This window comes from Dermacentor silvarum, chromosome 9 (genome assembly GCF_013339745.2).
Source record: "Dermacentor silvarum isolate Dsil-2018 chromosome 9, BIME_Dsil_1.4, whole genome shotgun sequence".
In the NCBI taxonomy this organism is placed as follows: domain Eukaryota; kingdom Metazoa; phylum Arthropoda; class Arachnida; order Ixodida; family Ixodidae; genus Dermacentor; species Dermacentor silvarum.
This window is the reverse complement of record NC_051162.1, coordinates 121,062,662-121,173,346: the sequence shown is the minus strand read 5'-3', so window position 1 is coordinate 121,173,346 and position 110,685 is coordinate 121,062,662. Positions and strand designations below refer to the sequence as shown.

The window sequence follows — 110,685 nt, the reverse complement described above, 5'->3', positions numbered from 1 at the left end:
CGGTCGGTCGGTAGTCTGGGAATATAAGGAACTGGTGGAGGTTATGCAGCATGAAATAAGGCGGACACGGCAATACAATTGTTGGATTGGAAAGAGGAAACCACGTAAGTGGTGGAACAAGGAAATTAAACAAGCTATAGAAGAGCGTAAAGAGGCATCTAGGGTTCATCGAGAAGCCAAAAAGTTGGGATTACAAGAAGAAGAGGTGCTCCTTAGATGGAATACATACCGAGAAAAGAAAAGGGTTGCGAGTGAGCTCGTGCAAGAGAAAATTAAATGCGCAAGTCAACGTTGGGTGCATAACATTCACAAAAGAGACAAAGGCGCCCCAAAAAGATTCTGGAACCATATAAAAGCACTCGGAGCTCCAACTAGAAACTCGCAAACGGCTATGAGGGATGAAGACGGTAACATCTATGAAGGCGATGATGCGCTGCGGTACATCACAGACGTTATCAGGCATAACTTCGGTACGAGAAAAAGCGTAGTTCAGACAACAGATCCAGCAACAACAGAGAGGCCTGAGAGATCAAAATTCAGCATAGAAAGCTTTTATTGGAAAAAGGCAGCAGAAAATGTCCCTAACAACACGGCAGCAGGACCCGATGAAATCCCAATACAGCTAATCAAAAACCTCGGTCCAAAAAGCAAGGCACTGCTGACTAATGCCATAGAGCAAGTGATTAGAACAAAGAATATTCCCGTTGGATGGCGTGAAAGCAAGATGAATCTTATCTACAAAGGCAAAGGAGATAAGGATAAGACGAGCTCCTACAGGCCAGTTACAGTAACGTCGGTGATATATAGAATGGCAATGCAAGCCATAAAATTAGAACTGTCGAAGTGGGTGGAGGAAAACGGTGTATTGGGGGAACTACAGAATGGGTTCAGGCCAGGCAGACGCTTAGAAGACAATATGTTTGTACTAACTCAGTGCATAGAGATTTCAGTAGCTCAGAAAAGACCTTTATGGATAGCATTTCTAGATATTAAAGGAGCTTATGACAACGTAGACAGGGAATTGTTGTGGGATATTCTTCAATACGAAGGCATAGATGACGATTTCGTGGAGCTGCTGAGGGAGATATATCGAGACAACCAAGTACAAGTGGCATGGGAAGGCCGAAAAGGAAATGAAATGGTGGGAATTCACCAAGGATTGAAGCAAGGATGCCCTCTGTCACCATTGTTGTTCACGCTTTACGTCAAGGGCATAGAAAGACGACTGGAAAACAGCGAATTAGGTTTTGATTTATCCTACATGCGTAATGGACAAATGGTGCAACAGAAGATCCCTGGACTGATGTACGCAGACGACATTGTGCTACTAGCGGACAATAAAAAAGATTTACAGATACTTGCGAATATCTGTGGGAACGCAGCGACAAATCTAGGCCTTAAGTTTAGCACAGAGAAATCAGGGATTATGATCTTTAATGAGCACACGAGTAACTTCGTGGTGTCAATTCAACAGCAAGTAATACCCATAGTGAAGCAATATAAGTACCTCGGCGTACACATAAACGAAGGAAAGAATTACTCAAGCAACCACCAAGATAATCTGAAAATAAAGGGGAAGCGAAATGCAGCATTAATGAAACACAGAGCACTGTGGGGCCACAATAAGTATGAGGTGGTGCGTGGAATCTGGAAAGGAGTAATGGTGCCAGCGCTAACATTCGCAAATGCCATTATATGCTTAAAATCGGATATATTGGCGGGTTTGGAAGTTAACCAAAGATCAGTAGGCCGGTTGGCTTTGGGAGCACACGGTAATACGACAAATGAGGCAGTGCATGGAGACATGGGTTGGGCCTCTTTTGAAGTCAGAGAAGCACAAAGCAAAATTAGTTTTGAAGAAAGGCTCAGGAACATGGATGAAAATAAATGGGCGGCTAAAGTGCACAAGTATCTCTACATGAAAAGCGTGGACACAGAATGGAGGAAGAGGTCAAGGAAGTTGGCAACCAAGTACAGGATAATCGAAACTGTAAATAGACAACCAGGGGTCATCAGAAAGAAAGTGAGAGAAATAGAGACCGTGAATTGGATGCAAAGAATGGAAACGAAAAGGACAATGGAGATTTACAAGAATGAGAAGAAAGAAATTAGAAGGGAAAATCTGTACGATAACACAAAGGGCAGTGCCTTGCTATTTGAGGCTCGAGCCGGTTGCCTAAGGACGAAAACATATCGGAACAAATATTCGGAATTAGATGAGACATGTGTATGCTGCAGTAAAGATCCAGAGACCACTCAGCACATCCTAATGGAATGCGACGGGATCCACCCAGCGAGAACCGTAGGTAACGTGCAACTCCCAGAAGCGCTTGGGTTTAAAGTGGAAGGAAACATAAACAGATCAGCCGTAGAGATCAGCAAGAGACGATTAGAGTACTGGTGGAAAAAAAGTAGGGAAAAGATGGATGCGACCTCATCTCTTAAAATCATAGGCAGCGGTACAAGGTAAATTTTTGAAAAAGAAAAATAATGATAGGTATACAAAAATGCAAGATAAAGAACATGTATAGTATACCTGATTAAATCAAGCAGGCTAGGTGACTATTTGTCGCCGCCCCGTTTCAAAGGGGATGCCAATAAATCATCATCATCATCATCATGTCAAGAAACTGTGTCAAGTTGTGACTCCAGGGGTGAGATGCGCCAGTTGATAAGAAATGAGTCACGCAATTATAGAGGGTCGGAGAGCGCAAAACGCTCTCGGCTGGGTATGCGCTAGGTTGAATGCACCTACTCCAGGTTACACACCATTCCCCCTATTTCGAATCCTTGCCTGCACCTAAACTGGCGCGCGCCCGCGATAAGTAGTCCGCAATGTTTATCATGAAGGGCGGAGTGCGATCGTCGGAAGTACAGCATGAATATTGCCTAAGCTGTCCTACTTCTGTTCAACTTAAGTCGTACAGCGTATATATAGAATGTGGGTGAATAATATAGTATGTGCACTGCATATATCATAAGTGTTTCAACCAGTCGAATACGATTATTTGTCCGAAACTACTCTTGAATTTCGAATGAAATGTCTGATGCTTTTTCTATTTTTGAACAAATGAGAACACAAATCTTGCGTAGAAAAGAGATTCTTTGAAATACACTAATCCAAAGTAGTTCTAATGAGTCCTGCAATCGGTGTTTGTCTTTAAAATAGAAGAGTCGTTATCGCCACTTTCTGGTGACGCCTACTTCTTTTCATACGGTTATCAACTAATATAAAATGGCAATACAAAAATATATAAATTCTCGCCATCAGGTAATACTTTGCATTCGGCGGCAAAACGAAGAAAATGTTGCCGCACCAAGGTGGCAATCTCCCACGAAGACTTTCAGTCGTAACAATGTTCGCGGACGACAGAGGTACGCAAACATACCTTTTTGCCGAAAGTGCACAGAGTACTCCGCTCCATCACCCAGTATGTCGTTCAGCTGTGGGGTGCGGCTTCCGTGGCACTCCCGACGGTACAGACATTAGGGGGTCAAGTACGACAGCTCATTTTATTGCCAATTGCGTTGGAAGTTGTGCTACACCAAAGAAAACCTTTTAAACAGCCTGTTGTGAGCTTGGTGGACGCATCTAACTTTACCCGTGTACTTTTGAGAAAGAACGTACGTTTCACGCAGACGCACGAATGAGGCACTCACGGTTGCACAAGGAGCTGTGCCGTCGACATTAATAAAATATGCTTGTCATTTCATTCTATAAAATGAGTTGCTACAGGAAATGCTCCGCGGCGGTTTGTTGTTCTGTGCGCACTGAAATCGTTGCTATGTCTTGTGTAAAGTCTTTCGCATTGCCATTTACCTTTGTGCTGGCATATTACTGCACAATAGTTTGAGCCCGTTGCTGATCTATTTCGATACTTGTGTATACTTTCAATTTGACTACAAGCTTCGTTTATTAAATAGAGAACGCCTATTCCCGTCACTGCTGTTACATATGTTATCATTTGTTTCATTTCAGCAGTTATCCCAGAGATTTTCTTCGATTCTTATCGTGTACTGTTGCCGACTGCGGCCTTGCACTTTAGAGGTTGACGGGCTTGTGAAGGTGCCCGTGCATCCTTTTTCTTCCTCGGCCATCCCCCATTGAGAGTTGTAAATAAAGCTAACTGTATTTGATATTCGCCAAGATGTGTGATTTACAATAACCAGGACCGTTCAAGGCTGCGGTAATGTAAACGATTCTATTCCAATTCTTTTTTTTTTCTCGCGTTTCGTCAGTGGTCCAACATGCGCTCCGCCAACGCTATAACTACAACCAACTGGCCATGAGCGATGAAATACGAAAGCAATAGAACTGAGCGACAGGAACTGCTACATTACACCAGCCAAGTTCTCTAAAGAACATACTGTCAGCCAGGCAGCTTAGGGGAAACAGCTGACATGCAATCATACCTTGTTCTAAACAAAAATGAAAGCTACGAAAAAAAAAACAATACACAGTATCAGTATATATACAATGACATTCATAGGAGAAAATGGATGTCATTGACGAAAGAAAGCTCAAAACCACTGTAGAAAACTTCACTGTGTGAGGATAAATAGGGTAGGAGATCCAACAATCAAGAAATTGCCATTTTTTGTCGAGAGACTAGCAAATCCATCGGCAGCTTAGAGGCGTGACATCGTGCTGAAATTCAATGCTCCAAGCACTCGCTGACTCAGTTGCTGGTGGATCGGCGCAGCAGCAACCTATCGTTCAGCAATTCGCTATATAGACGAATTGCGGTCACGTAAGAAGCGTCGCTTAACGTTTACTATATCCCATCTGGTTAAGACAGATGTAATGATATATACCGTCACCCCACTGTTAGTACTTTTTCTCTTCTCGGGGAATTTTGTTCTACTAATTACCCTTGTTCGTAATTAATTTATTGTCATATTTAGGTTAATTTAAATCTCTTTCTTGCATTTCTTTAGCTATTTCACATTTGGTCACTCTGTTCCTCTCGATAACTCTCTACAGTCCGTGCAATATCACTGAGTGCTTTAATTTCCCTTCGGCACTCTTCACTGTAGCCCGACAGCACTCGATAAAATTCAGTTTCTTTTTAGTTTTGTATTTTCAACTTTTCTTTCCTCTTTCTTTTTTTATCTCTGGGAAACTTCCGGACAATCCAAAGCCGAAGTCGTCCAACTTCACCTTTTCCGGGAAGACCAAGTCCACCGGGCTAAAAGCGCGTTAACGCACGGGAAGATTGCTTTCAGCTGTCATACCTACTTCTTGGAAGTACTTGAAGCGCACCTTTTCTTCCCACCGCGCTTGCTCGTTTCCGCGTCATCACACCTAAAGGCTCTCGATTCTTGAACATTTCGATTTCTCTCGATCTATCTCATTCACCTGGGAGTGGTGGAGATTGAGCAATGCATACGCTGCCAAGAAAAGCAGGTGCAGCCCTTACAAGGACAAGTTCCACAATCGAAAGACGGCCACTTCTGGTTACTGATTGAAGCTTCCAGTCTTGGGCAACGGTTAATACGTCTCGTTCCCCAGAATCGTTTGAAACGACCGTTATTGCTCAGTTAGTTCCTTTTGCAGGCTTAAATTGGTGAACGTTGTTATGCCGTAAATACAGTTATGAACGACTTTTTCTGCAAACACGGAATGTCAAATCCTTCAAAACCATGCGAATGCGGCTATCCGATTAATAATATTTCAAATTCTGACGAATAATCGGACGTCCTTAGGAAAATGATCGCAACCAGCATGTTACGCTGTATTGTCGTTGTGCCGAGTTACTCCCATATGCTGTGGCAAGCCCGAGCGCTATTCTGCAGTCATAGGATATCTGCGAAACTTTTAGTGAACAATGATGGTGGTAAAAAAAAAAAGGTGTCCCAGATCGGAAATTCCGCTGGAAATAGCTGATGAAAGAGTACGCACGAGAAGGGAGGCGTGACTTTTTCTCCCCATAGACCGTACTAGACGTACACATTAGGAATTGCTCGAGTCTTCTGCACTATTTTACTTCTTATAACTTTGTGCGTTCCCGACAACCCTTTCTAATTCTCCTACGTGCTCCTCCCCCTTTTACATATACAACTTCGATCAAGAGGATCTCGAAAATTTGTTTTTTTCCCTTTTCAGCAAACACGTTTTCATCATCTTCATCTAAACGGACGCTGCACTGAATTAACGCGAGCGGCAGTCGCCTAGCGTTGCCCTTGGACTCTTTGCGTTAGCAGGCAATCCGACGCGGCGCGCTTTCTATCCGCGATAGATGATAAGGGCCCGCCGGTGTACGTTCCGAGACGGCGCGTACTCTGGACGCGGTCGTTTGTGTGCAGAACAGATACGAAGGGCCGCAGCTGGTGTTTTTCGCAGCGGCTCGACTACGTTTTACTCTTTGGAGAGTCTCTCCGTCTGTTGAAGGCGGCCTAGCACGATCGAAGGCACGGCAGCACGGCCACGTGGATACTCGCTCTCAGCGTGAAAACCTATTCGGTAATCCTCTTCGCCTGTAGTCTGCGCAGTCCTTTTGGTTCAACTCAACAAGGGGGGTCCAGGTAAGTGACAAATGCGCGCCCTGTATTAGGAAAATGTCGTTTACCTCGTCTAATCTCCAACGAAGCCGACTGATTGAATCTAGTTATTATTCCATTGTTATTTCAGAAGGTCTGAAAATCAGGGTTGCCTTAGACACCCGCAGCCACGTGTGTGACCTATTAGTTTTTACTTCTGTGCAAAGAGCTTTGCAGAACCTTTAGACCAATTGAGTTGGACAGTGTTTAGAGGGAAAGTTCTCACGTTATGTCATTCTGCGTTGGTATAGTTCTGGGCTGAAAACATGGAAATTCCGTGGTACTTTTACGTTGAAGTCCTGCGAGCCTTGGTAGATGTCATAAACTTCATAAAAAATTGAAGCAGTGATAGCTAGCGCCCAGTTACGTCCAGTGTGAGACGCAGTGTGTCGCAGTGTGTAACTTGCAACGGACTTTTGCAGAGCATTACTGACGCTATGATTGCGAGAGCTGCGCGCTTTCGATTCCTCATTCGTTGTCTTCTGTATTTCATTTCTTGCAGCAGGCTTCGCTTAACCTGCTGCTTTTGGGTGCTGGTTTATTCCTCACTCGTGCTTTCATAGCGCGTCTCATAAGCATTTCCTCGAGTGTTAATCCTGAGTGTTAACGCCCACGCTTTGTTGATGTCCTAGGACCCATAGCGAACATTTTCAATTGCTTGGCCCACTGTATTATTGGGCATATTGCAATTTCGGCATGAACTTGCAGTTACATTGCAATAACACAGAAACTAACACAGGTTTCCGCACTGTTTATGCATTTAAACAAAGCTTCCCTGTATGTAGGTTCCAACAAGGTGCGTTGTATCTGCCGCAATTTTTCCCTTTCCACCGTGCAGGGTAGCAAGCCAGACGTTTGCTGGTTAACCTCCTTGCCTTTCCTTTGTGTCTGTCTCGGTTGTTTTTGCTCTCCGATGTTCAATTTATATCATGGAATAAAGTATTCTTATTTTGTGATGCTGCCGTTAATGTAACCTGTTAGAATGATGTTGTGAACTAGGGAGAGTAACGTTACAGCACAATATATTTTGCGGGTAATACAATGCGGTTTTGTACTGGTGGCAAAGTGCACATGGAAAGTTGTAATGCAAGGAACTCTGCATTGACTAAATGAACGAGTCTTGGAATTTTAAACGTCGCGTGAAGCAACACCAAAAGAATGTTACGATAGGACACAGTCTCTCGAGGGCCATATCCGAGCATTATATACATATATATAAAATGTGATGCATTGCATCAACCGGGGCTCAGCATTAGTAATCGCTGCCGAATAATGCCTATCGAGGCCGTAGAGGCTTGGGCTAGTCGGTACATACTCGAAGAGAAACAGCGCAAAAAAAAAAAAAAAAAAAAAAAAACATGACAAGAAGACAAGAAGGGACAGACACACCAGCGCTGGTGTGTGTCTCCCTTCTTGTCTTCTTGTCGTGTTTTTTTGGGCTGTTTCCCTATCCTATCGAGGCGTTCGAGTTACTTCGCATACAATCCACACCACAGGCGTAAATTGAAGACAACGCATTCTTACTGACATTTACGTATGCTCACTGTGCCGTGCGCTTCGTCGCGAACCGAAATGATCGAATTCGATAATTTACGTGTAGGTTACATGTGACATAGAAGCAAAATTTACCGCATTTTGCATTCGCAGAGGGATGCATTTGTGATATAGAACTGTCACAATAAACACTTTGCTTTCGCTTAGAATGTTTTATGCATCCACATATTCGCCCCTTTCGTATAATATTATATAGATGATCACCGTCGGCGGTTATAGGATTTCAGGCTCCAATTAATGTGGAGCAGGTCGCAGTGCCACAGCCACTATGTGAATAGCCGGAGGCGTATTGCTTCCGACCTCTCCACTTAGCTCCCATGTAACGCTACCTATACCTACTTACACGGGATATGTGTAGGTAGGTGGGCTACACCTTGTTGCACACGCACTTGCAAGATGTGACTTGATTTCTACACTGGGTTATAGTATAGTCAGATTGTTCGCTTATTTGCCTCAATAACGCATCGGCGGAAGGCCAATTTTATGCAAACTTATACCATTTATCTGCAGTTGCCACGGTTTCAAGTTGTAAAGTACCTTTATAACTTGAAGCTGTGAAACCAGCAGACCATTGGTGTGTCTACAGGGAAAGTCGGCTTTCCTTTGAAGCTTTTTTTTCCCCCTCTCAGCAAATAAGCGAGTAACGCGGCTACCACAATGCCGGCGTGAACGGCAGTTTTGCAAGCGAGTCATCGCAACTGGGCCTCACACTTGGCAGGCGTTATGCGTGAGACCGGTGGAGGGTCACTCGCAAACTAAGACTCTAAAAGTTAACTTCAACATGACGCTTTGCAGACGTTACACGCAGCAGAATTCACGCTAAGGAAGTTCACGTTCAATAGGCGTGACAACGCCTCAGGCATACTCATAGCATGCGAAAACACGAGCAAGATTACGCTTACTCAGTACTACAGGTATAAAGGTGTATTTGGCGAGTGCGTATTTTTGTCTTAATGATGCTCGTTCCTCGCCATGTGGGTTCCTGTTTTGCACTGGCGTCCACCATCATTATTCGCAACTATTCTACGAATCATTCTGCATGGAATAGCTAAACCGAATGGTGATTAGTATGCATAACGCAGGGCAACATTGTGAGCGACGACGTAAAAAAAAAAAATCCAGAACAGTTATGACGCGAAGCACGCGCTCTCTGTGGGCTCGATGTGAAGTCGCGGTCCGGCCACTCGATGATTACAAAAGAACTTCCGTGTATTTGCCTTCGCTTCCCCTTCGACGCTGTTGTTGGTTCTGACGGATCCTTCAAAGCACTCTTCGATCGCAATCAACTCGACTGTGGCTGCAAATATAGAAGAAGCAAAAGGCCACAAGTATTTCAGAGAAAGCGGTCATTATCGAAGTCTTATGAAAGACGACGCGGCATTTTCTTCGGGTCAGCATCCACGGACGCATGATGTATACAACTTCAAGGCCTACACCAAGGGCGTGCCTTTCTCTTTGTTCATTCTTTGGTAGAAAAATTCGCGTAACCAATGTAAACATTTCACCCAGCCTGTAAACTAATTAAAAATTGTAACTGTTTTATGTCACATCTCTATTCTCTTTCTATCGCAGTTTGCGCAGTGCATCAAAAACATAGTGGCCCAAGTTCGACACTTTATTGTACGCGGCTTGCATAATGGCGATACTGGTTCTCAGTGCGGAATCACGAAGTCGCAAGAAATCGAGGTTGATGTTTCTTTAGAAGTTAGGAAAAGTTCGGAACATTGGGCAATATATTAAGGCCCTAGAGCAATGTTATATTACCAAGATTCGTCAGAAGTAAAATTTTTTTTACCTCGAATGCAACGCAAAATTATACAGTATTAGGTTATACAGTTGCCCGAGGAACGAATATTTGCGTTTCACAAGCTTTAATACCAAAATGTGAAACGGCGGCTAACTAAAGCATCTGGTTATAGTTGGCTTTTTTCGTTCTCTTTGCTCATTTGTTCAATTATTCCAGTATGGAGTGTCCTTCCTTTCCAAAATCATTTACTCCCTCTCACTCCAACCTTGCAGTGTCCCGATAGGCACGGCACGTTGTCGTCTAATGATAAGAAACAAATATAGAATACCGATCAATCACCGTGAGTCATTCAGCCCCCATTCCAGTCCACTATTTTTCTCGGTCTCTTTTACCATTGCTGACTCAGGGACGTCTGGTAGCGGTATGTGTTAGTTCTTCCTCGTCTGATTCAACGGGAACGAATGAAACTTGCAGGGGTGGCTCATACTGTTGCACTTAGGCTCGAACGCTCTCTCGCATTCTCGTGCCGTCCAATGTAGCATTAAACTTACAAAACACGTTCTTGCTGCGGAACGGAAGTCATCCGCAAAAATCGTGCTGTGTCATTCATCGGAGGTCCTCGTTTTGACGTCTGTAGGACGACTACTCTAAGCTTCGTGGTGAAAGCTATGGCAATACTATTTTCTTACTAGTTAAACTCTTCCTAGTGTTGTTTCGGAATTGGGGTAGGTAGTATCAGACTATTACTTGTAACGCACTTTTGTGTTGCTTCTCTCTTCGGTAATCATTTCGCCGTGCTATTAAACTTTCTTTTGCGGTCGTTAGTGGATTTCAGTCAACGAACGTTTTTTTCCCCTCCTAGTCCTACACGCTAAACACGGTTTGGAGGATGGTCTGAGTAGACAAAGCTGAGATTGGGATGTGTGTTTCTTTGATACCATGGTTGTGCCTTGCTCTGTGCAACAGTTTGTAGATTAGGATTCGTTGGCATTTTACTACTTAAGTTAAAGTATATGTATATGTATATTTTACTACTGAAGTTAAAAACAGAAAGTATATGTGACTTCATAACTTTTGTTTCACTCATGCCGCCTGTATGCGTGTTCTTTTTTTACGCCAGATGATCTCTACAGCCGTGCTAAATGCGTACCGGTGCACATAAGCAAAATGAAGCTAGCAGGCACGCCGGCCAGGGTTGTATTACCTGAAAAAGTTCAACTTATAAGGCTATAAACTGACTATAGTAGGTTACATATATGTAACACTATAGAACAGACATATAAGACTAAAGGCTATATGTTGTCATGGCAGCCACTGGGCAGACAGCAATAACTGAGCAGGCAGGAGAGAAGCTCCGACTGAGAGGAAGGTCTTCTTAGTCTTCGTCTACTCTCTCCGAAACACCTGCGGGGCGCAACGCACAGAAAATGCACTGAATGAACGCGTAAACATAATCATCATCATCAGTCTGTATTTAGGTTCACTGCAGAACGAAGGCCCCTCCTTGCGATCTCCAATTACACCTGTCTTGCGCTAGCCGATTCCAACTTGCGGCTGCAAATTTCCTAACTTCATCACCCCACCTAGTTTTCTGCCGTCCTTGACTGCGCGTAAATATATAAGACAGTGTAGACTTTTCGTAGAGTACATCGCTTTTTCGCGGACTCGTTTCTCTTGGCTATACAATTTCTACACACTGTCTGTAGGCAAGAATAGCTAATCCAGTGTTCACTGCCGAGAGCGTGAAGTCCACGTGAAGTGCTGTCTTTGAACTACCAGTGGGGTATAGACTCTCAAGTAACACGCCGGTGTTGTCTTACGCGGGCCTGCATCGGAGCTTACTGTAAAAAAAAAGTGATAAAAAACAGTCTGTTTTTGAGTTCTGTAGAGCCTGCCGCGTCGCTCCTTCCCTTCGAGCCCAGTGCGCGCTCCGCAGCTACCAATTTCCGGCAGTCGACATTTTATTTCATCGTTATAAACGTTAGAAGCCTTAAGCGCTACTTTCTGTACGTGCATTTGGACCTGCTGGCAGTGAAAGATTTACGGCGCAAATGCTGCATTTAATGTGACTTTCCTTGGACGACAGACAGCTGGGACAAAAAGAAAGCCCACAATACTTCTACGCGAAACACTACGCTCTAGTACCAAGACTGTTGTGGCTTGTCGCTTCATCTACAAGGGATTATTCACTTGGGACTTCAGCATGCGTCAGCAGCAAAAGCAGGGTCATCGCAGCAAAAGCGATGTGCTCACCTTTGCGGTGAGCACATCGTGCTTTTTTTTCAAGAAACACTTCCAATCAGGTAAAGTCAAAATTGATGCTGTAAATATCAAAATTAAATTTTATTGCAATTTGTGGCTTAAACTACGATCAGTGTCCCCGATTAGACACACACTGGACTGGTAAATGATAGCTATGTTTCTTGCATTTCCTGCTGGTCTACATTCGCCAGAATTAAGCAAAAGATATATATATATATATATATATAATATACTGTCGACACTGAATATCATTTTAAATCTGTACTGATCTACTCTGTTGGCTGGTATGACAGGTCTTGGCTAAAAGCGCATATTGCACCCGACTTACCAAAAAAATTTGCTCCTCAAATGGTTCCAGCCTTTAATATACATACTTGTACTCACGTAGCAAAGCCCCTGCTACGCGCTCTCATCCACAACACTCTGCGTTACCATTTGTCCCTGTGTTTCTTGTTTTGTTTTCTGCGTTTGTACGCTCTAATGTACAAAGCTTACGCTGTGATCAGGCATGTATACGGTGCCGCAGCGCAATCTTCAAAACAAGTCAAGGAGAAAGAAAGCAAGACAGAAATAACCCTAAGATGGAGTCATCAGATTTCGCGCCAAAAAAAAAAAAAAAGAACACAGCACCACGTGCTTATCGGCGAGAGAGATTCACAGTAAGCATATAGATATTCTGCTTTGGGGCCGTTGTGCCTGGAAGGTCAAAACGGTGACGACCGGGGCATGGCAGAACTCTCCACATGCGGCCGTTATACTTTCCCACCGATATTTACAACGGAGCAAGCTCGTTCGTCTCCAAACCTGTTCTCAGTCGTGATTCCATCAAGCTTGAGGCTCGTTTAGTGTTTAAATTTTTGTTTTCTGAAGCTTGCTGTACTGTTTCTTTCTCGTTTATTGCTGCTCCAGCATTAGCTATAAGGCACTACTCAGGTGGGAGAGCGTCTTTCACTAATCTCTCATCTCTCACTTCAGCCGACGAAGTCTGCGGGTAGTCAGCGATAATTACCTTGAGAATCACATACCTGAAGCCTAAGAACCCATGAACACGCAAGAATCGCTCACATACACACACTCGTATACACAAAACTTTCCTCTGGGCAGTGTCAAGGAGGTTCGTTTCACACATTATTCTTGTTTTCTTTCCTTGTTACCTTTAAGTTTTGTTTATATATATATATATATATATATATATATATATATATATATATATATATATATTCGTTTTTTTTCATGTCTGCTTGACCGCTTCCCTACGACATAGCACACGCTGAAATCAGCATGAATGATATTTATTTGTCCGTGTGACTCACCCTCGCTTTTTCAGCAATCTATTTATCGGAGGGAAGTTCACAAGTTCATTTGAGATCTGAGCTGCACCGAAGAGAGAGAACGAGAAAGAAGGAACACAAACACACGTACACACACACGGGTGCCATAAAGCTGAGTATTCAGGCTAGAAGGAAGTGGGGTTGGAAGAGGGTACCGGCAAATAACGTAGACCATAATAGGACCGAGAAAGTCGTCTGCTTGTCAAGCTTCGTTTGGTGGAGGGAGAGTTGTCCGTTAGGTCAAGCGCATGCTTCGGCGTCGGCCAAGCAATGTACTTAGGGTGCGCGTATTCGGCTTCTTTATGCTCGAGTGACACGTGACCAATGAGTAACACACGAACGGTAGAGACTCAGCTCGTTCGTGTTAGCAACAACCGGTCGCCAAGAGAGAGAGAGAGAGAGAGAGAGAGAGAGAGAGCAGAAACAAGAATCCGTGCATTAGCAGGCTTCATACAGCCGAGGAGACGGTTACGCAAGGTAGCGATCGCGGAGAAATCACTGCCAATCGCGCGATTGCGTTTCATGCGGCGTTAGTGGGTGTGTGTGTGTGTGTGCGGCGAGTCGTTGGAAGGCGCTGCAACCATTGTCGTCGTCTCTCCGCTCTTGTGCAATTTGAATGCATCGGACCGCCACCGTTTGAGGAAAAGGTTTCGTCAGACGCGTTTAGTTGGTAGCCAGCGTTGAAGCGGACGATATCTGAAAGGTATGCCTCTTGCGCAGATGTACGATGTAGTGCTGTCATTGTGTGTCGATGCTGGCCACCCTGCTTTTTTTGAATGCGCTTGCGAGCGAATGGTGCAGCAGCGTTAGGACACGACTGCTTGATTGTTAAGTATGCAGCTATATTCCTATAACTTGAAAAAAAAAATGTGCTGAAAGGTCTTATGTGCTTGCCGATACTGCCCTTAGCTGCTTCGAGAATGCCATTGCCATCACGGGTAGCACCTTCATATATTTGTTGAGGTCGTTATTGTCATAATTGCTAGGTTTACCTGTTGGCAACATATGGCAGTGTACTATCGACCAAACAAGTTTAGGGACCAAGGGATCTGACAAAAAGCTGAATATCTCCGCATCCTCAAAACGCAGCCTGGTATTCCCATTTCCAGCTTCTACTGGCATATCCGAGCAACGTTGTGATGTACGGTTTTACTGGCTACTTTTAAAGGCTGCTCGGATATTTAGCGTTTTCTGAGATCTCGTGGTCCGTAAACTTTTTGGTCGATAGTACGTGCATGCGCATCTGAACAAAGGTGCGCATGTGCGTAGTAGCAACGTAAAGCCGCTTAGCAATCGCTGATTGTCTTATTTTGCTAAGTTTGGTACTGGCTGCATGCAGTAACTTGTGAGAAAGTCTTGCTTGTTTTTCTGAAGGGTACAAAGCGTCATGTAAGCTGAGCAATGGATGATAGCTTTACTCTGGAACCTCGCCTACAGGATTGCATGTAATATTATTAGATGTAATATTCTCAGAGGCCAGTTGATAACAATCCATATTTTTCTTGAGCCGCACACAGCAGAAAAACAACATCAATTCGTAATCTGTGAGGTGCTACAAAAAAAAAAAACGAAGAAAAAAAAACACTTTCTTGTAAAAAGTATTGTTGATCATGCCGGCGTGATTTCATAGTTTTCGTTTTACGGTGAAGAGTTCGTTTCTGGACGTTTGATACCACTTGTAGGGGTGACATCTTTCTCGAACGATCTTGACAGACGGTATCAAGCTTGTGTAGTCAATAGAAGTAGCAAACTGCTCGACAGGCCACACTGGAATCCTACAGGCAAGCTGCAGTGCATGCCGTGACGAATATGCAATATTGCTGAGAGTAGTTTTCACTTAAGTAGAAGATATTACCGGCGTGAGATTTCCGAGACGATCAATACTGACGGACAAGTTTTCAACAGCGGCTGCATTTGTTGAAACATGAATGCTCATTTTGGCAGTCTACATTTTTTTTGGCACCGTATACAACTTGTTTTGGAAGCAAAGCAGCCCATCGACACAACATCGTGGAACGGGCCAAGTTATGGTCGGCGTGTGCAGGTAAATTGGTAGAATTTTCAAACGCATAGGATGGAACAAGGAACATGAAAGTCCTGCTTCTATTGAGTTTATGGGCAGGATACTGGTGTTCTAATGCCACCTTCTTGTCAATAACTCATTTCAGTTTATATGAACGGCAATTCGGTCAGGAAAATGAATTTTACTCGTGTGCAGCATAACTACCCTATTAACTCAGTGAATTTGGCGTAGTAATGGTTAGCTCATCACCTGTTCGATCTCGGCCGTGGTGGTCGCATTTTGATGGGGGTTAAATGCAAGAACGCCCGAGAGAAAAAAGCAGAGTTAGGTGCACGTTAAACAACTCGAAGTGGTCAAAATTAAACCGGATTCCGTAACTACGTCGTGCCTCATAATAATATCGTCGTCTTGGCGTGTAAACTTTTTTAGCGTAGCGGTACGCTACAAATGCAGCACTACAGCATCTTGCAGCATAATTTTTTGGTGAAGACACTAGCAAAGTGCAAGCAATGGAAGTGTGTAGAAATTGGGAAACATTTAGGGAAATAAGAACGATTACCAGAACGCCACTGGTATAGTATGTCATGTCCGTTCCTGAGAGAATTATTGGGTATGAGTGCGTAAATTTCGTACACTAGCTGCTCCTGAGAAACATAACGCCGGGCGAGCTACAGAGTTGGTAGCGGTACCTTCGAAATGGGAATCCGCCGCGGTAGCTTAGTGGCTATGGAGTTGTGCTGCTAAGCTCACGGTCAGGGGTTTGCTGTGGCTGCCGCAGTTAAATGGGGGCGAAGTGCGAAGTGCTCGAGTACATTGACAGATTACTGTTATAAAAGCTCCAGGATGGTCATGATTAATCTGGATTTCCTCACGACGGCGTGCCTCATATTGAGGTATAGTGCTATGGCGTGTCTTACCCCAATATTAAATTTTTATTTGCAAAGCATGGCACATCCATGAGGTGGCGGCTGCTGACGCGCGCAGGCGACGGTACCGTGACAACCGACAAATTATGCGATTGCAAGGCCGCAATAAAGAAGTTTAAACTGCACAGAGATTGGGAGTGCGACGGAAAAACCGCAGCTCTGGTAGGTCTGGCAGAGCTGGGAGAACCGTTCATGAAAAGATGCTGCCTGTCACAGTAGGAGTCAATTGAAAAAAAAAAATAATGACAGCGGCTTGAGGTACAACTTTGGCTTCTGGTAGGGGACTTGAACTCGGTTGGTATTGAGACTGCGTCAAGCCACGGCACCTTCCTTGACCTCTGCGCTGGAAAACAAGCTAAATTGTGCTATGGCTGTCGCGAAAGGTTTTGAATGTGGCCTTCTAGCTTTTAAACGGCGATATATGTGATGACCAGGTGCACCTGTGCATGCCAATTGTGACCGCGTTTGAAGCCCATCGTGAGAGGCCGAGACACTCATGTACGATGCGCTTCGGTGTGCATGCTTTTTAGTTTGCGGGAAGTTTGTATTACATAATTCCCTCAAGACGTCAACATCGTAGCGTAGACTCTGCACTATTGTGGTTGCAAGAATGCTTCGGTTGCACCATGCGGACTCAGTGGGCTCATTCAGCCCAAATATTCTGCAGACGCTTAGAGGAAGCATCTTACCGTTGAATAAAATTACCAGCTGATGACAAGCTCCGCGGATATCGCTGCAGCAAGTTACCCCACAGTAGGTTGTCCACTCACGACTGTAACAAGTTTCGCGCAAGTATGACTTCATTTTCAAGTTTCGGCAAGTTTCTGTCAGTTTAGCTGTGTTCTAACTGGCAGGTGAATCGCTATGAACTACTTGCTTCAGGCTCTTCGCTATACGTATGCGTAACGTTATCTTGTTTTCAATCGCAGGCTCCTGCCAAACTGGGTGGCGTAGTGCGACTCCTCCTCACAACTAGTAGGGAACGGCCATGAGGGTCTCCTGGGTTTTGTTCATCGCTCTGACTGCTGTGCTATGGTACCTATGGCCACGGCTTCCGCTGCTTCCGGGCATTGCCCACGGTGTCGGTTCCCTGATGCTCATGATGTGTGCGAGTTACTTTCTCGCAAAATTCCTCTGGGGAATCGCTTGCGTCCGCCTGGTGAGCGGATATGGAAAGGCAGTGCTTATCACCGGTGAGTAGCCAATGGCGTTATAAGAGCTAGTTGGTTGGTAGAAGGGCGAAGCACGTTAGCAACGTAATTGGGCCGGCAACAAGGCAACGATATCACGAATGCTGGACTACAGCTGACATTCACATGACACAGGGCTACAGCAGTGGATTATGATGGATTGATGGGGATTATGCCGGACGTAGCCTTGTGTGCGGTAAAGTGTTTTGTAGCAAAGGTTTCTTCCTCTATCTTGAACGCAGTCCGGCCAGAACATCGTTACAGTGTCGCAACATTTCGTGAAATCACCACGTCTGTGAATCGTTTACGACTTAACCCCGAAATTTTGAGCATGTGTGTGTGTGTGTTCATTCTGTTGTATCCTTTTTATCTTTTTGTCTCTTTCTCCCCTTGCCCTATGTAGAGTAGGTAACTGGGCTCAGCCTAATGTACCCTATCTGCTTTTCTCTTATCGCTTCGTTCGGTATCTTTTTGCGCTTACTGGCTTACAACTTATGTGCTCACTCCCATGCTCGCTCCAACTTATGTGCCCGTTTATGACGCCAGAGCTCCGCCATAAACAAAGGAAATCATTCGCGCGGTGTAGTCACAGCGTTGAGAACTAGATAGGCGGGACACAATGTTTTACAGCGAAGCTATTAAGGGCTCACTCTTCTATGGTCGCGTCCGGATATAGAAAAAAAAAAACTCTCATTGGCCGTATGCTGTATCTGCGAGTGAAAGCGCGCGAGGGCGAGGGACGTGCGCTTTCACGGGGGGCGAACGCACGACGGAGAGCAAACGCGACTTCCCAGTGGAAGGGGAGTGGTGGGCGAGGAGGGCATCGAGGCACCCTAGACTGTGCGTGTGCGTGCCCGCTCTCCCACTGCGGCGCATGCGCGCAGCCCTGCCGGCCTCTGCCGCCTGTGCCACCGACTCTCTCTGGGCTTTCGCCCGCCTCTGCCCTAAGTGTCGACAACGGCGTTTAGCCTTTCCGTCTCGTAGACATCGTGCTAGCGCTCTTATCAGTTGCCCTTACGACTCGCCGTGGACCGGCCGCGTGCCGTTCGTTCGGAGGAACAACGCAACCAGCGACGGGGAACTGGCAACTCAAACTTCCACGCGAAAGGAGGACAGCGGGAAGGCAGCGTGGGAGGGAGGGGTTGCGGCTTCTGCTAGGCGAGCAACTTTGCGCGGGCAACAGGCGGTCGCGCGCACCGTATCTTGAAAGCGATCTGCAACCCGGCTCCTATCTTTGTATGCGTTGTGCTTTCGCCACTGAGTTTCCGTTGAAGCGATAGACCGCATGAACCTTCGCCCGCTGCTGCTGGCGCGCTTGCTCACGCCAGCGTTTTGACAGCGGTTGTGTGTGGTCACACAAACAACGCGCAGAACTGTTGTCGACGGCGGCGGCGTTTTGCCTGAGTTCGCACCGAACGCGCGCGGGCTTGGTGACGTGTTTAGGACGAACGTGCCAACCTTGCCGTACACCCTATGGCGGTGTACCGTAGCGACCATAAGGCCATGGTCCCTGTGGTCACTGAATAAATGAAAACCACCTGATCATATATATTTATCATTCTTAATTAGTTCAAATAACCAATTACACTATCGCATCTTAATAGTCATAATTGGAAATACGTAATTCCCACGATAGTACAGCTTCGCTGGTCTTCCATCTCCGCCCCAGTGGAAGGGCTGACAGTTTATCACTCTTGTTTTTCTTGCACTGTGCAGGTTGCGACACGGGTTTCGGACACCTGCTGGCTAAATCCCTGGCCAGGGACGGCTTTCTCGTCTTCGCTGGCTGCCTGGACGCTAACGGCGAAGGCGCGACGTCGCTCAAAAAGCAGGCTAACGTCAGGGTCCTCCAGATGGACGTCACAAAAGATGCGGAAATTGACGGGGCTCACCGCGTGGTGACAGAAGAGCTTGGAACACGCAGTAAGGGAGATATCGGCTTCTTTGATTATTATGAGTCTCTTAGGAAATTACCATTTACGTTGGTGACCAAACGGCCGTATAGCTTTGTAGCTATTGCAAATCGTTATAGCGAAACTTAAGTTGTCTGACTCCTTCCACCAACTGGTTTCTTTCGAGAAGAAATTCTTTATGAAAAGTAATGGACAGAAGAACACGTGCATAGAAGAACACGTGCATATTGTATGCACAGCTCAGTGAAGTCAATGCACTTGGAAACGCAATATTCTTCATGCATCAAGTAAGAAACAGCGCCAGAGTATGCACAGGACCAAACTACGAGTAACAGGACAAACACAGGGCGCTGTTACTCGTCGTTTGGTCCTGTGCATATTCTGGCACTGTTACATACTTGATAATGAAGAACCAACTAGCCCCAAAAATACGTCCTTACCAGTTCTTCATGCAGAGCTAGAGCTTCAAATATATATTTAAAAAACCGGTGAAATTAGGCTTGTTTGTTAATTGATTAGGTTTTCTGGTTTGGCTTGGTTGGTCGGCCACGTCGGTTGCTTGGTTGGCTTTATTGTGATAGCAATTATATGGACACTCTAAGCGGATTTCTGCCGTCGCCGTGAGGTTCCGTATAAAGTCCAAGGCCGACAAAATTGTCGATGCGCGCTCTATGCTGTATGCGCGCGTGAAAGCATGCGAGGGACGCGCGCTTTCACGGGGAGCGAACGCACGGCGGAGAGCAAAAGCCCCTTCCTCCTTTGAGCGAAAGGCCGTGGGGGGATGGAAGGGAGGGAAGGGGGGGGGGCGACATTGTGCTGAGGCGCCAAAGGCTTATCTTGCGACCGGGAGCAAGGGGAACTGGCATCTCGCAGGGGAAAGGAGGAAAGCGGGAAGGCAGCGCGAGAGGGGCTTCTGCTCTGCGAGCAACATGCCTACTTTGAGCGATCGGTGGCCGGTCGTGCGCGCCGTATCTTGAAACGATCTGCAACAAGACCTTTGCAGGCGCTGTGCTTTCGCCGCTCAGTTTCCGTTGAAGTGATAGACCGCACGAACCTTCACTCGCTGGTGGTGGCGCGTTTGTTCACGCCAGCGTTTTGACAGCCGTTGTGTGCGGTCATCGGGTATGATCTATTCATGTTTGAATGTGCGCGCATGTTTGTTAATTCAGTTAGTAAGCGAGTTTATGCAGTCGATAAAACTACTGCCCTTACTCCGTGTAACTCTCTACTAATTTACTATCGCAATTCATGGTTCGCCTGTCGGGCGAAACTGCGAATGCTTTTTTGGTTGGTGGGTTAAATAATAGTTTAGTTGATTAGATAGATCACAAGTTTGTTCCAGATGGCTTAAGCCTTGCGTAATATAGGCGGGAAATGTTTCTTCTCAAGTGTCTTATGCCGTAGCTCCGACGGCGTGCTACCCGTTTACATCGACTGAATATCGCGCATATTTGCTAGCCAGTAAAATGCCACACTATCTTCCGGCCTTCGGCAAACGCTAGGTTGTAGCACACACAGATGCTGAAAACCCCTTCTTCGCATTCTGTAATACAGGCAGGCCACTGCGCTAAAACCGGCGGACGTGCGCCATCTTAGTTCATGTTTATTTTCCGCTCTGCGGCCTATGCTAATAGAATGATCCAACATGCTTAAACCCCCCTTCCCCCCGAAAAAAAAATTACTTGCTCATCTTCGCATTGGACAAACGTGCTATCGCTTGATGCTAAAGCACCGGGAGGACCAGATAAAGTACTCCGCGTCACCCATTTCGATGCACTTTGTGCTCAAATTCGACAGTTTTACAGTCGTAATCAAAACGAAAGCCGTGTTTTGCTGTTGCTGATACGTAATAACAATTATTAATCAGCGCCCTCCCGAAAGGCCAGTTTCTTTTTGTGCGGGCTCCTCGAGTCATATTGTCATATCGAGACATACTTTACCCCGCATCTCCATCAAAAATGTAACAAGTAAAGCGAGAGGTAAAATATTTATTTACAGGAACCTATATATGCACGCGTACAACGGGCAATGTGGCGAAATCCCCACACAGGCCGAGGCGCGCCTTCATTGTCTTCCTTTCGCTGTGTCCTCGCGCGTGCGTTTGGGTAACGGTCCCGTGACAATATTATAAGGGAAACAAATGAATTATTCGTGAGATTTCGTGAGGTGCCAAAAGTTTCAATAAAGAGAAGAATCGACGTCAACGCGATGGCAGCGCCGTAATTTGCCATGCGCAATGTAACCGTCTAATTAGGCCTCGCTGTGTGATATGCTGGCCTTTTGTTCAGCACGGACGGTATACAGAGCGACGGTCCCATTAAAAGCGTCGCCCCCTGTTTCTATCCTGATGGCACCAGGAAGAGTATTTTCATTGGTCTGGGAAGGGCTCTCTTTCTAAGGAACCAGTATAACCTTTTTCTTGTAACTTTATTCGGTAGTCAGTGGATGGTGATTTTTTTTATGCTTTTCAAGAATTCTGGGGATGACGTTTCTTAAGTTCATTGGCTCATGAATTACCACACGTGCCTGCACACAGCAGGACGATCACTATATTCGTCTCGGCGAATATAGTGAACGCATCACCTCGTGCGTATGTAATGCAATGCTGTAAAACTGCAATAATAATAAAAACCTAGCAACTACAAAAATACAGTTTGTAACTGCAGTGATAGTCGCGTTCGCGTTCGTCTACCGCATTCATAAACTGCGTTCACGTCTCCTTTTCCGCACTTGCCGGAGAGCATGGCTCACGCCTAACGGCGCTCGCAAGGATATGAAGGAAGCTCCGCGCTCCACGCTTCGTTGCCGTTCGAGGAGCCATAAGTGGGCGACGACGCGTTCAAGTGGAGCGGCCGACGCTTCCTTGTTGGAGGGGGAGCAGCTGTGTCTTTCGCGGGCGCATTTTGCAGCTCTACCGATGGCGCCCTATAAACGCGAGTGCGTGTCGCTGCTGCAATGGGAGATTTTCAGCGCGACAGCATGGCACTGCAACTACCCGCCGTGGTTGCTCAGTGGTTGTGGTGTTGGGCTGCTGAGCACGAGGTCGCGGGATTGAATCCCGGCCACGGCGGCTGCGTTTCGATGCGGGCGAAATGCAGAAAACACCCGTGTTTAGGTGCACGTTAAAGAACCCCGGGCGGTTCAAATTAATCCGGAGTCCGCGAGCCTTATAATCAGATGGTGGTTTTGGCACGTAAAACCCCATAATCTATTCTTTTAATGGCACTGTAACTATGAAGGAGACACTGAAATAACGCAAGTGCCTGTTGAAGTAGTGTCATAAAACATATCTCCAGTGAAAGACAAACAGAACGAAGGAAGGCAAAGCATATTGAAAAAAAAAGTGATTTTCGAGATAACGATTTCGGGATTGTCGATGGCTGCCCCTTTTCACATACAATGAATGCGCAAGGAAAATATAAGTGAGTACACTTTATAATGTTGTAGAAGGAGGAATAAAGTCAATTGAAGCTATTTAGAGGTTCTTTACAAAATCAGAGATAAGGGCACAGCAGGCAAGTTTCCAGCATCGTCGATGTCAGCAAGCTTGTGCCCTGCTCTCTCGAATGTGCGCAGAGCGTTATATATATATATATATATATATATATATATATATATATATATATATATATATATATATATGGCGTAGCTCCGCTATATAGTTGTTTATGTTCCTGTGATGGATAAATTTAACAGTATACGCGACAACAGTGACATGAACAATTCAAAACCACGAAAAGGATGTGGGTTTCAATATAATCATAATCAGCCCATTTTTATGTCCACCGCAGGACGTAGGCGTCTCCCAGCGATCTCCAATTACCCTTGTCTTGAACTAGCTGATTGCAATTTGCCTCCGGAAATTTCCTAATTTCATCAACCAACCTAACCTGCCTATCCTCGAACGCGCTTCCCTTTCCTTGATGATGATGAGGATGTAATGCGAATTTGCATTAGGAGAACCCTGTATTGTATACTGTGTTTGGGACAGCTTTGAAGTCACTGTGTGCACTAAGTAGACCAGAACGACAAAAAAATCTTCGCGATTCCCGGTCGGACTTTATTAGAGCTTTTGATATCAATACTTAAGCACTTGCATCATACTTAATCGAACTGTCACGTTTCAATTAGAGAAGTCGTGCCTCGATCACAAAAGTTCCTCGAGAAAAGCTGTCACGGCTTTAGCGTCTTTCGGCGGTGCTACAGCTGCCGTAAATCGGGCTGCCACATCCTGAACACTGTCGGATGCGCGTACATGAATCCCTCTTGTTGGCATTTTGAGCCAATCAGGGACGGCGTACTCGCACTGTGAGCCAATCGGGGACGACAAAATGGCGAATGTTGGCAGTGTGGCGAGAGTTGACGGTGTCCGTATAATGGCACCCTTGGCCGACCCAAGGGTGCCATCACTTGCCCCACTTGCCCTCGCGCGCGACCGACGACTCAGTCGCGAGCGCCTGCACGAGACGGCCGCCAATTCGACAAGTTGACGTCACTCAAGCTCCCCGCATGTACTACGCGCCTCGGCAGGTATGAAATGGACGAGTGCCAGGGAGGATGGCTGCGTCAGCATGCTTAAAATCCAGTGTGGCCGAGAGCCGTTTAGGCCCGTGAGTTCTTGCAACAGACCGCGCAGCGGGCAGCTAAACCAGTTGCGGTTTAGTATCAAATGCGCACTTGACGCAGTTTTACATGCCAAGGAAGTCGTCCGAGATTTGTTCAAAGCAAGTTATTAGAAAGGCGACGTGTTGCCTGTGTTCTATAACTGCTATAGGAAGTATGCACTGACGTCATCCAGGTCGCCATATTGTTGCATAGCCAGCACGGTGTAAAGGTGCGCCTTGTCTAGCTCCGGTGATTTCCAGCCAGCACCATAGTGGACGCTGTGAATAGGAATACAAAATGGCGTAAGTGGCGCCAACGTGTCGACTGCTCCGTAGATAACATGAATGTTTCTAGCTCATCAATGTTACTCTCTGGGAAGCGTTGGTACAGTGCCTGTTTAGAGCAAGAAACATGCATGCATGACTACAACTGAATTAAGTACGGAAACATTCATCTTGAAAACCTTTTTTTACCAACGTCGGCGAACGCATTTTGTCACTCGCAGAGCTCTGGGCTGTGGTGTGCAACGCGGCCATAATGAACAGCGGCCTCATCGAATGGTTGACCATGGCTAGCATCACTCGCATCTTTGACGTCAACGTGTTCGGCGTGGTGCGTGTGGTCAAGAAGTTTATGCCGATGCTGAAGGAGAGCCAGGGACGAGTAGTCATCGTCACCAGCAATCTTTGTGAGTGTTGTGGTAATAAGAAAAAGCGACGGTAAATTACTCTCTCTGATCTAACATTATAGAAGGTTACTTCTGAAGTGTAATGAATGAAGTTTACTGCAATTTTAAAAAAAGAAGGAAAAACGGGAGAGACTGTCGAAGACGTAATTTTATTTCGTGCGGTATAATGATTTCAAAATAGTACCTGACGAAAATACAGAAGATTAGAAAAATTAAAGCAAAATGTTAACAACTTTGTAACTGAACACCAAACATATATATTGAATTGTTAACAATGAAAATGAATTTACCGTGAACATATACAGGAAAGCTGAAATATAATTAAATTGTTTACTGGAGTAGTTAAATTTTTATTTACCAAAACGGCATATTTATTTAAAGAACGAGATATGTCTTTTATAATGTTTGACTGATTTAGGCACCCATGTAGATGCTCTTCGCAGTATTGCCTTATCTTCTTTTCTTGAAGAGCTGTATACGGGGCATAGAACAATTCATGTTCCTTTTATAAGTTTTTTTCAGTTTGTGTAATGACATTGAATGCCTCTGTAAAGAGCACGCTACAATGTGATCAGCTGATTTTTAATTATGGTTGTAAAAAGACAACGCTAATTCAATTGTTCTAGCGGTATCTAGAACAATTGTTCTAGATACCGCTAGGATACCCTTCCGGTATCCACCAGCTTACTGTGACTGTGCTGCGTGTGCCGCGCAGGCCTGTGACTTTTTTCTGTAATGTCAACTAGAATATCGGCTATAGCCGTTTGCTCTCTGATCCACACCTCTCTCTTCCTGTCTGCTAACGTTGAGCCCGTTGTCTGAGCCATGTTATTTTTATTTAATTTTTTATACCCACTCTAACTTATGTCTCTTAACGTCAGGCCTAACATTTTTTGTTTCATCGCTCTTTGTACGGTCCTTAACTTGTTCTCGAGCCCCTTTGTGAACTTCCAAGTTTCTGCCCCATATGTTAGCACCGGTAGAATACAATGATTGTACACTTCTTTTCTTTTCAACGACGGTGGCAAGCTCCCAGTCAGGATTTGGTAATTCCTCCCGTATGCACTCCAAGCCAATTTTATTCTTCTGTAATTTGTTTCTCGTGACCAGGGTCCCCTGTGAGTAACTGACCTAGATAAACGTACTCCTTTACAGACTCTACAAGCTGAATGGCAATCCTGAATTCTTGTTCCCTTGCCAGGCTATTGAACATTATCTTTGTCTTCTGCGTATTAATATTCAACCCCACTCTTACACTTTCTCGGTTAAGGTCCTGAATCATTTGTTTAAGTCGTCCACATTGTTGCTGAATAGGACAATGTCATCTGCAACCGAAGGTTGCTGAGATATTCGCCGTTGATCCTCACTCCTAAGCCTTCCTAAGAGAAGGTAAACAATACTTCACTTCATAATATTCTATATTGGCAGTTACCAAAAAAATTGCCTTAATCAGGGACCATCGCATTTCTGGTATGGGGTCAGTTCGAAGAGTGTGAGAAAGAATTTGTCGTCTCCATGCAGACAAGCTGCACGTTCAGCGTGAATGCCTCGTATGCGCAATAGTTCCGCAAAACCGTTCTTTTGGTTTAGGAATAATGATTGTGCCACACAAAGTGGCCAGCTGAAAATATATTCTGGGGATGCCATTCATTGTGTAATCGAAGAATAAATAACTGGTTTGGTATATCAAACGGCATTTTCTTACTTATTGCACACATCGTTTAGTTCGTTTAACTGCTAAACAGTGATATCCATGGTTTTGACATTCGGAACTTCGCGACTCACGCGACCTTGTTACTGCGCACGATCTTGTTACTGTGGTAAAAGTTTTAGTCTTAGGATGTTTCTACGTGAAATTTCTCCGCTTTTCTGCGACGTTGTGGCGGTGGCAGAATCGTGTATGAAGTCACTGCGCATTCTTTCCGCCATGCATCTCCCACTTTTAAGGTGTACACGCGCGTGACCAAAGACAAGCCACAGTCAATTCGACACTTACCTCTGCTAATGTATGCATCATCTCGAATTTGGAAGTTGGTTACAGTAGCTCGCAAAAATAATTAGACAAACAGAGACACAACAACACATAATAAATTATTCATTCCTTTTCCATTCGCAGCTTATTTCACGCTGCCATTCACAACGCCTTACGCCATGACGAAGCACGCGGTGCTGTCTCTGGTCGATGGTTTGAGGAGAGAGTGCCATGGCAAGGGAGTCGACATTGTGGCAGTTGAACCACTGACCTACAGGTAAGCAGTGAGCTCAGTATGATAGTCAAATCTATTCTGGGCATCACCTTCTCGAATAACGGGCCAGCTCAGGTGTACTGAAAGTACTCGAAATACTAAATTTAGCAGTCAATCTGGAGCTGCTTGCGTTAAAGCTGCTACAATAGGTGGTGTCGAAAACCCGGCATCTATGACGTGTTTGTGGTCCCCGCACCCGGTTTCACCACATGCAACAAGCAAAAGCTTGGCCTTCAAGATCTACATCTGTTTATTCAGAGGGCGACACCACTGGGTATTCGATGTGGACACCATCAAGTGATATCGAACTGCAAGTCACAGTCAGTGACTATGACTATATATATTCTAGACAGCTTGTGAGTTATAAGTGTACCTGAGGCGTGCAGAACGCAGGCCAAATACACAAAAGAAAACGTGCTTTCGTTCATAAAAAGTCACATTTTGGAGTTTTATTACGCCCATGCGATCAAAAAAGGAAAAACGAACTGATACGCTGCACCTGGAACTCCATCTGGTTTAAAAGAAAGAAGACACAAATACCTTGAGCTAGAATATCCTGAAAATATTTTCCTCCAGTGACCGAACAGAGTATATTTCCCTTGTCTATCGCAGGTCCAAGGTTACCGACGCCGTAGGCTCCCTCGATGCCGTCGAAAAGGAATTCAAGTGCCAGCCTGCCGAAGTAACGGCTGGCTACAACGCGCAAGAACTACATGACTGGACCCGCTCAATGAAGGCACTCTATGATTGGAGGATGAAGGACAACATCGAAGATCTGGTCGACCAAATGATCCTGGCTGTCAGGGAGAAGCACCCGAAAACGCGATATCGGACGATGGCCTTCTTTGACTACGCTTGGGTTACCTGCCTGAGGATGCTACCGGCCGAGGCGGTGGACTTTATTTTACTCTGGTCGAGAAGGATGGCGTTGTGGAAGAAGTGAGCGTGTAAACATTCGCGGCTGCGTTACCAGATATCAAAGGGTGCTTCTTGGTGGAACTTGTGTCGGCAAGTCCTTCGCTTGTGCAGTCGCAGTGAAATGAGTGAGCAGGTTCGTGCTGACTGACTCGCTACAAGGAAGTGCTGGATGCTCTTTCGCACAAGCGCACAAGCTTCCATTCCGGCTTCATCGTTACAACAGTTCACAACACAACTTCGTTGACATCACGTGCCAATTCGTCGCATATGCGGGTTCGACGAACACATGCGCGAAAACGTATTCCGCACCAACGAACTAAAGGTGTTGCAGTTGAATTTGAAATTTCCCAATGTGTCATGTTTTATCTCCTCTGTTGAAAGGAATTTGAAGTTTCCATGCAGGAGAATGTACAGTGTTCAGCTATTAAATTCGATACTCGGTAGGCGCTGGGGACACCGAGCATTGTGGTGTAGGGTGAAAGCGCTCCCTTTTGTGACGCGCGGTGACGGCATTTGGCCCCTCGAGCGATCGCCCAGGACTCACTGGTGGCGCAAAAAGCGCCGCAGTCATGCGCTTCGAGTATCGCGTTTTATTCGTTGAGCACTCCATGAGAGCCCCTTATGGTATATTTCTGATTGACGCTCGAACGCTGTTGAATTTTGCGCTGAGAGTTAAGCGAAAACTTAGAAACGGGGACGCTGCGTCAATAGAAAATGTCACAGTTTCGCCCTAAGGGCGAAGCAATGAATGCGATAGCAACACAGCAATGTCAGACGAAGTAAGGTGAGCGGCTTTGGTAGCAATATGAATTGTAGTAAACATGAGCTGATTAAGTAAGCAGGTGTGCTGCGGCGTAAGTAGACCGACATGAAGAGAGACTCGATGACCATGAGAAGGCGCGTGTGAAACGGTGGTGTTGATGAGAAGCGCTTCCCGTGGGCAGCACGTGCGAAGGGACACACCTGTAGCGCTGCACTGCCGATCCGGGCAGCATTGCATGTGTAGCGTGCGTTGGAAAATGTGGTCCGACTATTACTAACTGAATGAACAAGCGAGGTGTGAGCGCGCACAAACAAACATGAATAGATCACACTGAATGACTGCAGACAACGACTGTGAAAACGCTGGCAGCGAGCGCATACGCCGCAGTGGGCCAAGGTACGTGCGGTCTATCGCTTCAACGGAAACTGAGCGGCGAATGCACGGCGCATAAAGGTCAGAGCCATGTGGAGATAAGAGACGGTGCGGGCGAGCGAGGAGCGCGGTTGTTGGCAGAGCAAAAGTGCGCCCCCCTCCCCCCTCCCCCGCTCCCTCCGGCGCTGGCTTCCGGCTTCCTTGCTTGCGCGTGGGAGATTGAGTGCGTTCGCTCTCCGTGATAGCGCGCGTCCCCGCACGCTTCCGCTCGGGCATACGGCGCGCGGCGAAGATTTTATCTATCGGGAACCTCACGGAGACGCCGACGGCAGAAATCCGGTTGAAGTGTCCATATAATTGCTATCGCAATAAAAGTAAGCACGGGAGTATGTCTAGAAAACACACAATACGAAGTTTGGTTTCATTGACTGCATCAACTGTTCCAGTGTCTTGTGAATGCAGAAGACACCAGGCGCTTTTTCGTGATTAACACTGGTTAAATATTTTTGGGTGCCTTGACCACCGTAACACTACATTAAATTTATGCTAATAATTTCTTTAAGTGTCACATATGCAACCAATATTGTTCTGTGACAGATGTTGTTCAACGGAATACTATGGTCCCCGTTTCAAACATTTTTCGCATAATTGTTGCAATGGCTTCTCGTGGGATGGTTTGAATTTTATCTCAAACTAGTTTATAAGACTGCACGATTGTGTATTAGCTGTAGGATGTGTCATTGCAGCATTCCAATGCGAAAATCAGTTTATACAGGGAAGGCAGCCTAGACTAACCTTTTACTTATGAAGGAAACCAGATAATTTTTATTTGAAGAATGTAGTAGAGTCAGTAGCAAAAACATAGTTGTGGCAATCAGATGACAATGCAGCGCTGATTTTTGAAGCTGCGTTAAGTGTATCTAGTCCACGCTGCATGCGGCAGCAACAACTCCATCTTTTTACTCCCATGTCCTCCTCCCTCATGGTAGGTTAGCTAACCGGCCTCACTCTCGGTTCGCCTCCATACCTTCCTTTCACCACTATCTCCAATGACATTTCTCACGCCTGGACACTGTCGGGATATGGGGGGATGCCAACGGCCCTCTGCCTCGACACACCGAACCCCGCGGTTGGCGCATGCCTGCGCATCAACCGCGGTCCGGTACAAGCTCGAGGAAACAATAGACGACAACCACGTGTACACTCGGAAAGCATTTATTACGACTGCAACTAGCACTTCGAGCTGGCCAGCTAGCTATAGTTGACATCACTGAGGGTTCCCTCGAAGAGAATAATACACTAGGTAAAGAAGGGCTTCCGACTTACCAACTGGGGAATACGGGGGGGCCGCGGCGTTTGCCGCGGCAAGAACGCGGTTGACTAACCACGTGCGGGAATACGGGAGCGACGGCGGAGACTTCCGCCGTCGCCGCTTGCTGGAGACCAAAGAGACCCGGGCGATATCAGCGGGATCTCACGTGACCCACCCGGTGGCGCTGATAGCGCTTGCGATTCCCGCGCGCCGCCCGCGGAAGGAAAGTTCCCCTCTCCCAACTCTCCCTGGCACGCATGCGCTTGACGCGACGTTCGCTGCCCGTGCGGCGGTTATGGGACACGAGGATTCCCACAACACATATTTCTTGCCTTATTAAGAGCAGGGAGACATATATTTGGTTGCTTAAACAAACGTTCACTGATGCCCTTCAACATGACTGATGCTAGTGGGACTAATTCACTAGCATTCCCTAGCACTAGCCCTCTCACAAGTTGAGACGGGTCTTGGTTAGCTAGCTTACCATAATGTTTTAGTTGGCCTCAGTGCCACTGATTAATAAAGGTGCACTTATGGCTTAGCTATTCTACTCGCACTGTGCGGATAACACTTGGTCGCGTTAACATATAGATGTGGCATGTAGTGCACAATAATAACCATTGGTCACCAATGAAACATGGTGTCACCCGCCACGATGGCTGAGTGGCTGTCGCGTCCTCCTGCTCCATTTCAAGTTGGATTCAGAGACCACCACTGTCACATTCCGACGCAGCGGAAGTATTAAACGCTCATTTATCGTGGTTTTTGGTTGACTTGTCTTGCCCTGAGTAGGGCGCACACTAGCAGTGGTAAACGGAACGGTGACTTGGAAGGACGACACAAGCTGACACGAAGTGCAAACTACCAACTGGTTTGTTGTCCGATCTAATCACATTTCCGTCAGCGTTCCTTTTGCGTCCAGTAGTGGTGGGTGGGTAAACTTTATTGATTCACGAGAGAATCATGTGAGGGAGGGGGAGGGGAGAAAAGGAAGCAGGGCGACGATTGGGCCCTCGGGCCGCTCTAGATGGCCGGGCACATTTGTGCTTCGGTGACCCCTCTGGCCCAGCCCACTGTCCAGTAGTGTTTGCCATAAATATCGTGAGATCAATGAACGCGCACCGACTAGCCCTATTCAACGCTCTGTTAAACGTGCTTTGAGAGAACCTTAAAGAACACCAGGTGGTTCAAATTAACGCGGAGCCCACCACAACTGCGTATCTCATTGCTAGTGCCACCGTGATCTTTTCGGTCCCGGTGTCTCTATATAGATACGCAAATTACCTTTAACAGCGGAGCTGTTTAAGCCGGCTGTATTGTCTGCGCCTGCCACTGCGTTGCCTAGCAACCACCTCGCGGAGCGTTGCGCGCTATGCTCCGGAGAGAGAAAGAGAAAATGAGAGAGTGCGCGCGTCGCGCGCTATGCTCGGGAGAGAGAAAATGAGAGAAACAAGTTGTAAGACGCCATCCGCGCTTCCCAAGGAGGTTGAAAAAACTTTTTTTTTTCAACCTCCTTGGCGCTTCCCCGCATCATCGCCGAACGCTCGCGGTGTCCATGACTGTAGCAGGCGCCTCAGTCGGCGGCTCGGGCCAAGTTCCTACCAGCTGCACGCTACTGCGCATGCGCCGTGACGTCATCCCGGCGTGTCGTCTGCTGCGCGCCACCCGTACACTGTGCATAGCTTTCGCCCCAATTCTCCTACGTGTGCTCGAACGGCAAGTGTTTCGCGAGGCATTCGCCGTTACCACGGACCACGAGTTACACTTCGTATAACTGAGCATCACTAAGCCAGGACCAGCTAGGAATGGATAAGCTCCGCTGTGCCTTTAGCCTTGCGCCAATAGTGCAAGCTACCCCGTTTTTTAAATGTTCCGACTGATGAATTCACAATAAAAATAAAAGATAACCCAGAATGTAAATGGGACCCTTCGGTAACAAAAAAAAAAAGAGAAAAGAAAAACGTGACAAATCATGTCAGTGCGGAGGGTAATGCAAAAGAAGGGCATTTTAAAGTATGCGCTACCAAATTTCGAGAAATGTTAGGCGCGTTTATCGGTTTGACTGCCGTAAATAATGTTCATTATTGCGTCAGGAGGCAACTAATTCAATAATAACCAACGCATATATTTGTAGGAAATATTCGAGATCTTTTCATGATTTAGCACATTACCTATAAGCGCTCATTATTTGTAATTTTTATAAATACAACAAATTACTTTATGTGAGTGAAATGTTTATAGCACAGTTCCAAGTCCTCGCTGTAATGTTTGCGACATTGTTTCAAAATGTATATAATTTAGGCCGCCTGTTTGAAGGGGTAACTTAACATGCTTACCGAACGTTTAGCTTCTCTAGCAGCTGTGAAAAGCAGAGTCACCTCCACATGCGCAGGAATTCTTGACAATGTGTTCAGTTTTGTGGTATAACAAAGAAGCTGCAGACTATTATAGTCTCTTTGCAGTTGATTTGACGAGGCTTGCTTGCGTATGACGTCAACGTTAGCAGCATTGTGACGACGTTCCATGTGGAAAGATTTCTCCAGTTCCTTTCTGACTAGTCCCGTCACTTCATCCTGAGCTGAATCTTCCGTGTAATGGCAGCGATTAGATTGGTTATATCACTGGGTAACGTAGTCTCAAGAAATATGTAGGGTGTGTCTCGTCCACAGGGTGACCGGTAGAGGTCCTTAGGATAAGTTTCCCTGACTGCTTTCTCGATCACATCGACAGCTTCTTCGGGGTCTTCCCTTATGAAAGTGCTGAAGGCATTATTATTAGTCATTAGCCAGTCCTCTATGTCCTGGTGAGTGTAGTCAGCGACGACCTCCGGATCTTGTTGCTTGAACTCTCGCATCACGAAGTCCATTGGATCAGAGCCTGTTTTAAATATGGACGTCCTAGAAATGGGAAAGGCACAATAAAAAATGAATGAACACTTTCTTAAGATGCTGTTTAGGTTCACACAACCAACCGTGCATGGTCATAAACGCTGTGCTATCCCACAGAAAGCTAATGGTTTAAAGGGAAGTGCACGGCTGTTCAGCTAAAAAAAAAAGAAACACATTCAGCAAAACTTTACATAGGCTGGTGGGTATCTTGCCCAACTAGAGAGTGGCTAAGACATTGCTTAAGTTCCTTTGAACCATGTGCCGTCCTAGTAACGTACTTATTTAGCAAGAATGCAGTTATTCCATCAGAAAACCTAGGCATAACAAACGTTGGCACTTATGCCGGCGCGTAATAGAGTTTTGTGAATTGCACATATGAGACACTTATAATGCACAAATGAAGATTTGGGACAGATTTGTGCCTATATCTGATTGTTCAATAAATTTAATTTGTCTTTACTCTTGATCAACCTACCGGTAAGCCGAAGGCTCCACTGTAATGAAGTCAACCCCTTTGCCATGACATTCTCGACGGAAGCCATCCATCATGGATACGACGGCGTGCTTCGACATGCAGTATGGCACGCTCATGGAGATTGTGAAGCGACCTGAAATGGGTCGCGAAAATGACTTCAAGCAAACAAAACCTCAGATTGAGCTTTTGTAGGTCTAGTACAGTGCGGTCACAGGTCATGAAAAAGCAGCACAAGATTTTCGCTTGAAAAATTAGTAGAAATTACTAGATTCTTTAAGCTGGCAAAAGAGGTATCTTAAACGAAGTTTTTCAGCCGGCGCTGATCCATTACTTGTTGTTAGTTCTACAATCGGTGCGTGTTTTGAATAAGCAAACGGCACACAGGCAATCTCGAACACCATAATGATTAAAAAATACACCTTGTTCCAACGTTCAAGCCACTTTTACAAGGGCCACTGATGACCTCTGGTCCCTCATATCTGAAGTGTTCAATCTGTCTTAGACTATGCTTAAGCTCACAAACTAAAAAAAATAATTATGGGGTTTTACGTGCCAAAACCACGATCTGATTATGAGGCACGCCGTAGTGGGGAACTCCGGAAATTTGGACCACCTGGGGTTCTTTAACGTGCACCTAAATCTAAGTACACGGGTGTTTTCGCATTTCGCCCCCATCGAAAAGCTCACAAATTAAAAAGGCACCTATTCTATGTGCGCAAGAAACGTTGATGGCCCATTATACTTATATGTTGAAAATGTAGATTACTTTTGTACAAAGTAGTTGAAAAAATTCGAACATTCTGACGCCAAAAATGAGTAGATTCAAAAGTTTTTTTTCACTGAACCACTAAAAACGTGAAAAAAATTGGAAGGACGCTTAAGCTTCGCCTTTAGGAGTGGAACGCGAAGCATTCAAAGATCCCTGACTGATTCTCACGCTTCCCGGCAGCTGCAGCTTATGTAACCCTAATGTTTACCTGCAAATGCTGGCGGCGAGCACTATGCACAAAGGCGAGCTTTCTGGTTTTTTTTCTCTCTCCCTGAACGCGAGTTCCGACGGTGCTGCGGATGCGCGGAGGCGAGCGCCACCTGGATGGTGTTGCAAGAAACCGAGCGGGGCGCGTCGCTCCCACTAAGATCAACCTCAAACGGCAGCTGGAAAAGTGGTTTGTGTTTGAATTTCCGTGTAGCAGAATTATGTTTTCACGTATATTCAAATTACAATCCTACGCTATAATGTCTGTAGTTCGTGCGTAAGTCGTACTTTACCAATTTTCTGACGCATTTTATTTTGAGAAATTTAATTAGTTCATTAACGCCTAGCGTCGCACGGGGGACCTGCGTGGCTTGAGATGCGTGGTTCAGGGTGATTTTTCGCTAAAGGACAGCGCCGCCGACGCGACGCCGATACCGGATTTTCTGCCACCCGAGGCCCTTAACGCTGTAGTGCTAGAAATTGCTACACCTACTTATAAATCAGTAGCTGTAGCCAACACTGGTGTAGTACTTGATTTCAGTCAGAAATTAATATGAACATCGCACCCTGGTGTCACGTCCGTATCCCCTGTCCGGACCAGACATTTTCCTCCCGCTTTATTCAAGCATATAGATCCACCGCTTGCAGGACAATGTTAATCTACTGTTAGCATAAAGAGGGCATTGGACGCGGAATTCGAACACAAAGACAGTGCACCGTGGGAAAAGATTGAATGTGTTTTCAGAAAATATTTGGTTTCATTAAAACAGCCGCCGTTACTAATGAACCTCTAATTGCGTATAGTTGGTGGCCCTCTAGCATAGATGAGAGTTTGCGATGTATATGTGATTGTTAAAAATACTACTCCTATTGAGTTCAGAGTTCGGATATCAAAAATGAGGTTCGTTTACGAGGGGAGATAGCTTTTGGGTTATATCAGCACAAAGAGGACAAATAATTGATAATGTTGACACAATTTGTAAGCGAGTCGCCCCGAGATACATCTTTAAACGTTTGCTGCACACAATGTAATAAAGACATCACGCTGAAACTTTATACACGGTGAGTTGTATCCTGGAACAGTGCTATAACTGTCATGAGAAGCGCCTCTCTCAACCACACGCCAATACCTTGGAGCAGAAAGCCAAGCAAGGGAGGCGAAGGCGGATTTCGGAGCAGCCGGGTGGCGCATGGCGGTAAACGTGACGTCAGCGGCTTATAGAATAGAACGGCTGACAGGTGCTTAAGCGACAGTGCAGTGATTTGTTGTGGACGTACTATGACGTCTTTGCTGGCTCGTAGCTGTGATGGGCAACAACGAACCGAAAGTCGAGGACGGTGCAAAAGGGAAACTTTTACTCATGCATAATCTTTGCCCATGAGAGGCACAAAACAGGAGTAACATTTGCATCACAAATAGGCAACAATACGTCGGCAGGGGGTATTTGTGAGGGTAGCATCAGCTACTGACGCAGTATTAAAATGAAGCCCCCCCTTCCCCTTCCCCCTCAGTTCAAGAGTTGCGCACGGCTGCAAAGGACCACCGTAGTTTCCCTGTGGCTATGTTATGAGGCTGCTAAGCTCGATGTTGTTGGTTGGACCCCGGCCACGGGGGTTGCATTTTGATGTGAGCGAAATGCAAAATCATTCGTCTACTTTCATTTAGGTGCAGGTTAAAGAACCCCAGCTAAAAAAAAAAAATTGTTCATCGAAAACCTAAGAGTAGTGCTCGCGATTCCTACTTTCAGTTTGAAGTTTATGAGTAAGCGATTCGGTCTTTTGAGAATGCGTGTGTTTACCGTTCTACCTACCTAACGGGCTCGCGATAGCGACAACCCTGCCTTTGCTTTTCTTCAAGAGAGGTAGGAACTTCTTGATGACTCGAAGGACTCCGAAGACGTTGACGTTGAATATATCGATCACCGTGTCCATCGTGAGCCACTCCAAAAGGCCGGCGCTTGCGATTCCGGCGTTCGCAACAACCGCCCAGAGCTCTGTATCGAGAATAATAATAATAAAAAAACCAGAACCCTAATGAAATGAAATCAAGTCATTCATTATCGTTTTCATGTAAACACAAAAAAAAGCATCGCTCTCCACAGCTTCAGATCCTTGTCAGTTTTTATGTGACGATTCCATAGCCAGTTTTGACCGTGCACTTTGATACATGAATTGTATTGTGAATCAGTGTTGGTGAATCAGTGTTGGTGAGACTGATTTCTTTCTTTTCTTTCGCTTTTTTTACAGTGCAGATACCTCGCCGCTTTGTTACTGGAAAGATTGCGCATGAACTTTTCGGGAGCCAGGAAATTGTCACTACCGTGATATATTTCAGACCAGTGTAGACCATAACTTCATTGACTTCGGTACTCTATAGCCTGCGACGCTATTGCGTCACTAAAGAATATTGATCATCGTCGTCATCATCTGTTCACTGAATCATCATCATCATCATCATCATCATCATCGGTTCTCAAAAACAGGTGCGCGGTTCTTCTCACTGTTGGCACGAGTTAAGAGGATTGACGTTAACGAATGTTCTGACGGCGTATTTGCGGTTTAGAACTTCGCTAAGGGTGCACAGTATGGGAAAAGAGGGTTAAAGGCACATGAATTGTGCCTTACGGAAACGCCTCTTTGTGTATGCTACTCAGGAAAGAAAAAAAGACTAGAAAATACAGCTTAATGGTATTTTACCTTCGCAACAAAACCCAAATAAGCAAAGGAATTTGCATAATCTACTTAACATGCAGCGCAATACATTTCGATACAATCCTGTGGTGGATCCGTAAAATGCGCACTACGTATAAAAGTCAAACCGCAAAATATTACTTATGTAGTAATATTGCTCAACCTTGCTCAGCCAAAGACGTTCGCTCCTTCATTGGCTTATGTTCTTACTTTCGTCGCTTTGTCAAAAATTTCGCTGACATCGCCCGGCCGCTCACCGACCTTCTCAAGAAAGATACGCCTTTCGTCTGGGGCCATCTAGAATCTCATGCATTTTCTGCGCCTATCCGCCTTCTGACGACTTCTCCTCTGTTGGCGCACTTCGACCCATCTGCTCCTACGGAAGTTCGGACGGATGCCAGTGGATACGGAATCGGAGCCGTCCTTGCCCAGCGCCAGCATGGTCGTGACTGCGTCATAGCGTACGCCAGCCGCCTGCTCTCTGCCCCAGAACTCAATTACTCAATTACCGAGCGTGAATGCCTTGCCCTTGTTTGGGCAATCTCCAAATTTCGACCATACCTCTTTGGCCGCACATTCACGGTAGTCACTGACCACCATGCGATCTGCTGGCTTTCCTCGCTGAAAGATCCTACAGGCCGTCTCGGATGCTGGGCTTTGCGATTACAAGAGTACTCGTTTTCCGTCATCCACAAGTCTGGCCAATTACATCAGGACGCGGACTGCCTGTCCCGTTATCCCGTGGATCCACCCGACAGCACCAACCCTGACACCGATGCCTGTGTCCTTTCTATATCTCAGTTAATTAATTTCGGCGATTAACAGCGGCGTGATCCGGCGTTACGTTCCATCATCAACCGTCTCAGTTCCGGGCCACCTGACGAGTCACTCCGGATGTTTACCTTATACATAATGGCACTTTATACCGCCACAGTGTATACTCCGGAGGCCCTGAACACTTGCTTGTGGCGCCGCCCCACATGCGTACTACTGTCCTCCAGCAGCTTCACGACGCACTTACAGCAGGTCATCTTGGCGTAACGCGCACTTATGATCGCGTGCGGCGTCGTTTCTTTTGGCCTGGGCTTTATCGCTCCGTACAGAAGTATGTTGGCCGCTGCGAACTTTGCCAGCGACGCAAGAGACCACCGACGCTTCCCACCGGCCTTCTTCAGCCTATAGATGTCCCAGTAGAGCCGTTCTTCCGCGTCGGCCTCGATTTGCTCGGACCTTTCCCTACATTGGCATCAGGGAACAAATGGGTCGTTGTCGCGACAGACTATGCCACGCGTTAGGCTATTACGCGCGCACTTCCAACCAGCTGTGCTACCGATATTGCCCACTTCCTCCTTCACGATGTTATTGTGCATCACGGAGCGCCTCGTCAACTGCTCACCGATCGCGGTACTTACTTCTTGTCCCGTGTCATCGATGAACTTCTACGCTCATATTCCACGAAACATAAAGTCACCACCACCTATCACCCTCAGACAAACGGCCTCACCGAACGTCTTAATCGCACCATAACCGACATGCTGTCCATGTACGTTTCCGCCGACCACCGCGACTGGGATGCTACATTACCCTTTGTCACATTTGCCTATAATTCGTCACGCCACGATACGGCAGGTTGTTCACCGTTTTATCTTCGTTCTGGCCGGGAACCGACACTACCTATGGATACTTTACTACCAGCCGCCCCACGACAACCATCGGAGTACGCACAAGATGCCATCGAAAGGGCGCACGCTGCGCGTCATATCGCGCGCGACCGCCTTCAGATGTCGCAGGTGTCACAGAAGAACCGTTACGATTGCCGTCACAAGGATGTATACTACGCTCCTGGATCTTTAGTGCTCCTCTGGTCGCCAACTCGACACGTTGGTCTCTCCGCGAAGCTTCTACCACGCTACCATGGTCCTTATCGCGTTCTGCGCCAAGTTACCGACGTGACGTATGGGATTGCACAGGCACAGCCAATGTTATCTTCTGCGCCGGTCAAGACTGACGCAGTTCATGTTGCCCGGCTGAAGCCGTATCACCCGTCCGCTGATGCTGCACTCTGACCTGCCCGGATGGTGCGCGTATTTTCGCCCGGGGGGTAATGACGCGAGACAGAAGAAGACCGGCACCGAAGCAGAGGTCAGCATTAGGCCGGCACCGAAGAAGAGGAGGTAGAGCTTGCTCCTCGCCATCTTGGCTGGTTGCTGCTACGCCTGTGCTACTCGCCTATTTTGTAAATATTTGTAAATATACGTTTTTGCGCAACAATATAGATAATACTAGTAAAATGGCCTAATAACTACCATTATTTTCTAGTTGCACAGGCAAGGCGGTAAGTTTTATTACTTCTGTTTTACATGTAGCTGGCGAAAAACGCATCATCCCACATTAGGGCAACTTTAATAATAAATTGGAACATTTCACGGTTTTCGGCCATTTCATTATTTTTTGACTACAACTTTTTTTTACTGCTAGTGGGAGCAATTGCTCATGTCTTACACATTAGTGACATTCAATTCTGCCCACGGCAATGAGATGCTGAAATACAGCTTGTCGAAACTTGGCACCCCGCAAGGAGCTTATCATAAACATGCATGCAATTAAAAGTGTAGTATTCTCATCTTGCACAATATTTACTTGAAAATGTTTTAATTGTTCTCGCTGTTGTTAGCGTTTATACAGGAGAAAAGTGTTTTGCCGGCCATGAGCAAGGTGCAGACTTGACATCCAAGGATTTCACACAGACAGACAAAAAGCGGTACTTCGTTGTTTCAATTTGGTTGCTTACATTGCTTAAACTGTACCATGTCTCATAGTATTCCGCCATTCCATGGAGGTAACATAACTGATATTGAAATGGTAAATGAACTAAAAACAAATAAAGCATGTGCTGTTGTACCAGAAAATAAAAACAAACAAACGGTGCCTTACCCCGTTCACCGAGATGCTCTCTTATCGTGCCCCAAGCTTTGTCTACTTGCTCCTGCTTTGTCACATCCAGTTGCAAAACAGTTAAGTTCGAAAGGCCTTTCAGCTCCTCGGCGCCAGCGCTGTTGAAACTGAGACAACCGGCGAACACCAGGAATCCTTTGCGTGAGAGTCGCTTGGCCAGTCGATAACCAAATCCCGTGTCGCATCCTGAAAGGTGAAGCGTTAAAATGAGCAAGTTCCCATAGCATTTTTTTTACGTTCGAGTGACCTTTTAAGATACTATAATTCTCCGAAATAATCCCAAGCTGCTCAATTGTTTCAGCACGTCTGCTTTCTTTTATCGCTGTTCTTTCACCCTTGCACTTTCTTTACTGTAGGGTAGCAAACAAGAAGCTTGTGTTCCACTTAACATTCTCATTTATCTCATTTTTTATCTGTCCTAAAGTGAAAGTATTCTGCAGTCGAGATGTGCTCTCACATGCGCAAATTGAAATGACATCCTAAATACACAAATGTAAGATGTAACTTCAGCGCAAGGGATGAAGTCAACAGACGACAAACACGGCGTCGTGCTGGCCATCTCGCTTTCTTCACCTTCATCTTTAGCGTTGCTACCAGCCGTGAAAATTAAGCTACTTGTTCAATTCTCTGCTCTTCAATGAAGCCTTCAAAGTGAAAGGCCTAACCAAGTTCCCCAAATCAGAGGTAATGCTTATAGTAACTATCGGTTGCTGGCATGTAAACGAAGGGTGTTAGTTATTCGTTGGAGAGAACCTATGACGCATAATAAATCAAATTCGTCGGTATGGGGTCGGCAAGCACTATGGTTTCAGAAATGTAGTTACATAATTAACGCACTACCGCCCACATACAAAAATTTTTCGAGAAGTTATGAAATACCAGAGCAAAAATAAGCTTGACTGCACAAGAATTCTAACATTACGAGCAACTTGAACTACTTAATTATCACGTATTGCATATCAAACAGTACTCAGATTGTTACGACTTTCCAGCATTGCAACTTTTGTACGTTTTCTTTAGACATCGTACCGTTCTTTCGTTCAGTGGACACATTTGTCCAGTATATACTTCACACTCAAGCGATGAACACTTCATTGCCATGACAAACTTTTAAAGAGTCGTTACACGTGTAACTTGGCACTGGTGTCATGATGCATAGCCATTGAGTAGAGCGGTTAGGCTGATAGTGTCAAAAGGATTTTTGTTAAACGTTTGGAGCATGGTAGTAAAAAACGTGAAAATCTTTGAACTGCGGACCCTCAGAAGACAACCTAGTCTTAGCTTTTGGGATGTGTAAAATCAAGAACTCATTCAGGCGTAGCAGAGTGCTAAAGTAACAGCATAGTACAAAAACTCCCAGGCTCGTATTGTTTGATGCGCCAATACACCACTTAGCAATGTGAACATCACGCTAATATGGTTAGAACATTAATTACTGTTTTGCTAGAAGAACACGTTATTTGGTCTTATACGATTAGTTTGCTGAGTAGCAGAGCTTGCAAATTGGCATTACAGTGTGTACGCATATGTCAAACTTTTGCTGCAGTTTTAACGCCACACAGGCCTATCCTCAAGAATTTAAACGCGCTTTTGTGTTGCCGACGACCATCATCGCAACGAGAATTATCATCATGATCTATTTTCTTCGTATACAGTGCGAAATTGCAGGTTAGAATGCACATGCTCCTGGTCTCTGCCTTTCTGTAAAGTTTACTACTACTACTACTACTACTACTACTACTACTACTACTACTACTACTACTACTACTACTACTACTACTACTACTACTACTCCATTTACTACGCCTCCTCACAATACTACTACTACTACGACTGCTACTACTACTACTACTACTAACTACTATGTTACTTTTTCTGCCTTAGCGATTTCTATACTAACTCGCACTTCTTAATATGTGTACTGTTCGAATTCAGTACTCTTTGCGCACACTTCACAGAATTCGTACACTTACACTGCAAAGTCATCTAGGAGTGACGAGCTCAGTTGAGAGTCAGTTAACACTGCTTTCTTCCTCTCCATGGTATATCGCTTTCAAAAATGAAACTGAGGAAGAAGTCAATGGAAATTCTGTCAAGGCCGTCACCACAAGCATGCACAGTCCCTTGAAGGCCTACTCACCCGTGATGAGCACCGCCCGTCCTTCGCCACCAACGTTGCTCACAAAAACGCGTCTGAAAACCAACCGGGACAGCGCATAGGACAGAGTTAGGACAATCCAGGCCGTGCCGACTGATCCTGCTGACTTTGTGCAGAGAAATCAGGTAGTTCCAGAGGTGCCAGAACACAAACAGGAAGGCGAAGAACAAAACAAACGACGTCCTCATTGCGACTGGTGAAGCTCTGCGCGAGCAGATCTTTGTTGCCGCAGGTGACCGTGAAATCTCTCTTCTACTTTACGTTTGTTAGGACGCAAAGTGTGCTCGAGCATTACGAGGAGGCAGCACACCATTTCAGCAGCAACGCCAAGCTTTCTGAGTAGATTTAAGGGCACATAACGCCACCTGCGCAGGGCCTTATAAACAACTCGTTATACTGACCTACAGGCAGGAGCTGGGCACGAGGCAGGTACAAGTGATATTTTGCGAGGAGGATTAATTCTGGCGACGCGGGACGCGCACGACGAGACACCGTCAATGAGTTTGAGGAGGAGAGGAGGAAACGGGCATACACAGAAGCTCGTGCCATAATAAAGGCGTACGAGAAAGCGGTGAGCGGTGGGGAACGAACCGCTCCGTTGAGGAAGCGGGTTTTCGCGGATGCGCGAGGTCATAGCAGAAGGCCGAAGAAAGCGACGCACAGAAGTAGAACAAATAAAGACTACACGCGCTTCGGCCGTCGTTCATTTGGACACGTTCGCTGGCGTATGTTGGCATGCGTTCATTGACTTTGCTTGATGAAATCACGATCTCGCGGGGAAGAAATCACAGCCATCTATGCAAGCAAGATGGTAAATAACTTCTTATAAGCGCTGACATTTATAGGGTTCGACTAAGAATATCCGGTTCATGAATCTTTGTGTCTCGTAGTGGCTGTAGTTGAGGTAATGTTTTGTGTTCTCGTACGCGAAATAACTTTTTCTCTTTGGCAGTATTGTGCCTTTACAGTTACTGTGTGTGTCGGTACGTATTGTAACGACGTGTTTGCGAAATTGAATATATGGCCACGTTACTAAATTACCGACGCGCCGTTGAAGTCATGTCTACGTGTACATGTAAGCATTGTATACATCTTTTTTTTGTCGTTTGGGTTGCCACGCAGCATAACGTGTTAATGGAGTTAACTGTAAGCATGGAGGCCCATTTCATGAAGATACGGCAACAGGGACTTATAAAATGCGTCGTCCATAATCCATCTTTCACGATCTTCTACTTGATTACGGTTAAATTTCAAACCTTTAAAACACTTTCGTGAATCGTCTTTCTCTCAGGACATGTCCAAAGTGGATGGTGGGCATCCGCTGTAGATGCAGGAGCAGAGCGTTTCGGACAATGGACAATGTCTTCGTATGGTTGACCCCAAGCACAAGTGACGGCTGGTGTAAGGGCCGCCCTGGCCCGAATTCTCCGGAGAGAGACTTTCTCCACCCGAGAAAGATTGGGGGAGATAGGAGCAGACAAACGGGGGCTGAAGGCACGCTTGACAAGCCGGTGGAGGGATCTTCGGGAAAAGAAAAGAGAGCGGGGGTCAGAGGGAAAGGAAAGAGCAAGAGTTAACGGGTGTCGAGAAAGAGTGAGCAATACGATTCACAAGGTCATTGTTGTGGTCATGAGCATGTGCCTGCATCCAGTGGACAGTAATGTTAACACCTGTAGAATTGTTAATTTTGTGTATCTGCTCATAAATACGCAACGTTCTCGTTATTTGATTGAGATGCTTAACTGCACCGAGGCTGTCATTATAGATGTGGGCTTCGTTGAAGTTAGGCAACTTGGCAGCGGTTTCTATGGCATCGTGTATAGAATGCAGCTCAAATAATAACGGGCCTGAAAATTCTTTTGCATAGCTGCGAATGGCTTGGCTTGGATTGTATACACTACAATAGTATGTAATGGTATTCTTGTATTGCTGCACGTCTGTGGGCATGTCTTTGCTGTTGTACAGTACAAAAATTCAGGAAGCTGTAATCTACACGACTTTATTTCCATGCTTAGTCTGCACGTTGTACATGCCAAATTGTTTCTTTTATTTATTGTCATTCGGGTGGAACTGTACTTGTTCGAGGTGCAGTATTTCTATGAGAGTGCCGATGCAGGCTTATTGGTTGTTCATCTTGAAACCAGTGAGATGTAGAGCGGAGAGGGAACAAGGACACAAGAAGGCACAGAGGAATGTGCGCTACGCCTGTCTACTTTTAAGCATGAAATGCTTTTAGCTGCCGTTGTTGGCGACATTCAATTGACTTTGGGCCAAAAGACAAACCGTTATCCGGGCACTCAAATGAGAACATCCGGGTATCGCGGCGAGAATAAAACGAGATCATGCGTGCAACCCGTCAAAAGTTAGGAAAGCGCGGTCTATGGCCCCCAACCCTTTGTACAGAACCGCATTACTTACGCTAGTTACTGCCCAGACAAGTTAGGAAAAATATTGTGTCCGAGTGCTTCCTTATGTTTGTTCATTATATCAGTCAAGCTGTAACTTCTAGTACGCTGAAGCATTATGTTTTTTCCAATAGCGACGTTTAAAAGGCAGATACAAAGTACCATACACTTGATAGTCATATTTTAACGCTGAGACAGGGTTGCCTGTGCTCTTTTGAATGCCAGCTGTCCGTGAGTTCCGCGGCGCGGGTTTTGCGTCGCCTCAAGAGATAGCGCCACGCAGCATGACGCCTCCTTCAGGTGTTTTTTGTCGTCTAGCTGGGCAGTGCGATGTGTCTCCCTGGCGTCTTTCGCTGCCTGTCGTTCCGCCTTTTCTTCTTCTTCTAACTGGGCAGCGTTCACATGGACAAGTGTACAGTATGGAGTGCTGCGGTATGGTGTGTGTGTGTGGGGGGGGGGGGGGGTAGTGCCGTTGCGAACATACACTAAGGTCATTTTAAGCTTGTGGCTAGTATCATCGCCAACCAATCTGCTTTGCCGGTAGCCATTTCATGCTTACAACTACTACCGATTACAGGGGAGCCAGCAATCTTTTTCCTTTGCCTTGATGTGTCCTTGTTCCCAGTCCACGCTGTAACTCACTCGCTAGATTTCTCTTTTGCTTGGAATGATGTTAGATATTTCCAGGTACCGCAAAAAGTCCCGCAGGGGAATGTTTCGCCGCTGTTACCCTGTCATGGTGTGCACAGAATCTTCCTGACACTTCACTTACACGTAAATATCAGACTTAAGGCGTGCATAAATGAGACATGTTGTAGAGTTTGCTATAAATGCCACACCGGCCTTTGGACGAATGGTCAACGTTCTCCGCCGCGATCCTACGCGCGGGGGTTTTTGTTGCCAAATTACGATGCTTAGTTAAATTTTATGGTACCGTTGATGCGCATACACCACCTTCAAATGCTTAAAAATGTTTTTCGAATGATTATGGTATTTTTGGGCACCTGGTGCCGAAATTGCCTTTCTCTTGCGCGGCGTTTTGCTGCAACTGCAGCAGTGTGCTTGTACATCCCGTCCGCCCATGCATTCTGTTAAACTGACGTCGTTTGTTGTCGTCATCGACAACACACAACAACGATTTTTGCCATCGTTAGGCCGTCTCGCATCATCCCCAGCTTCACAACTACGAAGGAAAAGAAAACTTCACCATAACTGGCTCCACCTGGATTTGAGGCCATCGCAATGAAGCGATGAGCATTTGAAAGTCAAGCGCGCTAACCACTGAGCTATCGCGCAACGACGGTGGTATACGCACGTAGTGCATAGCTTTGGCCTCCACACAGGCTCTGAGAGCAGTGGCTTCCGTGCATGTGTTTCGGAAGCCAGAAAGAACAACAGTGTCGGGAACGAGAATCGTTATTGGCAAGAGTGTGCACATGCATGTAAATTATTCGTTGATACGCTGGTGAAAACGTTGGTGGCCCAAACGAGGCGTACATCGCAATCATGAGCATAAGCCTTAGACATGGCACACACAAACAATAGAGGATGAGCCGATAATAAAGTATAGTTGGAAGAAAACAACGTCGGAAGCATCGTCAACGTCCATTCCAACGGCCTCGTCGCAGCGCCAAATGCGAGGTAGTTTACACAATAGCTCACAGCATTCACAGCCGCCAAGTGCCCAATATTTCAGCATTGCGAATCTACAGGAAAAATGATATAGCTGAAATTTGGTAGGTCGCACTGTGCCATTTAGTTAGGGTTCCACCTTCCAGAAGCACTGGGATGTAAAGCGGACGGAAGCATTAACCGGTCAACAGTTGAGATATGCTGGAGACGTTTAGAGGATTGCTGGAAGAAAAGCAGGGAAGAAATGGATAGGCCCGGATCTGCAACAGACATGAATAACTATATAAGGCTTATATAGAGGTCTTAAGGAAGAGATAAACGATTAAGGGCACACAGACAAAATGCTAGACAAATAAATATCTGTTGATAATAATTACCTCATGCAGGCTAGGTGGCTATTTGACGCCATCCCGTTTCGAAGGGGATGCCAAATAATCACCATCGTCATCACCTTCATCATTTGTATTAGAAGTTTTGGCCTCAGAGTCGAATAATCTTCAGACGGCATCTTCAAAACGGCTCATCGAGCGTGAAAAGCAAGAAGCTTTTAACAGAGCGACCGCATCCTCACCTGCCGCCCTAAATATTGATTTACACAAACACCTAATTTAAAAAAAAGAAACGGTGCAAGGAAACTTCAAACTTGAAGGCCACCTCAAATGTACCGCTACAGTCACGTCGGGCTGGCAATTGCTTGTATGTTGTCCAAACAAATCATCGAAGCCAAAAAAAAAGAGACTGTTCTACAAACAGGACCTTATAACGTAAAACAATTCCAATTTGCTTTTATTCCACTCTCCTGATGTGAAATTTGCGTAACCACCAACGCAACCATCAGTCAATGACCCACAGCGTTGCTTGAACAGGTCAATTAAACGCCACCTTCGTTTATAGGAGGTCGCTTTTGTTTGTCTTTAATGCGATTAGCACTGCCTACTTTGACAGGTCTTTCTTATCTTATTGGCTGTCGACAGGCGAAGAGCACGCAGAAGTGGAGTAAGTTTCGGTGGGGCCAAGCTAGTGCAGTGAACGTAGATAACCGAGTGATGAGAGTGGGGCCGGCAGCTCCGATTGAGCCGCTTCCGCTTGTGTAGTTTTCTATAGCTAGTCGAAACACGCGGCTGCGTGCAAAGGGGAGGTTAAAATGCAGCTAAAACGAGTCTCCAGCGAAGAAGGTTTGGCAGAGCGATGGCGTAGACATGCCGACGGGCTCCAAAACGTTATACTGCCATGCAAAAAAAAAAAAAAAAAAAATCACAGCATATCCACGAGGTGAATGATGATGATGGGGCGAAGCTCCGGAGGGATCATCGGTAAACCGTGAATACTCCGAGTAATTCGCCCAGTATATGATCAAGTAAACACGTGAGAAACAGTGTGTGTATATATACAATATGTTTTATTTTCTTAGACGCTTCTTCTTAGATGCTTGGTTTGCGGAGTCCCTTCATTACCACGGCTTTTGGTCCGTGAAATGAAGGGATAACGGTTGGATAACGCCGCTGCTTCGCGTTCGCGAACGCCTGAGTCTTCGCGCCGCCGCCGCGCTGCTTGTCGTCGTGAAGCCGCGGCCTCGCGGGCTCTCACCGCGGGATTCTGCCTGCGAGCGCGCGCCGCCACCGCCTTCCATGCTCTCCGCTCCACAGCCTTGTCTTCCATCCGGCGACTCCGAGCGAAAGAGAAAGCGCGCCAAGAGCGAGCACCTTTTATTATAACACCCTATAGCGGTAACCCGTCGCACTACATTGTAGGTTTTCTCATCAACTATACGAAAAACTAGCGCCATCTAGTGACATTATATACACTTATATATAGAAAGATCGACACTTACGCCATCTAGTGAACACTTCATAAAACTACAGGTGGCTACCACTTACGCCATCTAGTGAACAATTCATAAAACTACAGGTGGCTACATACTACATCGGAGGAAGGACAGACCCACGCCCTAAGGAGCTTCGCCCCTAAAATATATTACAGGCAGAGAAATCCATTCTTGCCTGCATCTCCGAGTAGCCAGTGCTAGAGCAGCGCCTCCTCTGGGCTTCTATTCTAGCGGCATATCTATCTTCTATTCTAGCGGCAAACGGTGCCAGAGAACACTAGGACGAGAATAGGACACGAAAATGGGCACAGCGCTTTATAATCATCCCCGTTTACTTCTCTTGTCCCAGGTATTGTCCGCCCGCCGCCCTTTGTCGCTGTGATGAGCCAGTCAGCCTGACAGTAAGTTTGAACCATCTTTTAGCCATTCCGGAACGGGTCATTCTCCGGCTATTTCTAAAAAACAAAAAAAGTCGCAGTTCCGCCCGAAGGGCGAAGCATTCATTGAGGGCGATAGCAAATTAGTAGTGAACTATCCGAAGCAATAATAGTAGTTTTATCGGCCGTATAAAGTTGCAAACATTCGCTTACTAACTAAACAGACAAGCACGGTGTCACGCGTGCTCAGGTAAACATGAACACATCTCGCTCGATGACCGCGGGAACCAGCTGTGAAAACACCGGACTGAGAAAGCGCGAAGCAGCGGGCAAATTGACCTTCGCGCTGCCTCTCGTCTCACTTCAACGCTAACTAAACGTCGAAAGCATAGCGCATACGAAGCTACCTGCACTCAGTGCATGCACTTTGTCCCCATTGCAGATCGCTTTGAAGAAGAGGCCCGCGCGGGTGCGGTCTTCGCCCACGTCGCAGATCGCTTTCAAGATACGGCGACCGCGCTGTTAGCTGCAGCGGACGGAGCATAACACCCCCCCCCCCCCCTCGCTTTCCCTCTCCATCGCTTTGCTCCGTGCCTCACGCGCGAAAAGCTGCGCGCTTCCGGCCTGCCTTCCTCCCTCGCGTGCGCTACATTAAGCCGCGATTGCCGGCTCACCCTCGGACGCTTTCACTCGCACACACAGCGTATGGCGCGCGGCGATTATTATTGCGATAGCAATTCTATGGACACTTCAACCGGATTTCTGCCGTCGCCGTCGCCGTGAGGTTCCCTATAGATAAAATCTTCGCCGCGCGCCGTATGCCCGAGCGGAAGCGTGCGGGGACGCGCGCTATCACGGAGAGCGAACGCACTCAATCACCCACGCGCAAGCAAGGAAGCGGGAAGCCAGCGCCGGAGGGAGCGCGGGGGGGGGGGGGCTTTTCTACTCTGCCAACAACCGCGCTCGTCGTTCGCTCGCCCGCACAGTCTCTTATCTCCACACGGCTCTGACCTTTATGCGCCGTGCATTCGCCGCTCAGTTTCCGTTGAAGCGATAGACCGCACGTACCTTGGCCCGCAGCGGCGTATGCGCTGGCTGCCAGCGTTTTGACAGTCATTGTCTGCAGTCATTCAGTGTGATCTATTCATGTTTGTTTGTGCGCCCTCACACCACGCTTGTTCATTCAGTTAGTAATAGTGGGGCCACATTTTCCAACGCACGCTACACATGCAATGCTGCCCAGATCGGCAGTGCAGCACTACAGGTGCGTCCCTTCGCACGCGCTGCCCACGGTAAGCGCTTCTCATCAACACCACCGTTTCACACGCGCCTTCTCGTGGTCATCGAGTCTCTCTTCATGTCGGTCTACTTACGCCTCAGCATACCTGCTTACTTAATCAGCTCATGTTTACTACAATTCATATTGCTACCAAAGCCGCTCACCTTACTTCGTATGACATTGCTGTGTTGCTATCACATTCATTGCTTCGCCCTTAGGGCGAAACTGTGACATTTTTTATCGCCGCTGGACTTTATATAGAGCCTCACAGCGACGGCGATGCCGACGGCAGAAATGCGCTTGGAGTGCCTTTATAATTGCTATAGCAATACCATTCACTTTCATTCGGCATAATCTTGTGTCTCAGTGAAAACGCGTCACTTTGACGCGGTGAGCTTCCTCGGTTTTGTGATGTCGCGTGACAGACAGGTGAAGTGGGCTCAGCCAGCAATATTTTGGCCAATACCGGGGAGCTTCTTATTTATTTTCATTTTTTCAAATTTTTCTTATGGTAAAAAAAGAACCCGTAGAATGGAAACCAGTTTCGTTCTTTTGTTGGGCCTAATCGCGCATAATCAGTGTGTACCCGCTATATCACATGGGGAGCATGACAAACAAGCGAAGTGGGCGTGGCCCAAAATTGTTTAGCAATCGTGGAAGGTATGGTTATAAAGGGAAGAGAAACATATTGGAATAGCTTTACGTTATAGCCTTCAAGTTCTTGAAACTTGTTACACTGATAACGCCGCCTCACGGTTATAACACACAAAAGAAACAAAAATAAACATTATGCACCGAGATTACGTGGAACCAATATAAATAGAAAAATGTTGAATCGCAGCAAAGCAAAAATAAGATTAGAATAAGCCTTTCGCCAAACAGCTTCCAATAACAATTGCCTGAAGGCTATACATTGTAATGAAATAAACCAAATATATATGCCAAATAAACCTAGCTTACTCAGACAGGAGGAGCCTCTAGGTTGCTGTAGTCTGTCCGTGTACGTAGTTGGAATTCCACATCTACTATTAAGTCATACAGAATGAAAGTTGCGTACATCACAAAGAAGTAAACGTAAGCACATGTTTGTATAATCCACACTAATCGTTCTTTGCTATCAAACAATCATAATTACCTTTTAAATACCACGCAGGGGCGTCTGCGTAAGCAGGCGCTTGGTGTGTTGCGACACCACGTACCCGAGCACACGAGGCTTGGACCCTCCCGCGTGTAGCCGTGCGCGGCCTAGCCGTGTCTGGGAAAAGGGGTATCCTGGGGGTTGAGCCGATGCCAGGTGTTCGGACCTTTAAGGCCCCTCGTCGGAGGCAGCCACCTCTTCCGCCTCTGCTTCACATAGATGGTGTCTCATGACTGACCCACCTGGAGGAAATCGGCAGTCGCCTTTTCTTGTCCTCCTCTCCAATCTTCGCCTTTGTATCTCACTTTCAATCTCGCCTGTCTTCTATTCACTTCTCACTCTACATTTCCAGGCGGCAAGGGTTAACCTGGTGTAGTTTCCAACCTTGGTTAGCTTATATTAGGTTATAGTAGCTATGTACAGCTGGCTTCTTCGTTGCTTTCGGTATTCGTAGCATGCCCTTGTTGCGCTGGGTGGTGGACGGTGGCATAGCTACTGAAATTCTAGTTACTTTTAGGCCTTTTCGTCGTTCCCCCGACTACGCCATTGCCCTCTTCTAAGAGAGGGTGCACCGAGAACTCCCTGAAACTTTTCGGCCAGACCAAAGAAATATACTCGAAGTACCACGTCCCAACTTGTCAAAACCCTGATAAAATGTCGAGAACACTATCGCCATTGTCCGCAAATGTCTCACTGAGAAACTAGGTCCCAGCTACAGGGTTACGAAAATGGCCAGTGGTGATCTGTTGCTCGAAGTCAGTGAGAAGAATCAGTTCGAGGAACTGTCCGGACTTGTTGAAATGCGCAATACTCCCGTCTCAATGCACCCGCACCGTTATCTGAACAGTACACGCGAAGTCATATCTGAACAAGACCACCTAGCCTTGTGTGAAAACGAGCTCCTTGAGGGCTGGAAGGAACAGCACGCGACAAATGTTCAAAAAATAATGATCAGGCGGGATGACAAACAGATTCCCACTAAACACATAATTTGACGTTCTGCACAAGTAGTTTACCAGAATATATTGAAACAAGCTATCTGAAATTCCAACTTAGACCCTTCATTCCAAACCCGCGCCGCTGCTTTAAGTTCCAGCAATTTGGTCACAGCTTTCAAAGCTGCTGGGGCCATACCACATGTGCAAAGTGCGCGTCGCACGATCATCATGCCGACAATTGTATTGAGACACACCACTGCGCAAACTGCGATGGTGACCAACCACCCTGCATACTATCGGTCCATGAAATAACTAAGTTAAAAGAAATAACTACGTTAAAGGTCAAAGAAAACATTTCCTTTCAGGAAGCGCGAAAGCGTATTTCCTTCCTACATACTCGAGGGTACCCTGGTGCGGCGCGTAGGGGAGCAACGCTGCAGCAGACTCCGGCATCGGTCCGGCCCACAAAGAGTGTGGTCGCGGCAGTTCCACCAGCTCCCAGGGCGACAGCAGCCAACGCTGCGGCGCCGTCTCTGAAGGAGGGCCCATCGACCTCTGGGTTGGTGGCCTTCAAGGCCCTGCTTTTCGAGGCAAGGCCTACCCCGAAAGCACCCCACTCGAGTGAGCGGAAGGGCAGCGGCTCCTAGGAGTCGATAGACACAACTCCAAGCTAGCCGGCGCACCCAGCGCCTCGTGAGCGGCGCGAATCTCGCGACCGCTCCAAGAAAGACAAAGTCCGGATTACGAAGCCTGGAAAGGCTCCGCAAGTCAACTTGACTCCTCTTGACACGGAGCAGAAAAAACACAAACAAAATGGATAGACAAATATTACATTGGAACGTGAGAGGTCTTATCCACAATTTCGATGACATTAAAGAACTATTGCACAAATACAATCCACAGGTGCTGTGCATTCAGGAGACGCATCTCAAATCTACACCAACGAACATTCTCCACCAATACAACGCTGCTGCGTCGTGCGGTGGTGTAGCAGTAGTTGCCGGCAAGTCTGTAGCTTGCCAACATGTGGCCCTTGAGATGCCCCTCGAGGCAATGTGAGTTCGGGCAATTCTTTTTAGTAAATTGGTAACCCTGTGTTTCATTTATATACCCCGATCATCATCTCGAAAAAACGGACTTTTATAACCTCATTGATCAGCTTGCCGAGCCTTATATACTTGTGGGAGATTTTAACGCTCACAACACGATGTGGGGAAACTCACGATGCGACGCGAGGGGTTGATTCTTAGAGAACTTCTTAGTAAATTCGGGTGAATGCCTGTTCAATAAAAACGAAACGACCTATTACAGTATGTTGCACAATTATTATTCTTCTATAGACCTATCGATTGACTCAACAGCTCCTCTTCCTTACTTAGAGTGGAGCGTTATTAAAAATCCTTACGGAAGTGACCACTTCCCTGTAATGTTAAACTTAATTCAACAACATGAATGTCCTCCACGTGCACCTCGGTGGAAACTAGCTTCCGACGACTGGGATCATTTTAAGGAATCAACTTGCTTTATCACGGCATTTTATCACCGATTTTAGCATTGACGACGCAGTAGCATATTTTACCGCTTCTATCATCGTGGCAGCAAAAAAAAAAAAAAAAAAGATTCGGCAATCAAGTGGTAGCGCATCCAAAAGACGAATTCCGTGATAAAGTGAAGAGTGCAAGGCAGCGCAGAAAAAACAAAATGAAGCGTGGGGCGTACATAGCCGATCCCCAACTGCAGAAAATTTGGTAGAATTTAAAGACATCCAATCACAGGGAAGGCGAACACGACGGCCAGCTGGGAGGGCAAGCTGGGAGAGGTTCCTGTCCGCGAATAATTCATACACACGGGAGGCAAAAGTATGAAAGGGGCTAAGGAGGTTTACGGCACAACAACTTCATCCATTGCCCCTGGTGAACAAAGAAGGAAACAAGTTGGAAGACCAGGCCGACGCTCTTGGTGAACACTTCGAGCGCGTGTCTAGCTGCACCCATTATTCGGGGGAACTTCTTGAAATATAAAGCAATAGAAGAATGTAAGCCACTGAACCGGAAATGTAGCCCAAACGATCCTTATAACCGTCCTTTTAGCATTGCCGACCTAAAAGCTTCCTTGTCAGCATGTCAGAACTCCGCACCGGGCTCCGATAGAAGCTTGTACGATATGATTAGGCACCAGCACTGCGACACGCAAATCATACCAGTCACAATTTTCAATACTATCTGGGCTGCTGGGTATCTTCCATCTAAATGGAAAGAAGCTATTGAAATATCCCAGTTTTGAAGCGCGGTAATGATACTTCATTGCTAACCAGCTACCGTTCTATAGCGCTTACGAGCTGCCTTTGTAAGCTTTTTGAGAAAATGATCAATCGCCGTCCTGTATATTTCCTAGAGTCCCGCAAAATGCTTGACCCATTTCAATGTGGCTTTAGAGAAGGCCGATCTGCAGCCGGCCATCTCGTGCGCGTCGAAGCAAACATCCATGATGCATTTGTACACAAGCAGTACGTCTTGTCTATATTTCTCGATATGGCAAAGGCGTACGATACAACATAGTGGTACGGTGTCTGACGAGCTCTGTCGCAAATGCGACACTCGAGGGAATATGCTTAACACTACAGAAAGCTACCGGTCCAACCATACTTTCCGAGTCATTGCCAATGTATTGTCCTGTCCATTTACAAAATAAACTGGTGTACCTCAAGGTAGCGTGCTCAGCTGCACGCTCTTCATTATTAAGATGACCTCACTCCCTGCCTTGCTACCTCCAGCAATTATCTATTCTTTCTATGCAGACGATGCACAATTAGGATTCAAATCTTGTAACCTAGCAGTCTGTGAACGGCACGTACAGCAAGGCCTAAACAAAGTGTCTAAAAATGGGCAGAAGAATACGAATTTAAACTTAACCCCCAGAAAAGTTCCTCTGTTCTTTTCACAAGAAAGCGAAGACTAGTTTCAGACCGCAACATCAAAGAGTCTGGGCAACGAATACCTGTAAATAAGGAGAACAAGTTTTTAGGTATCGTGCTTGACGCCAAATTGACCTTCATTCCACATTTCAAATAAGCGCTAGGTTCTCTAGTTTTCTGCAGTGTTTGAACACAGTTATCGAAGGGGAAGAAAAGGCAAGCGAAACTAACGTAGTGGTATTCACTGTGGCCGAATTCCACTGTCGCAGTAAATGAGTTCAGAGGGAAAGGAATCACTGTAGTTTGCTGTCTTTTCTTCCCCGTTATGTTTAGACACATCAAGAATCTCCCATGGATGTCGTGTGCATTGACGCAGCCAAAGCTAGCCTATGTTGGCTTTTATATTCAGTGCTAGAATGGTGCACGCACGTCTTGACACTATAAAAAAGTCGATAACCAACGGGGGACTGAAAAGCAGAAAACTACGAGCGGGCAGATGCACATCTCGAACGTGCTACCAAGTTCACGTGAAGATATTGCTTGGACTTGATCCTGAACTTAATCGTGTGGTCGAAAATATGGAAGCACGCTTAAGGTTCGCCTTTAAAAGTGGAACGCGATAGCACTCAAAGATCCCTGACTGCTTCTCACGCTTCCGGGCAACTGCAGCTTATGTAACCTTAAGGTTTAACGGGAAACGCTGGCGGCGAGCATTATGCATGAAGACGAGCTTTCTGGTAGGAACGCGGCCTCTTGTGGGCCGCGAAGGTGAACACAGCCACGCCAGAAAGATTACATCATGTTCAGGTTTCTGTTATTGCTTCGCACTTTTAATATTTCAGTCTGAGAACATAATAAAAGACGTGAGCTGTCGGTGCTTTGTTTTATCACCTTTGTTTGTGGGCTGTCATTCTCAAAATTCTGAGGAATAACTTTGTCAGAAAAGTAAGTCAAGGTGGGAGCAACTTTAGTGATAGAATGGTGTGGCTATAAAAAAAAGCATAAAGCGCATGCCATATAGCAAAGCGAGGCGTATAAGTACATACGGAAATTTTCGCTCACGGACACTCCGCCGACGCCGACACCGACACTGAATTTTCTGACGACACGGGACCCTTAACGATGTCGCGTTAAAAGGTTGACAAAGTTCGTGGCATTCCTGCGGAGTAAAGTTTGAACTGTTTACATGGAGTGTCCTGCTTCTGGCTTCGGGGTATTTTTCCGTCAGTGCACTTGATAACGCAGGTACCTTCTTCGGTATCTCTTCGAATGAGGCAATAATGAACTAAAGCTTTCATTTTATTCGGAGCCCCATTGTGTAAAAGAGGGAACGTGGCATAATCTCTGATGTTCCTGGAGCACCTAGATGGTTTACCACTCACCGCGGTGACTCATAAATGGGTTTAAGATATGCGCCTCGGAGAGCTCTCTCGATAAGCAGCGCTTTCTTTGGAATACTTTCTTACCCGCTAATAATGGTCGAAATTATCATTTCATTCTGAGCTGAATCTTGTGCAAGAGTAGAGAGGCAAAATCTGTGATATCCCTGGGAAACAATGTCATGAAGAATACACAGGGCGTGTCCAGTCCCCATGGCGACCTGTAGATGGCTTTGGGGTAGGTTTCTCTCACGGCTCGTTCCATGACACTGACGCCTTCTTCGGGATCTTCTCTCATGATAGCGCTGAAGCTTTTGTCAAGAGCCTTCATCCAATCCTCTACGTCCTGGTGAGTGTAATGAGCGATAGCGTCGGGCTCTTGCTGCCTGAATTCCTGCATCACGAGATCCATCGGAGTGCTGCCCGTCTTGAAAATTGGGGTCCTGCGAGCCAACAAATGAATTACAAAGGAGAAGTTACAGCGGTTTTTTTGAGCACAATATTTTGCCAAGGTCGCATTTAGTTACACTCGGGAAAAAAGCCCCGTTTTTACCCGAAGAACAAGCACTCCGAATGCATGGAAGCTCGTGAAGAATATTATTTGTGGGGCTAGACGCCAAAATAATGTAGGACAAACGATAGGCGCGAGCAAGCATACGTACAGTAAAGGACTGATTAGGTTGGTAGAGGCGTGTGTTTTATCTGCCCTGCTTCTTTTATGAATGCCTGTTCGCACCTATGGTCCATGTAACATAATAATAATCCGCTAAGGATCACTTTTTCGCAATAAAGATATATATATATATATATATATATATATATATATATATCATCAGCCTATATTTATGTCCACTGCAGGACGAAGGCCTCTCCCTGCGATCTCCAATTACCCCTGTCTTGCGCTAGCGTATTCCAACTTGCGCCTGCGAATTTCCTAACCTCATCATATATATATATATATATATATATATATATATATATATATATACATTGTTTCTTTAGGTTGTGCCAGTAAGACCATCATTCTTGCATTTAACCATGAAACTCTGTTAGGATCTTTGTTAATTTCGGCTCTTTTCCAGTGGCGAGAGGGTCACCCCCTCTTTGGATGGCATAGCAGATTCTAATTTCGTTGCACAGCTTCGGTTTCACGAGCTGGATTTAGTTGGTGGTTGCCCACTCTAAACTATTGTGAGGTGTCTCTGCTCCAAGGAAGACTACATCCTAAGGCATGGCTTTATATGGAGGTTTGGTATCATGCCACAGTATCGTTTACATTACAGAATACCGCTAACCCCCGATCAAAGCATTCAAAACATACCAAAGCACTTCATTATGGAACATACTCATTCAAACACTCATTTAAGCATAAATGACTGGAACAACTTATCACAAGATATAGTAGAGTGTCCTGGCAAGCTTTTGAAAAGGCTGCTTCCAAACATTTGTAAACGGTTTTGATTGCGAATAAGGTCGTATGCCTATTTTCGAATAGTTTTTATGGTTGAATGTTCTTCGGTATCAGTTAGGTGCATTACATTGTTTCAAATTGTATAACTCCCTTAAAGTGCGAAAAAGCAATAACGAGGGAACAAGAAGGAAATCCAAACAGGACGAGCGTTACTTCAAACTAATTCGAGTTTGTAAGAATTCATGCTTGACTTAAAGCGCAAAAACAAAACTCAGTCCTTGATGTATGTTAACTTGTGGGATTTGCCTTAGGTTATTATAAGGTTATGCACTTGTTATTTTTAATTAATGTGACTTAATGTTTTTATATATTGACATATTGTGCCTTCCTATCCTGATTGCTATATATATTTTATTTTTAAACATGTGTTAAATTTGTACATGACAGCAATGTAACCGCAACTGCGGTCTTTGCAAACGCCGACAGTATGAATAGATAAAATGAATAAAAAATCTCTTGGGCATAGATCGTGACTAGCCTGCCTCGTCAAAGAAAACGGCGAACAAGGCAGGAATGAAATAGCAGCACTGACTAACGTGGTCGCAAATCGCGCACTTCGGGGTCTACAATCGCCTATTCGAAAAAACCAACAACGATGATTTTGGATGAGTTCTATCACATCTGCCGAGGAAATGTTACCTGCAATTTATAAGTGAGAACGCAGACGACACTCTTTCAGCATTACAAAACTTGTAAGCTTGTAACCTAACGTTTGTAAATGTCATTTCGCTTGCGGCGCTCTCGCGTACTTTGTATGATGAATGATATCAAGATGCGACAGTGTGTTAGACATCATAACTGTTGCCATAACTGAAGCCAACCTGCGGTGATGTCAAAACACACAAGTGCATGCGAAAAAGGTTCATGAACGTGCTATATTATGGCTTGCGCATTTCACTTGACTGCAAGATGAGCGCCGCCTTCGCTGTCTACTTACCGGTAAGCTGAGGGCTCTACAATTACAAAGTCGACACCACTGCCGTGACACTCTCTTCGGAGACCATCCATCATGGAGACCACGGCGTGCTTCGACATGCAATAGGGTACGATCATGGGTTGGGTGAAGTGACCTGCACAAACATGATAAAAAATAAGAATTATCTAACTTATTCCTTCAAAAGTCTTCTTATTCTTTTCATATTCTCAGACGCCTGACAGAACGCCAACTGGAGGAAGTAAGAGCAGAACAATAGACAATATTCGTGGAACTTGAAGGAACAGAAAAAAGAAACTCTGAACCAGTTGACGCCAGTGAGCTCTTTTTTTTTACCATTTCGCAATGCCATCATTTGAGGAAGGGAAGGGACAGCGAGCTTATTACACTTTGCTGCCCAGGAGTATTGTTAAAAAGAATAAATACCCCAGAAGCGTATAGTCAGAAGCGTATAGTGGTATGTCTATCTTGGCCTTTGCGCTGTCCCAGAGCAATCTCGTTTTCTTAACTTCGATTTCAAACAATCATTCTTAATAAAAATGCTCGAGCTCATGATTCTGCTCGCATTTTCACTATTTTTTTTCCACAAGCTGTTGTAGGCACACAATTACAGGCCGCTTACTCACCTGTTTTCCAAGTCAATAGATGCGCCCAACAAATTAGCATTTAACCTCAAGCTTTTCTTGCAAAATATCCTTGACAACCTTGTACTTTAGGTCCTCTTCTGATTCGACTGAGGTCTCAGGCATACCATGAATAATTAAATTTAAGCACCTACTATGGTCTTCGATTACGATTTGAATCTGGCTCGCATTTAATCAGTATTATCATGCTGTGCTGGCCGCTCAGACGCCATATTTTGCATAGTACGCTTGAAGTCGTGAGTCTGTTCTTTTAGTTCAGCAAACTGCGTTTGCATTTGGAGGAGTTCATTACGAATTTCTGCCTGACCTTCAGGTAGTTACTCGTTCAGTTCCTTCAGGGTAGGTCATGAGATTCCCGCGACGTCACCGCAGATTAGTAGTTTGCAGACAACAAAACAGTCATAAGCCATGAAAGAAGGAACCATGAAGAAGCCATTGCAAAACAATGCCTTGGGCACGGCAGAACCACTGTGCCTCTACAATAACTACTAATGATGACGATGATGAGACATTGGACGTTAAAGACGTGTAAGAAATACCAGGGACAATGAAGGATACTGCACAACTGTTCCTTCTCTTCATCGAGTTTGTTTTTCTGCTCATCTTTAACGTGCGCATGTGAACTTACGTAATCGTCCAGCAACGCACTTTACTAAGATGACGCAGGAACCCGCACAATGCCCATTCTACACTTACCTGTGACTCAACCCAATGTATAATCAGACGCACCTGTGCACATCATTGCGTAATACCACCCTCCCATTTAATCACCCACAAAAAGGCAACACAAGCTGTCTGCGCACAGCACCTAGAGAGGGGGTCGGGGTCTGTATCTTTGGTAGGCGCCCATCAAGCGCCCGGTGGTGGGTCGCGCCGAAAAGAAGCTAGTTCTTGTTTGGGATCCCATACCCATGTTTCACTCATACATGGCAGCAGCAAGGCATAACCCCTACACCTTGTCGCTCTCATCTTGCTTACCGAAAGGGCTCGCAATGGCGACGACCCTGCCACTGCTCTTGTGGAGGAGAGGCAGGAACTTCTTGGTGACCCGAAGCACCCCGAAAACGTTGACGTCGAAGATGTTGGTCACGGCTTCCATTGTCATCCACTCTAGGAGGCCGCAGCTTCCGATACCAGCGTTAGCGACCACGGACCAGAGCTCTGCGCATAGAACACATCTATCAGAGAGGTGACCTTGCTTCCATTTGCAGTGGAAATAAAAATTAGGACCACCAGTCTTGAAATTCTAACTATCAAAGCACGAGCTCTAGTTACTTGTCGTCCTGCGATAATGAAAGTTGTTTATTTTACGTGCCGTATTTAATGAGATGCGGATGCCGATAAGTTGCACCGGCTCCTTCGTGACAAGACGACAGTGCTCAATAGGATAAGAATGAGAGAAGCAATGATTAGAAACAATACATTGGTGTCACCTTGTAAAGTTTATGTGCAAAACAAAGATTCCTGGGAGTTCATAAAATACAGATGTTTTTTTGGCTTGATGCAGAGGAGATCCTTCAGGAGTGCTTCACTCCAAACGAAACACTTGGGAGCACAGATGCTAGATCTCCTCTCTCGCACCCGCCCCATAAATAAAGTAAAACAACCACAACAACAAGAGGCTAGAAAATACGGAAGCAAAAATATATGCAATTTATGAAGAACAACAATTAATTAGACAAACACAACGAGATGAAAGGTACCTTTGCCACATCTAGTAGCATTTTGACATTCTTGAGCTCTCCAGAACCTTAACTATTGCGCGTGCCGGACTGTGTTGCAATTTTTGCGATGGCCCAATACCTTTCTTGATGACTGGAAAAAGAAAGAAGCGCAGGACATAACTTCTGAAGGCACAAGTTGAGAACGTTGCAAGCTGCCGTTGAAACAGTTTAGGATAAGACGTGTGCGCCGTCCGATTTCACCTTCGCGATATGACCCCTAGCTATATGCAGCATGATTTATGCAGCAGCTAATTGTGAGCGCCTTGTTAATGAGAAAATTGTCCTTTAAGGCGTGTGTAAACTTCTCTACACGAGCATTTTGATACCTATAGGACTAGTCAGAATTGAAGACGCTGTCTCTGTCTAGAGCGAACTACGGTAAGACGTACATGTAAAGAATAGGCGCCACATTTTTTTAACGATGCATTTAATTTTCCTTTCCGGTTGTCTTAACTCTCGTCGCAATGAGCGGCCGAAGCCATTGATGACGGTGGTAAGATGGCGCCCTGATCAACGAAGATCGAAAAGATTGTAAAGTGAAGCGGATCGCTATAAAATGAAACCCCGAAGGACCTCTCGTGGACCTGCCACGTTAAAAGAAATGTCCTTCTTATGAGACGCCAAGTACCAGACTGAAATTTTCGCTCTTGACATTGGATTGGAGACCATTAAGTTTAAAGAAATGACTGGTAACGTTGAGAAGGAATGGCTATGCGAGAGCATGGTCTAATCGCTCCTAAAAAAAGAAAATTGTCGCGCATGAGTACTCACGCAACCAACCTGGAGGGAGAGGAAGCGTAAGACAATCGCTCGCAGGCTCGGTCGTTCGCTCGGGCTGTTCGCTTAGATTTACAATCGTTGTCCATGATTTGTGCACAATGTTAATTATGTAAGTAATTAAAAGAAATCAGCAAAGGTTGACTTGCCTCTGTTGCCGAGGAGCTTTTTAACCAAGTCAAGGGCCTCATCCACTTGCTTTTGTTTCGTGACGTCAAGCGGCAAGACCTCGATATTGTGGAGGTTCTTAAGTTCTTCAGCGCCGACGCTCTCGCAACTCAAGCAACCGGCAAACACTAAAAAGCCATTGCGTGACAGCCGCTTCGCCAAGCGGTTGCCGAATCCGGTGTCACAGCCTGCGTAGAGAAGCGTTACATGCGTGGTGCGTCCTTTAATGCGCCTTTAAAGGGATGCTAAAGAAGTGACGTAAAGTGAAGTGAAGTTCATTCAATGTGTCATGAAACAGGTAGACTTTAGGAGGAGGACAAAAGTGACGGTGCTTGGGTCAATCCTACCGCAAATAGTCATATGATGTTACAGTGAGCGGCAACACTACTTTCAAACAGAGGGAACATAATATAATTACACATGGAACCCCTTATGAAGACAAAGGCTCAATAATACCGTCTAACATCACTCACACTCAATACATATACTATTTTCCATTCATCGCCAACTATTCCTAACACTAAACAGTTTAGACTTATAGCGTATTCTTTCAAAGCTAGATTTTAGTTAATATTGTGGTAATAAAAGATGAAGTATTTATTCCTTCACTCATGGAATTGTACACAGAAAGAAAATACACAGGACGAGGTACCAAAGCTCTCGGCTGTAGAAGGAATTCCTGCACAAAGTTAAAAAACAAACATAAACCACATTGATCCAAATGCCACAAATAGGGAACATTAAAAAGGCTAATCAGGTTAATACAAGTGCAGCAAAGAGGTAAGGTTGTTACTAGCACGACAAACAAGTACTGACATAACAAAAAACGGAACTGAGACATAACATAACACAACATAATGTGACGTTATACAGAACTAAGGATGAAATATTTATTAAAGCATACTAAGCCTGGTAATGAAATTGCAGTAAAATAATCACAATTAAAAAAGAATAATAAACGAATATTTATTCCTTTTAAAACTGCCTATACTAGGAGACAGTGTCATTTTAGTTCGAACAGCGTTCCAGAAGTACAGCGCCTGAACAAAGAAGTCGATTTTCCATACTTAGTTATAATTTTAGGTAATAAGAAGTTATGAGGTGATGCACATCAAATTGTGTTGTGAATAATAAGTTATTCTGTGTTAAAAATATTGAGAGAATGTTTCAATGAAGGGATCTGCAAACAAGGATTGTCATGTTTAACTTAAAGAGCTTATGAATTGTGAGCAAGGGATGCTCTTGCAAAAGTGCCGATGCGCTACATCGGGGTGATCGGAAATTGATAATGCGGATGACCTGGTTTTGAACGTATTGTAAACGAGCTCGATGTCAGGGACGTGTGCTGCCCCATGACGCAATGCGGTAGCTGAAGTGACTATGAATGAACACATTATATAGAGAAAACATGGTTTTAAGCTGGAGTATAGGCGTGCTTTTAGAATCATGGGGATATCATATGCTGTCTTTTGCGTTAGATGTGAAATATGAGAAATGTGCTTGATCAAGGAGGGGTAATATCGAAAGTTATGTTTGGAATCCCTTAAACCGTATTTTCGGAGGCAGTTAAATAGCATGAATACTGTTTTACTGGTGTTAATTTCCGAAGAGTTACGACGTCGCAAGTGAGTAATTTTTTCACGATCAGTATTCAGCTGGCAAGTTAGGCTATCAATTGAGGTGTCAGCAGTGAGCGTCGCAGTGTTATCCGCGTAGAGATAGGGTTCACAGCGCGAATGATGGAAAGTTAGGTGATTTATATAAATCGTGAAAAGTAAAGTGCCAAGTATTGACCCCTGGTGAACTACTTTATCGATTAATGTGTAGTTAGAAATGTGGCCAGCAATACTAACAGCCTCTTGCCTGTTAGCTAAATAAGTATTAACAAAGGCCAATGATACCAATACTACACCGATATCACTTACTTTGGCAAATAAAATACTAATAAGAATTGCAGCAAAGGCCTTTATGAGGTTGATAAGTTCGGCCCCACAATATTTGCCTGCGCCAATAAAGTGCTTAATCCTATCTGTGAAAGAGAGTAGGACAAGATTAGTAGAGTAGCCTGGCACAAAAGCCGAACTGGTGCGAAAGAAAGATCAAATTTTGTTAAGCAATGAGCTAGGTGGGCTTTTCAAAACATTTCACTGTGATTTCGCTAAACACAGATAATGTTGCGATAGGGTGATAACTAGAGATCAATGCTCTATCGCCTTTTTTTAACTACAGCTTGCGATTATTAAAGGGAAAATAAAGGTCAAAATTCAATTTTTTGAATTTCGCGCCCAAACCACAGCGCCAGTACGAAAATATACGTAGTGTGACGTCACAATGTTGAAAAAGTATTTCTTGTAGTATTTACGCTGCCCTAACTAAATAAATGTTTTATTGCGATAGCAATCATTTGGACACTCCAAGCGCATTTTAGCCGTCGCCGTCGCCGTGAGCTTCCGTATAAACTCCAACGGCGATAAAATCGTCGCCGCGCACCGTACGCTGTGTGTGCGAGTGAAAGTGTACGAAGGTGAGCCGGCAATCGGGGCTCAATGTAGCGCACGCGAAGGAGGAAGACAGGCCGGAAGCGCGCGGTCTTCTTTCCCGCGCAAGGCGCGGGGGCGAGGTGACGGAGAGGGAGGGGGTGCGTTCTGCACCGTCGGCTGCTGCTCACAGCGCGGACGCGCAGCCGCCGTATCTTGAAAGCCATCTGCGATGGGGACAAAGTGCATGCACCGAGTGGCAGTAGCTTCGTATGCGCTGTGCTTTCGACGCTTCGTTAGCGTTGAAGCGAGACGAGAGACAGCGCGAAGGTCAATTTGCCCGCTGCTGCTGGTGCGCTTTCTCACTCCGGCGTTTTCACAGCGAGTTTCCATGGTCATCGAGCGAGATGTGAAAAAAAAGTGTCACAGTTTCGCCCTAAGGGCGAAGCAATGAATGCGATAGCAACACAGCAATGTCATACGAAGTAAGGTGAGCGGCCTTGGTAGCAATATGAATTGTAGTAAACATGAGCTGATTAAGTAAGCAGGTGTGCTGCGGCGTAAGTAGACCGACATGAAGAGAGACTCGATGACTACGAGAAGGCGCGTGTGAAACGGTGGTGTTGATGAGAAGCGCTTACCGTGGGCAGCGCGTGCGAAGGGACACACCTGTAGTGCTGCACTGCCGATCTGGGCAGCATTGCATGTGTAGCGTGCGTTGGAAAATGTGGCCCGACTATTACTAACTGAATGAACAAGCGTGGTGTGAGCGCGCACAAACAAACATGAATAGATCACACTGAATGACTGCAGCCAACGACTGTCAAAACGCTGGCAGCGCAACGTACCTTCGCCTGCGCGGGCGAAGGTACGTGCGCTCTACCAACGGAAACTGAGCGGCATAAAGGTCGGAGCCGTGTGGAGATAAGAGACGGTGCGGTCGAACGAACGACGAGCGCGGTTGTTGGAAGCGTAGAGAGCGCCCCCCCCCCCCCCCCCCCCCCATGCTCCCCCCGGCGCTGGCTTCCCGCTTCCTGGCTTGCGCGTGGGAGAGATAAGAGACTGTGCGGAGCGACGAGCGCGGTTGTTGGCAGAGAAGTGCCCCCCCCCCCCCCCCCCTGCTCCCTCCGGCGCTGGCTTTCCGCTTCCTTGCTTGCGCGTGGGAGATTGAGTGTGTTCACTCTCCGTGATAGCGCGCGTCCCCCCACGCTTCCGCTGGGGCATACGGCGCGCGGCGAAGATTTTATCTATACGGAACGTCACGGCGACGGCGACGACGACGACGACGCCGACGGCAGAAATCCGGTTGAAGTGTCCATATAATTGCTATCGCAATAAAATAATGGGTAGAAGCAGATACCATCAAAATCTGTGACGTCTCGGTGAGCTAGTGCGGGAATTTCAAGGTGGCGTCGCCCCCCAATATTTTGTTTCCGCGTATTTTCTGGCTTACGATAGGCTTCCACCTACGGTGAGAATTGCTTTTTGGGTATTGTAGGAAGTCAATTCACGTATATTTCCGTGGTAATTATTACCTTTATTGTAAAAAAAAACGTTATCTGGGACCGTCCCTGTTCAAACAAACGTGAAAAGCCCCATGTTGCCTCGTTATGCAACCCCGTTCGACCATTTTCAATGTAATTTCTTGTATTTACGATAAAAAGGCCACCATTGTACCAATGTATGTTTGACACTTTTGTTGTAAGCCGCTGTGCAACTAAACTGGCCCCGCTCACGAAAACTGCACCTAGCGCTACGCTCGGCGGAGCAGGACCAGCTCACAGCGGGTGCCCGGTCTTCCTCGTCGTTAGCAATATCACTGACGCGTAAATCGAAATGTACATCTGTTCGGCCTCTGCCGCGGTGCGAACCTGACGCAACAAAAGACAGGTCGCAACAAAAGACGTTTTCCGGCAGCTCAAGGCAGTGTCACCCGGAGGCCTGCATCGATGTCGGCAGAGCCGTACTCTATAGGCAACGTGACAACGCTGCGTGCGCGCAGCACCATATATTACCTTATTTTTGGAAATCTACCGAATGTAATTGCGAGCCTCTACGAGAAATTTATGAATAAAAAATGTCGGGGTGTCCTACGCTTAACCTCCGGCAAGATGTGTGCTTATAATTGCTACGATAGATCAGTACATTTTACGTTGTTTTACTTTTGAACGTGGTCACGAGTTAAATTTCACGGCTGCTGCGAACACATTTCGGTAACGGCTGAATGCGAAAACACTCATGTGCTGGGATTTTCATGCTTGTAAAGAAACTTTGCGCGGCCAACATTAATCCGGAGCCCTTTACTACGCTAGAGGGCTCAATTATTTAGTCTTTGAAACACTATTATTCATTTTGTGCACTAGCTAAGTGGATGTGACCATAGTCGGGATTCAGATCCATCGGAAAATCAATGTATTCGGTACGACTGCTTAGTACAGCTACAAATTTATTTACAAATCCTTGCAATTTAAAAAAAGACAATTTGCAGATAACTTGCCCTGTACGTTTCCCTTCATGCTATTGGTACACTATAAAGAGTCAAAGAAAAATGAGGAAGGACTACTAAAGAAGTAAACAGAAACCCTGCACTGGGCTCCAACGAGGAACATTTCAACACGCCTGGCAATAAATAAAGTAACAGCTCCTGAAAATTGCGTACTTCTTTTGTCTCAAGCAATCTGTTTTCTCCCGGTGATAGCCCGCCCATAGTTGTAAAATGAAGTACTCACCGGTGATCAGCACAGCTTTCCCGTCACCGGCAATCTTGGTGACAAAAAGCCGCGTCCATACAAACCGTGACAGATTGTAAGACAGCGTCAGTGCAATCCACGTTGAAGCGACCATCATGCCCAGTTCGCGCAGCGGTGACAAGTGGTGCCACAGGCGCCAAAACAGAAACAAAAATGCTGCGCACAAGGTAAACGATGTCCTCATGGCTGCGTATGGAGCCTGGTAAAGGAATCTTAAAAACCAAACGATGGCATGCGTGGGGCCTCAAGGTTGTGTTTCGCCAGTGGCAAAATGCGATGACCAGCCGTACAAGAGGCAAACGCGTTCACAAGAAGACGCTATTGGCAGTGTCAGGTGATGATACAGCTGCACTGAATCGTAGCTATACACTAAACACATGACACGAAACACAGTCGAAGAAAGACTTGGCGGCAACAACACGAGCAACAGGAAGGTATTCGCGAGGAGAGTATTTATGGAACGCGCAACCTTCGCCGGCGGACGGCGTGTTGGAAAGACTTGTCGATCGGCTTTCGCGGGGTATAGAGAAGGAAGGACGTGTGTATAGGCAGTCCCCCCCCCCCTTTCTCAACCCCTCACTCCCTTCACGCCAAACTCTTTCCACGCTTACACTTCCTGTGCCGAAAATGGCGGAATGGGGTAAGCCAGTGAACGGTCGAGGCTGATTCGTGCGGAGGGAAACCGAATTGTTCGTTTAGATGCGAAAGGAAGATGAATAAAAAAAAATAAATAAGAAATAAATAAAAAAGAACGACAATTAAGAAAAAGAGAACGTTCATGTAAACACATTGTACAGCGCAGCAATACAGTATGCTTACTTGTACGAGAGCGATATCTGACTGTAATTTACATTTTATTTCAATATTCTATGTTCGTCTGTTTGTCTGAAGCGGTTTAAGTTTGATATGTACCTGAGCGCTAGAAGGATTAGCTGGCATTAAAAATGATGTCAGACTATCCAACACATCCTCAGAATAATAATAATAATAATAATAATAATAATAATAATAATAATAATAATAATAATAATAATAATAATAATAATAATAATAATAATAATATAATAATAACAATAATAATAATAATAATAATAATAATAATTTATTTATCGTGCCCCGGAACAACCTTTTGGTCTAATTGCCGGGCACGCATACATAGAACCACAAGGAAAAAAGTACAGCAGGGTAATATCAGTAAAAAAATGAATAAAGAACAACAATCTTGAAAAGAAAAGTGTACATAAAACAAAGTGCAAAATGCATACGTAAGAAAAAGAGGGAGAAGAGAATTTGAACAATATGTGACACTTAGACACAACGGAAAGCTCAGAACAGAACAATGACAGGGAGTTGTGAGAAATATCAAGGTCATTAAAGTGGGCGGTATAAAGACTGTATTCTGTGGACGTCTGAGTGTTGGTGGTGACAGGCAGCAACATGGAAAGGTCCATGTTCTCTGGTGATCTTGCGCGGAATACGAAACATGATGCAACTGAGGAGTTCGGGGCACATTGAGGATACCGTGAAGGAGTTTGAAAAACAGAGATCAGCGCGATTACGTCGGCAGCGAAGTAAGGGCAATGGCAATAATCCAACAGTGCTCGAGCAGGGCCCAGTGTCCGTGTTAGCAAAGCGGTGATGATATATGCTTAGAAACTTTTTCTGGACCCGATCTATAATGTCACATGTTGCATCTAGAAATGCCGTTCCACACGATCGACGCATAATCGAGTTGAGGAAGACAGACTCTTGTGTACAACTTGCGGAATGGCGTAGGAGAATTGAATTCTTTTGATAGTCGGTACAGAGCGAAGAGTACGCATCTCCCGCATTTCAACGCCTTTAGTGTGAGCTGAAAGGCGTGAGGTTGTATAAAAAAATTCGGAGCCCTTCCGCTACTGTGAAGATGGAAGCCAGCGAAGCTGTGACTTTGGTTGGTCTACTATAATGAATATTGTTGTAGTGAATTCATATATTGACTATATTGAGCGTCCTCGGCATGTTTGTCAAACAGCAAGGACACCGGCGTCTTGTTTTTGGCCTGCGCGATGGCCAAGTAGTGCGTTTGCTGCGCCAGGTCCGCCCCATCGTCATAGACTAGCGTATGAGCCACAGGGTTCATAGACTCGGCACACTGCACGGCATCATCACGATCCTAACGCTAGGATTCTGGAAGATGTGGTTAAACGAGCTTACGTACCATAGCGAGTCCAAAGGGCAACTGCTGATAACAGCAATAGCGCGATATCTACGTCACGAGACAAAGGGGCACAACTATTGGTGGGACGTCCCGCCGCCAAGTGTCGCGAGTATCGCGACACTTGTGAAAGAGGCATCGGCGGTGGCGGGAGGTATAACAATGGACCATCCATCATCCGTTTTCACACCTGTGCTAAGACACGGCTGGCAGATGGACTTAAATGGAGCACATGGAGCCAAACCACCACGCACATGGAGCTAAAGCATTGCTGATGATAGTTGTTTCCTACACGCGGACATGATCCTGGGGAAGCTAGCCCTTAACAGCTTCGGTTTAAAAGTACACCAGGATCATTGATCTCACATACCTTGCACAATGGCACAGAATATACATAATAAGAAAACAAAATGCTTGATGTGTTGCGGCAGAACGTCACGACTTTGGTCTCAGCGTGATAGGAACAGGATTTACGGTGCGCGCGATCTTCATACTTTAGGACAGTTATGAGTTCGGATGAGAACCAGCGGGGATATTTAGAGCATTTAGGACTGTACTCTATTAATAATAATACTACTACTAATAAAGCCAACAGCAGAGCTAAATGAGAGGTTGAAGCAGCGACATTACACTACCCAAGATACACTTTCTTTACACCCTTTTAATAGCTAGCATGATCTTTGGTTCTCTTAATATTACTCTGCAAGAGTGACGATATTTTGTCGTTCAACTGAAGGCCACCATCGGAGGGTTCGTTTGACAAACAGTGTAGAGTGAGAGGTATGTCCCATGAGCAATATAAAAACAAATATCGGCAAGATCCCACGCATATGTAGGCTTCATATGTATATGCACCACCGAAGCTTCCTGAGATCTTTACGGGAAATGTATTCATTTCTTTCCATTTACTTCTATGCAGGTCAACGCTCCTCGCTAATTGAACGTTCTGGTGCCATTTTGTCGACTTCACTCCTTCCGCCACGCTTGGCTGCTTTAGATGTCCGCTTCCTGCCTCTTGCTCGGCTTGTCTATTCCGGCACCTATTCAGTGGCACATTCTCGAGGATTGGTCAAGAATGTTCACATATAAAGTGGCCACATGCCCAGTTGCCTACACCCAGCGGTCCAAGTAGCTGTCTAATCAGCAAGACAGCAGCAGCCCGCACCCTCAAAAGGGGGGGAATAAAGCTAAGAAAGTTCCACTTAAAAAACACTTGACACGGAAGAGCTACACACGACTGCCGAATCGCCACAGATGATGTACCACTGCCACAAAACATTTCACCAAAAGACGGTGCAGTGGTGGAGCAATGCATGTGTTGCTGAGCGCGAGGTCGTGGGCTCCATTCCCGGCTATGGCGGTCGCATTACAGAATTGGGGGAGGAATTCAAAGACAGCCGTGTACCCAGAATGGATGGATGGATGATGTAAAACTTTAATGAACGTCCTGAGGTACGCGACTCAGCGCGCAGCGGGCCGCTCCCACGTTGGGACAGTCAGGCCATGCCCGACCGCCGCATCGTGGGCCCTCTGGACAGCCCATAGTGGCGCGCCGGCACCCAGAATGAAGTTATTATTATTGAAACTAGGTGGTCGAAATTATTCTGGAATCCCCCACTAAGTCGCGCTTCACAATGATATCGTGGTTTTGGCCAGTAAAACCCCATAATTTACCTTAATTTTTCGCAGAAGCGGCATTTAGGTGCTGCAGAGTAACTTGCAGAGCGATGAAGGAATGGCACTTGGGCCAAGCTTTTACTGCAAACAGCAGCTGTGGTCTAGGAAATAAGCCGATAGTGTTTGTTCATTCGTGACGCTTTTACCAATGGACGACGCGACGTTACGCAAACGAAAGATGTCTGACCAAAAATTGCACCAGTGGTAACGTGCATTTACTCCTAATGTTCGAAACACTAAACCGCGACCTCGAGCAGGAAAATAACACTTGCGTTGCGCATGGGAGCAGATGAAGAAAGAGAAGGATCGACTGAAAGTTTTTCACGGCCTCCTTGCAGTATCAGGAAGGCTGAGACGAGACGAGTGCCATTTATGCAGCCGCTCGTGCGGCAACTCGCCACATCCTATACATACAAGGCCAGCGTTCATTCAACCGTGACTTTGCGAAAGCAGGGTCGACAGCTCTTACATTCAAAGGAGGATGCCGGCCGACACTGAACGTCTTTATGGTTTAACACGTTAGGGGTGTGCGAATAGTAGAAGTTTCAAATACGAATGGACCAGTCTTTGCTACTCGATTCGTATTCTATTCAAAAATATATTGTAAGAAATTGTCAAGTATTCGTTCCTTTCAAATATATATTGAAAGAAGCTATAGTGAATATATTGAAAGACTCTAACGCTCATTGGCACCTCGGATGACAGAGAATGATTGCAGTGAGGAGAAGAGTGTTCCAAATGAATTTCCGGCCGGGGAGCTAAGGTATCCGCCCGAGAGGCACAGCCCTTGAGGGAACATATTGTCAATAACTTATACTCAATTATATTCAGTCATTCATTATGGACGACTCAATTTGAGCGATTCTATATGCGAATTCTTTATCTCTCTTCAGGAAAAGCTATTGATTATTTGGCAATTCCCACCGTTTTGATATCTCGTTAAAACGTTGTACGGTGATATGTTGCTCACCTTTTTTCTGGTGGTCGGCTTAAGCTTTGGTGGCTGCTTTGACCCTCATGAGTGTGTTCTAGACAACTGTGTTGACCTCTGTACAAGCCTGGGATGTTTTACTCAACCTATGGCATTTTTTGGTTCAGGTAACCAAAAAAATATCTTGTGCACCTTAACGCCGAAGGCAATATGAGAGAACCGTGACATGGCGCTTTCAATAACATTTCAATGCTGATCAGAGCATGCAAGTGATTTGCATGTTGGGTTCGAAAATGCTGCAGTACTTTCTCCGTTTGAGACCCGCGTAGCTTTATGAAAACAATCGGATGACATGCGGTCAACTGAGGCTGAAGGGAAGGGCGATATTCTGCCTCATCGGCAATTCTATAGCTTTGCTGTAAATGTATGTAGGAGAAGAATCCAATGGGATAGATATCAGATAAGGATAGCCGGCAGCGCCGAAAAAAATCGCTGCAAAGGTTGTGAAAATTGTTGCAAAAAAGCAATATTGGGGTTGCAGTACGAATCGCTTAAAGTGACAAATGAAACGCATATATGAGAGCCGGAAAACTTGCGTTCAGTTGCAGTAAATAATTTCGCGAGCAAGCGGTAAAGTACAGATTTTGTACATTGATCATATTCATCACCATATTGAAAAGCAACAGGAACCTACGTACGTCGATTGCACGACGATGGCCACTCAAAGATCTGTAGTAGCACCTCTCCTACGTCAGACGAACCCATTCCATGCTTCCCAATTTGCTGTTGTAATTATGTTACACACACACACACACACGCATGAACACACACACACACACACACACACACACACGCACACGCACACGCACACACACACACACACACACACACACACACACACACACACACACACACACACACACACACACAATAATTTTTTTCTGTTTCACGCTAATAGGGTGATTATTACGACGACAGATTTAACGTCGATGTTTTATTTCTTAAATTTCTTGTCGATACACCTGCGCTGGTAAGAAAGTGTGACATCGCAGATTTCTGCGTTAATTCTTTTTTGGATTTCGGCCCATGTGTCGCTATATAAAAGTTCTCGAAACTTGCTAGGTTCAGCCGTTGGCTTATTTCGAAAACAATGCAGTAACCCTTTACCTCTAACGATTTAAATAGGGCCGAGCAGAAGTCGGCAAAAATCCTGTGAAGCCAATTCGAGCTCGTGCTGGAACATAAATGTGGCGTGACCACCTCTGTTTTCTAGTTTTCCCGCCTTTTCTGGCTTGTCGAGCCTCTTATCATGCACGAGGGAGGGCTTCATTTTTCGGTATCGTAGAAGGATAGTTTACTAACAGAGCTAAGTTATGTTACTATTTAGTGCGGTCATATTATGGAGGTCCGTTGTTAGCAGCAGTCATGATCCGTCGAGCGTAGAAAGGACGCACCATTCCTCAGTAGCAGACGGCAAAGAGGAAACTGGGCGACCTTAGCGCTCCACTGCACACGTATATACACAGACACGTATCGACGCATCTCTTAATAGACGAGAAGGCAATCATCACGAAAACGATGGCCGCGACACACTTAGACACCGAATATGAAATGGGCCGGTTGCAAATTGCTGCATTAAAGCAGTATGGATGAAAGCAGATACGATGAGCACAGGAAAGGTTCGGCTTTGTTCCACAGATGCTGGACGTCGCACGCGTCACAATTATGATCCCACGTAGTCAGGTGTTTCCTGACATAAAGGGCTAATAGGCAATTTAGTAAGATAAACTGTTTTTTCCCGTCAATCCTGAGAAAGCGTTTACCAAGAGAGACTATTCGTTAGGACAGCCGATAAGTGTAAGTGTGTCGGTATTAACCAAATACTAGGCGTCTTGGAAGGAATAGATTGTTTACTGAAAGGCATAGTCATTTATTACATCGACGTTTTTCTCGGAGCCTGTACTTTTCTGAGAACAGGGCCGGGTGACAGCTTGTAGCGTTCCATTGAGAAGCCGTTTTTGAAGGGGGGGGGATTTACTGTTAGAAACGTGACATATTGCTACGGTGGGGTGCCAATAAAGAGACGCGAACACCACCCTGAATAATAAATATAGAATCTAACTCTCTACTCTGCGAACGTGTGCCCATAACGCAAAGCACCAATTAGGAGGCAATCAATAGCGCTGAGTATGCAGTCGGCGGACGTCAAATATATTAGCACTCGTTAAGTCACTGGTTACATTTACCGGCGTACTGCCACTTCTTGAACAATCGTTGGTGCTCGCGTTGATTCAGGATTGTGTAATCGAATCACACTTGTCCACACTGATTCTTATTATTATTATTATCACCATCATCATCTGCTTTGAAACTGGGTGGTGACAGATAACCACGCAGCCTGCTTGATCCAATCAGAATTTAATACATTTATCACAGTTAAGCGTCCCCGCAGAGGCACCTTAAGTTATCCAGGTGTTGGTGTGTGGCGTCACCACGAACCCTGAGCTCCTCCACTAAAGCCGTAATCGGTACCGTGGCGATAGGTTGAAAGGTTGAGGGACAGAAACCGCAAATGGTGGCGATCGGCTCCTTGGTCTATAGCCTCGGCCGGCAGGTCTTCTGCCTGCCTGCCAGGTAGAGCGCTCCGGGACCTTGCTGAGTGTATGAGGGTGAACCTCAGCCCACTATGTTACGGAACCCTTAAACACGAACATATTGTATGGATCGTTCACTTAAACTAAAAAAAAAAGAACACGATCGACCCCTGAAGAGAGGTCATACCAAACAACTTCACACATAAAAGAACCCAGACTACTTAAGGAAATTTTTCATCATGCACTCAACGAACGATAAAGTGGCCATCACCACGAAATCTGCCTTTGCCATAGCACGACGCACAGTGCTGTCGGCCCTGAGTACAATGCCAGGAAAAGGACATCAGGGGACATGCTTGTCCCCTGATGTCCAAGTGGCAAATGTCACTGGACATTTGCCGCTTGGTATATGTCACTTTTCAATTGCCCTTTTTCACACGAATTTGGATCACTGGGTATGCGACAATGCACATGGGGCACTTCAGCAAACTTCTTTGACGCTAACTTGGTTTACGGGGTATGTTCTACCTTTCATATTGATAAATGTATAAAACGTATAATCAACAGTTGCCCACAAACCATAATATAGATTGCTAATAGCATTAACGTCGTCAATCATATCTTAAAGATGGATGTAATGTCAATTTTATGCATGTTATGGGCATGCTTGCTGAAAAGGAAGGCCTAGTCGACGTTCGATCTTTGTCCTGAGTATACTGTGCTCCGTCCGGCCAGAATTTGGCGCCGGTAATTCTAGCATTACAGTTCTTGCAACCAAACAAGCTAAGCTTTCATTTTTGGTTGCGTACCGCTAAAATATAACCTTTCGGCAGCCGATGAGTGCAGATTCCACATTCAATGGCGGCTAAACACTCTTTTCGGCCGTTTTTATTTAAAGTGTGACCGTGAGGACCTGCGAGTTTTTGTTCCTCGATTTATTGATCAAACTTCGCGTCATTTAGTTACTTATTTACTTTTACCAGCTTTCGTATCCACTAGCCGATTCTAGCCTATACTACTCCCCGATAGCGAGAAAGTTCCACATCGCACAAGACCCACCACAAAAAGAATGGTAATGGCGGCATGGCACTACATACCTCTTCAAAGCAGGCTTCCGTAAGTAGCTTTCATGTTTAGTATAGTGTTCCGTTATTAGCTTATTACAAAGTGTGTACAAAGCCTTCCTTACTGTAATTTGATACATGTATGCCAAATCGCATTTTTCCTAAGTTCATTCTTGCATATTTCCAACACTAGCCACACAGTATCTAAGGATTGAGACATAATTGTTTGTATAATACGTACGCCAGTTGAAAGAAGCAATAAGGATAATTCTGAAAGCCAAAAGGCACGTTGCAAGAAGCCCGCCATGATGGAGTCGGTGATTGTGACATTCTGATGCTAAGCACGTGGCCGTGGCTCGACCACTGGCATTCGCATTGCGATTGTCCGGAACGCAGAAAGGCTCGTGCACCTAGCATTTACTCCACCTCAAACTACGCGAACTGGCCTTTAATAGACTTAATCGCTGTTAATCTATTTCAGAGCCCATCTACTATGGCATCGCCCACAGCTGATGTGAGGGTTTGGGGCGTTATCAAAATCAATTACCGCTTTGGTGAACTGACAAGAGGTAAGTGGGGGCAAGGTTTGTTTCGTTTGTGGTGTTTCTTGTGTGTACCACCCAGTTTGCTTACTACCTGAGCTAACAGTAAGCTTGACTTAACGACCTTTAATAGATTGCCGTTCCTATCAGAAGCCGAGGTGGGTCAACGTAGACGAGTCTAATAATCGCGTAGATGCGGAAATATTTGCGAGGCAGAAAAACGCAGGCTGCGCTCCCTAGGAAAAGCTCTCAAACTTTGGAGAGGTGGCTCCGAGATCGGCAGCGCGTGCCACCCAGTCTCGAAGGCTATGCTTGCAGCTTCCCACCTTACCTGACGGCCGCGGCGTGGCGCTGCAGCAAGATCCATGGTGTTACAAACGTGATTGCCGCGGCACTTCTGAGTGCTGTGTATATAGCCCTGTGTGCATTATATATAGCGTATTACGTAGATCACGGCCGCTGGATCAAAACTCACAAGGTCCGTTTTGATAGAGCGGGCGCGACTTGATATAAATGTATATAGCCCTATGCATAGTTGGGGCGGCATTCCATCATAGGGGAACTAGAGTACGGGGAACCCATCGAATTCAAACTTCTTTTTCGCCTCTGATGTGCAAACAATCTCATTGAATGCATGACGGTTAAAACTGTCAATCGCAGACCGAACACCTCTTTGTATAGTACCTTGCATTATTGACTAGAGTTCCTTCCCAAAGATTTTTTTCCTACTTCGTACTTCGGCACCACCGAAACGGTAAGGTTACTAGCCGTTGACCCACTTGTAGCGTTTGAACCGATGACGTTGTAGTAGTCGTCTAGGAATCGCATGTAACTCGCGGGGAAGGCTGTTACTGGCGTGCTCCTGTTGTCGTTAACTGTATGTCAAACAAATTCGTTCGGGAATAGGCGTGTGTTGTGGCTGGTGTAGGGGGCGAACCCTCCCCCCGATTACATACACCAGACGTCTCATACTGCGGCACAAACACGAAAGCAAGAACAAGTGAATGAAAGGTGTGGCGTACGCGCCAGGATAAGCGTCCGTGTCGGCTTACGTCTCATTCTGAAAAAAAAGCGACGATTGTTTGTGGTTGTTGGAATGAAAGAAGATTAGATTTGAGCTGGCTGCACTGGCGACGCCAGACACCTGAACACTGGCTAGCAAAATGAGTGTAGCAATAAAGAAGCCACACAAACGAGAACGCACAAAGTGGAGTGAAAGAAAAGCAAAGAGGGACTACCTCCAGTAATTACTGTTGCAATAGGACAATTTATTTAGGGAACAGAACACACACAAAAAAACCGGCAGATCCCACGCCCTGTGGGAATCGATGTTATGCGGAGCAGTGTGCGGAGAGCCTACCAATTTAACGAAACGACCATGAGAATACCAAGCTTAGGCGGCTGTTTCATGATCTACATGACAGGCATGTCATGACATTCATGTCATGAGTCCTGAGGAGTCCCTTAAGCTAGGCCTAATAGACCTTAAGACGAAAGCCTTAGGCATGCTCATGACTATGACTTCAACCATAAATCTTTAGCCTTTCCATTCACTTCACATCTGAACTCATTACATTGGTTTTTGAGGGTTAACTTTCTTTCGCTGAATCAGTCATTTTTGATGAGTCATAGTCATGACTATGGCTTCTACGACCACCCTTTAGTGTTTCCCTTACTTAGTACCCACATGCGAACCCATTTCAGTAGTTTTTGTGTTAATCTTTTTTTGCTGAGTCATTGTCAGTTTCGCTGAGTCATGCTCATGACTATGACTTCTACCATCATCATTTAGTGTTTCCTTCCCTTTGTACCCATGTCCGAACCCATTTCAGTGGTTTTTGAGTGTTAATGTTTTTTTCGCTGGGTCTTTGTCATTTTAGGCGGCTGTTTCATGACCTACATGACACGCATGTCATGAAATTCATGTCATGATCTATATATCATTTATGTTCGTCATACACTGTTGTCATACTATGCCAATTTTGGTAGCTACCTAGTTGACGAAATGGCCGTGAGAGCACCTAGACATGGGCAGCTGTTTCATGACCTACATGACACACATGTCTTGATATTCATGTTATAACCTATCATTTATGTTCGTCATACACTCTTGTCATACTATGCTAATTTTGGTAAATACCAAGCTAACGATACGACCATGAAAGCACCAAGACATAGGCGGCTAGATAAAAGATAAATAAGATAGATAGATAGATAGATAGATAGATAGATAGATAGATAGATAGATATTGTCAAAGTGGCAAATGTCCGCCAAGAAATGATTCGCGTTTAAAAACTAGGTGGTCCCTCTCAAGCACGAACACTGATCTCGCGGACAGCGGCAGCCACGAAGCGCTTTTTGTTCGTTTTTCTTCGTCACCACATATTATTTACAATACAAACTATGAACGCTATATATAATCGGACAATTCGGTCCCCTGCCGGATAAGGGCATGAATAGGGCAAGCACACAAGAGTGTTTATGTGAAAAGGGCAAGTTGCTGCGCAGAAAGAGGAACATTGACGAAACTTTGGAGGCCCCGGCCTGGTTGACTTCTGGTTGCGAGGCGTTTTCGAACTCAACACAAAAGTTCCTCCGTGTCGATGTACCAATCCTCTCCACTCCCCCCCTCTAGCTCACTACCTGCGTACAAAGTACAAACCTGCGTGACACTCCCGCGTCTCCTATGGTCACGAGTAGCGTAAGACAGGCACACAGCGGTTATGAGAGAAGAGAGAGCCAGAAATACTTATAATTAACGAGGAAGTAAGAATCTGGCTGAAGCAACCGCGCATTTTTATTTGTTGAAATATTGACGAACTTACCTTTCTCCGGAGAACGACCAGTGCTTGTTGGCCTTGCTAGCTTCCATAAACATGTGCTGCTTGCAAGGATATTTCTCGCGTTGACAGAAAGGCGAAGAAAAACAAATTCGTTCAACTGTTGATACCTACCCTCCCCCCCCCCCCCCCTCTCCAACTCCCCTAAAAGATCAATGTTTGGGGCTGCAAATACTCGGGGCCGGAATATCGTGTACTACATTGTAGCTGGTGGTATTCGAAAACACTTGTGATGAAATGCACAGCGAGATGCCTAGGCTGAGCAGGTCCCCAGACCTCTAAATCCTCTTAATATATATACCAAACTGTCTCATAAATAAAGATCTCTATTAGAAATGGGCTGCAAGCTATTCGTCAAGTACTCACATGCAAATTGAAAAGGGAACGGGATTCGTGGGTGAGCAACGAACTGCAATTTGTAAAGCTGGCCCTCAGCGAAAGGAAGCGTGTTATCATCAAGAACATGTTATCAGCCAGTTTTTACTCATCAAGAAAGAATAACCAAAATTCTACAAATGCCATGCGCAGTTAACAATACTACACATTTAGTTAGATACGCACCCACATGTCTCAGCACACATCACGAAATCTTCAAATTACACATACCTTTACAACCCCTTTCCATTTGAGGAGATTACCCATTTGTGCATTTAACGGAAGTCCCGAACTGTTTAGAGGAAACTGATTTTTTTGAATAACCTTTAGAGAGCGTCCACCTTTCTTTTACCTTCCCGCACACTGCAGACCTGCCTTCATGGTATTCTTCGGGGCTTGTTCTTTCTCCCTTATTTCCCTGCATTCCTCCCATTAAGGCGGCTATCTTTCGTTTGTAACTCAGCCCACATACATAGCAGGAGTTCACGTAATTACAGAAACACTGACCCATATGGAGGCCTCTGCTGCGGGAATGTCTGCGAAATAAATGTCTTCAAGTCGAGGAACTATCAGTGCTGCGTCACAGGTGAACGCGCAGTGGACGCGTGGTTGGCGGAAAGCTCGCGAATGCATGTGTTTTGTTCTGTAAACATCTGAAGAAACATTGCTAGCTCTATCTGATTTAGGATATGGGTTGCTCATGTGCGTGGTAAGTTGCGAGGCTTCAAAGGGCGATTCCCTTTGATTCACCAGCTATCTTCCCTTGGCCTAGTCCGCATGCAGCTGGTCCCATTGTACGGATCCAGTATACAAATGCGTCATGTATCGTGGAATGTCGCCTCTAGCTGTCATAAATTGGTGCGGGTTGTCGAAGGCCCGTTGGAGGCACTTCATTCTGCACAGAAATTATGCATTTGCATAACTGAAGACCAGGACAACAGATAGGCGGAAAAATGCACATGCAAATTTTTTCTGCGGCCTCAGCTTGTTCATGTGAATTTTGACACGTGATAGCACGGTGTTCGGAACAGTGTTCAACTTCTCAGTCTTGTGTCTGTGCATCTCTGGTAGGCAATGACGGGTGCAGTAGTGATTGTCTCGACTTTGACTTCAATCATCTGGGTTTCTATAGCGTGCACCTAAGCAAATTACAGCTACGGAAGCCTACAGTGTCCAGTTAATCCGAATTTTAAAGTAAAGAATTTTTGGTCAGTACATTTGTTAAAAGATCCGTTGTTTCCTTGTTACTTGTTTCAGAAGTGGACTGTCCTGGCACTGGAGCTCACATCAAGTTTACTCATGGTGAAATTTGTACCGCGCACCATAGACAAGAACACAGTGAAGGCGGACACACGAGCGTTTACTCACAACTGTTTATTTTTGGAACGAGACAGAATAAATAAGCACCAGCTATCTGCACTGAGCATGTGCAAAGCGAGTCATCAGTTTTTACGCTAACAGATTACAAAGGTTCAAGCAATATTCAAGAATGCAAATTTTTTGTCTATGATTGCAACCGATGGTTGACTGATGCATTTTCAGCACACCTTTTAAGTGGAACGCTTCTTTTATTTCCCGTGTTACCTTATTTTTATCAGAAAACAAAATATCAGTGTGAAGAAGTACCGGATCACAAAAACACAGCTTGAAGTTTGTTTTCTAAAGTGTAGCATCGCATATCAAAACGGACACTTAATTTGTTGCCACAGAACTAGGCCATACAGTAAAACGTCCAAACGAAAGTCGATCACATTACCTCCGAGTGTCAACTTACCTTGGGACACAAAAAAAACAACAACTACACAGTTGTTTGAGAAACACACAAGCAGCGCAACAAAACATTTGTGTCCTTGTCGAACAATGGCCGAAGCGTTCAATCTGCAGTGATGCTCGGCTGTCTTCTTTTTTACACATTTCTTATGTACCAGCGAGTGTTGTGCCATCGAATAACATGGTTGAATGACATTTAAATTCTCGCCTGCCACGCATGTGAAGCAGCGACACGCAGCTCCCATGTGACCTCGATCGCAAAAAGATGAGGTCCATGTCCATTTGAAACATGTGTGCTCACGCACGTACGCACGCACACGCATCATTGGGTCCGAGCCAGGCATTCAGTCGCAGTTCACTTTGACATCTCGGACGCTAAGAGAACTGACGTTTGATATATGGATGACTGGAAACAGCTTTATCAATATATAGCGTTGTTTCTCTTGACAAAGCGCCTGCTTTAGACGACGGCATAGTCGGTCACGCTGAAACGATCGCTGAATAAGATTGCTCTTGCGCTGAATGCTGCAACACAACAGGATAAACCGCCAGCCAGGTAGTAAGAAGACCACCGTATAGGTAAGACCTCGTTGACTTAGTATACATGTAGCTATAATACACATTACTTCATCGGGCTCAACGTATTGCTAACCACAAAATATTTTTCCTGTTTTCTCTTGGAAACTCAACGCAGAATTGACGAAGAAATGGCCCACTGTGTTAACTATGACGCATATTATATCTATCTATCTATCTATCTATCTATCTATCTATCTATCTATCTATCTATCTATCTATCTATCTATCTATCTATCTATCTATCTATCTATCTATCTATCTATCTATCTATCTATCTATCTATCTATCTATCTATCTATCTATCTATCTTTCTTTCTTTCTAAAGTACTTTTCATTCACTTTCATATCTCTAATGCGGTTATGTTTAAAATAACAACCCAGTGAATTTTGCCTAGGCGTTGCCTGGCTTCTCTGTATGTAAGCGTCACAAAATTTTAACAACAATAAAAAAAATCATTGAGCCCCATGGTTCCTTATATTCCCTTCCCTCATTGTATAGCGAGTGCCTCAAATTTGGCAGCAGTTAGGCCACGAGGTAGTAGACGATGGCTTATTGGCTATAGTTTTGCCTGCTTAGAAGGTGAAACTACGGACGACGGGACGTAGTACATAGTTCACTACATACTACCTACTGAACTACGCGCTAGTTTACGTACTACGCGGCACCTGCTTATGAAAGGGACACGATGACTTATCTAGCTGCGCCATCTATCATTCCAAGAACTTCATGCAGTACACGTACAAAAACACCCAAGAAGCTGTACTGGAGCATGCCGACGCGGCAGCTGAGATGGTAATGGTAAAGCATCGCAGGTGTAATGCGATAGATGTGGGTTTTGTTTAGTTCACCTCCATATTGGTTATGAATTCCACATTGTAATTAAAAATAATTTATATTGCCCGTACGCTTTTCCTGGCTTTATCGTCTGTTGGTTTCATGCGATTGTAACTAGCACAAAATGGAGCACACGCACAAGGTTGCCCTTATCTCTCTCTCCCGGTATATATATATATATATATATATATATATATATATATATATATATATATATATATATATATATATTGGCATGGGCGGGAAGGCCGAGAGGGAACGTGGGCGATTCAGTTATATGAAAACAACGTGGTTGATAGCAGAATGATGGCTCCGGTGTCCAAATAATGAAGTTGTAGACAACCCAGCGATATTCTTCCCGTTAACACACACACACACACACACACGCACAACACACACACAGAGAGAGAGAGAGAGAGAGAGAGAGAGTGACATATATTACCGATGCGATACCTCATAGATTAAAGTGCAGATAGGCTTCAGTAATTTTAAAAGTCGGAAACAAACATGCAAAATATTAATACCGAATATTAAATATGATGCCTTCAGAAGTGTATGAAAGGGCTTTGGTTATATTCTTGGCATCAGCATTCGAGAAAACATACTGCCAATTGATATAGACCATTGTGTCGTCACAAGCAACCATGAATTGTGCTTTGAATACAGTGAAATGACAGCAAAATCCACAATGCACCACAAACATGGCAGCCCAACACACGTTGTTGCATCTTTAAATGTCTCTTTATGCAACCAAAAGCAGTTTTTGTCACACTACACATGGCAAGACGGTCACTTTGTCCACGTACCTAAAGGTCCTGGTTTTCAGGAGAATATACGTATATGCGTATATTTATTGTCCTCTTCAGCAGCAATGGGGACGAAAACAGCAAATGATTGGGGACCTTAACCGAGAAAGGGTAAGAGTGGGGTTGGAGATTAATATGCAGAAAACAAAAATAATGTTCAATAGCCTGGCAAGGAAACAAGAATTCAGGATCGCCAGTCAGCCTCTAGAGTCTGTAAAGGAGTACATTTACCTAGGTCATTTACTCACAGGGGAGCCTGAAGATGCGAACGAAATCTAAAGAAGAATAAAATTGGGTTGGAGTGCATAGGGCAGGCATTACCAAATCCTGACTGGGAGCGTACCACTGTCGTTGAAAAGAAAAGTCTACAATCATTGCATTCTACTGGTGCTAACATATGGGGCAGAAACTTGTAGGTTAACAAAGAGTCTCGAGAACAAGTTAAGGACCGCACAAAGAGCGATGGAATGAAATATGTTAGGCCTAACGTTAAACGACAGGAAGAGAGCGGTGTGGATCAGAGAGCAAGCGGGGATAGCCGATATTATAGTTGACATTAAGAGTGTAGTATGACGATTTATTAGACGACAATGACGTGTCCCACAATCGAGGTAGTCCACGAAAGCTGATCGCGCGCACAGTGACAGACACAAGAGCGCTTCTTCGTCCACTTCTTCACTACAATGGCCTTCGGGAGAGAAGATGAGCCGTCGTGGCGACTTACAGCGCAGGTAGGGTCATGGGGTCATAGTATGGCTTAAGTCGGCTGACATGAACCATGTCATGCCTGCGATGTAAAGGTCCTGTGATGGCGTCACAGGCTCGACAACGTAGTTGATAGCGGAGGTACGGTCGATGACGCGGTAGGGGCCATCACAGCGTGCAAGAAGTTTGGTTGAAAGGCCAGGGCTGTGAGGTAGGATCCACAACGAAAGAAGAGGAATTAGTCGGAAAAAAATGGAGCTGGGCAGGCCATGTAATGCGTAGGATGGATAACCGGTGGACCACTTGAGTTACAGAATGGATATCAAGAGAAGGGAGCGCAGTCGCGGACGGCAGAAAACTAGGTGGGGTGATGAAGTTAGGAAATTTGCAGGCGCAAGTTGGAATCAGCTAGCGCAAGACAGGGGTAATTGGTGATCGCAGGGAGAGGCCTTCGTCCTGTAGTGGATATAAATATAGGCTGATAATGAAGATGATGATATGTATATATAGCAGGAAGAAAGAACTGGCAAACGAAGTAAAAAAGCTTTTTTATTGATATGATATAAGGAGATTTTGACGCACAGATAAGGCGCCGGCTACTTCTTAGCTCTTGAATGTGTCTAACATACAACATACAGGATTCAAGATTACATGTCAAGCAACTTTCTCATACCAACAGCAGAACATAAAAAATACACGTAAAAACCTTCTTTACTAATGATCCGGCCGTGGTACGGCCTTCATCAGATTGAGCCTTCTTGTCTCCCTAAGTCTGTAGCATTTATTTTAAAGCTTGGCTTGAGGGAAAATATGGGCCTAGTCGAGATTCATATACTGCCTACCAGGTGACATAAAACAATCGAAAAAAAAAAAGAATCACGCAGGAACTTCTCTGGGAGTTGTCTATGTATGTGTAAGCATTGTGTCACTTGCCAATCTCCACACAGCCCGGTGTCATTAACAGTGTTACGACACTTGATCCAGTTAGTACAAACCACAGCGCTGCGGCCACACGAACTGGTGCAGCCAACGGCGCAAGGTGCATTGATAACACCAGAAAAGTACTGCAGGTGGCGGCGCCAGGGGCGCTGACGACATTCCGATCATTATAAGCCGTCGCCGCTCTTTAGCGCCTTATCCGTCTGCATCGAACCGTTATGAACCATGACCGAACGCAGTTCCTTGTGCTGTCTAGGTGATGTTGACGTAGCCCGCCGGCGGCTGCATATGCCACGGCCACGCAGACCGTATCTTGAAAGCGATCCGCGATGCCGACAGAGAGTGCGGAATGCTGATAGCATGGCGCACTGTGTCCTAGCCACTTAGCGTTGAAGAGAGACGCGAGGGCTCGTATCTTGAAAGACATCTGCGAAGCGGCCAGATTGCGGCGTGTGCTGAGGCTCCGTCAGCGCTGTGTTCTCGCCGCTTCATTCGCGTTGAAGCGACAGGCAGCACGAAGGTAAAGTCGCTCGCTGCGGTGGGCTCTATCTTGAAAGCGATAGTCTTCTAGGACGAACGGACGGACGGTTTTCTCGTTGGGTAAGCATAGAAATGCCCTTATGCGTTTAAAAAAAGAAAAACAAAATCACCGCCCAAGCACTCCGTACAGATCGTTAACCAGCGAAGCTAATACGTGCGGCCCCGGTGTTTAGCAGTGGGTTAATCCCGACGGTATATTGAAGCGTTTCTTAATTATTAGTTACATGTTTGTGTTTGTAGTGGAACCCAAGCGCCAATGGCGGGTGGATGCTGCTAACCACGACGTCGAGCTAACTCGAGATATCGAACGCATGCGACAACGGCGAGCTGAGGAGGCGGCGTTGCGGGCAGAGCAGCGCCAGCGTGGCAATGGCGGGAACGCGGTCGTGGGGGCAACACCCGCTTTCGGCGGGAGTTTGTCGAGCGGCACTTTGGCTTCGGCTGCGACGAAACGCCCACGTTGAAATCGCGAAGTTGAACGCAAGCGCCAATGGCGGGCGGATGCTGCTAACCACGACGCCGAGCTAACTCGAGATATCGAACGCATGCATGCGACAGCGGCGAGCGAAGAAGGCGGCGTTGCGGGCAGAGCAGTCGCGCGTGCTTGGGTACGACGCAGAGAACGACGTCACTAACAGCGCTGCCAAGGTTGCGTGCGCTTTGGTGCGACGCAGAGAACGACGTAATTGCCGGCGCAGCCAATGGAGACGTTTAGGGAAACATGGGACGAACGGTTTTTCGTTTCGCCTAGCCTTTTTTTTCAGCTTTCGCTGAAAAAAAAGATGTTTCGCTCTAATAATTTAGGAAATGCTCTTATCTCCATCTGCTGGAGCGATGGCTTGTCCACTATTAATTTATTGCCACCCAAAGTGTCCCATAATTTGATAATTCCCAACACTGCATCTCACTTCATTGAATGCTGACTGGCAACCTTAACTGATTTTGACGTCCAGTCTGAATATTTTAAGAAATCCAGGTCCTATGCGGTTTGCAAAGGCATGTGATTGGACTCCAAGTTAAAAGCAAACCAGCCTTTCAGGTGATTCTCCTCTTTCCCTCTGGCCTTCTCGTGATCATTACTTTAACCTTTTCCCCCCCTCTTAAGCCTTTCGCAGGGTAACTGGCTAGAGGAATGCATCTGACCCCAATGCCCTTTCTGCTAAGCAAATTTGTCCTCTCTTAACCATTAAGAAGAGGTGCGTATTTCATTTATTATTTCAGTAGACACCAAGGCCGCGATGGAAAGCAGATCGGAAGATTCAACCCTGAGGGCCCCAGAACAAGGGCGCCACGACCCTGCCCCCGAGAACAACGACACCAGCACTACGGTTTTCTTCACGCCGCGATACTACGCCCACAATAACTGCTTCCAGAGGAAGTTCAGCAACTGGGTTTTGGACTTCTGCCAGGCCCTGTTCCGCCGAGAGCCCGACGAGACTCAACAGTTCCTGGACCTCGGTTGCGGTACGGGAGACTTCACCCGGGAATGCCTCCTTCCTCGATGCCTGCCGTGCCGGAGGATGGTGGCCGTGGACCTGTCCACGGACATGGTCGACTACGCCAAGAGTCACTGGATCCACGATGCGCTGGAGTTCAGAAAGCTGGACATCACTGTCGACGAAGACGTCGCGGATCTCTTAGGTGACTCAACGAAATATTCGGCAGCCTCCTAACTTCCAGACAGGGTTAAAACAGCATTCCACATGAAGAAAAAATGCGAGCCTGTTCTCCTTTACATCCGACCATGCAGCGTGCACTTACTGAATGATTTTCTCGGGCGAGTTAGTTGATAAACTAAGAAGGAAAGGAACAGTAGGGCGGAAAAAATGAAGACAATAGGAGCACAAAGAATAAGCACCAGTTCTGTGCATTCCTCTCGTCCTAGTTTTATCGCCCTACTGTATGCTTCTTCCTAGTTATTGAGAGTGAATTCTCACAGAAAGGAATGGTTGTGTCGTATTGCATCCTGGGGCTGTCTTTGTTCCGCAAGTTTTTTTTTTTTTTGAGTTCTCTCTATTCTCTACCTTATATTACACCCCCGGCCCGCATATTCATTCCACCAGCCATGAACGTCAAGTGTCACGTGAACCTGCACGAAATATTTTATTCTCTTCATCAATTTGTTTCCCTCGCGCAGCATCAGAGTAAAATGCCCTCTCCCACCCAATCACTTGACTCCCTGTCCATCAAGGTTTTTGAAGAATCTAACTGATAATATTTTTTAGCCACTCTTATGACGCGTCAATTTCGTAACTCACCCCTTATGTAAAGCTCCCAAAAGGTGTCTTCGAGGAAATAAATTAATGTGATGTGATATCTCTTTTCCCCCCACATTACTAGGCGAGTATGGTGCTTTCGACAGGGTCTATTCGTTCCACTGTCTGCACTGGACGCTCAATGCGCCGACATCTTTGAAGAACGTGGCTCGGCTCCTGAAGCCTGGAGGGGAGTGTCTACTGGTGTTCCATGCTTCACTCCAAGCCATGGACGTATGCCGTAACGTCGCCAAAATTGAACGGTGGAGCAAGTATGCACCGGTACGCACTGTAGACAATACTTATGATAGCAAACTATGCGGCAGTGTTCGCACCGGTTCTCGTAGCTTCCTGGTTGAAGCCTCTAGTAAGTAATATTCCGAGATTCCAAATCATACTCCGAGATTGTGTTTATGACTAACAAAAAATTTACGCATTGGACTCCCTTATTCATGTCGCTCGGAGATGTATAATCACTAGCGATAGTGGGGTAGGCTCATAGTGTTTGCGATGGGGTCGTAAATCACCTTGTCTGACGCGTGCGTGTTTTATATATCTAATCGACGTGGAAAAAAGGAGAGAAAAAATCACTGCCCATTCCACTCCGTGAAGATGGTCGAACAGCGAAGCGGTGTTAGCCGGCCTGCCGGGTCAGGCCGGCTGGAATGGGAGTGAGCGTTCGAGCCATAGTTGCATTCGCGGCCGTTGTGGTCGTTCTGTTTCTGCGATTGTCCCGTATGTTTCTTTTTTTTTTCGCTGTGGTAGTTTTCGTTTTAGACCGAACCAACGACCACATCTCCGCTGTTTCGACAGATTTCACTTCGTTGAACTGGCTGCACGTTTCCTACGCCGCCATTGGTTGGCGCTGCTCACGCTCTCCACCTGCAACGCGAGTATTGGACGGCGCGACTTACGTCAACCCCCTTCCCCTTTCTCCTTTTCATCTGCACCCTTACACAACATTCTCACAGGGGGGAAGGGGTCACTCCAACCCCTTTCTCCCTGTTGAGCTCTTCTTTTCCTCTCCTCTCCCGCTAGGTCACGTGGTCACTTTTTAGCGAAGTCCGACAACGACGCCACAGGGTCCGCTTAAACAGCTTCGCTGCAAAAAGGAATAGTTGCGAACGTGTGCATCTAAATCTCGGATGCAACCACCATCGTTGACAAAGTACATGCTAGGTGGCGCCTCAATACAACGTCGCAGGAAAATAAGGCTCAACCAAGGCATGGTATCTGCACCTTGCCAGCTTAAGTGTCTCAACTGCGGTCGCGAGGAGACCCCTGAACACGTTTTATGCGACTGTTCTTTGACACGCGCGTACAGAGACGATTTCTCGCAACTGCACTAGCTCGCTTTATTGAAAGATCATTTTCAGGAGAAATCATTTTGGAATTTCTAACTATAAACCATCGCTTCACAGGGCTGTGAAAGCACTGCTACAGCTTTTAAGGATAACAAACGTGCACAAGCGGTTTTAGCCCTGGCTTGTAACTACTCTCCTGCGCTAAGTGTGTGTGCGGCGATCGCGGCCGGATGTGATTTTGCATATGTGCTGTGTCTGTCTATCTCTCAATTTCCTTATCTTTTTACACCTCCGCGATCCTCTGGTGTAAGGTAGTAAACCAGATTTTCGGTTCTGGGTAACCTGTTTTCCTTTCTCCTTTCGTACACCTGAGGCGCCAATTCATTAGGAAGAAATACGCATGTCTGTGGAAACGTGTGCAAGAGAGACCTGACTGAAGCTGCTGTCACTATACGTAAGGTTTTTCGAAGACAAGGTCTTCTTTGGAGACTTCAGGTCGATTTGGGGTTTGTTGGACCGGGGTATCTGGCCATTTTCGTGTCGTCAAATTAGACAACTTCAGGTGCAAATCATGGTTTTTACACGTGAAACCACAGAATAAACATTTTTTTTTCACTTATAATAAAATGGTGCATTAGACTACTTCTCTTTGCAGGTTCATTTAAAGAAATGTGTTTATACTGTTTTATGGCATAGGCGGCTATTGTACGCAGACAAAACAAGAAAAGGTGGCAGGATGTAGCAGTTATGCTGAAAGCACTACTGCTTGTTTTCATTATTCAGTTGCGGGAACGTGTACTATAACCTGCAACTCACTTATTTTGCCACGTAGATGATCGACCGCTTTGTTCCAATAACGCAAGACATGGAGGACTGCGAACGCATCGAGTACATTTCGAAATTGCTCAAAGAAGCTGGACTATCGCCGAGTATGCTGGAGCTACCGCGATGTACACTTTTCGATGGCTGCAGCTTGGAGACACTCATCGGTATGTGCGACGTCTATGAGGTGCTTACAGTTTGCCTGAAATTATACTGAGAAAGAAAATATAGCGGTCTTGGAATGCCGACGCTGCCCAATAGAATCGAAAATGAGTTTCTAGTAACAAGAATGGCCACTAATATCGAATCACATGTGAAATATTTTTCTTTGTGGGGAAACAGGGACGGAAGTGGGACAACCAAAGAAAAATGGGGTCGTGAAACTAGCGTCGTGAATCTGGTTCTCGCGGTACCACCCGAATGAAAAGGCGTAATCCTGGATGCCACCGTTCATTCAAAAAAGTCTTGTGTGTACGCAGGCAGAAGATTAGTCTACTCTACTGAGAACAGTTAGTTTCGTCTGCTCCAACAACAAAATGTTTTGCAGACAGCAGAGTACACTTGCTCCATCAGGGAGTCTAAAACACTCTAGAAATTTTCGAGTATCAGACAAGCAGTCATTCCATATAAGGAGCTGCCAAAGCATCGCCGTTTTCGAAATGCGAAACAACCCGCTAGAACAGAGAGGCAAAACAATATTAGCAAACACAATCAACAAAATGTTGGACAAGAACTCTGTATTTGACATATGTTCGTTAGTAAAGTTGCTATTAAAAGAGCCACATATATATAAGAGAACCAAATATTTAATGGCAGACTGGTACCAAACAACTCAACGGAGAAGCATCCTTTTTACCATCGAGTTTCCTATAAAAATTACTAGTGAGAACTTTGACGCTTTGATTTTTCGAATGCTACGGCAATGATGGTTAGTAAATTGACTTGTCTAACATTTGTACTCGGGGCTCCAAACGTTCTTGTGATGCTGTTTATTACACTTTATCTTTCCAATTTCCAAAAACACTCATAGTTTCTAAACACGCCACGCAGGAAGCAAATAAGTCTGCCGCGTAAGTATTCATTGCGAATTGTTGCATATACGCGGCTAAATTTTGTTGAAAATGACAAATTTGCGAAGTCACAGAGCCGTTTGACGCCAAATGGTAAGACGTTTGGATAAATGTATGCACTATCCGTCATTTCCATGCCGGTTTAACAGCCACACTTGCAGCTCGCGTAGACGCTGGCGTCAAAGTTCCGTCTATAGCAATTTTATAGCGAAACTTCCTTTACGAACCTTCCCGGAGTTTCCTGATCGTGGCTGCTGTTGTCTTGCCGAGTAGCTTACACCTAAATGAAATTGAACCCCTATGGTGGGAACCCCTATGGTGGGAACCCCTATGGTGGGAACCGCTATGGTGGGAACCGCTATGGTGGGCCCTACGGTAGGATTGACCTTCGGTGTCCGAACCTAGCAGCACGATGCTTTTACCATTAGGCCACATTTTTTTATTTATTGTACTTAGGTGCCACAATCGCGCATACATCTGTCGTGTCAAAGGCCAACGAGCTATTTGAGAATAATCGCTGCGTGTGTCACAATGCGCAGCTCGGGTGCGTGCGAGCTTGCATGTGTGGTAGGGGCGCGAGTTTCCGTTACACCAGAGAGGCAGGAATGAAATGTGCATATTTATACCATTTGAATAAAGGCTTTATGAAAGCTTCGCTTCACACAGGTTCCAGGATGTGCGCTGGATCTGGTATAATTTTTTTGTCGCAAACTCGACGCTTTTTACTGGCCACGAGCCTGTGCAAATTCATCCCGGGCACCTCGTTGGCCTGCACGCCTTAAGGTTTACTATTGTAGAAGGAACGTTGACGTTACATGTAATGCATGACATTTTTGTTGACCGCAGGCGTGTACATTCCCTTGAACCCGGTGGCCGACATCCTCCCTGAGGAGGAGAAAATGGCGGCAGTCCTGGACGTTGTAGAGATGATCCGAACCGTGCACACCTCGGACGCCGACAAGTCACGCTATCGCGTGTACGTCATCAAGGCGTCCAAGATACAAGAATAATCTTCTTGCACTCTACAAGTTGCCTTTACCGGTGCTTCTAATGTATTGGGTACGGTACAAAGCCACAATGCAAAGTCACCAAGATCACGCTGCACCTCTCGCTTCAATCAATCCAGTCGGTGATCGCGAACGGGCTGAGGATTTACTGCGGGGCATGCTTCTACCACGTCTTCATTGGCCGCACGGGTGTGCCACCAGGCAGCTTCAACACCCTCATGTTTTTAAAGGAGTACTGAAGCGACGTTTTTGACTTGTCATTTTTATTGCTTGATTTGAACATTGAAGCCCTGTAAACACTGTGCAGAAAACATCTGTCAAGCGTGAGAGCAGGCTAAATGGCTTATTGTCATAGTAGTTTCTATGAACTAGTTTCCGTTTCAGCTTCTAAAAGGTAAAGGCGTCATGGCGTCATTTCCATGGGCTCCATTCGTTCCTGCCATGACTGTTGCTGCCACGCGAGAACGCTGCCACAAGAAACGCTCCCAGCAGTCTTTTTTATTGGTAACGGGTTCAATCGCTGCTGCTGCGGCCCGATTTCGATGAGACCGAAATGTAAAAGTGGTCGTGCACCGTCCATTGCCTACCTGGGAAAGAACCCTAGGCGGTGAAAACTAATGCGGAGTCCTGCACTACGGCGTGCCTCATAATCATATCGAAGCGTTGGCAAGCAAAACTCCAGAATCTAATTGTAAAACCAAAAATCTTGTTTATTTTCGAACGAACAGCATTATTATGAGTATCACCTTATTGCGATACGACGTCCGCAAATTTTTCTCTGTGTCATGACGGCACGATAATGCCCGGCATTTCAAGACCAACATTTGCATGAAAATATAATATATGTGTTTTAGAATCTACATACGTGTGAGGTGTCATCCGGCCACGAGCGAGAAGCACGTTGTAGTCTCTGCATCTTCTGACGTGTGTGTCAGTGCTCCACTAACCCAGCGCCCATGTCATTTCTCGGAATACTGCCCGGAGAGCAATATAATTATGGCATCTTCGACTTTTTGTTGTTTTACGCTAAACGAACGTCCTTCCCTTTAGAACTCTAAAAAGATACTAACAAGGCTCAGAGGGCGCTAAAAATTTACTATAATAATTTTTTACAAGCAAATTTCGGTTTAGTTTCTGAGGAGTGGTGGGTGTTGGGACGACGTCAAGGGGAAGGTGATCACGTGGGGCCAGGACATCACCACATCAGTTCGCTCCGGTTGACTCGGTCATCTGCTGTATTGCCAATCATTGTGTGGCTCTAGGTAGCAGCATAAAGGGACACTGTGGGAACTTGAGCAAGTGCGAAACTGCCACTGATGTTCATCTTCTGCCTCATGACGTTATGAGACATACACTGTCCTGGCAAACGAAACCAAAACGGTTTCGTATAACAATATTTATAGCAAATTATTCAAACATTTTAAGGTTCGTCAGTATCTTTTGTAAGGTATCAAAGTCTACGGCCTTCTTATAACGCAAAAAAAGTCCAAAATGTCATGTCAGTGCTGCTTAAAAAGACGTTGTGACACTCTTGAAACGTCGCGACTAGGAAGGCTCAGCTGGAATTCAGCGCAGATTGCTAATGAGTCTGCGATACATGCCAATTTCTCATCGATGGAGGGTTTTTCGTGATTGGACCTGCACTGGAAATCAAGGTTCTTCTCTAATTAGTTATGCTTGCTCACAAAAAATGCAATGAATAAACGAGGAAAGTGTAAACGTGTGAATAAAACCGGCGCAGAGCCGAGCACAGGCCATCCTAATTTTCTTTATTATGTAATATGTAGCGACGGACCAGTGCTGCTTGCGAAGTACATTTCTCGGAACAGCACACACTCTACTGCAAGCATTTATGTACGATTAACACGACCTTATGATGAAAGAAGAAGTCAAAAGAACACCTCACAAGCTCTGTCTGTGGCAACACAACCAATGGGACAGTCGGAACTTTGGTCATGAGACGCTTCCAAAAGAATTTACGCATTCTCGAGGCAAGGTGCCCGACGTTCTCTATCCCTTCGCCAGTTACATTCCTACCTTCAATGTACTGGCGTTGCTAAATATCGGTGGAAAAACAGGACATGGTCAAGTGGCATGCTCATGCTTTCGTATGTGGTTTCAACAGCCACCACGTACGCGTCGAATACACACCTTAACCCCCCCCCCCCCCCCCCCTATCTACCGCGAATACCCTTTCGTTGACCCGCATATGCCTCATACCTTTTCCTTCTTAGCACTGTAAGAAACTCTTCGATGATACTGCTGACATCCGTGAATTAGCTAGAAGCAAGCTGGATGCGAACCATACTGTACGATTCCCGCACTTCATAATAAAACTCTCCAGAGCCCGCCGCGAACACTGTCTCTTTTTTGTCGGAGTAACTCGACCACGCACACGTCGACCAGGACACTTTTGAGCAGTGCAGCAGCAATCACCTAGCCAGAGTTAACCACAGTGATCGAGGACGAGAAGTCAAATGCGCTATCAGCAAGGAACTCTGTATTCCGTGTTCTCAAACAATCCTCGATTAGAAGCTCCTTCTTCAGTCAATCGAGCTTTGCACGAAGCTGCCTCTCTCGACTGAAGAAGATGCTGCGTTCCACAAGAACTGCGCAAGATTATCAATGAAGCGATGTGACCATTTCTCTCATGCTCTCGCCGATACCGCCGACAGAACCTGCCGATCTCTAGCTATGCGAACGCTGGGGGGTTAATTTGTAAGTGTCCATGTAGTGGAAATGCACATTTCGTCTGCTGCTAAAGTGTTAATGGGCTGGAGTGCCTGTCTCCTTCTGACGCGTACCCCAGCCCAGCCAATCATAACTTCAGCAGCAGACGAAATGGACACGTCCACTAGGGGGACACTTACAGAATGGCCCCCCTATTATACATGTACACGTCCTCCCACACACAAAAACACACACACAGAATGAACGAAGATAACAATGGGATAGGCGTATTATCAGCGGAATACAGCATGACATGACTCTGGACACTTCTGCAGGTCCCCGCACTGAGGTGATATCGCTTTCGCTCAACTTTGCTTTTTCCTTGAGCTCACTTTTGTGCTTTCATCCTTCTTCAGCATGGTGGGACGGTTTGCCTCTCGTAAAAATTCCATTAAGTCGTACATCATTACTGCGTGAAAGTCGAACGGCATCAGCTTGGTACCCTTGGTAGGTATTACCCTTGGTAGGTATTATCCCAATGTCACGCCTGTGCCATGCGTGAGAAAGATAAAGAATCTTTCAATCGACAAGTACATGTACGTACGCCGCTGAGAAAACTCAATCTACAGCGCATGATTGTAGATTGGGGAAGAGGTAAAGAAAGCATTATTTTAAGAATGCGCTGATCAATATTAGCATGCTTTTGCCAATTACTTACCGCCGTTGCAACGATGACGCAGCAATGACACTGTGTAGTGCCTCGTCATTTGTATTGTCCGTCTGAGCAAACTCTGACAGCGTTCAATCTAGCCGCTGTCTGGAAGTCTAACTTCCGTGACTGCCATAAAGGGCATGCCTATGCTAGAAGAGATGAGAGGCACACCCACCTCCTGAACATTCACGATCTAGATACTACATTGTCCTAATTCACTGCTCAAAATCAGCGTCAGCTTGAAATCGCTTTTTTGTCTATAGTTTTCTGCCTCAATTTCTTTTTACCATGCCAGAAATAATGTATACGCTGGCTTCCTGGCCTGTCACATGATGCCTCCACTTCCTGGCCTAACGCACAACAGCTCAAGAGCTCGGAAAAGAAAAGAATGTATTATTTTGTCATTATGCTCATGAAGCAGTGACACAAAGCACAAATGAGAACTCTGAACTTATGATGGCATAAAAACAGTAAATGCGAGAAAAGTAAGCTCAAGACTGGCTCCATTCTGCAGCATCTGCATTATGCTGTCCCCCTTTTGCCTTGCGACGTCTGTGCTTTCGACTAACTGAAGGGAGATTACGTCTTCGAGTACAATTTGTAGTATTTCTTTGGTCTTTATTCATGGAGGGTACTTACATCGGCACTAGCACAACACAGAACGAATTTTGTCCAATCTATGCAAGCACATCGAAGATGTGGATAAGGAATATCAGCAGCAGATAATGAACTGCTCGAGGAGCGCAATGATTTCTAAATGGAGCTTGAGGCAGGTATCGGTCACAGATTGCATTAAGACAGTTATAAACATTAAAAAGGTTCTGTATTTAGCAGGTTCTGTATTAGTCAATAATTGCAGTTATTTATATCTTAAGCACGCCTACTTCAGGGTTCTCATCAGGATACAAACTGGATTTGTCAATTCATGCAAAGACTACGCTCGAGGAGTAATTTTGAATGCTTGAGGCAATTTCATGGAAATCGCCCCCAAGATCCGGTTGCCTTCACCTATTGCTTACTAATTAACTACGAGGCTAGGATTTTGCCGGTGGTGCTCTCACAAGTGTCCACATAAGGCTCTCTCTATTCTCGCTGTTGTTGAGCTGAAGGGGTCGAGGGCACATGACTACCATGAACTATCGACTACAGTCTGCCTCCATTTACAGATTTTCATCTTCTTGCGGTGAACATTGAAAACTGTCTGCACACAAAATACCTAATATTTTAACACGGAAGTGTTTTATGCCGGGGTCCACCAAGACTTCACTGACGTATTTCCGTCACGGAAATACGTCATAGAACATAATACAAGGAAAGAAACCAGAAGAAAAAGTTCCACAAACATGCAAAATTTGGAAATCGAACCCACGACCTCTCGGTCCGCGACGATAGATCGCCGAGTGTTTAACCCATTGCGCCAAAACGCATTTGCAGAGAGCTACACAGACGCGCCTTATATATCTAACACTCCTCCGTGTACCCGCGCTCTTGCTCGGGGCGGTGCCGCCGCCTACGAGCAGAAAAGAGAAGTACTGCATTATGACACTAACGCGCACCGACAGTGAACGCTTCGGTGGTCTCAGCACTACGACGCCTCGATGCCAGCATTCGAAGGGACGCTGGCATCAAGAAGCACTACCAACGCCACCTAGGTGGCGTTCACCGTACTCAGCACAGCGGAGCGTGGCCTCCGCAATTAGCTCTGAAAATGTTTCTGAAGTTGATCGCGGAGGCTGCAATTACGACGCGCTGTACGCGCTGATTTGACTCGGTGACGATTCAGTTACGTGCTTTGTCTTGCGCGTTGTATTAGTGTGTCAGTTACGTGCTTCGTCTTTCGCGTTGTGCTAGCGTGTGCAGCGTAGTGCAGCTTCCATATGCACGACGGTTGCTCATGGTCATCGACGTTGGTAGTCGTGATGGAGGAGACGTGCCACCAGGCGTCAGCGTGGGTGCATCAACGCCTAAGGGCGCTTTAGCCACAAAACACCAATAGACATTATATATCAATGTGCAATAAACATTACACTACTTCTGTGAAGACACGTTTCACTTTCGTGTTCTATACCGATTCCTATATAAGAGGGATCAACCACATGTTTTTTTCAACCTCACGCTTAAGTGTGACGCTACGTTATCCACTGTTTCTTTTTGCATTTTCTTGTATGTCGATTGTTCTTTTCAATTAAATTTAATACACATGATGTCTGAGCCTATCTAAAAGTGCAGAAGCTGCAATGTGTACTTGCTTCTCACGTACGCCACCTTATCTAGCAGCTCAATCTAATCTACACGAGACCGATCAGACCTAAACACGCGAACGAGCTTGGATGAGCTGTGCAATCGACGCTGAAAAACAAAGGTTAACTACCACACATTTTATTCACGAAGCGAATGATACAGCTTTAAGAACAGGTCAGTCAAGCACTCCACTGCAAAGACCGTGACAGCGACAAGCTGAAGCAGCCAGTAGTGCTGCACGAATTCCACCAGCTCAACGCTCTGCTCGTCGGGAACTCCTGTGTCGGGATCGCAGCCAGTGTTCAAACCACGGTTCAGGGATGATTCGCGCACCGCTAAGAGCAGCCTTCTCAGAGCCGGGAGGTAGGGGAACCCGTGCCGAACAGGAATACCTTTCAGCATCATTGCCAAGGGCTCCCGGAATGGCCTGATATCAGGTGCCATCTCCTGAATGGCGCAGCGCGGCTGAACAGGAGAATAGCAGACCCTGTCGTACCGCCCGGCTTGCTGCATGCAATCTTCCAGCGTTGGAACGACTAGCTGTCCACTCGAGTGTCGTTTGTAGACGGCCTTGAGCTTTCCCAGCAGCGAAGAAGAACAAAGCGATTCTCCATCCAGGATGTCGAAAGTCGACGAGCCATCGACCACCACCGGGGCGACATGTCCGGCGTCCACAGCTTCTTCGAGCTCTTCAAGCGTGTCCAGATGATCGGCAGGGTGGGTAGCCATGATTATCGCTGTCATCTGACTGCGAATGTAGACAGAGAGCGACAGTATAACCGCCATCCAGCAAGCGTAAACAGCGCGCCGAGTCCAAGGGCGCCTTTGGTGCCGTGGTTCAGGTGCGGAGGTGGCCAGAAGGGACGCCAAGAGAAAGGTAGCTTCCTGAGTTACGCTTTGTACGAACGCGTTCCCTGTGCGTACATAATTCAGTGATGTCAAAACGAGTGCGGACGTAACAATAGAAAGCACAGTCAAGGCTACGCCCCAGGCGGAGTAAGAGAAGACAGCAAACACCGAGACGCAATGGGTGTCGTTTGCTCGGGCGTAGAAGGTTTCGTGTTCGACATCCACGTCAGCGAAGGAAACCAAGTGCACAACTTGGCCAGCGAGGGTGGTATCGCTCAGAAGAAGGTCAACTTGCCCGCTTATCACGGATCGGATGGCGGCGTAAGCACTGAAGTGGTGTGTATATGTGACAGACAAGTTTTTTTCATCCATCATAAATCGCAAGAGCATGTTGTGCCGCTCACTGCAAATATTCTGTGCTTGAATTACTTTCATGAAATTGAAATTCTTGCGGCTTACGGGGTACACACAAGCGACTGCGAGCTCATCCCCAGAGAAGCGATGCTGTCCTGGTCTCCAGGTTAGGTTTGCGAGTGACCCGAGGTTGGCAAGTCCTCGTGCGGGGTAAAACACGGGCCTGCGGGATCGGTCAGAGAAAATAAATGCACTGCCTATGCCGTGTTTACATCGTCCGAGTACTGATAGCTTAATGGGAGGGAATATTTTTGTGTACAATGCCATCTCGCCGCTGAGCTCTGCATAATCTCGAATGAGGACCCAGTGGACGCTAGCGTGATTAGCAGACTTGCGGACGATTAACCGGTGAAATAGATCCAGCTTTATCTTCAGACTTGGTACGATGGCCAGCGTCTTTCTCCCCTCTCCTGCATTGGTTTTCAGAAAATCTCTGAAATCATCGTTGTAGAAGTGCCACGAGGTTTGTTTGGACGGGAGAAGTCGGGACCACGCCATGTCGTCGTCGTCCCAGCGAGACTGAAACGATACCAGTACGACATTCATTTCTTCCGAAACCAAACGACGCAGCACTTTTTCCGAATCCACATAGGCAACGCACCCTTCTTTCCGACCATTGAGAACTGTGCACTGCAATAGCAAGCCGAGCGCTGCAAACGATGGACGTAGATTTGATATCTTAGGCCGAGTCATGCGTACTGCACTAACGGGTCTTTGCCGATTATTGCCTCCTTCACAAATTTGCTGCGACTAATCCAGATTCCTTCTCTCACCTCGGCTGCCCAAGCACAAATGCGCCTAAGACTTCTGCGCGTCATGTCCGTGAAAAAAAAGGGAGTGGAAAGGAGGAGAAGACAAGCGCCGCACTTCAATACCTTGAGATGACTTACGCAGACATTGCCTGGTGATATTGTGTTCCTCAATTCACGCAATAATACCATTATCGGGACATTGGGGTACGCGGACATCATGGGCGATTTTTGCTCGAAACGGGATAACTTTACATTGCGACGCCTGGCCCATGATTAAAATTGGAGGGGACGGCAAGCGTTGTTTACAAGTCATTCATTTCGTTGGCCCTTATTTCGCTCCCCGGCTGTCCGAATGGTGGCTAATTAAATTTCTCTTTCCGTGACATAATAACGCTGGGCATTTTCTTTCCGCCAGAGGACGTGATATACCGCAGGAAAGTCAAATCTGAGCCCCCCCCCCCCTCGCCTAAGCCTGTAAACAGGCGAGAGGAGAGTGATTGCAATTATCAGCGCAGTAGAGTGCAGTAGTTCTTGCGGGTGCTCGGTGTCCCATTCTTCACAAGCGTAAATGTTCGGGTGTGGTCAGGAAGAGCGGTCGTGAATATCGAGCCGTGCTGCAGCCCTTGGAGCAAGCACCGCAAAGCTCTCAAGATGCCTCGTTTTGTGCCCCTGGAACTGAGTAAAAGCTTAGAGAATTCAGTCCCGAATTGCAACCGACTATTGCTATGGCTTGAATATTCACATAATTTTCTCTGAACAATATGCAACATTATGAAACAATGAAAGCAAAAATAATAATCGCTTACTTGGCATGCGTAGTTGAGCCACTTCTGACCGCCTGTCGCAATTAACTGTGGATGTTATTCTGCCACTACAGAATGTTTGCTCTTTCCCCCAAACATATTTTGACCTCTTCCCGCAATACAGACATTTCATTTGTATTTTTTTGCCATTCCTGCAATAAATCTCACCAGAATTGATAGTATGTCTAAATAAAAATAAAGTAAATATAAATGAATCGCATAAACACATTACCATTTCTGGAATACTGGGCAACCTTAGACGATGATGATTTAATGGCATCCCCTTTAAAACGGGGCGGCTGCAAATAGTCACCGAGCCTGCTGCCACCTCGCAGTTGTCCCGATAAGAACAATGTGAACTGCAACGCCACGCTACCCAGACAAACTGCATATACCTAGCTGCATTGCATTACGCGCGTCACGCAATGCATTCCCGGCCGTCACCATGGGTAGGCCACGGGTGCAGCGCACAGCAGAAGAGGCTGCCGTACGCGAACGTAAGCGCAAGCCCGATCGTGGCCGTAGGGCCCACCCCGTGTATCGGCAACGGCAGAGCCTCTGACCGCCTACCACAGCGATCACAAGACAACACTTCGCAAGTGTAGAGTCGTCCGTGAAAGTGTGAGTGTGTGCGTGTAATCAACGGCCACATGATCTAAAACAAAGGCTATGCAACTTAACGAAATGTGTCTTAATTCAACTTCAACGTTGAAAAAATACAATCCTAAACAATCAATCAAATCACATATGCATCGCATCGGGTCCGCTCAGCATTTTTTGGGCTCGTTGTGTAGTTGTTGGCTTTGGACTTTGACTTTGATCCAGTTTGCATGGCAGAAAGCTTCGCGTTCAACCATCTTTCTTAAGAAAGGGGCTTTGATTTTTAACACGATAGTGCTTTATGTCGGCTTTCACGAATGACTTCCTGCAACAGATGTGACGTGCCGCTATCTGGAAAGGAGTAATGGTGCCAGCGATAACGTTCGAAAATTCCATTCTGGGCTTGAAATCAGATATCTTGTTGTGGTTAAGAGTTAACCAAAGATCGGTATGCCGGTTGGTTTTGGGAGCCCACGGCAAAATCACGAATGAGGCAGTGCCGGGTGACATAGGTTGGACCTCGCCTGAAGTCAGAGAAGCACAGAGCAAAGCTAGTTTCGAAGAAAGACTCAGACACATTGATCAATATAAATGGGCGTCTAAAGTGCGTAAGTATCTGTACCGGAAAAGCGTGGACACAGAAGGAGGAAGAGATCAAGAAAGTTGGCAACCAAGTACAGGGTAAATGAAAGTGTAAATAGACAACCAGCAGTCACCAGAAAAGAAGTGAAAGAAACAGACACATTGAATTAGATGCAAAGAATGCAAACAAAAACGACCGTGGAGATTTACAAAAATGGGAAGAAAGCAATTAGAAGGCAAAATCTGTACAATAACAGAAAGCGCAGTGCCTTGCTATTTCAGGCTCGAGCCGGTTGCCTAAGGGCAAGAACATACCGGAGCAAATATTCGAAACAAGATGAGGCATGTGTAAGCTGCAGCAAAAATCCGGAGCCGCTCAGCACCTCCTAATGGAATGCGTATAGATTAACCCAGTGAGACGTGTAGGTAACGTACACCTTCCAGAAGTGCTTGGATTCAAAACGGCTGGTAGCATCAACCGGTTAGCAGGCGAGATAAGCAAGAGACGCTTAGAGTATTGATGGACGAGATTGATGCGACCGGCTCTGTTACAGGCATAGGTTGGTAGAGAAGTTGTGAGGAAAAAAGGTTTTAAGGAGGTGTACACAAAAATGCTATGTGGCTTTCATAGATTAGGAAAAGGCATTTGATTCAGTAGAGATACCAGTAGTCATAGAGGCATTTCGTAATCAAGAAATACTTGAGGCATGCGTATAAATATCTTGGCAAATATCTGCAAGGATGCCACAGCTACCTTGGTTCTCCACAAGAAAAGTAGAAAGTTACCTATCAGGAAAGGGGTCAGGCAAGGAGACACAATGTCTTCAATGCTATTCACTGCATGTTTAGAAGAAGTATTCAAGCTCTTAGACTGGAAATGCTTAGGAAGGAGGATTAACGGTGAATATCTCATCAACCTTCGGTTAGCAGATGACATTGTCTTATTCAGCAACAATGGGGACGAATTACAACAAATGATTGAGGACCTTAAGCGAGAAAGTGTAAGAGTGGGGTTGAAAACTAATATGCAAAAGACAAAGATAATGTTCAATAGCCTGATAAGGGAACAAGAATTCAGGATAGCCAGTCAGCCTCTAGAGTATGTAAAGGAGTACGGTTATCTAGGTCAGTTACCCACAGGGGATCCTGATCATAAAAAAAAGAAATTTGCAGAAGAAGAAAATTTGGTTGGAGTGCATACGGCAGGCATTGCCAAATCCTGACTGCGAGCTTACCCCTGTCGTTGAAAAGAAAAGTGTACAATCATTGTATTCTACCGGTGCTAACATATGGGGCAGAAACTTGGAGGTTAATAAAGAAGCTCAAGAACAAGTTAAGGACCGCACAAAGAGCGATGGAGCGAAATATGGTAGGCCTAACTTTACGAGAAGGGAAGAGAGCGGTGTGGATAAGAGAAGAAACAGGGATAGCTGATATTCTAATTGACATCAAGATAAACAAATGGAGCCGGGCAGGCCATGCAATGCGTAGGATGGATAACCAGTGGACCATTAGAGTTACAGAATGAATACAAAGAGAAGGGAGGCGCAGTCTAGGACGGCAGAAAACTAGGTGGGGTGATGAAGTTAGGAAATTTGCAGGCACAAGCTGGAATCATCTAGCGCAAGACAGGGGTAATTGGAGATCGCAGGGAGAGGCCTTCATCCTGCAGTGGACAAAAATATAGGCTGATGATGATGATAAAAATGCTAGAATGAAAAAGATATATAGCATACCTGACTAAATCAACCCGGAAATCAAATGGAATGCCAATATATTGTTATCATCATCATCACCGAATCTAGGTCTCGCTTTCCGCGAATTGTTGAAAACTGGATTGCCAGGCGAGGGCGAAATCCGGCCTGCTCCGCAGGTGAAACAGTCACATGGTCACTTGATGCAGGCGCCACTGGCTAAGGCCATATTACTGCGGTGGTTATTGCTAACAAGACAAGAAAATTGAAACTCGCCTTGGTGATCTCAAGTGTGATTTCACAGGCCATGTTGACCGACTTGACGCTGACTAGGCTAGACAGAGGACAGACGACCGCGAAACGGGCAGAGGGAAAACCCGGCTGGCACTTTCAATCGGGCCTGCTAGCGAAGAACGCCGAAGTCGTCGAGCGCCGTGCGTTTTTTAAACGTGCGCGTCACGTGAAGTGCCGTCCGCTGCAAAAACTCCTGCTGCGGCCCGTCCTATGAATCCACTTTAAAATCAGTGTCATTTGTGGTCGCAAGTTTTGGCCAAGCCTCATGCACGGAATAAATCAAATCTGTTGAGACAAGGCCCCGAAACGAAATAACACGAGTGAACCCCAAAATTAGTTGTTTTAGCATCCCGTCAAAATAAGCCCGATGCACAATGTAATGTGACCGCGACCGGTCACATTACCTGACTGGAGTTATTCTGAAAGATGGCCTGTCTTGGTGATGTGATGGGTGTGGCTTGTTTATCGCTAAACATTCACTAATAATTAGGTCCACATTAGGTTGCCAGCCTTTTTTATCGCTTGTGTTACAAAGCCAAGACTTTTTGGGGATTATTTCGGGAAGCCGACGTCATGGGACAATTATGTAAAACCTGGTATAACGGTTTTTCTTTATTGGGATGAAAATAATATATCAGCCTTTGCCGCCGTATATCGTCGACGACCATTAGCCCAGTAGCGACCACTGTACTAGAACTAGAACACTTGGTTTCGTATCCCTACATCTCCAATAGCTGAATATTTTCTTTTGGATATTTAAGTTTCTTGTACCCAGAGGGTGCACACACACCATAACACATTTGGGCACGGCTAAGCACTACCACGTCATCCCCAACATTTTCCGGAATATCTTGATTATTGATCGATTATGGAATAGCTATTGATTGGCTATCGATTGGCTATCGCAAGGTATTGGCCACGCATTTGGGCTAGGCTGAACACTACCAAGTCATCCCCAGCATTTTCCGGAATTTATTCCTTATTGATCGATTATCGATTAGCTATTGATTGGCTAAAGATTGGCTATCGCATAGTATTGGCCACATATTTGGGCTATGCTATGCACTACCAAGTCATCCCCAGCATTTCCGGAATTTATTGATTATTGATCAATTATAGATTAGCCATTCATTGACTATCGATGGGCTATCGCAAGGTGAAGCGAGGCGCAGCTGTGCGCAGTGACGTCATCGCTAGGCGAGTTTTTGCGAACGCTACGCGGGGAAACGAAAGGCTTAAACAGCTGCGCTGTTAAAACGGAATAACTTCTGCACTACTTCAAAAGTTCAATATATCGACACAAGCATAGGTGGCACGCCGGCGCACACATCAGACGCACAGCGCACATGGTGTTGTGCAGTAAATAACGTTCACATGCACGAATGTCCTCAAAGAAGCGTTCAAGTGCACTTACTGCATTGTGATACGATGCTTTCATGGTCACGGACTGAGAAACTCCGTAAGGAAAAAGAAAAGCAGTTGTAGGTCAAGCAAACACACTTCTTGTTCGAGGCGCTGTACATGTGTAATGGGCTTTGGTCAATCAAGGAGGTGGTGGTATACGTCCTCGTCGTTGGGGCCGCAAGATCATGCTGGAGAGGACATACGCTTACTTCGACATAGGTACCGCTTTGCATATGCATTTCTGAGGTGCAGAGGATGCAAGAAGTTAGGATGTTTCGTGGTAGCTGAGGATACATTCGGCATTCAGCATGTGTGTGAATTGCATATATGATTGGTACCGGCGCGCGCTCTCTGGAAACCAGTTTTACAGACGCTGGCCTTCTTTAAAAACTCGTAAGATGCACCGTGCGTGGCACAGGGACCTAGAAATAAGGTGGGAATCCGAACTGACACATGCTGCTTTAGCTAACGCATCCGCCATGTGATTACATTTGATTCCGCAGCTTTTTAACACATACTAGAAAAACACACGTTGTTTCAGCTTTCCATCTTGAGTTAATTTCTTTCTGCCGAGCGTAGGTCGCACGTGCATCTGTGCGTTCCAGAGAGGCATTTTCAATACAAGGCCTGCAAGAAAATATGGGATTACGACCTATTTCAGTGGCGTCTTTGATATTTGGATGAAATCGCTAGCCAGGGAAATGGCTTCAAGTTCTGATGGTGTGGGCGTCGGACAAATGTCTCAGCCGGCATGCATATTCTTGGTACAGCTCTGAGATAACGTATGCGAATGATGAGCTTTCTGTGGGGACAAGTTCCTGAGTGTATACGGGAATAAAGCCTAGGTGTGGTTCAAATAGATGACGTGAGGCCAACTACATCACTACGACCACTGGAATTTCATTTCTACTTGGAACGTTTTGGATTTACACTTCAAAGTTGGTGGGTAGCTCCAGAAGTCAAGGAAGGTAAGTATTTCATACCTGACTGAAGTCGAAATTTGAAGTAGCGGAAAGTACTGTTTGAGCAGACCATATATCTGCACCGGAACGACTCTTAATACACGAAACGAGCGGGTGTGAACTGTGCTGGATGACTAGAACAAAAAGGTGGCGATGCGCTTTCACGTTAGAGATCACGTTAAATTGGCTTCTCGTGCATTTGCCAGCATCAGTGAACGAGACGTTGCTTATACTCTCAGGCACAAGCCCAGTCCTCGTGATTGTAGCAGCTGGAGTCGGTGGAAAGAAAGCTGGGATATCATATGAATAAATCGTGCAGTACAGGCACTTTTCTACAAAATAAGGGCACAGTGAATGTGGACCATAGACGCACTTGTTTTGCTGACTTTCTGCCCGCAATGAAGCGGAGATTGCAAGGGTGGCATTAACTTCACCTTCGAGAGCGGATATGTGTTGGGTCCATCTAAGCGGACAACCTAGGGTTACACCAGTGAAACGATGCTTCCATATGAATTCAAAGCTCTGGCTGACAGTGAAAAGTTTCAAATTTTCCCTTAATTTCTTGTGAATATTGGAACCACTCATTTGACATGCAAAATCTGCATGCCTCGCTAGTTCGGGTAATCACTTACTGTGTGTCGAACCATTGCTGATAATGGTTCCTGTCGACCTGAAGTGACTTATTAGTCTTCAATATTCGAATGTCGCCTGCGTTCTCACAAATTTCCAAGTCACTAGGAAGCACCCCTGGCAACCCTGCAATTGCATAGTCGAAAAGAAGCGCAAATGAATAAGTGAAATGAATAATTTCAGAGCCAGTACTAGAGCTGGTATCACTTAAAAATGCAGTGACGCTCCACGAATTTCATAACTTTAGAGTTCGAGCACGTATGACTGAGAGAGAAAACCATTTTATTACTTATACACCTCAGTGTTGACTTATATGGGTAAGTATGAGCTTGTTTGCTCATGCGATCTTCGCTTTTCAGACACTCAGTTCACGGTAGTATTGAATGCTACTCTTTATCTGAAGTCTCGGGAGACAGAGAGAATAAACTTTATTCAAAAACCCGATGCCAGATAACTTTCATTTAAGCGAGCACCCACGCAAAGCAAGCAAGTTTTTTTAAATTCAGCATAAATGGAATGCTGGTAGCACAAAGCTCTGTTTTTGTGAACTGTATGTACTTCACTTCAGACATCGACTTTGCTCTTATTGTTGACCAAAATTAGCCCACACCTCTTCTTGCAACTACGTAGGTCGCCGGCATGATGGTAGTTTTACGCTGAAGCTATTAGCCTCTAGTTGGTCGGGATTTTTCGTACGCTTAGTCGGGAACTTCCGCTATCGAAAGATAAATGCTTGATTCGCCACGCGAAATGTAACAGGACTCCATTTGACAGGATGACGATGGAAGTCCCAGAGTAGGTTGCAAAAAAGAAGAAGAGTTGGCAGGTCTATACCCCGTGGAAAATCTGTTCTAAGTGCTTGTTTCCCTACTCACGATAAATTCTAAAGGAACATTTATAATCTCAATAGAAACCACTGTTCTGAGACAAAAAAAGAAAATATTTCGGCTCTTCCACTGAGTCTTATTTACTGAAAAATCAGCAGATTCTGACGTTCGACATTTGCTATGTTCTTGGCTTCAACACTAGCAAACGTATTGTCCATTCTCACGAGGAGCGATTGGCTGCTCAACCAAACAAACATAAAAGCATTGTTTTTCCCCCGGCATTGATTTACCGCACAGAAGATTCGCATACATTTACAGAGAAAAACAAAAAGAACAAAAGAGAAGTAGGACAACACTCCGAAACAAAATCAGACAAGAATGTGATTAGATAGTAGAAAACGACGGGCCACGCATATCGGCCTCACCAGCAGCGCTTCCTTTTGAGAGCATGAATAAATTTTTGGATGTGTGACAAAAAGGTACCCGGATGCCACCCCAGTAAAACCCGCGAAATCATAAGAGATTAGAGTTCGAGAGAAGTAGAGCTGGTACTGCATCAAATAAGTCGCAAATATAAATTTGCTTTTTTTGTCAGTATACCGTGCAGGGCGCTTCATTCATACAGTGGTCGTCACGTGTTTGCATTGTTTACCATATTGTTGTCTCCGCCGAGGAACAAGTCCTTCTGACAAACATTTTGTAAACCTAGTTGCCTTGACACAAATCTGAAGAACATTTAGCAGCAGAAAAAAGATCAGTTCTTGTCAAGTGCAACTTTAGGATTCTCACAACGTCGTCCTGGTCTGCTAGAATATTGCCTGCTCTGGCCTTTGAGATGCACAAACGCCCCCCATCTCGGAGTCTGCGTGAAAAAGAAGAAACGCGCTGATTCAATGCTACGTTGAAATCGAAATAACGCGAAGCTTGTTGGAAATTAGCGATATAGCAGCAGTACATGTAGGACGGCATCGCATCCAAGCGAGTCCGGAACCCCTAGCATCCGTCACTGTATGGAGTGACGTTGTTGCAAGAGTGTTGCAAGCGTAATCCCGTGGGAGGGTTGAATAGCTCTGTTGAAATGACTGTGAATTGAGCGGCTTCCGCTTTGAACAATGCCATTCTGCTTTATGCAGCTGTAGGTTTTCATTGACCTCTGCGACTTTTGGCTTGAGTGGAGACATAAATGGGATGTCGTAAGAGCTCGCGGTACGCCTTCAGTATGCACCTGGAGTGACAGCACGCAGTTTTTTAAAAATCAAAGCAATCAGGGTCCGCATTTCTAACGCGGCGCGCCATCAGCTAGCAAAATTGTTGAATAGTGTTTCGAACAAAGAAACAGGAAAAGAAAGGCTTAATGGCAACGCAATCATCTAAGAGAGATAAAAGGCTTGGCTAATGCGGCCCGTCCATCATGCTTTTTTTACTCCTTCTTCGGCGTGTATTTTTTTACCAGAATTCGGGAAGCAAGTACACTGTGGTTGCCTGAACATGATGCAATAAAACCTTCTGAAATTTCATCCGCGAGCCTCATGCGAGATAACCTTCATTTAAGCGAGCGCCCACGCAAATAAAAATGCAGTGCTGGCAGTACAAAGCTCTGTTTTTCTGAACTGTATGTACTTGACTTCAAGCGTTGACTTTACTCTTAATGTTCACCAAAATTAGCTCGCACTTCTTCTTGCCACTACGTAGGTCACCGGCATGATGGTAGTTTTACAGTGAAGCTATTAGCCTCTAGTTAGTTGGTCGGGAATTTTCGTACGCTTGTTCTGTGCTCACCCAAAAACAGTACCACCACCTAGCGGAAGCGGCCACTCAGACATGCATTAAGTGGCAGCGGGAAAAGGGCCTTGTCTTTGAGTTACCGTGTAACGTAATTACGTTTCCTGGCATATTAGAATTACAATGCGAAGCGGTGATGTCGGCAGCGTGTGGGTAAGCCGTACTTTACTGCAAGCTTTCTGGCGTAATTTTAGATTTTCGATTATTTCAATAACCCCACTTGCGCTTGGTGGAGGGCCTAGGAGAATGAGGGTGTATGCTGCACTTACGCACATGTACGTGGGCGCGTGACGTACGTGGGCACATAATGTATGCGTCCTTGTTGCGTGGGCGCTCTAACTGTCCGTTGCATTTGTCGCACAGCGTGTGTTGCAACCGTAATCGACATTAATGGCAAACACTGTCAAAAAATCGTACCCCCCCTTAGAGGCCGTGCCCACTCAGACAGACCTCAAACGTCAGCAGGAAAAGGGCTTTGTCATTGAGTTTCCGCGTAATGGCACGTACACACTAGCGGCAAAACGCACGCGGCGCCGCCGGCGGCAAGACGGGCGCTGCGAAAGCAGCCGCGAAACAGGTTTTTCTTGCCGCGGGAGGGATCGTTCCTGGACCGATTTTTTTTTTTTTTTTTTTTTTTTTTTTGCGGTTTGCCGCGTGCCGCGGATGAAGAGACCAATGAGAGCGGTTCCGCTTCCGTGACGTGCGCACGGGAAACTGGTGTCATGCGGTCGTTTCGTATGTTAGCCGGAAACTCGTTTCGCACTATCGTCTGCACGCGTCAGCTGCCGGACGGAGCTGACGTATAGTTCGAGAAGGGGGGAGGAGTCTATGGTGTCACGTGACTGCCGCAGCGGCGCGCCGCCGGTTGGTGTGGCCGCCCTGCCGCAGTAGCGTTTTGCCGCCGGCGGCGCACCGCGTGCGTTTTGCCGCTAGTGTGTACGTGCCATAACAGAAATATTGACACGTGTACTTGTTGCTTTCTCGGGAGACCGCTTTTCACCGGCTAACAAATCTTAAAGGTCATCGGTGAGCGCAGGACGCTCCTGTATGTATCGGAAGTTTTTCGAATGTTGTCGATGGTTCTATTCACTGTCTGTTGTCACCGAACCTTGCGTAATCTGATTGTATCATACTACAAAACGAGATGTACTGGGTAGCAGTGATTGTAGACTTTCATTTCTCCATTAGGGCGCAACATTCTAGTTAAGCAGATGCAGGGGCGGTAAGGTTGAAAAACAAATGACACTCCTA

At 45.8% G+C, this 110,685-nt stretch overlaps 4 protein-coding genes across 5 annotated transcripts; 2 read left to right on the top strand and 2 right to left on the bottom strand.

Moving 5' to 3' along the window:
- Window positions 1-6,348: 6,348 nt before the first annotated feature.
- On the top strand, window positions 6,349-30,146 carry LOC119464196 (retinol dehydrogenase 7). 2 transcript variants are annotated; one of them, XR_007463679.1, is made up of 7 exons: window positions 6,349-6,529; window positions 17,338-17,576; window positions 19,290-19,496; window positions 24,597-24,779; window positions 26,896-27,028; window positions 27,638-28,659; window positions 29,454-30,146. XR_007463679.1 is itself a non-coding variant. In XM_037725060.2 (6 exons), exons 2-6 carry the CDS (start codon window positions 17,372-17,374, stop codon window positions 27,966-27,968), a joined length of 1,059 nt encoding a protein of 352 aa, XP_037580988.1. In that variant the 5' UTR covers window positions 6,349-6,525; window positions 17,313-17,371; the 3' UTR covers window positions 27,969-28,999. The 2 variants fall into 2 exon arrangements, 1 of the variants encoding a protein (XP_037580988.1); XM_037725060.2 differs by lacking the exon at window positions 29,454-30,146 and having other exon boundaries at window positions 6,349-6,525; window positions 17,313-17,576; window positions 27,638-28,999.
- Window positions 30,147-31,742: 1,596 nt separating this feature from the next.
- On the bottom strand, window positions 31,743-43,167 carry LOC119463866 (D-beta-hydroxybutyrate dehydrogenase, mitochondrial). Its single transcript, XM_037724687.2, has 6 exons — window positions 43,096-43,167; window positions 42,516-42,639; window positions 40,355-40,561; window positions 36,541-36,723; window positions 33,754-33,886; window positions 31,743-33,287 (listed from the first exon to the last, which is right to left on the bottom strand). Exons 1-6 carry the CDS (start codon window positions 43,165-43,167, stop codon window positions 32,954-32,956), a joined length of 1,053 nt encoding a protein of 350 aa, XP_037580615.2. The 3' UTR covers window positions 31,743-32,953.
- A 9,312-nt stretch (window positions 43,168-52,479) lies between these two features.
- LOC119464195 (retinol dehydrogenase 7) lies at window positions 52,480-67,752 on the bottom strand. The gene is made up of 5 exons (XM_049655420.1): window positions 67,345-67,752; window positions 62,106-62,326; window positions 60,448-60,715; window positions 58,829-58,961; window positions 52,480-56,863 (listed from the first exon to the last, which is right to left on the bottom strand). The coding sequence occupies exons 1-5, from the start codon at window positions 67,547-67,549 to the stop codon at window positions 56,530-56,532; spliced, it is 1,161 nt and encodes a 386-aa protein (XP_049511377.1). The 5' UTR covers window positions 67,550-67,752; the 3' UTR covers window positions 52,480-56,529.
- A 19,234-nt stretch (window positions 67,753-86,986) lies between these two features.
- LOC119464964 (juvenile hormone acid O-methyltransferase) lies at window positions 86,987-92,416 on the top strand. Its single transcript, XM_037725822.2, has 4 exons — window positions 86,987-87,401; window positions 88,101-88,297; window positions 90,152-90,308; window positions 92,058-92,416. Exons 1-4 carry the CDS (start codon window positions 86,999-87,001, stop codon window positions 92,219-92,221), a joined length of 921 nt encoding a protein of 306 aa, XP_037581750.1. The 5' UTR covers window positions 86,987-86,998; the 3' UTR covers window positions 92,222-92,416.
- The last annotated feature ends 18,269 nt before the right edge of the window (window positions 92,417-110,685 follow it).

What these genes read in the sequence shown, in the direction of transcription:
- LOC119464964 (XM_037725822.2), top strand. Translation starts at nt 86,999, where the DNA reads ATGGAAAGCAGATCGGAAGATTCAACCCTGAGGGCCCCAGAACAAGGG. An exon ending in AGACGTCGCGGATCTCTTAG is followed by an intron (nt 87,402 to 88,100) that starts GTGACTCAACGA and finishes CCACATTACTAG; the next exon opens with GCGAGTATGGTGCTTTCGAC. An exon ending in CAGCTTGGAGACACTCATCG is followed by an intron (nt 90,309 to 92,057) that starts GTATGTGCGACG and finishes TGTTGACCGCAG; the next exon opens with GCGTGTACATTCCCTTGAAC.
- LOC119464196 (XM_037725060.2), top strand. Translation starts at nt 17,372, where the DNA reads ATGAGGGTCTCCTGGGTTTTGTTCATCGCTCTGACTGCTGTGCTATGG. An exon ending in AAAGGCAGTGCTTATCACCG is followed by an intron (nt 17,577 to 19,289) that starts GTGAGTAGCCAA and finishes TGCACTGTGCAG; the next exon opens with GTTGCGACACGGGTTTCGGA. An exon ending in AGAAGAGCTTGGAACACGCA is followed by an intron (nt 19,497 to 24,596) that starts GTAAGGGAGATA and finishes TGTCACTCGCAG; the next exon opens with AGCTCTGGGCTGTGGTGTGC.
- LOC119463866 (XM_037724687.2), bottom strand. Translation starts at nt 43,167, where the DNA reads ATGACCTCGCGCATCCGCGAAAACCCGCTTCCTCAACGGAGCGGTTCG. An exon ending in AGAGCATCTCGGTGAACGGG is followed by an intron (nt 36,724 to 40,354) that starts GTAAGGCACCGT and finishes TTCTCGATACAG; the next exon opens with AGCTCTGGGCGGTTGTTGCG. An exon ending in GTGGAGCCTTCGGCTTACCG is followed by an intron (nt 33,288 to 33,753) that starts GTAGGTTGATCA and finishes TCCCATTTCTAG; the next exon opens with GACGTCCATATTTAAAACAG.
- LOC119464195 (XM_049655420.1), bottom strand. Translation starts at nt 67,549, where the DNA reads ATGAGGACATCGTTTACCTTGTGCGCAGCATTTTTGTTTCTGTTTTGG. An exon ending in CGCCATTGCGAGCCCTTTCG is followed by an intron (nt 58,962 to 60,447) that starts GTAAGCAAGATG and finishes ATGTTTGTGCAG; the next exon opens with GTCACTTCACCCAACCCATG. An exon ending in GTAGAGCCCTCAGCTTACCG is followed by an intron (nt 56,864 to 58,828) that starts GTAAGTAGACAG and finishes GTTGGCTCGCAG; the next exon opens with GACCCCAATTTTCAAGACGG.